This window comes from Denticeps clupeoides, chromosome 19 (assembly GCF_900700375.1).
Source record: "Denticeps clupeoides chromosome 19, fDenClu1.1, whole genome shotgun sequence".
Lineage (NCBI taxonomy): Eukaryota > Metazoa > Chordata > Actinopteri > Clupeiformes > Denticipitidae > Denticeps > Denticeps clupeoides.
Window position 1 is genome coordinate 822,840 of NC_041725.1, and position 132,429 is coordinate 955,268.

A 132,429-nucleotide genomic window follows, 5' to 3' on the forward strand; every position below is an offset into this window, starting at 1 on the left:
GTTTTATCAAAAGATTGTCACTTTTTCAAAGTCAAACGTGTTTTTGCACAAAACAAGCTGAAAACAAATGAGACATGCTGAAATCTTCAACTTTCTGTATTGGAAATGAAGTTTCTAAGTTGTAAGAAAGAAATCGTTGTAAAAAGATTAGAATTCGCTGTCCGGAATCAACTTTTTCATGTTTTGGCCTTACACGTGCTGAAAATCACTTTAAAGCACTCCGTTTAAGGTCAAACATAACAAAGCTAAAAACAAATGAAACTTCGAATTTTCTTTAAGGATACTGCTAGAAATGATGTTCTTAAGTGTTTCACAGTGTTGGACATGCAAAATATTGATGGAAAAGTGTCGTTTTAAGAGAACGTGTGTTTTTCAAGGTCAAACATAGTTTTGCTTAAAAACAGACCGAAAACAAATGAAATTTCAAATTCTTTTTATTTCTCCTTTTAGTTTATGATGTTCTTATGTATTTCAAAGTGTTAGATGTTGAAAATGTTGAAGGGAAAGTGTTTTATCAAAAGATTGTCACTTTTTCAAGGTCAAACGTGTTTTTGCACAAAACAAGCTGAAAACAAGTGAGACATGCTGAAATCTTCAACTTTCTGTATTGGAAATGAAGTTTCTAAGTTGTAAGAAAGGAATCGTTGTAAAAAGATTAGAATTCGCTGTCCGGAATCAACTTTTTCATGTTTTGGCCTTACACGCGCTGAAAATCACTTTAAAGCACTCCGTTCAAGGTCAAACATAATATTACAGAAACAAAGCTAAAAACAAATGAAACTTTCAATTTTCTTTAAGGATACTGCTATAAATGATGTTCTCAAGTGTTTCACAGTGTTGGACATGCAAAATTTTGATGAAAAAGTGTCGTTTCAGAAGAAACTGTGTTTTTCAAGGTCAAACATAGTTTTGCTTAAAACAGTCCGAAAACAAATGAAATTTCAAATTCTTTTTATTTCTTCTTTTAGTTTATGATGTTCTTATGTATTTCAAAGTGTTAGATGTTGAAAATGTTGAAGGAAAAGTGTTTTATCAAAAGATTGTCACTTTTTCAAGGTCAAACGTGTTTTTGCACAAAACAAGCTGAAAACAAGTGAGACATGCTGAAATCTTCAACTTTCTGTATTGGAAATGAAGTTTCTAAGTTGTAAGAAAGGAATCGTTGTAAAAAGATTAGAAATCGCTTTCCGGAATCAACTTTTTCATGTTTTGGCCTTACACGCGCTGAAAATCACTTTAAAGCACTCCGTTCAAGGTCAAAAAAATTTACAGAAACAAAGCTAAAAACAAATGAAACTTTCAATTTTCTTTAAGTATACTGCTATAAATGATGTTCTCAAGTGTTTCACAGTTTTGGACATGCAAAATTTTGATGGAAAAGTGTCGTTTCAGGAGAAAGTGTGTTTTTCAAGGACAAACATAGTTTTGCTTAAAAACAGACCGAAAACAAATGAAATTTAAAGTTCTTTTTATTTCTCCTTTTGGTTTATGATGTTCTTATGTATTTCAAAGTGTTAGATGTTGAAAATGTTGAAGGGAAAGTGTTTTATCAAAAGATTGTCACTTTTTCAAGGTCAAACGTGTTTTTGCACAAAACAAGCTGAAAACAAGTGAGACATGCTGAAATCTTCAACTTTCTGTATTGGAAATGAAGTTTCTAAGTTGTAAGAAAGGAATCATTGAAAAAAGATTAGAATTCGCTGTCCGGAATCAACTTTTTCATGTTTTGGCCTTACACGCGCTGAAAATCACTTTAAAGCACTCCGTTCAAGGTCAAACATAATATTACAGAAACAAAGCTAAAAACAAATGAAACTTTCAATTTTCTTTAAGGATATTGCTAGAAATGATGTTCTTAAGTGTTTCACAGTGTTGGACATGCAAAATTTTGATGGAAAAGTGTCGTTTTAGGAGAAAGTGTGTTTTTCAAGTTCAAACATAGTTTTACAGGAAAAAAGTTGAAAACACGTGAAATGTCAAATTCTCTTTATTTTTCCTGTTAGTTTATGAGGTTCTTATGTATTTCAAAGTGTTAGATGTTTAAATTGTTGATGAGAAAGTGTTTTATCAAAAGAAAGTCACTTTTTCAAAGACAAACATGTTTTTGCACAAAACAAGCTGAAAACACGTGAGACATGCTGATTTCTTCAACTTTCTGTGTTGGAAATGAAGTTTCTATGTTGTAAGAAAGAAAGAAATGTAAAAAGATTAGAGTGTGCTCTCCGGAATCAACTTTTTCATGTTTGGTCCTTACACGCGCAGAGATCACTTTAAAGCACTCCGTTCAAGGTCAAACATAGTTTTCCAGAAGTAAAAAAAAAAAACACATGAAACTTCAAATGTTCTTTAAGGGTACTGTTAGAAATGATGTTCTTAAGTGTTAGAAATGTAAAATTTTGATGGAAAAGTGTAGTTTCAGGAGCAAGTGTGTTTTTCAAGGTCAAACATAGTTTTCCAGAAACATAGCTAAAAACACATGAAAGTTCAAATGTTCTTTAAGGGTACTGTTAGAAATGATGTTCTTAAGTGTTTCACAGTTTTAGACATGTAAAATTTTGATGGAAAAGTGTTTTATCAAAAGAAAGTCACTTTTTCAAGGTCAAACGTGTTTTTGCACAAAACAAGCTGAAAACACATGAGACATGCTGATTTCATCAACTTTCTGTGTTGGAAATGAAGTTTCTATGTTGTAAGAAAGAAAGAGTTGTAAAAAGATTAGAGTGTGCCGTTCGTAATAAACTTTTTCATGTTTGGGCCTTACACTCGCTGAAAATCACTTTAAAGCACTCCATTCAAGGTCAAACATAGTTTTCCAGAAACAAAGCTAAAAACACATGAAACTTCAAATGTTCTTTAAGGGTACTGTTAGAAATGATGTTCTTAAGTGTTTCACAGGGTTAGACATGTAAAGTTTTAATGGAAAAGTGTAGTTTTAGGAGAAAGTGTGTTTTTCAAGGTCAAACATAGTTTTGCAGAAAAAAGCTGAAAACACATGAAATTTCAAATTGTTTTTATTTCTCCTGTTAGTTTATGAGGTTCTTGTGTATTTCAAAGTGTTAGATGTTGAAAATGTCGAAGGGAAAGTGTTTTATCAAAAGATTGTCACTTTTTCAAGGTCAAACGTGTTTTTGCACAAAACAAGCTGAAAACAAGTGAGACATGCTGAAATCTTCATTATTCTGTATTGGAAATGGAGTTTCTAAGTTGTAAGAAAGGAATAGTTGTAAAAAAATTAGAATTTGCTGTCCGGAATCAACTTTTTCATGTTTTGGCCTTAAACGCGCTGAAAATCTCTTTAAAGCACTCCGTTCAAGGTCAAACATAATTTTACAGAAACAACGCTAAAAACAAATGAAACTTCCAATTTTCTTTAAGGATACTGCTAGAAATGATGTCCTCAAGTGTTTCAAAGTGTTGCACATGCAAAATTTTGATGGAAAAGTGTAGTTTTAAGAGAAAGTGTGTTTTTCAAGGTCAAACATAGTTTTACACAAAAAATCCCTAAAACACATGAAATTTCAAATTATATTTATTTCTCCTTTTCGTTTATGATGTTCTTATGTATTTCAAAGTGTTAGATGTTGAAAAGGTTGAAGGGAAAGTGTTTTATCAAAAGATTGTCACTTTTTCAAGGTCAAACATGTTTTTGCACAAAACAAGCTGAAAACAAGTGAGACATGCTGAAATCTTCAACTTTCTGTATTGAAAATGAAGTTTCTAAGTTGTAAGAAAGAAAATGTTGTAAAAAGATTAGAATTCGCTGTCTGGAATCAACTTTTTCATATTTGGGACTTACACGCGCTGACAATCACTTTAAAGCACTCCGTTCAAGGTCAAACATAATTTTACAGAAACAAAGCTAAAAACAAATGAAACTTAAAAATTTCTTTAAGGATACTTCAAGAAATGATGTCCTCAAGTGTTTCAAAGTGTTGCACATGCAAAATTTTGATGGAAAAGTGTAGTTTTAGGAGAAAGTGTGTTTTTCAAGGTCAAACATAGTTTTACACAAAAAAGGCCTAAAACACATGAAATTTCTAATTCAATTCATTTATCCTTTAAGTTTAATATGTTCTTATGTATTTCAAAGTGTTAGATGTTGAAAATGTTGAAGGGAAAGTGTTTTATCAAAAGATTGTCACTTTTTCAAGGTCAAACGTGTTTTTGCACAAAACATGCTGAAAACAAGTGAGACATGCTGAAATCTTCAATTTTCTGTATTGAAAATGAAGTTTCTAAGTTGTAAGAAAGAAAAGGTTGTAAAAAGATTAGAATTCGCTGTCTGGAATCAACTTTTTCATATTTGGGACTTACACGCGCTGAAAATCTCTTTAAAGCATTCCGTTCAAGGTCAAACATAATTTTACAAAAACAAAGCTAAAAACAAATGGAAAAGTGTAGATTCAGGAGAAAGTGTGTTTTTCAAGGTCAAACATAGTTTTACAGGAAAAAAGTTGAAAACATGTGAAATTTCAAATTCTCTTTATTTCTCCTGTTAGTTTATGAGGTTCTTATGTATTTCAAAGTGCTAGATGTTTAAATTGTTGATGAGAAAGTGTTTTATCAAAAGAAAGTCACTTTTTCAAAGACAAACAAGTTTATGCACAAAACAAGCTGAAAACACGTGAGACATGCTGATTTCTTCAACTTTCTGTGTTGGAAATGAAGTTTCTATGTTGTAAGAAAGAAAGAAATGTAAAAAGATTAGAGTGTGCTCTCCGGAATCAACTTTTTCATGTTTGGGCCTTACACGCGCAGAGAATCACTTTAAAGCACTCCGTTCAAGGTCAAACATAGTTTTCCAGAAACAAAGCTAAAAACACATGAAACTTCAAATGTTCTTTAAGGGTACTGTTAGAAATGACGTTCTTTCACAGTGTTAGACATGTAAAATTTTGATGGAAAAGTGTAGTTTCAGGAGAAAGTGTGTTTTTCAAGGTCAAACATAGTTTTACAGAAAAAAAAGCTGAAAACACAGGAAATTTTAAATTTTATGTCTTCATTTCACTTGTTAGTTTATGAGGTTCTTATGTACAGGGAGTGCAGAATTATTAGGCAAGTTGTATTTTTGAGGAATAATTTTATTATTGAACAACAACCATGTTCTCAATGAACCCAGAAAACTCATTAATATCAAAGCTGAATGTTTTTGGAAGTAGTTTTTAGTTTGTTTTTATTTTGAGCTATTTTAGGGGGATATCTGTGTGTGCAGGTGACTATTACTGTGCATAATTATTAGGCAACTTAACAAAAAACTAATTTATGCCCATTTCAATTATTTATTTTTACCAATGAAACCAATATAACATCTCCACATTCACAAATATAAATTTCTGACATTCAAAAACAAAACAAAAACAAATCAGCGACCAATATAGCCACCTTTCTTTGCAAGGACACTCAAAAGCCTGCCATCCATGGATTCTGTCAGTGTTTTAATCTGTTCACCATCAACATTGCGTGCAGCAGCAACCACAGCCTCCCAGACACTGTTCAGAGAGGTGTACTGTTTTCCCTCCTTGTAAATCTCACATTTGATGATGGACCACAGGTTCTCATTGGGGTTCAGATCAGGTGAACAAGGAGGCCATGTCATTAGTTTTTCTTCTTTTATACCCTTTCTTGCCAGTCACGCTGTGGACTACTTGGACGCGTGTGATGGAGCATTGTCCTGCATGAAAATCATGTTTTTTTTGAAGGATGCAGACCACTGCTTGAAGAAGGTGTCTTCCAGAAACTGACAGTAGGACTGGGAGTTGAACTTGACTCCATCCTCAACCCGAAAAGGCCCCACAAGCTCATCTTTGATGATACCAGCCCAAACCAGTACTCCACCTCCATCTTGCTGGCGTCTGAGTCGGACTGGAGCTCTCTGCCCTTTACCAAGCCAGCCACGGGCCCATCCATCTGGCCCATCAAGACTCACTCTCATTTCATCAGTCCATAAAACCTTAGAAAAAAGAAGAAGAACCAAAAGTTCACTCAGGTACTGTGGGGCGAGACCATTTAGAGCTAGGTTAAAAAGAGGATTTTGTAGTCAATCCTAAATTTGATGGGTAACCAGTGCAGTGATTGTAAAACTGGGGTGATGTGGTCAAATTTCCTGGTTCTAGTTAGAACTCTGGCTGCAGCATTCTGTACTAGCTGGAGTTTACTCATGCACCTACTAGAGCATCCAGACAGTAATGCATTGCAGTAATCTAACCTTGATGTAATAAATGCATGGACCAACTTTTCTGCATCATGCATTGAAATGATATTTCTTATTTTCGCAATATTTCTAAGGTGAAAGAATGCTATCCTAGTGACATTATCTACGTGTGAATTGAATGAGAGACCTGCATCAATGATGACACCTAGATCCTTCACTTCAATAGAAAGGCTATCCAGGTTTATTGTGTAGTCAGCCAGCTTATGCCTGGCTGCTTGAGGCCCAAGTACAAGCGCTTCTGTCTTGTCAGGGTTTAACAGGAGAAAGTTGGTGAGCATCCACTGTCTAATGTCCTTCAGAGAATTCTCTATATTGTTCAGCTGCTGCCTCTGATCTGGCATTGCTGACAGATACAGCTGTGTGTCGTCAGCGTAGCAATGAAAGCTAATACCGTGTTTGCGGATGACGTTGCCTGAAGATTTGATCAATACATTCAAGCGACAGCAAACCATGGTAGACAGTTCTCTTAATTGCAATTCGCCAAAAAAAGATAACATCCATCCAGTCGACAGATTTTTCTGCCGCACATCAGGGTTTTTGTTCTTATACATCTCTTTTATCAGGTCATGTCATAAAAACCACGTAGAAGACCCAAAAGACCCAAAAGTGTTGTGTGTGTGTGTGTCCTGTCTCAATAATGTGTTTGATTTTTTCTGCAAAAAAAAGGCTTTCAGCAGCTGCGGTTAGTTACAATGTGTCAGGGGCTTGTAGGGTTAAACGATTTGCGCTCACTCCCAAGATTTGTGTGGAATTCACTCAATTCATATTACATTTCTATAACTTCAGTTTACAAATAAGTGTTCAAAATGTATATGCATAGTGCTTACACTATGTTATGTTATATAATATCTACAAATATCTTATTTATCTGTGCTCCTTCACGCACACAGAGTTAGACCCAGAGTAAAAAATAGTTCAAGTGTTCACACATCGCACATCTGTCATCATAATAAAATTTCCTGGCTGCTGGGGCCTGCTCAGTAAACAGTTCTTACAATTAAACATTGTGCACCCAGCTTGTGATAGTTGGGCATACCAACCCTCCCTATAATTAATTAGGCCTTAGCTGGGACTTGCTAGCCTTATCTCATTTCTTCCCATACTTCCCAAGCTTTGGTTGGCCTTCAACATATAGGGAGTTTGTTGCAGGTGTGCAGGTGTGCATGTGAGTGTATGATCTTATTGAAAGGGCTTATAAAGTTTACACTGAACTCGAGTGGAGGGTCATGCCTGCTGCAAAGGCCCGCAAACATACAATGTGATACAAAATATACCATTGTTACGTCCTTTAGGTCGTAGAATGGCTTGGAGGAGAGTTTTGGAGTTTAGAGTTGGATAAGAGTTGTTGTGTGTTTGTGATTAGTGTGATTAGTTGTGGCTTTGTTGTGTATTTGTTTTGTCTCTCCTTTCATGGTGTGTTGTCCTCCTGTGAATTGTGTAGTTGTAGTATACAGGGAGTGCAGAATTATTAGGCAAATGAGTATTTTGTCCACATCATCCTCTTCATGAATGTTGTCTTACTCCAAACTGTATAGGCTCGAAAGCCTACTACCAATTAAGCATATTAGGTGATGTGCATCTCTGTAATGAGAAGGGGTGTGGTCTAATGACATCAACACCCTATATCAGGTGTGCATAATTATTAGGCAACTTCCTTTACTTTGGCAAAATGGGTCAAAAGAAGCACTTGACAGGCTCAGAAAAGTCAAAAATAGTGAGATATCTTGCAGAGGGATGCAGCACTCTTAAAATTGCTAAGCTTCTGAAGCGTGATCATCGAACAATCAAGCGTTTCATTCAAAATAAAAACAGGGTCGCAAGAAGCGTGCGGAAAAACCAAGGAGCAAAATAACTGCCCATGAACTGAGAAAAGTCAAGCGTGCAGCTGCCAAGATGCCACTTGCCACCAGTTTGGCCATATTTCAGAGCTGCAACATCACTGGAGTGCCCAAAAGCACATGGCCAAGGTAAGAAAGGCTGAAAGACGACCACCACTGAACAAGACACACAAGCTGAAACGTCAAGACTGGGCCAAGAAATATCTCAAGACTGATTTTTCTAAGGTTTTATGCACTGATTAAATGAGAGTGAGTCTTGATGGGCCAGATGGATGGGCCCGTGGCTGGATTGGTAAAGGGCAGAGAGCTCCAGTCCGACTCAGACGCCAGCAAGGTGGAGGTGGAGTACTGGTTTGGGCTGGTATCATCAAAGATGAGCTTGTGGGGCCTTTTTCAAGCTCAACTCCCAGTCCTACTGCCAGTTTCTGGAAGACACCTTCTTCAAGCAGTGGTACAGGAAGAAGTCTGCATCCTTCAAGAAAAACATGATTTTCATGCAGGACAATGCTCCATCACACGCGTCCAAGTACTCCACAGCATGGCTGGCAAGAAAGGGTATAAAAGAAGAAAAACTAATGACATGGCCTCCTTGTTCACCTGATCTGAACCCCATTGAGAACCTGTGGTCCATTATCAAATGTGAGATTTACAAGGACGGAAAACAGTACACCTCTCTGAACAGTGTCTGGGAGGCTGTGGTTGCTGCTGCACGCAATGTTGATGGTGAACAGATCAAAACACTGACAGAATCCATGGATGGCAGGCTTTTGAGTGTCCTTGCAAAGAAAGGTGGCTATATTGGTCGCTGATTTGTTTTTGTTTTGTTTTTGAATGTCAGAAATGTATATTTGTGAATGTGGAGATGTTATATTGGTTTCACTGGTAAAAATAAATAATTGAAATGGGTATATATTTGTTTTTTGTTAGGTTGCCTAATAATTATGCACAGTAATAGTCACCTGCACACACAGATATCCCTCTAAAATAGCTAAAAATAAAAACAAACTAAAAACTACTTCCAAAAACATTCAGCTTTGATATTAATGAGTTTTTTGGGTTCAATGAGAACATGGTTGTTGTTCAATAATAAAATTATTCCTCAAAAATACAACTTGCCTAATAATTCTGCACTCCCTGTATAGCACTTTAGCTTTGGTTGGTTGTTCACTACTCACTGTAAATAAAAGCACAATATTTCACTTGGGCTTGGTATCTGTGTCTTCCCACTGCACACATTCCCCTTGTTTGTTGTTGCGTCTCCTGACCCCTAGACAGGGACGTGACACCATACATCCAACAGGCAGACAATGACCATTACAAGGCAATATGTGCTCCAAAATAAATTTCAGAAAGCAGAACAAAATAGTCAACAAAAACAAAACAGAAAAATTAAACCAATGATAAAACACTCATACCCAAGATACAAAACAATAGACTTAAAAAACTACGGTGGCACTGAAGTGCAAACCACACAAACAAATTGAGAATCACAAAAACAAAAGAAGAATCACAAAAACAAAAGAAGATTCACGAAAACAAAAGAAGAATCACAAAAACAAATTGAGAATCACAAAAACAAATTGAGAATCACAATTACATTAAGAAACCGGAAAGGGTAGGTACCAGTCAGCAACAGGAGACATTGATTGGACGACAGTCTTTCGTCTTTGGAACCGGACGTTCCTCTGCCTGTAACGCATTTCGTTTGACCGGCGGAATGTTTTGTTCAGACTGTGGGAAAAAGTTGGTGGAGGAGTCACCGAACTTTTGCAGCGGCTGTGGCAAAAGGCTTTATGACGCATCTAGCATCAGAGACACTTCACTCCCATCGATTAAGTTAATAAGCATGATAAAAGGTTTGTTTTTATGGTTGTGTTAGCCTAGCATTAGCTGTTTCCAGACCATAGCAGACTAGAGGGCTGTTCCACGAAGCAAACTCGGAAAATCAAGGCTCATTTGAAAATGCACACCGCTGTCAAAATGACTGCTCAAGACCTTTCTAGTAGTGAAGGTTTGGGGGCACAGCAACAGAATCTCCTTGATTCTGAAGGTTTGAATGGATACCTTTTTGTTTATAGTTTTATGAAAGGAGTGTTAAGGAAATACATTTTCTGTAATGTACTACAGTGTTTACTTTCTTCTTTCAGAGAAGGCAACAGCAGTGTGTCTGGAAGATTTGATGATGTTTGCCACATGGCTGACGGCAGTTCCACCGACAGGAATGACACCACCACCATGCATCCAGTTTTTAAGTGATTCGCCTTTTCCAGTTGCAAACACCTGTGCAAATACTCTGCTTCCCATCTGTGACTCATACAGCATCTTTAAGGCCAACATGGACTTTGGAATTCAAAATGCTCCAGGATTTGGATGTTCTTAAATCACCAAGGTCATGTTACATTCACTATATTACCCTGTCAAGTTCAGCTGCCCTTGGCACACTACTTAACACATTCATGTGACAAGCAACTTCCATCTTGTTAAACACTTGTTTTATTCTGAATATTGTGTATGTTGGAAAAGTAACAAATGCTGGACACTATTTATAAATGGTTTTATTAAAGAAAATGTAAAATGTTTCCTTGTGGTTAAATGTTAATATTTAAGTCCATGCCAGGTGCTGTATATTATGAACAATATTATATTCAATTTAGCAAGAGGGAAAGGAACCACTACATACATTAAAAACTGAAGGAAAAACAGAAGGGCTGGAGCACTCCATTGAGTCCAAAGGTTCTATTAGGTGCAAGTGTGTGTCTTCGTCAGAGTAACTCTGACCCTTCTGTTTTTCATTATGGCTGTCCATCAGCTGTAGAGCAACTCGTGAGTGGATGACGTGCGGAGTGCCTTATTACACATTCAAAACTGAAGTTCAGTTAGTTGTTGTCTACAACCCAGCTATGTCCTTCAGGGCCAAATACAGTTCTGTGGCTGATTCCCAGTCTTGTAGCTGCTGCAGTGTGTTTTGTTGTAGAGCCTTTTGTAAATATTCCTCAATGTTTGGATCAACAGCAAATCCACAGTCTCTTGAACCATATCTGCAAAATGAAAATAGAACAGTGAAGGATTTTTTTGCTGACAACATGGAACTATATAAATCAATGCATGAAGTGACAGGTTATAAACTGCTCTATCATACTTATGTGTAAAATTATGAATATATATTAACCAATTTAAGCAATAAGATAACAATTTGCATTTAGTTTAATGCCAAAGCCTAATTCATTTTGTTAAGAACTCAAATACCTGTGAGGCAAGAGATAGAGTTCGTTTGGAATCCCCCCTGGACACGATGCAAGTCTGCTTGGCCGGATCCTGTGTTTGTTCCAGAGGTCTTTGCATTGATCCAGGTCTGTCTGTAGAACCCTGCTGAAGCAGAATCTCAGCAAGCATTGGTGTTCGTGGCTTCCATTGAAGTTTCCAGAGTCTCTTAGGTCTCCAAACAAGTCCATCCAAAACTGAGACCTGGGTATATAATTAGTAATATTGAAGTATCAATTTAGCTTTGTTCTAGGTCATTTTATAGAGTTTGAAAAAAAATATATCCCCTGTTACATTTTGGTCTAATTTAAAACATGCCACAAATGGATGTCAAACAAAGTAATGCATATTAGTTTTCCATAAATATTGTCACGACCCAGCAGTAATGTTATTGTTAAAATGTTGTATTCTTTTCACTCTGCTCTGTGTGTTGGTTGTGAGGAGTGGAGAGAGAGTTTGGTCTGAGTTGCAGCGTGTTTTTGTTTTTTTTTCATTTTGTATTGGCATGGTTAATCTAGGCAGACATGCTCTTTTCGTCACAACAGCTGACAGTGAACATTTTCAGTTCCTGTAATAAAGTGACAGCTCTTAACGTCTATCTCATCCAACTTCTCAACACGTCCAGCAGGACGCTACTATATTCTCTTAAATGCATGTATAAAAACGATCTGATCAGCTTTTACTGTAGCCTACATCTATCAGACACAAATGTACCCACCTTCCTCTTCTGAAATAAGACCACCATGACTCGATGCGCTGATTCCCAGTAGATGATCCGTAACTGTGGCTTGACGATCCAGCATAATAGTCCGTGTGCGTGTGACGGAGCGTACACTGTATTGCTGCCATAGTCCCATTCTCAGTCCCGAGGTCTGTTCATAATCTCATTGGTATCACACCAAGACTATTTACACAAAATATTCTCGAATAGTGAGAGGTACGTTTGGGTCACTGGTAATGTTCATGTTTTGAAAAATGCGCTACAGGCAGAGGAACGTCCGGTTCTAAAGACGAAAGACTGTCGTCCAATCAGTGATGTCTCATGTTGCTGACTGGTACCTACCCTTTCCGGTTTCTTAATGTAATTGTGATTCTTCTTTTGTTTGTGTGATTCTTCTTTTGTTGTTGTGATTCTCAATTTGTTTTTGTGGTTTGCACTTCAGGGCCACCGTAAAAAACAGAGTAAACAGAGTACCACAAGGATGGTGAAAGACAGGTACTGTGTTGATGCAGAAGTTATGTCAGTGCAACTGTAAACTTACCCATATATTTCAATTCTTCAGGGTCATTAAGATTTTACTGCATCTTCTTATTCATTTGAATTTGAAAAATATCTTTACTGAGATCTTTACTTCAAAATATTCTGGGCTCTGTACAGATGCAGCTTCTAGTGCATCTGTAACTCTAATTTTAATGGGATCATTTGGATCCTTAACTCTGATCTAATAAGATTCTTTTCTTTCTTTCTAAGTAGTCACACTAATCGTCTCACTCCTGTATGTCTCCAAACTTACACAATCATACGTCTCTAACTTTTCCACCAAAACTATCCTTTAATATATCCTTCTCCTATAGGAGCATATCCTTCTCCTATAGTGCAACGGGTTGCCTTTGAGTGTCCGGGACTCAGACACAGTGTCAGTGTTTAAATCCAATCTCAAAATCAGTTTTCTCTGGCTTTTTGTTAAAGTCCTAGACACTCATTTCACTTCACTTTGACACAGTGGCAATTATAAATTCCAGTTTATCACAGAGTCTCCCTGTTAGACACAGACACAGACAAAGTTAAATTCACCCTAGTTAGGCTGTCCTAGTTAGGGTACCGGGCCACTGTAGCACCAATATACCACTATAACCACATATTTCAGTATCGGTCGTACAGTGCAACCGTCTGCCGCTGCTTCTGTTTGTTTTCTCCGAGACACAGAATCAGGCGCCCAGACTACTGTCAGACCCCAGTAAAGAGACCAGCAAATAAATCCTGGTTCCTGACAACTGCTAAACGAGGACATAGCTTGAAACGAACCAGAGCGTCACCACAGCCACCACCACCGTTACAACTACAGCTTCAGGGATCTTCAAGTGGATCAGTAGCATCATTATGGACACGTAATCTAGACCATGACACTGGACTACATTCTGGACTTCTCTAACCCTACAACTGTAGGACTTATTATTATATTGTACAAATCATCACCAGCCCTGCACTGACACCATTTGCAGGTTCACTCTACCCTGGAAGGGGGTCCCTCTCTGTATCACTCCTTCCCAAGGTTTCTTCCTTTCTTTTTTTTCTCTCTCCTAGAGTTTTTTTCTGTGGAGATTTTCCTTATGTGCAGAAGGGTCAAGTGTTTGGGGTGTCAACTTTAGGGCCTGTCAAAGCCCATTGAGACATACTGTATGTGATTTTGGGCTATATAAGAAATACATGTTGTTGTTGTTGTTGTTATATAAGAGGGTGCACTTCCATTTACAGCCCTGTAGGCAAGCATCAAGGATTTGAACTCAATGCAAGCAGCTACCGGGAGCCAGTGGATAGAGTTAAGAAGAGGCGTGACATGGGTGTATTTTGGCTGATTGAAGATGAGGCGGGCTGCCACATTTTGGACAATCTGGAGTGGTTTTATGGTGACTGCAGAGGCTCCAGCCAGGAGAGAGTTACAATAGTCAAGTTTAGAGATGACCATTGCCTGGACGAGGAGCTGTGTAGCCTGAAAGAAAAGGCCTATTCTTGCGAGTGAACCTGCAGGATCTGGAGATCGCAGCAACGTGATGGTTCAGACTCAGTTTGTCGTCAATCCAAACGCCAAGGCTTTATGCAGACGACATGGGTGTTGACAGCAGTGAGCCAATTTAAATTGAGAGGTTTTGCTGAGGGGAGTTGTTGCCCAGAAAGATCAGAATCTCAGTTTTGGATTAGTTCAGTTGGAGGTGTCGCTCAGACATCCATGCTGATATGTCCGAGAGACAGGCCGAGATTTTTGTCGCAATAGTGGTATCTTTTGGTGGGAAAGACAAATACAGGGAGTGCAGAATTATTAGGCAAGTTGTATTTTTGAGGAATAATTTTATTATTGAACAACAACCATGTTCTCAATGAACCCAGAAAACTCATTAATATCAAAGCTGAATGTTTTTGGAAGTAGTTTTTAGTTTGTTTTTATTTTTAGCTATTTTAGGGGGATATCTGTGTGTGCAGGTGACTATTACTGTGCATAATTATTAGGCAACTTAACAAAAAACAAATATATACCCATTTCAATTATTTATTTTTACCAGTGAAACCAATATAACATCTCCACATTCACAAATATACATTTCTGACATTCAAAAACAAAACAAAAACAAATCAGCGACCAATATAGCCACCTTTCTTTGCAAGGACACTCAAAAGCCTGCCATCCATGGATTCTGTCAGTGTTTTGATCTGTTCAACATCAACATTGCGTGCAGCAGCAAGCACAGCCTCCCAGACACTGTTCAGAGAGGTGTACTGTTTTCCCTCCTTGTAAATCTCACATTTGATGATGGACCACAGGTTCTCAATGGGGTTCAGATCAGGTGAACAAGGATGCCATGTCATTAGTTTTTCTTCTTTTATACCCTTTCTTGCCAGCCATGCTGTGGAGTACTTGGACGCGTGTGATGGAGCATTGTCCTGCATGAAAATCATGTTTTTCTTGAAGGATGCATACCTCTGCTTGAAGAAGGTGTCTTCCAGAAACTGGCAGTAGGACTGGGAGTTGAGCTTGACTCCATCCTCAACCCGAAAAGGCCCCACAAGCTCATCGTTGATGATACCAGCCCAAACCAGTACTCCACCTCCACCTTGCTGGCGTCTGAGTCGGACTGGAGCTCTCTGCCCTTTACCAATCCAGCCACGGGCCCATCCATCTGGCCCATCAAGACTCACTATCATTTCATCAGTCCATAAAACCTTAGAAAAATCAGTCTTGACGTTTCAGCTTGTGTTCAGCCTTTCTTACCTTAGCCATGTCTCTGAGTATTGCACACGTTGTGCTTTTGGGCACTCCAGTGATGTTGCAGCTCTGAAATATGGCCAAACTGGTGGCAAGTGGCATCTTGGCAGCTGCACGCTTGACTTTTCTCAGTTCATGGGCAGTTATTTTGCTCCTTGGTTTTTCCGCATGCTTCTTGCGACCCTGTTGGCTATTTTGAATGAAACGCTTGATTGTTCGATGATCACGCTTCAGAAGCTTAGCAATTTTAAGAGTGCTGCATCCCTCTGCAAGATATCACACTATTTTTTACTTTTCTGAGCCTGTCAAGTCCTTCTTTTGACCCATTTTGCCAAAGTAAAGGAAGTTGCCTAATAATTATGCACAACTGATATAGGGTGTTGATGTCATTAGACCACACCCCTTCTCATTACAGAGATGCACATCACCTAATATGCTTAATTGGTAGTAGGCTTTCGAGCCTATACAGCTTGGAGTAAGACAACATGCATGAAGAGGATGATGTGGACAAAATACTCATTTGCCTAATAATTCTGCACTCCCTGTAGAGCTGGGTGTCATCAGCGTAAGAGTGATAAGAGAAGCCATGTGATTGGATGATGTGACCAAGTAAGCGAGTATATATTGATGTTTTTCTTGGAGAGAAGTGACTTTTTTTGTGGATTTTTTTGACACCAGGCCATCCTCTGTGCATGCAGTTCCATGCCTGCTTACTGTCAATCCTGATCAAGCTCTGCACTGATGGCACCCCGATCCTGCAGCTGAATCATCTTTAAGGGACAGTCCTGGTGCTTTATGGACTTTCTTGCGCACTCTGAAGCCTTCTTGACATCACTTGAACCTCTCTCCTTGATGTTTTTGATGATCCAATAAATGGTTGATTTAAGTGCAACCTTTGAAGTAGAAATCCTTGCCTGTAAGCCCTTTTTATGCAATGATGACTGCATGTACTTCCTTACAGGAAGAACTCATGAGAACTGATGAGCTCAATGCCTTCTACACCCGTTTCGAGGTTGGCCAGGCAGCAGGTTCTATCTACAGGTTCTTTCTATCTAAGACGGTGATGTCATCAGCAGCAAATGCATCATCAGCATTGCGTAGCACGATGCACAGTGCACTTCTGCACATGATCAAGAGGAAAGCAGAAGGACCAAATTATATTTCCTGATACCTGCTGCACTGACCAGCTATAAGGTGTCATGAACATTGTCTTCAACGTGTCCCTGGCGCAGTCCTTGGCCTCCACATGCCTTAAAGTCCACCATTGTCCCAATACCTAAGAAGAGTAAGCCCTCTACAGTTCACCTATTGTCCCAACAGGTCCACAGAGGACACCATTTCCTGAACTCCACCCTCAGCCACATGGACAAGAAGCAGGAGAACTACGCAATAACTGTTTGTTTACTACGGTTAGCATTTAACAATATAGTTCCCAGAACACTTTTTACTAAGCTGAAAGATTTAGAACTTAACAACCCACAGTGCATGGGCTTTGGACTTCGTCACTGACAGACCACAGGTGGTGAGAGTTGGGGATTGCACTTCTAGCAGCATCACCCTCAATACTGATTTGTACTTAGTCCTTTGCTGTACACCCTTTAAACCCATGACTGTGTGGCCACTCAGTGCTCCAACTCCATTGTAAAGTTTGCTGACAGCATGGTGGAGATGGAGTTAATCTCAAAAAATGAGGAAACATTTTAGTTGGAACAGTAAATGTCAGAATGCTTTTGTGTCTGTGAAAAACCCTTCTTTGCAGTACCCCTGTTCTTGCTGCTCCTGACTTCCAGCACCCTTTCAAACTGGAGGTGGATGCCAGTGCAGTTGGAACAGATTGAAGTGTACGAGCCCCAAGGTACCCCTAAATCCAGCCAGGGGGGGGTCTCCCGCAAATATTTTTTTTTTTGGGGGGGTGCAGTTTAGATTGGGGGCTCCTCCTTAGGGGAGGGTGGGTGTGGAAGTGACGAAGCTGGGTCCTCCGGTAGCCGGCAAGAAGGGCGGGCCAGGTATTGGCCTGGGTCCGCCTCCAAAGGCGGAGCGCCACACAGCACCCTGAGAGGCACGAGGACCCAGCTAGGACAGGCAGGAAGAGGGATGTAGAAGGGGCTAGCCGGATGGTCTGGCGAAGCTTCCACAGTGGCACCAGGAACGTGCGGCGGGAGGGGCAGAATGCACCAGCCTGGGGTGCCGTAAACGGTCGCCGGAGGGTCCGGGACCGCCTCCCTACACGGTGCAGGGAGAGAAGTTGGTTGCACTGCCAGCAGGGATATGCTTCGAGAGGGGCTGCATGTGCCCAGAAGGCACCAGCCAGGGGTGCCGTAAATGGTTGCTGGAGGGTCCGGGACCATCTCCCTGACCGCGGGGCAGGGAACGACGCAAGACACGTCATAGGGGATATGCGGAGACAGGGCCTGAGCATACCCAGAAGGGTCATCCCTAATTTCTGTGTGCGGGTTGGAGGGACCAAGGCCACCATGCGGGACCACGTCACTGTGGAGCCCTGTGGTTGCCGCCGTCTGCCCCACCTCCTCCACTGATGGTACTGCTGGGGCTCTGAGGGTGTAGCTCTTGGAGGGGGGGTCTTTGTCAGGATTGACGGTACCTGGGCAGTTACCTGTGCCGAATCAGGACAGCTGTGGTTCTGCCCATCTGCGGCTCCGACATTTTTGTGAACTTGACCTTCTTTAGTGGACCCTGCAACTGTTTATTTCTTGTGTTTTTATTTCTGGCAATCGCCACATGCCTGCGGGCTAGTTTTTGTTGATCACCTTTATTTCACCTGTTTTCAGCCATCGCACCAGGTTTATTTGTGTTTATTATTAAATCTGATTTGGTCATCCAGTTTCAGGTCAAAACTGTGCATGTACCACCTGACACATCTCAAGTTAAGGCTGTTTCCTGACATCCTAAAGATTTTCTATACTGGCACTTCGGAGGGCATCCTTACATAAAACCTGACTTCGTGGTTTGATAACAGCTGTTTCCAGGATCACAAAGCCTTACAGAGGGTGATCCGTGCAGCATAATGCTGCCATAGGTCACCTCTCGTATCTCTGCAGGACATTTCCAATAAGAGATAGGACCCAGGCCACAAAATTTATTAAAGGTCCCCTATTATGATTTTTTTTGCTTTTATTTAGTAGTCACCTTATACTATATCTGAAGACTCTTTCCGAAATTGAACCATGATGCAGAATTACTGCCACTGTCACGCAATGAGATATCCCCAGGACACGCAGTTTCAATGTTTGTAGCTTTAAATGCATTTCCATTTACCAACCATTCACCAACAACCAGTGGTGGAGGAAGTACTGAAGTAACCTGCAAAATATGTACTCAAGTAAAAGTAGAAGTGCTACATCAACAATCTTACTTAAAAAAAAGTCCTAAGTAATTACTTTTAAATTTACTTTAAAGTATTTTTTAAGTAAAAGTACTCACACAATGGTTTGTCTCAACATCTGGGGTGTGCCATTTTGTAAAAGCATAGTACATATACTGACTTATGCCTGTACTGATGTCATTGCTCGTAATAATTACAAGCAATTATACAGTATTTGTGTATTGGAAAGTTTGGTGTGCTTATTGTGCGTGCACTCTGCAATACTGTGTGTACCTTAGAATTATGTGGATGACAAGTTATCTACTAGGTATTACCCACTAATATACCATTAAGATAAACCAATCAGGACATGATATATCTTTAAATCATTCAACATTTCTGTTCAGAGCAGTAAAAGGGAAACACAACAGTAACCAAACACCAGTGGTAACAAAGTAACCAGCACAATCAAGTATATTATTAGGCCTATTTACTGTGTTTAACTATGTATATAAACCTTATAACTACGAGAGATTGCATTTAAGTGAATACAAAACCAAATTGGAGGGGGTCCTGAAATATGTGAGAAACCCAGGAAATACAGGAGTGTTGGTCTATTGTGATCACATCTCTAGTCAGAGATGACTACTGACTGTGAAACAGGCGGAAAGCCTCACTTCCAGCCAAGCTGGACCAGTGTTGTGCATGAACGCATTCCATGAACGGCGTTCATTGAACGCGTTCCTATTTTTTCGTGAACGCTGAACTGAACGAATCAGTTTACAAATTATGAACGTGAACGTGAGTGACGTTTACTCTGGCGAGACTGAACGCCACTCACGATTTAAAGTTTGCTGGTTACAGGCTAGCATGGCTGGTGCTTAGTTTGTTTACATTTTCACGTACTGAAAAAACGGACTGAAAGAAAAAAAAAAACGAAGGAACGAACGTGAACTAGTTCATTTTTTGAGCTGTGAACTTGGTTCAAATAAAAACAAAAAAAATTAACTATGAACGTGAACTAGTTCTTTTTCATTGTGTACTGGCATAACACTGAGTTGGACATTATGCTAGCAAAGACATTAAGCTATCTTCTCTGAGCTAATAAACCAGTTTTATCCTACCACCGTGTTAAACGCGCTAACGGCATAAATTGTAGAAATGTAGTGGAGTAGAAAGTACAGATAATTGCCGCAAAATGTAGTGGATTAAAATAAAAAGTATGCATTATTTTTTTTACTTAAGTACAGATACGTAAAAATTTACAGTACAAATTAAGTAAAGTACAAATACTGCGTTACATTCCACCACTGCCAACAACGTTTGGCACAAACAGGAAGTTGTGTCTGTGTTTTTGAGCTCGTTTCTACATCTAATCATTGAGCAACTGCAATGCTTCGCATGTTTTCAAGCCATGACAGCTGGTGGAATTCCTTTTTTGTGGGAAATTCTATAGGTGGACAAAGCATGGGAAATGTGAGGAACTTAAAAGAAGATCATCCTTTTACACAACAAACTGTTCACACTTTACTGCATTGTTTTCATATTGTACATATCTGTTTTCAATTTCATTATGGGGCCACCATTACACCATGGAAGGACACCCTGGCCTATTTCCCACCTGCGCTGCCCACAAGTCTTACACATCTCTGGTCTCTGGTTGCCCCTGCCCCAACCACATCGGCCATGGTCCCACCTCTCCCTGGATTTTGTGATTGACCTGCCAACCTCCCAAGGAAAGACCACCGTCTTGGTAATAGAGGACTGGTTCAATAAAGCAGCCTGTTTTATTGATCTCCCAGAACTGCCCACAGGCTCAGAAATTGCTTACCATGTCATTCATCCTCCAGATGATCTGCAATCCAACCGGAGCTCGCAAATCACCTTTTTATGGAACCAGCCTGATGTCCGGATACCACACCAAGTCCAATGGCTAGACAGAGCGAATCAACCAGGAATTGGAAAGATTCCTTAGATGTTTATGCTGAAGTTGGCCCACCACCTGCCAGGGGATGCAGGGGCGTACTGGACCACATTGCACCGGAAGGAAGTGCACAGTACAAAAGGGGAAGAATGAGAACAGGTAGCCACAAACCCAGTTGTTGATACTTTTTTTTATATGTTTTTGTAAGCATTTCCCTGACTGACCAAACCTTAAGTGGACCATCTTCCAAGGCCTTCCAAGCCTGCCAACCACATGTTCTTAGAGACACTAATGCGCCCCACACCCACAAAGGTGATAGCTACAAATGTATTATTTTTTTTTTTGGTCAGCCACAATATGTAATATTTTCATTAACAATGAGCGCTTTAGGTGTGAGAGGTCTAACATTTAACCCTAATCCTATTCTTATGTCGAAGCTCATCTCAAGTGGTGTCCATCAGTCACATGTCAACATGGACAGCTTGGTGTCTGGACAAACCCTGGATACAAGAATACAATCTGAAGTTCTCTTAAGTGTAAGTGCAGCTGTTAATCACCAGCTATTTGCGTATTTATGTACAGGGTGACGTAGTTTCCGAGTGCTGCTGCATTCAGACACGACTCAGATTATACTGGGAATTCGAGACACAGTCTAAAATGCGGCAGCACTCGGGAAGCATTGTCACCCTGCAATATAAAATTGTCTGGTGATGGACAGCTGCACCTGAACTTCAGAGAAATTCAGATAGTGTTCTTGTATCCAGTGTTGTCCAGACACCAGGCTGTCTGTGTTGACCAATGGACATCAATTGGCTTGAGCAAGCGGGGAAACTTTCATTTAAATTCAGCAGAAACACAGTTAATACCACAAGAATGCGTATGCGTGTTACGTCCCTGGTCTAGCAAATGGGACAAGGGAGCAGAAACTCCAAAACCACATGATTGCACTTATGGCTAACCATTTATTACAGAGAAAGATATATAAACAAACAAAAAACACAAAAAGCAGTTCTGGTCAGTTGAGTTATGATTCAAATCTATGTTATATTCTTGTCTTCTGGTCACAATCATTCACTTCAAATCACTTCTTTCTTGCTTCACACCAACACCCTCTCCTCTTGTCCCAAAGCAGACACCATTTTGAGCCCACTGCCCACCAATCATGACAGGAGTCCTGAGGAGGAGTCCAATCATGGGCTGATGGGCTGATGAGGAGCCACCCTGCAACATTATAAAGAGAGAGAGAGAGAAAGAGAAAGAGAGAGGGGCAGACACACAAACAGAACATACACATACTCTGTCACGGGATGTCACACCCCCACCACCAAAAATCCATGTACTATGTTGATTCACCAAAACACCTAGAAGGCCTGTGAAAAGGTGTCATTGTCCATCCCACATTTGTACTTGATTCCTAAGTTGAAGCAGTGTAACACCAAGGACCAGTGCATAATATGCTGATTTGTGTTTCTCATCCTTGAGAAAAACACCAGAGAATTGTGGTCAGTAAAAACTAAAATAGATAGTGCAGTGGACTCAATATATACCTCAAAGTGTTGTAATGTTAAAATCAATGCTAATGCCTCCTTTTTGATGGTGCTATAGTTCACCTGATGTTTCATGAACTTTTTTGAGAAGAAGCAGATGGGATGATCAATTCCATCCACATCTTCTTGTAACAGCACAGCCCCAGTTCCAGTTTGAAAGGGCGCTGGAAGTCAGGGGCAGCAAGAACAGGGGTACTGAAAAGAAGGATTTTTCACAGACACAAACGCATTCTGACATTTACTGTTCCAACTAAAATGTACACTGCCCCACAGCATTTCAGTCAAAGGACACACTACCAAAAAACCCAGTAATATCCAGCCATTCCCAAAAATCAGTGCACTTCCCTTTTAGATGTGGGAACTGGGAAGGCAAGAATGGTCTGAATCTGAATTTCCGGTTTCACCTGGCCTTGACCCACCTCTTTACCCAGGTAAGTCACAGTGGCTTTGCCGAACTCACACTTCGCCAAGTTCTAAGTCAGTGATACATCCTGCAGCCGCTTGAACACAGCAGTCAGAGTGTGGATGTGCTCTGACCAAGTGGACGAAAAGACGATAATGTCATGTAAATAAGCGTCACTGTTTTGAATTCCACATTAGAAGCTGAAAATTTACTGGAGCATTACATAACCCAAAGCATTGCTGTGTATTGCAAGACATTATCCGGTGTGACAAAAGCAGAAACTTCGGCAGCACGGGGAGTCAACCGAACATGCCAGTAACCACAAAGCAAGTCTAATTTACTGACAATCTGAGCCAAACCAAACCTATCAACACAATCTTCCATTCAAGGCAATGGAAATTAATCTGGCCTAGTTACTGCATTTACTTTTCCATAAGCAATGCAGAAACGAAGTGTACCATCAGGTTTAGGTACTAGCAGAGAGGGACCACTCCATGGACTACAGCTTGGCACAGAGAACCCATGCTCCAACAAATAATCTAACTCAGACTGCATTACCGTACGCTTAGTGGGATTTAAATGTGAAAGTGATTAAGTACATAACTCCACATGTGTTCATTCATTGTTTTGATGCCTTCAGTAAGAATCTACCAATGTAATTGGTCATGAAAATAAAGAAAACACATTGAATGGGAAGGTGAGTCCAAACATTTGTACTGTATTTTAAAAGCGATGAGGAAATGATTGCGGAAGAGTGTCTTCTATATTTAAATTGAAGGTCAGTACAAGATTGAGCGTGTGACCACCTTCATGAGTAGGTCCTATTACATTTTGTTTAACTCCAACTGTGTCTACTATAGACAGGAATGCTGTTCTTAGCGAGTCTTCTGATTTATCCCAGTGGATGTTAAAGACAATTAGGGCTTTATCCACATACAACCAGGTTACAAAGTCTGTAAATGCACTGAGGTCCAGGGGGTTTATAAATAATAATCGATGGAATTAACTTATGATTTTTATTTTGCGAGACTACATGGGTTATATTGGTATAGAGAATCTCAAAAGAGTTAAATCCATGTCCGGTTTTATGTGTAATACCGAGGTTATCATCATAAATTACTGCGACGCAACCTCCTCTTCCTGTTAAGTGAGGTTGGTGTATCCAGGAGGGCTAGACTCGTTTAATACTACAAATTTGTTTTGTTTTAACCAAGTTTTGGTAAGGCACAGTACATCAAACCTGTTATCTGTAATAATTTCATTAATAATGAGCGTTTTAGGTATGAGAGACCTTACATTTAATTATCCTATTCTTATATCTAAGGTGCTGCTGGTACGTTTAGTAGGAATGATAGTAACGAGACACTTACCGGCTGAATGGGCTGGTGAGCATCTGGGGCTAGAAATTAGTCTATTAAAAATTCTGACTCCCTAATTAAATATAGGTTTCAGATGTGCTCTTCTAGCTCGGCTCTTTATGGGGGAGCCATAGCTTACGTTTTGTTGAGTTTAGGTTATTCTTATTTCAGAGGTAATTCAGGAAGTCCTTGGAAGTAAAACCAGCTCATGCCAAACACACCAAACCGTACAGCACCGGAAGTGACCTTGTTTGCAGAAAACGGTGGGACCAGTCGACGTCGAAAGCAAGGATTTGCAATGAGGAGGTGACAGGATAGACATGGAAGCCAATTCAAGTTTGAGATGTCTTAATTCCAAGTCTTGTTCTTGACGTTCATGTTCAAACTGGCGTTCGCGATCCCGTGCTTCGGTGATGTTCCAGTTCCTTCTCACACAGCCCAAGAGCTTCTCTGTCAGCCAACAGTTTTGCCGCTTCAAGCTGCATCTGCTTCTCCTGCAGTGACATTTCCTTTAACTGAAGCTCACTACCAATACTCTTGCCGGGACTCTACCAAGCCCTCAGTAGAGTGGACTCCCGTATTTACCACACAGGACCCCCTTTACCACCAACCTGGTTTTTAACTGCTCCTTTATTAACTCTGCTAACAATTTGTAAGAAGGGAACTCAACAAAACCCTCGAAACCTGTAGTCATGGTGACCAGTAATAAGATAAGATAAACCTTTATTAGTCCCACAAGTGGGAAATTGCACATAGTGGGTAATTCTACCCCCACATGCAAAATATAGATTGAAACGCAAAGTGAACTTGCCAAAACAATGAAACCCACTACACAGACCCAATTACAACAGCACACTGGATTGTTTACCAAAGTCAGTTTGCTCCTGTGGGATTCTAGGAACTCCAGCTTTTAACCTACCTAACCAGTCAGCTACCTGAGATCTAGCTAGTCTTCGACACGTACCTTCAAGAAAAAACAATAAACTAACATAACAGCATCTGTTGGAAGGACACACTCAAGGCAGAATCCAGCTGGACAGCTCTACCTAACCAGAGTTTGCAAGAAAACCCACATAAACAGACTCCAACTCCAACTCATCCAGGAGAGAAGAGCCGTCAATGTCCACAACCTATAAGATATCCTACCTACTCAATAGGAAATCCCAGACAAGCCCCCAAATTTTGTTACGCAAATGGGACAAGTGAGCAGAAACTCCATGCAATTGCACTTATGGCTAACTGTTTATTGCAAACAAAGATATATAAACAAACAGTTGAGTTATGATTTAAGTCTATGTGAAAGTGAAAGTGAAATTATTGTCATTGTGATACACAGCACAGCACTCGGTGCACACAACGAAATGTGTTCTCTGCTTTTAACCCATCACCCTGAGTGAGCAGTGGGCAGCCCGGGGAGCAGTGTGTGGGGACGGTGCTTTTGCTCAGTGGCACCTCAGTGGCGCCTTGGCGGATCAGGATTCGATCCGGCAACCTTCTGATTACGGGGGCGGCTTCCTTAACCGCTAGGCCACCACTGCCCCTATGTCATATTCTTGTATTCTGGTCATAATCCTTCACTTCACACCACTTCCTTCTCGCTTCACACCAACACCCTCTCCTCTTGTCCCAAAGCAGATGCCATTTTGAGCCCACTGCCCTATTACAGCCCACCAATCATGGGCTGATGAGGAGCCACCCTGCAACATTACAGAGAGACAGAGAGAGGGGCAGACATGTGGGAGGGTTCTGCAAATAGCTGACAACTATGAGAACTTCCTAGATTTGTTCTTGAAAGCAATGTCTGGGTAATGGACATAGTTTAGATTCCCACCGGGAATTACATTTTAAGCATACAGCAGACTAGTGCATGCAGGACTACAAAGAAATGTGAGAAATAGCATCAGAAAATAATCAGTATTTCACAAACCACATGCTTTCATTAGGAAGTCATTCTTTTTTATATATACTGTGACGAGCCGTTGCCGCAATGTCAGGAAAGGATAAGTCTTGTCCATCATGAAGGTTTCAGCAATTCGCTTTTTATTAAACACAAGCCAGTAGGCGGCACCAACAACCAATACCTATTCATCAGGCTTACTGATAACAGGGAGGCAGTGCTTCTTCTCCTCTGACCCTATACATCTACCCCCCGGTGTGCCGCTTCCCCCCTTGCACCGCTGCATGAAATCCCCAGAACTCACATATCCCAAAACCCAACAGAACACATTTAGACATAACATGGATATCTATTTACAGTATCCGTGCGCGTCTGTCCCGTCGGCACGTATCTCACCTGCAAGGCATGCTGGTCCCCACAATATTTTAACTGCTCAGATGTACTTTTTTTCTATTCTCATTTGCTTAATAGTTGTTTAAAAAGGTTTTAAAAGTTGAGCTATTATATGCTCATTACAGGCAAGCCTGTATATGGTTTATAGCATGTTAATGGATTTAACAGTGTTACCATGTTACAATGTGATCATGTTAATGGATTTAACAACACCTTGCTAATGGAAATTTACCTGTTTTATCACATAATGTATGTGTTTTGGTCTTCAGTTTCATCTAGATTAAGCTTTCTATACATACAGGTCCATGTGTTCACCACTTTCTTAAGTTCTTCCTGCAAATAGAGCAGTACAGTAGACAGAGACTGTAAATATGTGAATTTGTGAATATGTGAAAGTAAGTGCTGCCAAAACTGAGGTTTATTTTGCTGTGCTGGCTTTAGGCATCACTTCGTCTTGCCAATTTGACAAAAGCAAAATAAACAGTTGAGCCCATAGGTGGTGTGGTGTGAAAAAATATTTGCCCCCTTCCTGATATCTTATTCTTTTGCATGTTTGTCACACTTAAATGTTTCTGCTCATCAAAAACTGTTAACTATTAGTCAAAGATAACATAATTGAACACAAAATGCAGTTTTTAAATAAAGGTTTACATTATTGAAAGTGAAAAAGTGATTGCCCCCTTGTGAAAAAATAACTTCACACCTGAGTTCAATTTCTGTAGTCACCCCCAGGCCTGATTGCTGCCACACCTGTTTCAATCAAGAAATCACTTAAATAGGAGCTACCTGACACAGAGAAGTAAACCAAAAGTGCCTCAAAAGCTAGACATCATGCCAAGATCCAAAGAGATTCAGGAGCAAAGGAGAACAAAAGTAATTGAGATCTATCAGTCTTGTAAAGGTTATAAAGCCATTTCTAAAGCTTTGGGACTCCAGCGAACCACAGTGAGAGCCATTATCCTCAAATGGCAAAAACATGGAACAGTGGTGAACCTTCCCAGGAGTGGCCGGCCGACCAAAATTACCCCAAGAGCGCAGAGACAACTCATCCGAGAGGCCACAAAAGACTCCAGGACAACATCTAAAGAACTGCAGGCCTCACTTGCCTCAATTAAGGTCAGTGTTCACGACTCCACCATAAGAAAGAGACTGGGCAAAAATGGCCTGCATGGCAGATTTCCAAGGCGCAAACCACAAAAAAACATCTCAGTGATTGCCAAGACTTTTGGGAAAATACCTTGTGGACCGACGAGACTAAAGTTGATTTTTTTTGGAAGGTGTGTGTCCCGTTATATCTGGCGTAAAAGTAACACAGCATTTCAGAAAAAGAACATCATACCAACAGTAAAATATGGTGGTGGTAGTGTGATGGTCCGAAGTTGTTTTGCTGCTTCAGGACCTGAAAGGCTTGCTGTGATAGATGGAACCCTAAATTCTACTGTCTACCAAAAAATCCTGAAGGAGAATGTCCGTCCATCTGTTCGTCAACTCAAGCTGAAGCAATCTTGGGTGCTGCAGCAGGACAATGACCCAAAACACACCAGCAAATCCACCTCTGAATGGCTGAAGAAAAACCAAATTTTGGAGTGGTCTAGTCAAAGTCCTGACCTGAATCCTAATGAGATGTTGTGGCATGACCTTAAAAAGGCGGTTCATGCTAGAAAACCCTCAAATAAAGCTGAATTACAACAATTCTGCAAAGATGAGTGGGCCAAAATTCCTCCAGAGCTATGTAAAAGACTCGTTGCAAGTTATTGCAAACGCTTGATTGCAGTTATTGCTGCTAAGGGTGGCCCACCCAGTTATTAGGTTCAGGGAGCAATTACTTTTTCACACAGGGCCAAGTAGGTTTGGATTTTTTTTTTCTCCCTTAATAATAAAAACCATCATTTAAAAACTGCATTTTGTGTTATCTTTGACTAATAGTTAAATGTGTTTGATGATCAGAGACATTTTGTGTGACCAACATGCAAAATAATAAGAAATCAGGAAGGGGCAAATAGTTTTTCACACCACTGTATATTGAACAAATTGGAATTCCACCAAAAATTATATACTCATTTTACTGTTTTTAGTTATGGCTGAACCTCTTAGTGGTTTAGAACAGAAAATAAATGTTAAAATAATGTGTGTATTACATGAAAATAAAGTACACAGTCCTGCTATCGCCTTATTGTTCTAAATACATGACATGGCAAGAAACTGTTGAAAAAAAAGAGACCTGCTAGTAATAGCTTGTTATAATGGACAATCAACAAAGGTGTGGGGCTGGTCCACCCAATAAGACTCTCTCAACATGTCTCTCTGTCTCTGCCAGGAGCATCCTGACTCACCAATCTCACACAAAACAGCTACATGGAGGACATAAGTTTGCATTCACATTTGCTAATATGACTGCACAATATGTTATAATGAACCGAAGATTGGTGGTGCACGTTCTGAATCAATGGTTGTCTCGTGCGCCTATAACTCTTTACTACAGTTCAAACTGAAGAGAAAGTAAAGCGTGACAAATTCTGTGACACTTTATACAGTATTCCGTCCTAGCCAATATGCTCATAGCTAATCGATGCCTGTCTGTTTTAGGACTGTTAGGAAGCCTACCAAATGAACACATAACTCTCTCTTTCTTTACCTTCTGCTCTTCCATAACCCAACTGCTTTTCTGGAACCCCTTGAGCTATCAAAAGCTATTTTAAATCTGACATATTGATGTGAACTTCCATCTTCTCCACCTGTGCATTTGAACACTACACCACCTTCTGGATGTCCCTGGTTTACAGGTACCCGTGGTTCTGAGATTAAAGTCACAACTGTGTTTATGTTCACGCTGGAAGAATGGTCACATTTCCCTTTTAAGAATACAGAAATGCACACATGACCCCTCTAATCCGTTGGTGACTTAATCTACTGGTCATTTGTCAGTGGTGGATTTCACGCCTATAAAGGACTGCCCCTTTCTGTGACTGGCGCCGTGACTTCTCCATTCTAAAGACCTCGGAGTCATAGGAGAGGCCGTTAGGGGAGCGGTCTTGTATTTCCGGGTGAAATCTCAGTCGAGGTTTCCCAACACTGGAGGGGAAGGCAGTCGGATAGAGCGGAAACAAGAAAAGAGTGTGCATTACAGCTCTGAAACGGGGAAAAGCAGGAAGCAAGCGAAGTCATCCCATCTGCAAACGGGACCGCTGCCTCTTTCTAGTCGTTCATGTTCTAAACCATCCCCCGGTTGTAATGGATTTACTGGAACTCTAAACAGCTGCAGCGTAAGCAACTTTCTGGACGCTTCCGCATACGACAGGACCGACGTCTGACAGGACCACCGAAAAACGCCTCTACTGAGGTGAGTCTAAAGCTCCCTCCGACGTCACGAGGGTGTGAATCCGTTTACCGGCTCTGTGCACCGACATATAGAGATCCATGGAGAGAGGACCTGACCCTTCAAACAGAGACTGAGACACACACACACACACACACACACACACACACACACACACACACAAACAAGCTCTCGTTACGTGTGTGCGTGTAGGCCAACAGTGCGTGCCTTATTTTCGCTCTTTTCGCGAGGTCTCGGTAAAAAAGTTGAGGATCGCGCCAGCGTCACGCGCTGGCATTTGTGTGAATGAGTAGAAGAAGCGCGTGCGAGCCTGTGGCAAAACAAAACGAAAAATGATTCCGGTTGTTGGCGGGATATCGGACAAATCGGATCTCACCCGAAAACCCAGGTTTATTCCGTAGCAAACGGTGTGAAGCTTTTAGTGTAATAGCAGCCAAGTCTGTTGCTTTCCCCCCTACTTTTTAAACGTCCTATGTGAGTGAATTGGACCATTCTCTCTATGTTGCCTGACTGTGGTCAGCATGCTGTTATCCAGGTGAGAGACTGTGCCTGTATCCAGTTGGTCTCCCTAATTAATACGACATTAAAGGCACATGCATATCACAAAATAACATAAATAAGCTATATATGTCTCTGTATGAGCAAAAGAGACAGACAGAAAGAGTCAAGTATTGGTCAGGGAGGTGATGTCATCAGGCAATGAATAGGGATTTCATCAGACCCTCACACAGCCTAGTAGGAGGGACACAAATACACATATGACACATGATTGAAATAATTGGTCTATTCATGGTTGCATGTTTATTAAGAGAGCATGAATGAGTTACGTACAAACATTTTATTTGTAGACCTGCATAGATGATTATTTTGCAGATTAAGATTCATGCCTTTTCATTAATATAAATGAACACATTACACTCCAAAAACATTTGACATTTGAAATTACAGCTGACACTTGTGAGTGATAGTCTTGTGCAGATCTGATGACTGTTTTGCTGTCTGTTATTTTGCTATCTCAGATACACACACAACATACACACTGAGATTTGTGAAGAACTGTGCTAGTCTTTGCAGGACAAGCCTCAACTTGTGGAAGTATTCCGATAAGAGAGGCAGAGGGATATTTTTGTTAATGTGTTCTGTGACAGACAGCATGTCCGTGTTACCTTTTGATTATTGTTAAATCTGAGCACACAAAATTAAAATAGGCATTACTCAGCTTAGGAGCTGTATGTTTGACAAAACCATGCAGAAGTTCACTTGAAATAAAGCTGTTCTTTGTCCTTCAGCATCTGGTAACTTATTAACCAACAAGAGACCTGTGTGTGAGTTTACAATAATTACATTTATTTGAATAGCTTTATTTTGGATGGAGAGTGTGTTTGTGTGTTTTTATGCAGAGATTATTAGTCTACAAAACTTAATTGTTAAGTCTGTACTTAAAATTTAATCATAGTATGAAGTGTTTTTTTTTATTTTATTGAAATATCATTGGTTCATTGCAGTATATCCTCTTTCTTTCTTTGTGATGTACATGTTAATGTTTGTTAGGCTTGGGAATCACAATATGTTGCTCTGGATATAACAATTTTGCCAGCTGTACTATAACAAATGTGTATGCTATAAAGAATCTTAACTTTTCAATCACTCAATGGCATTGATTCATCAATACTGGATACCAGCATATTGCCAAAAATACATGAATGGGACAATAATAAAATCAGGCACTATTTGAATAGGTGGTGTTACTAATAGTAAAAAATGCCTGAGTAAATGGTTAATATATTTTTCCCCCTGTACATTTTGTACTTTACATTTTGGCCAAAGTAATTGTGATTTTTGTTTTTTGTGAACATTGAGCAACCCTACAGAGAAATAGTTAAGAGGTAATGGACGATGTAGAGTTGTTTAGATTTTTTTTATATACCTAGTTAATAGATTTTGTAATTTTGTAAATTTGTGATTATCAATTATAATGGGTGGTAGTAGCCTAGTGGGTAACACACTCGCCTATGAACCAGACGACCCAGGTTCAAATCCCGCTTACTACCATTGTGTCCCTGAGCAAGACGCTTAACCCTAACTTGCTCCAGGGGGACTGTCCCTGTAACTACTGATTGTAAGTCGCTCTGGATAAGGGCGTCTGATAAATGCTGTAAATGTAAATGTAAATTATTACAATAGCTATTACATTATTACATTTGCCTTTCTTGCATTGTATTATTTGAATAGCAAAAGGCACTTACTAGTAGGGCTACAACTAATGACTCTGCTGTAGTTTTTCTTACCAGAGTTCTCTAGTTCTCTATTCTCTAAAGAGGAAGGTCATAAGATGCTGTTTGAAAATACTAAGTGACTCTGCTGTTTGGATGTGGATGTGGCACACACAAATGATATATGTATTTAATCACGAAAAAAAACAATTCAAATGTAAGTGCAAAAAGAACAAAACAGGTGACTTAAGGTTCATTGAAAGTATACAAAAATAGTATGTTTTGTTTGGAATCCAAGTTCAAAAAGGCTTTTTTTTTTTTTTTTCTTTTTTTAAAAGCCTTACTGAGCTCTTTTTTTTAAATTTTTTTTTTATTCTTATTATTCTTCCTATGAGTTAGGCCAGGTATTTGTAAAAGGATGCACATGCTTATTACTACTACTATAGAAGGAGCAGAAAGCTGTATCAGTTATCACAAATTAACATGAAAGTTTACCACATATTAGGTACTTCCTACAAATTAAAATAATTTTATTGATTTAGTCATTTTAGCTGCACTTTCAATACTGCTTTCCTAAATAATTATTTGCCTTGTACATGTACAATTACAAAGCTGAATCTGATCTAACTATCATTTAACTTTTTTATTCCCCAAACCCATAGATTAGTACTGTGCTGTATAAATGGTATGACCAACGGGAGAGATTTTGATTATACCGGCCTCGAGAAAATTTGTTACATCACCTCCTCGAGAAAAATTAGTTGCATCACTCCTCAAGAAGCCCACTCCTCGAGAAAATTAGTTGCATCACCACACGGATTCACAACAGTGGCCAATCACCATGTGGGTAGCTGTCAAAGCTAGTGACCCGGGAATCGAGGCAAGACCTTTGGGCTTGTCGAGAGTCACGGTCTGACATATTGGATGTGTTGTGCCAACAACAGGGTTGGGAAAACGAACCCAGATTTTTGGGGGGATTTGCACTAAAATGAAGTGCACACAACTGAATTCATATCAGGTTGTCTAGTTTTCACTTTGTGTGGTTTGACATATGGCTTGGCTCAGTGGGATCTACGAGTCATTCGCAATTCCCCCAATTTTTTTATTATTCTAGTCCGAAATACGACATTTTTTGGACTTTGTGGCCAGATGGTTAACAACAACAACATTTATTTCTTATATGGCCCATAATCACATACAGTATGTCTCAATAGGCTTTGACAGGCCCTACAGTTGACACCCCCCACACTTGACCCTTCTGCACACAAGGAAAAACTCCACAGAAAAGAAGAAACCTTGGGAAGGAGTGATACAGAGAGGGACCCCCTTCCAGGGTAGAGTGAGCCTGCAAATGGTGTCAGTGCAGGGCTGGTGATGATTTGTACAATATAATAAGTCCTACAGAAGTCCAGAATGTAGTCCAGTGTCATGGTCTAGATTACGTGTCCATAATGATGCTACTGGTCCACTTGAAGATCCCTGAAGCTGTAGTTGTAACGGTGGTGGTGGCTGTGGTGACCCTCTGGTTCGTTTCATGCTATGTCCTCGTTTAGCAGTTGTTAGGAACCAGGATTTAATTTGCTGGTCTCTTTACTGGGGTCTGCCAGTAGTCTGGGCGCTTGATTCCGTGTCTCGGAGAAAACAAACAGAAGCAGCGGCAGACGGTGGCACTGTACGACCGATACTGAAATGTGTAGTAATAGTAGTATATTGGTGCTACAGTGCCACCGTACAGTACCCTAACTAGGACAGCCTAACTAGGGTGAATTTAACTTTGTATGTGTCTAACAGGGGGACTCTGTGATAAACTGGAATTTATAATTGACACTGTGTCAACGTGAAGTGAAATGAGTGTCTAGGACTTTAACAAAAAGCCAGAGAAAACAGATAGGTTTTGAGATTGGATTTAAACACTGACACACTGTCTGAGTCCCGGACACCAACTGGCCGTTCCACAACTGCGGAGCTCTATAGGAGAAGGATCTGCTCCCAGCTGTGACCTTCTGTACCCTTGGTACCAGTAGTGACCCCGCACCCATTGATCGAAGGGGGCATGGCGGGTCGTAAAGAACTAAAAGTTCACTCAGGTACTGCAGGGCGAGACCATTTAGAGCTTTATAGGTCAAAAGTAGAATTTTGTAGTCAATCCTAAATTTGATGGGTAACCAGTGCAAACGCTGCACTCAGATCAAGCAGGACAAGCAGCGAGATGCGTCCCTGATCAGAGGCCAACAGCAGGTCATTAGCCACTTTAACCAGCGCTGTCTCAGTGCTATGATGAGGTTTAAATCCCGATTGATATACTTCATGGATATTGTTACTGTCTAGGTATGCGCTCATCTGCTGGACTTTTGATTTTTGATATAAACGGAAGGTTTGATATCGGTCTATAATTTGAAAGCTGACTGCGATCAAGATCCGGCTTTTTCATCAGGGGTCTAATGACTGCTACCTTGAACGAACTTGGTACATGGCCGGTGCTAAGGACGAGTTAACAATTTTGATGATATAATATCGGGTGCTATTTGCTTAAGGAACCTTATTGGAATCGGATCCAAAGCGCAAGTACATTGATTTGACGACGAGATTAATTTAATTAATTCATGCTCTTTAATAAGGTTGAAGCGTTCCCTGGTCCCGCTGACATCATAAAATACATAGAACTCTTTCATTTAGGTCAACAGCAATAACAACATGTAAACTATGCTATGAGGTGCCCCTAGGCCATATATCAAGAAAAGCTTGCACATACACTATCTTTCCTCACGCATCTACATACAAACTACATGCATACACCATATATTCCTCATGCATCTACATTTACAGCATTTATCAGACGCCCTTATCCAGAGCGACTTACAATCAACAGTTACAGGGACAGTTCCCCTGGAGCAATTTAGGGTTAAGTGTCTTGCTCAGGGACACAATGGTAGTAAGTGGGATTTGAACCTGAGTCTTCTGGTTAATAGGCGAGTGTGTTACCCACTAGCCTACTACCATCTACATAGTAACTGCGCACACACACCATATATTCCTCACGCATCTACAAACAAACCTCACACATACACCGTTTTACTTTTTTTTTCCCCAAACCCATACCTTTGATGGAGATTAGTACTGTGCTATATAAATTGTATGGCCAACAGGAGATATTTAGATTATACTGGCCAAACGCGGTGGTGGCCTAGAGGTTAAGGAAGCGGCCCTGTGATCTGCCAAGGTTCCACTGAGGTGCCACTGAGCAAAGCACCATCCCCACACACTGCTCCCCAGTGCCCACTGCTCACCAAGGGTGATTGGTTAAAAGCAGAGGACACATTTCGTTATGTGGACTGTGTTCTGTGCTGTGTATCACAATGACAATCACTTCACTTTCACTTTTCATATTCCTCACACATCTATATACAAACCTTGTGCAAAATCAAAGTGAAGTGATTGTCACATGTGATACACAGAAGCACAGCACACGGTGCACACAATGAACATTCAGGCAGAACAGCGACAGTGGATTTTACCATCCTGGAAAAATGGCAGGAAGCACTGAGTCAAGCCATTAATTGAATTAATGGCATAATGAAATAGTCACAGACTACGCTGAAGTCAGCTTCTTATTTGCAGCTCCTTATTAGAATGGTTCGTTCCAGCTTAAATGCCGATCAGCAGGCTGTAGTACCCATATTACCAGGAGTTCAGCGAGTCTTACAGTGAGGAAATTTGTTTTAAATCTGTATGTAGTGATGATCTCTGTGTGCACTCAAAATTTTTAAATATTCTCACTTGTACCTGTCTTGCCCAACACATGTGCTTTGGTTTATGATGAATGACAGTTTTCTTACCAGATGAGAAATTTCTTACTAGGGTTCATAAGCTTTGGGCTGCTGAAAACTTGTTTAGGGTAAAATAGGATGTGTAGAAATAGCATCAAGTGTTACTTGTTAAGATGCCATTCTAATATTAATCAAATATAATTAAATATAATAGCTTGACTCAGTGTTTCCTCCCAGGATGGTAAAATCCGCTGTCGCTGTTCTGTCTGAATGTCCAGATCCGTGGGACCAGCAGGGCAAGCCCGCCAATGGCAATGCTCTCTGCACGGTCCTCATTATAAATATTAGCTTGCACATGCACTATGTATTCCTTACGCATGTACATAGTAACTTTGAACACTCACCATATATTTCTTCATGCATCTAAATACAAACCTTGCACACATTCACAACTTTTTCCTCGAACACATACTACTTCTGTCGCGCAGTCACATAGTTCTTTGTGCACATCACACAGGACATTTTTAAAGAATATATTGTGTATGCTTGAGGTTTATATATAGATGTGTGAGTAAAGGTAGTGTAGAGGAGCTTTTCTTGATCTATGGCCTAGGCAGTGCTTCATACAACGCTCCCTGTTTCATGTTCCATTTTTTCATGGTGTCTGGCTTAACAAGCAACCATACAAACTCATGTTTCCTGCTTCTCAGCTCCAGAGAGTTTCCTGCTTCTTCAGCACGCTTATATAACAGGCCACACCACACTGTGACGTTAAATTGCAAAGGATTTTTCGCACTGCTTGTGTGTGTGTGTGTGTGTGTGTGTGTGTGTGTGTGTGTGTGTGTGTGTATGTATATATATATATATATACACACACACACACACACACACACACATATACACACACGCGCACACACACTTCAGATTTGATCTGGAGAGCCTTAAGACCCAGAAGATTTTTTTGAGATTTCAATGCTGACCCATGGCATTGTGCTGAATTTCGATGATTCGCCATGGAATAGGAAGTCGCTTTTATTTGCACATACAAAATACAATCTGAACCAAACTTCATATGATTGATCAGAGGCAGCGGAAAAAGGAAAATAGCTTAAAACATCCACCGATCTGGACCAAACTTTTGGTGATTTGAGAAGTGTAAAGACTTAGTGCGCAAATTTACTGGAATAACCGCAGAGTCACCTACTGGAAAAATTATCAACTGATTTGCACCAAACTTAATAGAATTGATAACATCATCGTCTTACGCATTTGATGAAAGCGGTGTTCCGCACACGCCTCGAGGAGTGTGGCATGCTTCAGGCCGAGCATCACTGCTTGCAGTTTTAATATGGCATTATATTTTCAACCAATTTGCTCTAAATTATTAGACCACCTTAATTTTTCTTCTTAGACCTTTTCCTTAAATGAACAGTGTAAAACTGTAAAAAGCTAAGGCCCCCGTCCCTGGGGGCAGCACAGTGCGCACAATATTAAAACCCATAAACATGTACCAATTTATACATATCATCTTAATGTGGAGAATCTCAACTAAAGGCACACCAAAATGAAATCTACCTAAACAAATCACAACACCAACACTATGCACACAAACAAACATCACCAAAAAACTGCAGGACCATGTCCAACAGTGAATAAATTAATTGGCAGCCCAATTCACAACCAAAAAACTGCACCTCTACGGGCGGCGAGATAACTGCTTCAGAGAGAGAACTGAATCCGAGAACTGTTTCATATTGAGGGGCTCAATCCCTTTGTTATGTTTGGTTTTACTAATGAATCAAAAGACATCTGCATGTTGGAGAGGAGGAATTAACTGCCCACCCAGCCATTTTTGTTGATGTGTAAATTTAGCCATACATATTACACTGTATATATTGCAGTAAATAATTTGAAATGATGTATTTCAATGTACATTTTTCTAAATTAACTTTAAATAATACAACTGTTTTTGAAAGGGTAACATGTCCATAGCAAAAGCACTACAGCAGGAAGTTGTATAATAATTTTTTCAGATACGTGACCATACGGTAACCATATACTAGAATATTTTACATTTACAACATTTACATTTACATTTACAGCTTATATCTGGGCAATTCTACTTTAAGTGAAATACCAGGTATTTGTATGATGTGAGAGATTATATAACATTTTATTATATAACATTCATCTGATATCAGAAAATATTTATATGAACCTCTCCTTGTTTATATTTTATCATGCAGTCCTTCCAGGATTCCACGATTTTATTTAGTGATTTTTAAAATTATAATGAATTTTTGCAAAGGGTACCAAACAGGCTAGGACCGCCCCTGGTTATTTCCTTGTGTGCTGTCAGTACCCATTTGGTACCACTTGCCCGATCAGTTCCGCACCTGCACGCGTACTTCGAAAGCCACCATGTTACAACCTAAACCGAATACTCACTGTTTGGGTTACTGATCAGGTAAATAGTACAAATTGGACACTGACACACTGACACCAATGGATTACTTTCCAATTGAAGGCTTGTTGTTTTTTATTTTTTGAGTTTGCAGTATTTTTAAGACCTTTAAACTCTAGATTTAATGATATTTTAAGGTCTTATTTTTAATTTTTTTGCAAACTTGAATTTAGGACTTTTGTAGAAACCCTGCCATGTGCTCTGCTACAGCCTAAAACAAATGGTTTGTGGTTTCGTGCTGGTGATTTGACTGTCATTTTTGCGAGGACTGATATCTCTGTGTGAGGCTAGTATAATCAAATTTAGATCACATTTTATATATATATTTTTTTATTGTTCTTTTTTAGTCAATTTATTTTTTTATGTTGTTCTTTTGAATGGGGAACATATATGTGGAATATACATATGATATTTTCAAAACTATCCCAAAACATTGGTTTAGTCCATTTGTGGCGACCATTTGTTCCTTACACATTATCCATTCCATATCAGTATTGTTTTACAGCATGATTTTTTTCTTTTTTTTAAGATCACAATTGTTCCTTTAATTTTTTAAAGCAGTGCGTAAAACTAGTTTTTGAGAATAGGGACAAATACTTTACAATGCATTACAAGTGATATTTATTACAAAGACCTTTGTTGCAGTTCATGACCTGGGAAGCAGTTAGCTGATGAGAAATTTTTAACGATGAGGTTCTATTTATGTGGGTATGCGCATGGCTGTGTTCACGATTTGTTTGGATTTGTAAATATGTCAGACTGACCATTTAATCACACATCTGTCTGATCAGGCTAAAGAAATCTGAATCTAAATATGTAAAAATTTTGGTTAAATTAAAAATTTTGGTTAATAAGCTTACAAAGAATAAATAGTATTGACATTGACTTAAAAATAAAATGGCTAACCTTAACACACTAGCACTAGGGTGCCAATGTGGCTTCTGGCTTGGTTCCTAAATTCATTCCATTGATTATTATTTATAGACCCCCTGGACCTTATTCTGAGTTTCTTAGTGACTTTACAGATTTTGTCTCCAACTTAGTTGTATCTGTGGATAAAGCCCTAATTGTCGGCGACTTTAACATCCACTGTGATAAATTAGAAGACTCACTAAGAACCGCATTCCTGTCCTTATTAGACTCAGTTGGAGTTAACCAACATGTAACAGGACCTACTCACGAAGGTGGTCACACGCTCGATCTTGTGTTGACCTTCGGTTTAAATATAGAAGATATAGTTACTCTTCCGCAATCTGAAATGGTCTCAGATCATTTCCTCATCGCTTTTAAAATATGTCTCAGACACAAAAAACTCAATCCCCCTCGTTATAGAGACAAACGGACAATTACATCAAGTACGGCACAGAGGTTTATTAATACCTTACCAGATTTATCAACGCTGATAAACTCACCGTCAGACCCCGCTGAACTTGACCAAGCGACCAAATGTCTAGAATTAACAGTGCGTAGTACGTTAGATATAGTCGCTCCCCTCAAAAGGAAGATAATAAGAGATAAAAACTTAATTCCTTGGTATAATGATCGCACGCGCTCGCTTAAGAAGACCGCCCGGAAATTAGAACGCAAATGGCGTCAAAGTAAATTAAACATATTCCGAATAGCTTGGAAGGAGAGCCTACTTAACTATAAGAAGGCTCTTAGCGCGGCTCGATCAACATATCTGTCCTCGTTAATAGACAAAAACAAAAATAATCCCGGATTCCTGTTTAAAACTATAGCCAAACTAACCAGGAATAAGACAGAAACGGATGCGACCACTCAATATAATCATAGTAGTGATGATTTTATGAATTTCTTTAATACGAAAATTGTCGCAAATAGAGAGAAGATTAAAAGCACAACAAATAGCTCCGCCGATATTTCCATGGAAAATACTCTTCTAATAGACCACCGATTAGAACGATTTAACCCTATTAAAGAGCATGAATTAATCAAATTAATCTCATCATCAAATCAATGTACTTGCGCTTTGGATCCGATTCCAACAAGGCTCCTTAAGCAAATAGCACCCAATGTTATAAATTCTATCCTCAAAATTGTTAACTCGTCGCTTAGCACCGGCCACGTACCAAGTTCGTTCAAGGTAGCAGTCATTAGACCCCTGATTAAAAAGCCGGATCTTGATCGCAGTCAGCTTTCAAATTATAGACCGATATCCAACCTTCCGTTCATATCAAAAATCTTAGAAAAAGTTGTAGCCCAGCAGCTGAGCACATACCTAGACTGTAACAATATCCACGAAGTATATCAATCAGGATTTAGACCTCATCATAGCACTGAGACAGCGCTGGTTAAAGTGGTTAATGACCTGCTGTTGGCATCTGATCAGGGACGCATCTCGCTGCTTGTCCTGCTTGATCTGAGTGCAGCGTTTGACACTATTGATCACGCTATTCTCCTTAAGGGAACAGCCCTTGAATGGTTCAGATCATATCTGACGAACCGATATCAGTTTGTGGACATCAATGGTGTTTCGTCTTCACACAGTAAAGTAGAGTTTGGTGTTCCACAAGGTTCTGTCCTAGGTCCGTTACTTTTTTCTCTATACATGTTACCTTTAGGCGACGTTATCCGCAAACACGGTATTAGCTTTCATTGCTACGCTGACGACACACAGCTGTATCTGTCAGCAATGCCAGACCAGAGGCAGCAGCTGAACAAAATAGAGAATTGTCTGAAGGACATTAGACAGTGGATGCTCACCAACTTTCTCCTGTTAAACCCTGACAAGACAGAAGCGCTTGTACTCGGGCCTCAAGCAGCCAGGCATAAACTGGCTGACTACACAATAACCCTGGATAGCCTTTCTATCTCAGCGAGTATTGAAGTGAAGGATCTAGGAGTCATCATTGATGCAGGTCTCTCATTCAGTTCGCACGTAGATAATGTCACTAGAATAGCATTCTTTCACCTTAGAAATATTGCGAAAATAAGAAATATAATTTCAATGCATGATGCAGAAAAGTTGGTCCATGCATTTATTACATCAAGGTTAGATTACTGCAATGCATTATTGTCTGGATGCTCTAGTAGGTGCATGAGTAAACTCCAGCTAGTACAGAATGCTGCAGCCAGAGTTCTAACCAGAACCAGGAAATTTGACCACATCACCCCAGTCTTACAATCACTGCACTGGTTACCCATCAAATTTAGGATTGACTACAAAATCCTACTTTTGACCTATAAAGCTCTAAATGGTCTCGCCCCACAGTACCTGAGTGAACTTTTGGTTCCTTACGAACCGCCACGCCCCCTTCGATCAATGGGTGCGGGGTCACTACTAGTACCAAAGGTGCAGAAGGTCACAGCTGGGAGCAGATCCTTCTCCTATAGAGCTCCGCAGTTGTGGAACAGCTTGCCTGTCAGTGTCCGGGATTCAGACACAGTCTCAGTGTTTAAATCCAATCTCAAAACCTATCTGTTTTCTCTGGCTTTTTGCTAAAGTCCTAGACCCTCATTTCACTTGATTTTGACGCAGTGTCAATTATAAAGTCCAGTTTATCACAGAGTCCCCCTGTTAGACACAGACAAAGTTAAATTCACCAGTTAGGCTGTCCTAGTTAGGGTACCGGGCCACTGTAGCACCAATATACCGCTATAACCACATATTTCAGTATCGGTCGTACAGTCCAACCGTCTGCCGCTGCTTCTGTTTGTTTTTCTCCGAGACACAGAATCAAGCACCCAGACTACTGGCAGACCCCAGTGATCAGACCAGCAAATAAATCCTGGTTCCTGACAACTGCTTTACAAGGACAAAACATGAAACAAACCAGAGGATCACCACAGCCACCACAATTACAACTACAGCTCCAGGGATCTTCAAATGGACCAGTAACATCATTACGGACACGTAATCTAGACCATGACACTGAATACATCCTGGACTTCTCCAACCCTACAACCGTAGGACTTATTATTATATCATATCCAACCCTGCACTGACACCGTTTGCAGGCTCACTCTACCCTGGAAGGGGGTCCCTCTCTGTATCACTCCTTCCCAAGGTTTCTTCCTTTCTTTTTTTTTCTCTCTCCTAGATTTTTTTTTGTGTGCAGAAGGGTCAAGTGTGGGGGGGGTCAACTGTAGGGCCTGTCAAAGCCCATTGAGACATACTGTATGTGATTTTGGGCTATATAAGAAATAAATGTTGTTGATGTTGTTGTTGGTTGCTGGTTCAAATCCCGATCTGCCACGGTGCCACTGAGGTGCCACTGAGCAAAGCACCATCCCCACACAATACTCCCTGGGTGCCTGTCATGGCTGCCCACTGCTCACACAGGGTGATGGGTTAAATGCAGAGGACAAATTTCACTGTGTGCACCGTGTGCTGTGCTGCTGTGTATCACAAGTGACAATCACTTCACTTCCATCAAAAAATGAAAAAAATTATCCAGAGCGACTTAGTCAATAGTTACAGGGACAGTCCCCCCTGGAGCAACTTAGGGTTAAGTGTCTTGCTCAGAGACACAATGTAAGCGGGATTTGAACCAGGGTTACCCACTAGGCTACCAAATGTATATAATGTATATTTATGTAAAATTTATTGCAGTTCATTTTTTTTAAAACTCACATTTATATAAATATTTATCTAGAGTGTATATGGGTGCAATGTAACAGAATACATTTAAAAGCAAAACACATACAGAATACAAAATCCAAATATTAGAAATTACAAGGCATTATTTAGAATCAGTCTTAAGAACTTAACACTTATGAACATTTATGAACTTCCTTCAGAAGTCTAATAGTAAGATCAAAATTGTGAAGTGTTTTGATGCTCTTGAAGGTGGGATTTTACTCTAAGGATGCTGGTGCATATTGACTGTTTATTTATAAAAAGTAAAACATTTCTGTGAAGAATTGTTATTTTCTCAATTTCTTTTGATTATTTGTTAATTTTAAAAATCAGCTGTTTTGTGTGCAGTGGTATTTTGCCTGCATCTATTTATTGCAATTTTTTCTCCCAGCCAATTGTTTTGTACAATTTTTGACATTTAGAATGCAATGTGACTCATCTGCATGTCCCCACCAGGAGTGTTTCAGAAGTGGAATGTTTTAATGGCTAGCTGATTCTTTTCCAGGTCATATGTGTAAATTGTTGCTTATTTTTAGTCTAGAGACCAAGGTTTTTACCAAGGTTAAGTTTGCTGTATGACGAAATTGTTATGGCTTTTTATTTATTTGTTTATTTTTAAATATGTACATTTTGAATTAATATTTTAGCAGGATGTAACATACCTGATTGCATATGGAGATATAACTGGATATAAATTTATATTTTTTCAGAGTGGCAGAAGAAAGCTCATGAACATTAAATTGTACCTGGTTGTGCTGTTTGAAGGTCATTGTCTGTCCAAAGGCAACTGGTCATGGACAACAACTTCTGAAGGAACAATGTTCCTGAAGTAGAAACATTAAAATTATATGTAGTGGCAGTGACTAACAACAGTAACTTGAACATGTGATGAGGAAGAAACGCTGATTACTCACTGCTCTAGCAAGCTGTATAATCCATGCACTCAGTCTGAGAGATGTTTTCTTTCCCAGATGTGTTTTACCAGATTATGACTGACATCTAAGCAAGCCTGAGAAAGTGTGACTGGGTGTATGTACATCAGGTGAGTAATCTAATAATTCTGCTTGTACACTAGAAATCTTATGCTAATTATTATGTCAAAGTGATTGTTTTGTCAGCAAGCACAGCACATGGTGCAATCTGTAACCTATCATGAAATGTGCCCAGGGAGCAGTGTGTGGGGAAGTTACCTTATTCAAATGGGCCTCATTTGGCACCTTGATTTGGGATTTGAACCCACAACCTTTCAGAGTCAAATGATTTTCTTGCTAGACCATTGCACCTTAGTTTTGTACCATTGACAGCTATCTAACTGGCACTAGGAGCTGAGGGGTGGTGGTGGGGCTAGTATGGAAAATATTACATAAAACTGAAATTTCCAACTTTATTAATGAAAATAGTTTTTTTTAGGGAGCCAACATGCCTAACTTGACTGATTATTTACCTGTTTCACATTTGCTAAATGCTAGAATAATGTTTCATAATAATTAGCAGCAACTGACTGCATTATGGACCTAATGACAAAAGATGTTAAAGGTTTCTAGGCAATTACAGTTCATGTACAGGCCTCTTAATGAAGTAAAAGTGTAACAAATTAATTGCATAGTTTCCAATGAATTCTTAAGACTAAAGCTTGCTATAATGCAAATAAATCTCATAAACAAGCATTGGAAAGAGACTGGTCCAATTTAGATTGTAGGTCCAAAAATACTTTACTTTATAAAAATATATGGGAGTGTGATTTTAAATATTTTTTTAGTTGCATGTGATTTCTACTCTCGTTGTGCCTCCATTTAAAAATAATGTAAAATCCCATGCAAAAGATAATTTTAATCCCTGTCATAGGCCAAACCCCACACAAGAAGAAAAATGCAGAACAAAATGCAGCTGCATTAATTGTGCAAATATTTATAAACTGTAGCATAATGAAATTAATTAACATATAGTATAAAATATGTTAATAACTTGCATATAGTTTGTAAGTTTTGGAATTGAATCTTTCCAGGGTTGACACTGGATGTTGAATTTTGTAGGTCCATATGGTTTTAAGGCTCTGTGCTCATGCCTCCCACAATGATGGATGTGTTGGATCTATGGGCAGAGTTGGGAGAGGTGGAGCATGTGAGTGTGGACTTCCTCCTTCCCACAGGCTTGTACATCCAGATGGAGGTTCCACGGGAAGCCACGATACAGCATATCAAACAGGTGGGTATATCCACATAAGATCTAATTTTTGTAAAATTAGAAGACCCGCCGACATTTTCTGGTTGACTGTGTGGGAGGTGGGGGCTTGTTCAGGTATGCACAATAGCAGTTTTGCCAGAGCGTTCCATGTGGCCCTGAACATGTGTGCTACCCAAATAATGACTAAAAGTAAGTCTTTGAGAATGGGTTTCTCAAGCCAGGTGGCGCATTAGACCAGGGGCTTATCTTCTGTTTCCAAAATGCATCACAAACTGCTTGAGGAAGCTGTTCTACTATGATAATTGGAGATGAAAATAAATTATGTTCAATAAAATGTACTTGTGTTTACCAACTGTTTATTCAGTTAAATAGCTGCATCCATGTTACCACGTCACGTTTGATGTGGTAATTTCACAGTTTGAAGACTCGTTCTCGCCCCCTACAGTGCAATTCGGCTAGGTATACATCCGCGCTAAAACATCAAGGTGAAAGTCATCATAGTGTAGCGGTTCTTCTGCGTTGTGTAACTTTTTGATTTCGTTTCTTGAACCACAAATGATGAGCTGACACCCAAGAGATTTTCTGTGCAAAGTGTATTCTGTACAAAAAGCAAGGTCGCGTCAGAACATCGCGTCAGAACATTGCGTCACACATCGCGTCTTTCTTTCTAAAAGAACATAAAAAAATATTCACAAAATAACACATGCTAAATATTCCTAATATGTACATAAATTAAAATGAAAGAAATTTTTTTCTGCAGATTAATAATATATAAATTAATTTTGTATTTTAGAAGAGCTTCTGGCCCTCGGAGTATATGCCGAGTACTCTGGCCCTTGGACAAATGTATTTGGTGCAAGACCTTAAATTTGATGAAGTGGCCTTAAAAAAAGGTCCTATAAAGTCTTAAATTTGGCCTAAAACCTGCAGTTACCCTGATCCCAATGAGAAAATGTGAGGTGCACATTTTACCTAATTTTTTCGTTGTTAATGCAGTAGAATGTCAGGCACAGCATTGACTCTGTATTAGTGCTGACTAGTATAGATGATAAACACAGTTTCTTTTTTTTGGCCTGATATATCAGTTATGTGCTGTAATCTGTATGGTTCTCATTTTATGTGCTTTACCTATCTTATTGCAGCTGCTATGGAAGGAGGCTGCAGGATACCCCTTGTTCACATTGCTAGGAGCAATGGAGGGGCACATGTTCGAGTGTGTTAACCAGACAGCTGTGCATGAGGAACTGGAGGATGAGACACGTCGACTATGTGATGTCAGACCCTTCTTACCAGTTCTCCGTGTAGTCACTCGCAGTGGTGGGCACAACGAGCGCCTGCTTGACTCCAAAATTGGAGTACTGATAGGAAAAGGTAATAGTCACTTCCTCTCTCACACATGGACACCAAAATATATAGTACCTGTCCTTAAAAACTTGAAGTGATCCCTTTTAAAAAAAAAAAAAAAAAAAAAAAAAAAATTAAACAATTAAACTGTCAATTAAACTATAGGTTCATTAGGTTCATTAGTCTGTTCTATTAGGAAGAAGAAATGGTTGTGAATCATCTTCAGCTGCTTTGATGCAAATGAAAATGATTTATTGCCCTGGACAGGCAATATCAAGATATCCTGCATTAAGGGAATGTTTTTGGTTGCCATTTGGTTGACATAGGTTTCAGCATCTACAGAAAGTCATTAGTCATTAAAATGCAGCTATGCAAATATGCCAACCAAACCACTAGTTTAATGTAAGTTATTTTTTTAAATATGGGGCAATAGTGTCCTGGTTCAAAGCACATTTACACATTTCTCATATTCATAGACACATGTTCAAATTCCTGGGTATGACATGTTTCAACTCTTGACAATAATCATAATCAGTTAATTGAAAAGGGAAAAATGTCATATCCACAGCCTACTGCAAGCCTCCTCTGCATTTAGTTTCACCACGGATATTTGGACAAGCAGTGTTACCCAGTGTCGCTAATTAGCCTAACTTACCAGTGGATAGACAAGGTCATATTACATGCAAAACAATTCCGTGGCTCGCACAAAAAATATATGCATTATAATGACCATTTATAATTATAAATGGTCATGTATTTATTTAATTACTGGGAAAAGAAGGAACTTTGCTTGAGTGTAATATAGTATAACATTTATTCTTCTTTTCCTCTCTTCCTATTTTTCCTAATGCCCTGATTTGCATTATTACTGCACTATTTCCCAAAGGCAGTGGACAATGGGAGATTTTATTCTCAAGTATTTTTAATAATGTTATTTTAATTTATTAAACATAGATTATGAACTTTGATAAGCTATACTGGTATTGTTTCTAAGCAAGCTAGAGCACATCAACAATTTTTATTTTTTTTTTTCTTCAGTCTGAACTGAAATCTACATTTGACTATAGAGATGACTTTTAACTAGTAGACATTTAATTTAAATTAGTGCCAGAATGCATTGATTTTATTGACATTTCATTGAGTATAATTTTTATGTTCTAAATGTTCTTCTGTAATTAATGACTATGTAAATAGTCATGGCCAAAGAATTTGAGAATGACACAAATACTGGTTTTCACAAAGTTTGCTGCTTCTGTTTTTATTATTGCAATTTGCATATACTCCAGAATGTTATGAAGAGTGATTAGATGAATTGCAAAGTCCCTCTTTGCCTTGAAAATTAACTTAATCCCCCCAAAAAACATTTACACTGCATTTCAGCCCTGCTACAAAAGGACCTGCTGAGATCATTTCAGTGATCCTCTCATGAACACACCGGTAAGAGTGTTGAAAAACACAAGGCTGGAGATCATTCTGTCATGCTGATTGAGTTAGAGTAGCAGACTGGTTTAAAAAAAACAAGAAAAGCATTCATTTCCAACCCTTTATTCAAAAACAGAACCAAAATCTTTAGAAAGTGCACAAACATGTTGCTCCTTGAGCTGTTATAATAATAATAAAATAAAATAGAAATTGACTAACACAAAAAACATACACATGTATGCTTTACATCTGGCAAATATAGATTTTTTTTTTTTTTTTTTTAAATAAAGTGCCACCTGAGCTGCCAGAATGATAAATAATTTATAAAAAAAATAAAGAACAATACAAATCAGAAAATTTAACAGGATTTGTTTGAATGTCAGAACTTGTTCACTAAACAACACTGCAGATGCACACACTCGCACATGCGCACACACACACACACACACACACACACACACACACACACACACACACACACACACACTGCAAAAAATGCTTTTCTAACTGTCCTGATTTCAGTCCAAATCTTAAATCAAGATACATTTACTAGACACATTAAATAGCATAAGAAATGATGTCTTGTTTTCTGATAAAACATATCAAAATTAAGTGATTGTTTAAAACAAGCAAAATTATCTGCCAATGGGGTAAGAAAACTAATCTTAATGAGATATAATCTCAAACAGAAGTTTTAAGCATCACTAAATTTTCCCATGCCATTTTTCTTGTCTAGTAATCTTGAATTAAGATTTTTTTTTAGATATTTGGACTGGAAACGAGACAAATTACTAGGTAAGAAAAGCTTTTTTTTGCAGTGTAGCTATACATGACAACAGATTGAAAAATGAATGGTCCAAAAAAGGCTAGTGAATAAAAACATGCCTTTAGTCTTTTAATGCAAAGTAACTATAGCACCCCTGCTTTACTACTGTTATTAACGAGCTAATGCTAACTTGTCATGCTTGTCAAGCTGGATGACGGGTAAACATTTACATTTACAGCATTTATCAGACGCCCTTATCCAGAGCGACTTACAATCAGTAGTTACAGGGACAGTCCACCTGGAGCAACTTAGGCTTAAGTGTCTTGCTCAGGGACACAATAGGCGAGTCGTCCACGCGGAGACGCAGAGAACAGTCCGAACGCTGTTTCATCCCCCCTCCACACCTGTAGGTGGCGCTGTAAGTCCCCGTCTAGTTCTCTTCCGTGGCGAGTTAAACACCAGCACCAGGGACATTACATTCCTCACTTCAAAACGGAACAAAAGTAGGATTCTGTAGCGACTTACCCTGCTGCTGAACTCCCTTCTTCCTCCTCAAACACTCCAACATGTTTGCGTTTCAGGTGCTGGATCATTGCCGTGGTGCTCCCGTGCCGTGCCATGTCGCTTTTGCATATTTTCGCGCAGATTTCTCTGCCATGTATCTTTCCTCTACCTCCGCTTGTGGTTTTTTTTTTTTTTTTTTTTTTTTTTTTTTTTTGGTCCGCGCTGTCTATGAGGCGCCAAACTCTGCTAGTATCTGTGCGCGAGAGCGACTGAGTGTGTTCACTTTGCTCCGCACTCAAATAAAGTTTTTTTGTTAATAATCAAACGTCACCGCGTCGCGCGACATAACGAATCAATTAGGAAATTCGTTGCCAACTCTTTTAGTTATCGAATTATATTGATTCAATCAATTCGTTGTTGCAGTCTTAGCATAAATAGTCATTTTCTCTAATGAAGCCCCTTTCTGATTGTTTGGGGCATCTGGAAAAATTGTTGTTCGGAGAAGAAAAGGTGAGCGCTTCCATCAGTCCTGTCTCATGCCAACAGAAAAGCATTCTGAGACCATTTGTGTGTGGGGCTGTTCTTCATCCGATGGATTGACCTTACTCACTGTTTTGCCTAAGAACACAGCCATGAATAAAGAATGGTACTAAAACATCCGCCAACAGCAACTTCTCAGCAACAGTTTGGTGAAGTACAATGCCTTTTCCAGCATGATTGAGCATCGTGCCATAAAGCCAAAGTGATAACTAAGTGGCTTGGGGAACACATTGAAATTTTGGGAAACTTCCAGACCTTAATCAAATTGAGAATTTGTGGTAAATCCTCAAGAGGCAGATGGACAAACAAAAACCCACAAATTTTGACTTCAAGCACTGATTATAGTTGACATGAATCAGGATTTGGCCCAGAACTTGATTGACAGCATTCCATGGTGAATTGCAGAGGTCTTGAAAAAGGCCAACTCTGCTAATATTGACTCTTTGCATAAGCTTAATGTAATTTTCAATAGAAATATAGTAACTTTGTGAAAATCAATATTTGTGTCATTCTCAAAACATTTGTTCACGACTAAGTTGAAAATTGTCAACATCTGGCTTTATGGATAAGAATAATTATGTACATTATATTTTTTAGTATGCCTTTGTCTAAAGGCATAGTAATCTTAGTGTATGTAAATGTCTGACTTAGATAAGTAAACAAAAAATCTATTTTTTTGTTATTCTGATATTTAGCACATTGAAAAGCAGATGCACAGGAATGCTGGGGTGGCCTCTACCCCCTCACAGACAAGATCCACCCAGTTGCTTTCCAATTGGGCCATTTGTATTCCTCAGTGCATCCTCCACCAGACAGCACAGCGATGCTTGCAGTTTTCTTTGCAGGATATTTTTTTTGCACGTTTTGAATCTTTTCATTGAATTCTTAATAATTAAAACAGCTTTGGTTCAATTGCCTTTGTTAATTTGATTGAGAGGTTATGGTTTCTGCCACTATTGTTGCTTATTATTATTTTTTTATTATAGAACAATAAAAAGTTGTCTTTTTATGCAGTGTATTTAAACATTTTTATTCCACATTTCACACCATAACATCACTTTATTATGTTGCAATTCTGTGACGATTGATTGACATTAGGGCTTCCTCAAATTCTGTATCTAAACTCATGCTTCTGGTTTCTTTGCTTGTATTGGCTTACAAAAAAAAATGAAAGTGGATTTAAAAATTTATTTCTTCTGTGTTTCTCTGGCTTCAGGTTTGCACGAGCTTGATTCATTACAGGACCAGGAAATAAAGGACTTCCGCACAAAGATGCAGCAAATCAGCAAGGAGAAAATTCAGCGCATACAGGTGATGTCATGGGAGGAGTGGCTTCGTACCCACTTCTCTCCCCAGCTGGAGGTTGGGCAAGTTGATGGAATGATTGAAAAGCTCTGTGAGGATGGGATCAAAGTTACCATGCACTATGACCAGTCACAGGTGCACAGTGAATAATGAATTACTCACATGTAGACACACTTATCCAGGAATTTCTATAGCTGCTAATATATGACACACTGCAACTTTTTTCAGGACACTGTGAGTGTTCGGGTTGATGTGAGCTGCACTGTACGCACTCTGCTAGAGTTGGCTCTCAGGAAGTGGGCCAACACTCATGGCCATAACAACTCTAGTTGCCTGAGTGACTACATCCTTCGGATAAGCAGCAAACTGGAGATCCTGTTTGAAGAACACCCGCTTATTCAATACAAGGTATACATATTTTTGTTCTATGTTAAACAAGCATAGAACATAACAATGAATAATTCATTTCTTAACTTAAGTTACTATGTGTTGGGAATATGTCTAATATTTGTGTGTGTGCAGTACATCCGAGAGTGTTTGCTGGCACAGGAGAGCCCTCACCTAACTGTGATGCACAGCAGTGTGCTTAGGGGAATGTTTGAGAGGGAGCTGGGCTGCATTGCTTCTGTTTGTGGACACAAACAGTCCAATGCCCCCCTCCCACTGCCCCCCAAAAAACGCCCTCCCTCTGTAAGTACCTGTGTTTGTGTGTGAATGTGTGTGTTTATATTGTTATTCATGGTTCATTAGGCATTATAAGGACAGTACTTGGGTTTCTCCCAGTTCTGATGGCAGTGCTGGGCATCTTCCGATTTTGAAGTTTATTAAGATTTTTTAACTTTGCTGATTGTTGTCTCTTATGATCCTCAAGATTAGCTGTTCCTTTGTGTTTTTAAAAAGAGCTTAAATAGCACATCTTGAAACTCCCCAAAAAGATTAAATTTAGACCTTGCTGATACAATACAGTACAATACAGTACAATCATCAATGATTTACTTTACTTTACTTTATTTGGCAGACGCTTTTATCCAAAGCGACTTACAATGGGATTTGATGAAATAAAATACAAATATACAGGGAAAAATATCATAGTCATCATACCACCTGATCTATCAGCAACAAGATGTAGTACAAATGAATATCAGCACGTTCAGGCCCAACTGATGGCTTATGAAAAAGACGTTTATTACAAAGGTTTCACACTAGAAACATCTTATGATTGATAAAACCAGAGAGATTTCTCATACTGAAACATACTGATTCCATTGGTTACGGAAGAATTTCTAAACTATTGAAGGTGTGCACTATTGGGGCCATAATCCAGAAATGGACCATAATATGACCATAAACCACCCATGACCTGGTGCTCCCCACAATATTTCAGACAGAGATGAGACAAAAATCATCAGGAGAGTTGTCCAAAAGCCAAGGAGCACTTGCACACAATTCTTTAAAAGAAAACAGTCAAAGTAATGCACTCAACCGCCATATACTGTATGCATGCTCACCGTGCAAAATTCAAATTATGATGAAAAAGTATGTTGAAACATTTAAAGTTTGTTATTTGGATGCTATAACACACACCACATTTGAATGTCAAAAGGCACTGAATGTCACCCCAAAAACACCATACCAATAAGTTTGGTCATGGTAACATCATGGTGTTGGGCTGTTTTTTTTTTTGTTTGTTTGTTTGTTTGTTTTTTTTAAAGCATACGGCACTGGCATACATCAGATAATTGAAGGAAGGGTGAATGAGAAAAAAAATTTACCAAGTCATTTTTGGTAAAAACCTGCTGCCTGATAGAGATTTCTTCTTTTGGGGAAGGTTTTTTTTTTTGGGAGATGGGGCATCTGCAGTGGATCAGTTTATGAACACACTGAACTGGAAGATGGCGGATACTACCTTTTTTGTTATCCACAGGGTTGTGGTTTTGCTTTGTGCAAATGGAATAGACAGGTGGAACTTATAGGCAATTAGTAAGACAGCCCCAATAATGGAGTGGTTCTGCAGGTGGTTACCACAGACCATTTTTAAGTTCCTATGCTTTCTGGCTGATGTTTTGGTAGCTTTGGAGTGCTTTCACTCGAGTGGTAGTTACAACCCACACAAGTGGCTCAGTTAGTGCAGCTCATCCAGGATACCACATCAATGTGTCTGTCAGGGTATTCCAGAGCATGGAGACGGGAGACAGGCCAGTACATCAGGAGACGTGGAGGAGGCCGTAGGAGGGCAACAACCATGCTACCTGGTTTCCTAATGCAAGACAATGCTAGAGCTCATGTGTCTGGAGTGTGCCAACATTCCTGCAAGACAAAGGCATTGATTCTATGAACTGGCCTGCCCGTTCCCCAGACTTGAATCCAATTCAGGCACATCTGGGACATCATATGTCGTTCCATCCACGTTGCACCACAGTGTCCAGGAGTTGGCATGCGCCACCAGGAGCATGCCCAGGCATTGTAGGGAGGTCATACACGCACGTGGTGGCCACACACACTACTGAGCCTCAATTTGACTTGTTGTAAGGACATTACATCTAAATTGGATCAGATTGTGGTGTGTTTTTCCACTATGATTTTGAGTGTGACTCCAAATCCAGACCCCCATGAGTTGATAAATTTGATTTCCATCAATAATTTTTGTGTGTCTTTGTTGTCAGTAGGGCTGCAACAACGAATCGATTGAATCGATAAAAATCGAGCACTAAAACAGTTGGCAACGAACGACGCGGAGACGTTTGATTATTAAAAAAAAACTTTATTGTAGCGCGGAGCAGAGTGAACACACTCAGATGCTAGCAGAGTTTGGTGCCTCATAGACAGGGTGGAGCAAAAATAAAAAAAAACGAGCGGAGTTAGAGGATACATGGCAGAGGCAGAGAAATCTACGTGAAAATATGCAAAAGCAACATGGCACGGCACGGGAGCACCACGGCAATGATCCTGCACCTGAAACGCAAACATGTTGGAGTGTTTGAGGAGGAAGAAGGGGGCTCAGCAGCAGGGTAAGTTGCTACAGAATCCTACTTTTGTTCCGTTTTGAAGTGAGGAACGTAATGTCCCTGGTGCTGGTGTTTAACTCGCTGCGGAGGAGAACTAGACGGGGACTTACAGCGCCACCTACAGGTGTGGAGGGGGGATGAAACAGCGTTCAGACTGTTCTCCGCGTGGACGACTCGCCCATTGAGTCCCTGAGCAAGACACTTAACCCTAAATTGCTCCAGGGGGACTGTCCCTGTAACTACTGATTGTAAGTCGCTTTGGAAAAGGGCGTTTATGTTTACCCGTCATCCAGCTTGACAGGCATGACAAGTTAGCGTTAGCTCGTTAATAACAGTAGTAAAGCAGGGGTGCTATAGTTATTTTGCATTAAAAGACTAAAGGCATGTTTTTATTCACTAGCCTTTTTTGGACCATTCATTTTTCAATCTGTTGTCATGTATAGCTACACTGCAAAAAAAGCTTTTCTTACCTAGTAATTTTGTGTCATTTCCAGTCCAAATATCTAAAAATCTTAATTCAAGATTACTAGACAAGAAAAATGGCATGAGAAAATTAAGTGATGATTAAAACTTCTGTCTGAGATTATATCTCATTAAGATTAGTTTTCTTACCCAATTGGCAGATAATTTTGCTTGTTTTAAACAATCACTTAATTTTGAGATGTTTTATCAGAAAACAAAGACATCGTTTCTTATGCTATTTCATGTGTCTAGTAAATGTATCTTGATTTAAGATTTTTTAGAGATTTGGACTGAAATCAGGACAAAACTACTAAGTTAGAAAAGCATTTTTTGCAGTGTGTGTGTGTGTGTGTGTGTGTGTGTGCATCTGCGAGTGTGTGCATCTGCAGTGTAGTGTAGAGAACAAGTTCTGACATTCAAACAAATCCTGTTAAATTTTCTGGTTTTGTATTGTTCTTTATTTTTTTTATAAATTATTTATCGTTCTGGCAGCTCAGGTGGCACTTTATTAAAAAAAAAAAAAAAAAAGTCTATATTTGGCAGATGTAAAGCATACATGTGTTAGTCAATTTTTATTTTTTTATTATTATTATAACAGCTCAAGGAGCAACATGTTTGTGCACTTTCTAAAGATTTTGGTTCTGTTTTAGAATAAAGGGTTGGAAATGAATGCTTTTCTTTTTTTTCTTTTTTTTTTATCCGATTCTACGATGAAAAAAAAATATCGATAGATTAATCGATTATTAAAATAATCGTTAGTTGCAGCCCTAGTTGTCAGCTCATTCAACTATGTAAAGAACAAAGTTTTTAATAAGAATATTTCATTTATTCGAATCTAGAATGTCTGTCTTATTTTAGTGTTCTCTTTATGATCAGTGTATATTTATATCTATGATATACACAGTACCGGTCAAAGTTTGGACATGCCTTCGCTATCAAAGTTTTCTTCTTTTATTTTTTACATTGCAAATTAATATTGACTACCTCCATACTTTGAAGGAACACATTTGGAATTATATAAATAAAAAATATGTTTTACAGTTTAAATTCTTAGTAGCCACCTTTTGCTTTAATGACAGTTTTGCACACTCTTGGCATTCTCTTTCAGCTTCATGAGGTATAGTCACCTGAGTTAATTTTGTCTGAGAACATCAGTTGTGTTGTCCAGAGGTAGGATGGTCATTGCACTGTATAGACCTTTGTAACAATCAAACACTATGATGAAACTGGTTCTCATGAGCACCATCACAGGAAATGAAGATCACGAGTTACCTCTGCTACATTCATTGAGTTGTCAGCCTCAGAAATCTCATTTTAGTGAGATTAGAGCCTACATAAAGGCATCACAGAGTTCAAGTAGCAGACATATCTCAACATCTACTGGTCCGAGGAGATTGCTTGAACCAAGCCTTCATGGTCTAATTGCTGCAAAGAAGCCACTTCTGAAGAAGAGACATGAAACACAAGGAATGAATATCAGACCAGCGTCTGACTAGTCCAATTTTGAGATTTTTTGGTTCCACCTGCCCCTGCCCTACGTCTTTGTAAGACGTAGTATGGGGGTGCTTTGCTGGTGAAACTCTTTGCACACTTATGTGCACACTATATATGCCAGCCCATCTGGTTTGCACTGAGTGGGACCATCGTTTGATTTTCCAACAAGTCAATAATCCCAAACATACCACCAGGATATGTAAAGCTATTTGATAAAGCAATTTGCAAAGCTATAAGAAAGGGAGTGATGAAGTGTATGTGAAAGTGAAGTGATTTTCATTGTGAAACACAACACAGCTCATGGTGTACACAATGCGTCCTCTTTTTTTTAACCAATCAGCCTTGGTGAGCAGTGGGCAGCAATGAAAGGCACCAGGGGAACAGTATGTGGGGACGGTGCTTTGCTCAGTGAAACCTCAGTCGCGCCTTGACTGTTCGAGATTCGAGCCAACAACCTTCTGATGACCTAGACTCTACAATCATCTGATTTAAACCCAGTTGAGATGGTTTGGGTTGGAACACAGAGTGAAGGCAAAGCAGCCAACAAGGTGCTCAGCCCCTCTAGGGACTCTTTCAAGACTGTTTCAGGTGACGACCTCATGAGGCTGACTGAGATAATGCAAAGAGTGTGCACAGCTCAGTCTTTGCAACTGCTGTTTCCATTTCAGCAAATGTGAAACAGCAGTGGACCTTTGTGCAAGTGAACCTATTAGAAATTATGTTGATTTGAAGGCTATTAACACCAAATAGGGATTTGATATACAGTGGGTATGGAAAGTATTCAGACCCCCTTAAATTTTTCAGTATTTCTTATATTGCAGCCATTTGCTAAATGTTGTTTTTTTTCCTCATTAATGTGCACACAGCACATTTTTGCAGATTTATTAAAAAAGACATTCTGAAATATTACATGGTCCAAAGTATTCATACTTTGCTTTATACACAGTATACACAGCTTTGCTTTAGTAGAAGCACCCTTTTGATCTAATACAGCAAGAGTCTTTTATGGCAACATGCAACAAATTTTTCACAACTGGATTTGGCGATCCTCTTCCATTTCCTCTTTGCAGATCCTCTCCTGTTCTGGCAGGTTGGATGGTAAAAGTTGGTGGGCAGCCATCTTTAGGTGTCTCCAGAGATGCTCAATTAGGTTTAAGCCATGGCTTTGGCCCAGTCTGAGGTCCTGAGCACTTTGAAGGTTTTCATCCAGGATATCCCTGTACTTGGCTGCATTAATCTTTTCCTTGATTGCAACCAGTTGTTCTGTCCCTGCAAAACACCCCCACAGCATGATTCTGCCCACCACCATGCTTCACTGTTTGTTCTCCACACATACCGCTTAGAACTTTTTGACCTTAAAACTATCTTGGTCTCATCAGATAAGAGAATCTTATCTCTCACAATCTTGGAGTCCTCCATGTGGGCTTTCATGTCTCTTGGACTGAGGAGAGGCTTCCATCGGGCCAGTCTGCCATAAAGCCCCAACTGGTGGAGGGCTGCAGCAATGGTTGACTTTCTCCAACTTTCCATCTCTCGACTGCATCTCTAGAGCTCAGCCACGGTAATCTTTGGGTTCTTCTTTACCTCTCACTAAGGCTCCTTTCCCTCGATTGCGCAGTTTGGCCACACTCCCAGCTGTAGGAAGGGTTCTGGTTGCGCTCCATAATTTAATGTATATGGAGGCCGCTGTGCTCTTTTTTTTTTTTTTTTTTTTGTAACCTTGTACAGATTTGTGCCTTGCCACAATTCTGTCTTTAAGCTCTTCAGGCAGTTCCTTTGACCTCATGATTCTCATTTGCTCTGACATGCAGTGTGAAGTGTAAGGTCTTACTGTATATAGACAGGTGTGTGGCTTTCCTAATCAAGAAATGGACAGCACCTGTGTTAAATATATGAGTATCACAGCAAAGGATCTGAATGTCAGTTTTTTGTTAATAAATCTGCAAAAATGTCAGCAATTCTGTGTCTTTCTGTCAATATGGGGTGCTGTGTGTACATTAATGAGGAATGTACACGTAATGTACACGGAGGGCACAGGTGTTTAAACATAAAACAGATTTATTACAAAATAAAGACAATTAAACACAGATTCAGAAGAGAACATCAGAAAACTTTCACACAGAGTTCAGATTATAGCTATGTGCAGAAAGCAGTCACACCTCTGCTAGACAATGTAGTCAATATAATAATATGACTGTAGAATATGCCCTGATGTGATCACAGACAAGTCATTATATATGAGTGGTGTTACGGGGTATTGGACATGACTATAAAGGGATCTTAGGCAGGAGACCGGTGGTGGTGACTGGGGCAGACAGGCTTAGGGAGTGACTGTAATCAGAGGACAGTTGACTGTGAACAAGGCTGACTGCGTGGCACAATGATATAGATATAGAACAGCTCTTATAAGTTTTTTGTAAAGATACACACCAAGACACATTCACGTCACTTGGCTGCAGACATTATTGAATGGTCAGAATAATTGTGTCTGAGAGTAAGAGTTGAATGTGTATTATTTAGAGGTGGACATAGATTAATTTTCTTAATCTAGATTAATCTCACTGTAATCATGGAATTAATCTAGAGTAGCAAAATTAATCTAGATTAATCTAGATTCTAGATTTATCTATATTAATCTAGGTTAAAATGGCTCATTTGAGAATGTGTTTCTCAAGCCAGGTGGCGCATTAGACCAGGGGCTCATCTCCTGTTTCCAAAATGCATCACAAACTGCTTGAGAAAGCTGTTCTACTATGATAATTGGTGATAAATAAATTATGTTCAATAAGATGTACTTGTGTTTACCAACTGTTTATTCAGTTAAATAGCTGCATCCATGTTACCACGTCACGTTTGATGTGGTAATTTCACAGTTCGAAGACTCGTTCTCGCCCCCTACAGTGCAATTCGGCTAGATATACATCCGCGCTAAAATATCAAGGTGAAAGTCATCATAGTGTAGCGGTTCATCTGCATTGTGTAACTTTTTGATTTCGTTTCTTGAACCACAAATGATGAGCTGACACCCAAGAGATTTTCTGTGCAAAGTGTATTCTGTACAAAAAGCAAGGTCGCGTCAGAACATCGCGTCACACATCGCGTCTTTCTGCACCTCTCTCTACAATATACAGTATTAAAAGTATATAAAAAAATATTCACAAAATAACACACATGCAAAATATTCATAATATGTACATAACTTTTTGCACACAAACCCCACGCACCTCTCACAGCTCACGCTTTGTGTCCAAGAGACCTGGACCGGGTCTCAAAAACAAAATAAAAGTCTTTAGGAAATAAGAAACTAAAAGACACAAGAAAGAAGAAATATACTTAGAAATCTAGTGTAACCATTTAACTCCAGCACAATAGCTTGCGTAGTATAGACCCAGCTCCCAACCCAACTTTTTTAATAGCCCAATAAGAGTCTCACGTTAACGCAGCACGTTAACGCCGATAACGGCCCACCACTAGTATTATTATTATCATTAGTGTTTTGTTGTGTGTGTTTTTGTCCACCATCTCTTCCTTATGCTCCTTGCCCTAAACATGTGCACATGAGTACAATTAAATTAATACTGTATTTTAGTATTATTTGGGTATTAGAAGCTGTGTTGCAGTCTAACTAGCCTTATCAGTCATGAAGTCTATCCTGCCTTGCAGATGGTAGCACTACCCAATGAGGAGTCTAGTCCTCTGTCATAATAATGCCACCTGTAAAAGACAGACAAAGGTGATATAATTAATGACTGACCAATTGTTGCTTTTGTTCTGTATGTAATTTTATTCCAAATGTGGCATAAAAAAGAAACAAATAGTTGGAGTGGCATGTTTAATAGGAGATGAGTCTGTTTATCTTTTACAAATGATGAATGCTTAATGCTTATCTTTATGATGCATGCTTAAACTCTTGTGGTAAAATGTTCTCAAAATAAATTTTCGGTAAATTTTTTATCTGTTGATATTGAAATACTAATGAGTTTCTCCATCCCCCTACTCTGTCTCTCTCTTTCTTCCCAGCAGCAGATGCATACCTGTGTTTGGGATGTTCAGTCACAGTTTAAGATTACTTTGGTTCGAGGCATTAAAGTCAACACAGAGGAAAGTGCTAAGGTTGGTGTTCCACCATCTGCAGTTTCTTTATCTTGTAGCAAGGTCAGCCCTAATAAACATTTAGGATGGACACACATTGAACACATTAAGCATACATTGTTTGTGTTTTCTCCTCATGAGGATGACCTGTGGTCATCTACCCCATCTATTTCTGAATCCAAAAGCTAATTTTTTGTCCTAAAAAAAAAAAACAATCTTTTCCAAATGAACTATTTTGCATTATTATAATGTCTCATGACAGTAAAATGTCATTCCCCTTCAAACTTTCCATGATTTGCATGCCCCCAGGTATATGTCAGAGCAGGTTTATTCCATGGAGCTGAGCTGCTGGGAAAGCCAGCTGTAAGTAGTGACAGCAGTGGACGCTTAGAGCACCTGTGGAACACCACGCTGGAATTTGATGTTGCTGTGAGTGACCTTCCACGAATGTCCCGTCTCTGCTTTGCAATTTATGCTGTCATGGACAAAGTGAAAAAACAGCCAAAGTCTATCAAAACACCCCATAGCAAGTACCAGACCATCCGAAAAGCTGGGAAAGTGGTGAGGATCTCACACACACACATGAAAACACACACAAAATTAATCACAATCATGTTACTGCTGTGTATATCAATTCATTTTGTAACTTGATTCCCTTGCTCCCAGCATTATCCCATTGCCTGGGTGAACACCATGGTGTTTGATTATAAAGGACTGTTGAAGACTGGAGACGTTGTCCTGTACTGCTGGTCTTCCTTCCCAGGTGAGTGAGTGTATACATATTTCTGTGTAATAAATACACTTGTTTATCATGTGAAACTGGTTGCAAAAATTTTGCACACTCAAACACTGGAAAATGTAAGCACAGTCATGGTCAAATGTTTTGAGATTGACACACATACTGGTTTTCACAAAGTTTGCTACTTCTGATTTTTTTTTTTTTTTGGTTGAAGCCCAAAGACATACTGTATGTGATTTTGGGCTATATAAGAAATACATGTTGTTGTTTAATCAGTAGCCTACAACACTACATGAGTAAATTATTATTATTATTTTTTTCCTGGATTTCTCCTTTAGCATCTTTTGAGTAATCCAAAATATTCACTCATAGGAAACTTCAAGTCTTTCCATGGGTGTAGTCCCGTTTTGGTTGTCTCTCGCCATGATCTGTTTGGGGTGTTTTGCATGTGTTTCACTTTCACTTCACTTTGCTATTCTATGTCTTTTATTCTGATGGATTTTTTTGCCATGTTTGGGAAGTCTTGACAATGGATTAACCACAATGTTTCATACCATGGTTAATTGTCAAACTGGTTAATTCCTGTAACCCTGACGGAATTAAGACATGGGGGGGGGGTTTGCCAAGGGAACAGGACAGCTGCACCGAATCAAATGGAGGATGGATAGGACCATGTACCATCAAATCTTGGGTGAGAACCTCCTTCCCTTAGCCAGGGCATATAAAATGGCTCATGGGTGGGTATTCCAGCAGAACAGACTATCAATTCCAAAGCACAAAGTCAAGACAACAAACAATTGGCTCAAGAAGAAGCCTATTGTATTGGAGTGGATGAGTCATTCTTAATACCATAGAAAATCTGTGGAGGTAGAGCAAACATCCTATGTAATTGCCAACAAAGGTTTAAACGAGTATTAAAGAGCACGTGTGTGTGTGTTTTATGTTCGAACCAACTTACCATTGAAATGATAGATGGCTAATTACTTTGTAAGTGGACAGATGCTGATTTATAAAGCAGTCACAAGTTACCAGAACCATTCCAAAGTCTTGGTGCTACAGATGGGGCTTGTCCATGGATTAGGATCTCATATTGAAATCTGTAAGAGACAAGCAGCCAATGCAGTGTCTGCAGATTTGGTGTAAATCTGTTCTATTGTTAGTAGAACTACTAAAGTATTTTGGCTTTCATTAGTAATACTAGACTGTATGTTACTAGTTCACTAGCGGAATGCATATGTCTCATTAGTGAACTAGTAAAACCTTTGTCAGCACTGGCTAAACCCAAACTACTGTAAGTGCAGTTCAGACTTTTGCACTACTATTGCAGCACCCAGCATCACCAGTGAAAACCTTGTTTGAACTAGTTGTACAAAAGTGCCACTAGTTGCTGGAAAAGCCTGACTAGTACAGCAAAATGCCCAACTGTACTATATATAACTATAACTTTCAGACAGTTTGGTCACCTGGATGAATGAGAAAAAAATATTTGCAATAAATGCAATTCCTTGAGTCCATTTAATGTAAATAAGTTTGTAGTGATGTCATATATTATGATATTGTATCATGTTCAGCTTTGTTTTGCGTAGATGTTCATCACCTCTGTTCTCCATGTCTTTGTTGGGTGGCCTTCCCCCAAGCAAGAGGTCTGAAGGTCCAGCCATTTGTTTTAGGATCCTCCGCTGTCTTTTGCCGGCCCCAGATGGGAGACACCAGGAGTGTGACAGGGCAGAAACAATAAACTCTGATTGGTCTGTGGCAACTTCCTGGGAGTCAAATGTATATTTTCTCTTGTGGACTGGGCACTTTCTTTTGTCATGATTCTGTGTTGTGTTATTTCCATTTGCACACTGTGAATCCTAGAAGCTTCACAATCTCAACAACAACATTTATTTCTTATATAGACCATAACTCACATACACTTTCTCAATAGGTAAACTCTCTGTGTACTTGTATATGGTGAGAAGTTCACTTTGAATTTGTTTGAATGTGATTGAATGTGTTTTAATTTGCAGATGAGCTAGAAGAAATGTTGAACCCAATTGGAACAGTGCAAACAAACCCCTATACTGAAAATGCTACAGCTATACACATCACCTTTCCTGAATATTCACAGATTTCAGTGATATTTCCACCATTTGACAAGGTACTGTCATTTTTTTTTTACCTCTATCTGTCCAATTACATGACTAAATTTACATTAAAATAATTGAAAGGTTATCTAACAGCCATCCATAAATATTAAACATATAAATTGTGGAATACGTTTCAATGAAATATTGGCAGTGGTGTGGTGATAATTTTAGTTTGTATTAGTTATATATATGTTTGTACTTAGTTGTACATTAGGTATGTTTGTATTTCTGCTAGATTCTGGAGAAAGCTGCAGAGATGGCCAGAGGAAGCGACTGTCCCCCCATGGTAGTGAGTGTCTGCATCACTCGTACAATAAAGACAGTGTTTATGCCGAACATTTATTTCCGTGATTGTTTGGAATTTAAATCCAGTTGTAATGTGAGTAAGTACTATGTGAAAGCAGAGTATGTTCCAGATGGAGATGTGTTTCTTTTCCTGGGGATAGGGCCGGGGTGGTAAAAAGTTCCACATCGAGCTGAAGGAGATCATGGATCGTGAGCCACTGTCGCAGCTGTGTGAGAATGAGAAGGACCTTATCTGGACGCTACGCTATGACTGCAGAGAAAACTTTCCTCAGTCTCTCCCCAAACTGTTGCTGTCTGTCAAATGGAACAAACATGAGGACATGGCTCAGGTACACACACTTGTGAAAGCAGATTGTTTGTCCAAAAGGGGAGGTTGGCCATAAGATCTTTGATCAGTAAGATATTCAGAGATATGTATTGATAACTCATTCACTCACTTTTTATAACTGCTGCTGGACAGAGTAAAACCTACTGACAATTCAGAGAGTGCATTAACCTAGTGTGCATTCCTTTTGATGATGTGCAGTAAAGTAGCCAACATCGCAATAATACGTCGTGAGCTTTTCCATTACAGTACAGGCCAAATGTTTGGACACACCTTCTGATTCAATGTGATTTCTTTATTTTCATTAAGTACATAACTCCACATTTGTTCATTCATAGTTTTGATGCTTTCAGGGAGAATCTACCATGTAAATGGTCATGATAATAAAGAAAACTTTCATAGACAATGGATCAATACATTTGCGGAAGATTTTGATTTGTATCATGTTTATTATAATGCTGCTGGTCTATTTGAAGATCCCTGAAGCTTTAGCCATTGTGGTGGTTTTGACTGTGGTAACCCTCTGGTAGGTTTCATGCTAAGTCGTCTTGTTAGCAGTTCATTGCTCCATCTGGTGATCTCTTCATTGGACTTTGAAGGTGGTCTGGGCCCTTGATTCAGTACCTCAGAGAGAACAAACAGAAGCAGCAGCAGACAATGGCATTGTATAACTGGTAGAGAAATATGTGGTTATTGTGGTACATTTGTGTAACAGTACCCTAACTAGGACAGCTAACTAAGTTGAATTGAACACTGTCTATGCTTGCCTAGGTGACCGTGTAATAAAGCAGACTTTGTAATAGACACTGTGTATGAAATTTTAACAAAAGGCCAGAGTAAACAGGTGTGTTTTCAGTTTAGATTTAAACAATGAGACTGTGATTGAGTCCCAAACTCTGACCAGCTGTGACTATCTGTACTTTGGGTACCAGTAATAACCCTGCACCCTTTGAATGCAGGGGGCGTGGTGGATAGTAAACGACCACACTCAGGTAATGCAGGGCGAGACCATTAAGCACTCTAGAGGTCAAAAGTAGGATTTTGTAGTCAACCCTAAATATGATTGATATCCGGTGCAGTGATTGTAAGACCGGGGTGATGTGGTTGAATTCTCTGGTCAAACATTTCTAAGTGATTTGATCTTCACTCAGTTAAAAAAAACTGTAATAAAGTAATTTGGCATTGAAAATATATTACACTGTTGAGTCATTTGTTAATGTATAGGCTGCACAAAATCAGCTGCACGTATCTCCTCCTTGTTCTACTGGTATTTGACGGGTGCTTTTTAAAATAGAATACAAAGTGATATTTTGCAGGTCCAAACAAAAAAGGATTATGTTCATTTTAGAGATAGGGTTACAAGGCACAGGTACTCATTTATAATGCAGATGTTCCTCACAAAGATGTGAAAGTGTTTATATCTGAGATGGCATTTCTCTGCTGTAGCTCCAGGCTCTGCTGCAGATATGGCCAACACTGAGCCACAGAGATGCCTTAGAACTACTGGACTTCAATTACCCTGACCAGTATGTCAGGGAGTATGCAGTCAACTGCCTAAGAGACATGAGGTATATACACACACACATATATATATGTACCCTGTCCTGATGATGCACAGTGATGCACACACTTTCTCAGATGAATAAACCCTTCATGCAGTCTATGAGACATGAAATATTGTCACACCCAGGTATTTGCATACACACATACAAACACAGAGACCCTTTTACCAGGCTACATTTCTGTTCTTTTTCCCCAGTGATGAGGAGTTATCTCAGTACTTGCTGCAACTGGTGCAGGTGTTGCGGTATGAGCCATACTATGACTGTGCCCTGAGTCGATTCCTGCTCGAGCGTTCTCAGCTGAATCGGAACATTGGGCATTTCCTCTTCTGGCATCTCCGGTAATAGTGTCTGTGTATGTATGCATGCAAATATGAATTTTGATTATGACTGGGGAAAAAGAAAAGATTTGTGTTTGTGTGTAGGTCAGAGATGCATATGCCTGCTGTTAGTGTCCAATTTGCACTGATCCTGGAAGCCTATTGCAGAAGCAGCATTCCCCACATTGAGGTCCTAAAGAAACAGGTATTTTGTCTATACATCTATACACAAGCAAGAAACCACTTTCTTGAACAATATTTACATAAAAAAGCAGCATCTTAGCATGTCTAAACAGTTTGACTTCTCAAGTTCACCATACTTTTACATGTATTGATCTTTGCTTGGAGGAAAAAAGTGGACACAGGCAGTGCAAGACTAACATTAAACAGAAAGACTAAACTAGTGAAATGAATAGTGCAAAGTAAAATAGTGCAAATACTGCTGTGCAAAATTGAATGGTGCATTAATAGATAATATATTAATAGAATAATATTACTTGGTAATAAACTAAATAAGAGGTAGTAGTGAAGTGATAAAGTGAAGTCATTGTCATAGTGAAACACTGCAGCACTCCACAAGGTATGCACAACGAAATGTGTCCTCTGCTCTTAACCCATCACCCTTAGTAAGCAGTGGGCAGCCATGAGCACTGTGTGGGCATGATGCTCAGCGAAACCTGCAACCTTAACTGCTAGGCCACCACTGCCCTATTTTGTGTGTGTGTGTGTGTGTGTCAGTTCAGAGTGGAAAGTCCCTAATTGCCTGTTTGATTAAACTGTTGCACAGTCTGGTAGTGAGGGCTTGAATGCTTCGGTACCTTTTTTCAGATCGCAAGGAGTGTTAAGAGTGCATGTGAGGGGTGAGGAGAGTATTTTGAATGAGCTTTCGGAGCTTTCTGGATGCAGTGTATGTTGTAAATGTCCTGAAGTTGTCCTGTGCCCTTAGCAGAAAAACACCCCAAAGCAAAATGTTTCCACCTCCATGCTTGACAGTGGGGACGGTGTTTTGGGGGTCATATGCAGCATTTTTCTTCCTCCAAACACGGCGAGTTGAGTTAATGCCAAAATTTTGGTCTCATCTGACTACAGCACCTTCTCCCAGTCACTCTCTGAATCATTCAGGTGTTCATTGGCAAACGTCAGACGGGCCTGCACATGTGCCTACTTGAGCAGGGGGACCTTGCGAGCACTGCAGGATTTTAATCCATTGCGGTGTAATGTGTTTCCACATCTGTCACTGTTAAAATAAACCTACCATTAAAATGATACTGTTCTGAGACTTTTCATTTCTTTGTCATTGGACAAACTTACAAAATCAGTGAGGGGTCAAATAATTATTTCCTCCACTGTATATAGATCTATTACAATGCCCCAGCAATGAGCTGGTGTTGAGATTCAAGGAGAGGTTTTCCTCTAGATGAACACCAAGGAACTATCTATTCAGTAGAGAGTGGGCCCTCCGTTGTCTTCTGAAGTCAATAATAATCTCTTTCGTTTTTATCCACATTCAGAAAAAGACTGTTGACCTTACACCAGTAATCTTTCTTGTTGATGAGACCCACCACGGTTGTCATCTGCAAACTTGATGATGTGGTTGGAGCTGTGCATCACTGCAGAGTCGTGGGTCACCAGGGTGAACAGCATTGGACTGTGCACATAGCCTTGAACAGCTCCAGTGCTCAGTGTGGTATAGATTCTGCTTCTGATCAGAGAGACTGAGGTATCTCAGTCAGGAAGTCCAAGATCCAGTTGCAGAGGGAAATTTGCAGGCCCATCTTCTCGACCAGGTGCTGAGGAATGATGGTGCTGCACTGAAGTCTATGAACACCATTCACACTTGTTATTGTCCATGTGGGTGAGTGTCAGATGCCGGGTGGCTGCGATGGTGTCGTTCGTAGAGTGGTTCGGATGATAGGAGAATTGCAGTGGGCCCAGGGTCTCAGTAAAGTCTCTAGGTTCCCACTGGGTAGTCCGCTGAAGTTTGATGTTGTCCCGTTCATTGTCCAGGGAACAGACATTGGATAGTAGGATGGACTGGAGAGCCAGTCGGCTTAACCTAGCACAGACCGACCGTTTCCCACGCTTCCAGTTTCTCACACATTGCTTGCGTCTGCATTTACCTCATGCACCAGCATCAGGCGACACCAGGGCCTTGGGGGTCTGCTCTCCGCAGCATTCTGAGAGTGTGCAGTTGTTCTTGTAAGTCATCCTGTAGGTCAGCAGTTGGAAGTTGGAAGAGTTTTTTCTATTGTAGTTTTGTCCAATTTCCATGTGTCTTTTCTGGTGCACTGAAAAACAGAAAAGTACAAAAAAGCAATGGTGCTTTTGTGGAACCAGAGAGGCCATTGCAGGCTAGTGTTGTGCCACCATCTTCAGGTAAGCAAAAGTAATGTTTTTTAGCTTGAATAAAATCCCAGGTATATCAGTGTTTCTGAAGTCTTATATAAGGGGGGAGATTATGTCCTACCTAGGTTATGAGAAAAAATGTCTCTTTACTCCTATGATCTTACATCTTCTCCTGCTGAGTTTGACAGTTTATTTGACAAATTGCATATTCCCTCCATTGACCAATCCATAGCTGAGGATTTAGAGAAACCAAATACTATTGCAGAACTTTGTCACTGATGTCTCAACAAAGCGGAAAATGTCCTGGACCTGACTGATTTCCTTGTGAGTTTTACAGAAAGTTCTGGGATAGACCCGCCCCATTGTTACTAGATATGAATAATTAATCTTTTGCCTTCCTCAAACCCTTTCACAAGCCCAATTTACTTGTTTAATGCTAATTGTTAACTGTTATCAAAATTGTTTGCTTTAAGACTAGAATCTACCCTTCTGAGCATCATCTCTGCAGACCAAACAGGATTTTATCTGAACTTGACACTCTTTCTCTAACCTTAGATGTCTGGATTCTGGATTCACAAAGCTCAGGAGGCCCTCAAATCATTAGATGCTGAAAGGGCTTTTGATAGAGTGGAATGGTCCTATCTTTTTCATGCATTAGGGAGGTTTGGTTTTAAAACAAACTTCATTTCATGGATTAGGATACTTTACTCCTCACCGCAAGCCAGCTACAGGCTGGTTCTTAATTGACAACAAAACCAAAATCAAAAGCAGTATGTCTCAATGAACATAACAACCACTACAGATGACACCCTTATACAGTCATCAGCAGACTTCTGATAAAAAAAAAAAAAACCTGATCTTGATCGCTGTCAGCTTTTGAATTATAGACCAATATCCAACCTCCCATTTATTTTGAAAATTTAAGAAAAGGTCGTAGCTTGCGTGATTAATGACCTGCTGTTGGCCTCTGATCAAGGCTGCTTAGTGCAGCATTTGACACAATTGATTACGCTATTCTCCTTGACCGGTGAATAGAGAATGTTGCTGGGATTAAGGAAATAGCCCTCTCATGGTTCAGATCATATTTAACATATTTTGACAGTCGTATTTGACTTATCAGTATCAGTTTGTTGATATAAATCGTGATTCGTCTTCACATAATAAAGTCTGAAGTTCAGAATTCCGCAGACACAGTTCTGACTAGAACTAGAGAATTCAGCCAAATCACCCCGGTCTTACAATCAGTGCACTGGCTACCAATCAAATTTATGATTGACTACAAAATCTCTTAATGGTCTCCTGATGGGTAGTAAAATAACTGAAGGTCACAGCTGGGAACAGTTCCTTCTCTTACAGAGCTCCGCAGTTGTGGAACAGCTTGCCGGCCAGAGTTGACGCTGCTCAAGATCAGTAATGCGGCCTTCAGATCTGGAGACAGAGCTGCCCTCAGGACGGCCAGAGCAAACCTATCTTGTGCCATTTGGAGAGCTAAGATGGATAAATGCACATAAGATCAATGAATATTTCAACAGCACCAGAGACACTCACAGCATGTGGCAGGGCATACAAGCAATTACAAACTACAAGCCCAATCCGACAAAGCGACTTCTTCGCACATTTTGATGCATTACATTTACATTAGTAGGTGGTAGTAGCCTAGTGGGTAAGACACTCGCCTGTGAACCAGAAGACCCGGGTTCAAATCCCACTTACTACAATTGTGTCCCTGAGCAAGACACTTAACCTTAAGTTGCTCCAGGGAGACTGTCCCTGTAAATACTGATTGTAAGTCGCTCTGGATAAGGGCGTCTGATAAATGCTGTAACTGTAAAATGTAAATGTAGATGTGAAAGAAACATATTTCATATACATTTACATTTACGGCATTTCTGCCCTTATCCAGAGCGACTTGCTTAAGTTACCATCGATGAAGAGATCAATTCCAGTTCACTAGGACCCCAACTATGAATACATCTATCTTATTCACTCTGTTGTAGATTCTGTACACAAGTTCAATTTAATTACAATTTAATCTAAATATTCTTTAAAGAGGAAGGTCTTGAGCTGTCGTTTGAAGGTGCTCAGTGACTGAGCTGTTCTGACCTCGAGGGGAAGTTCATTCCACCACCGAGGGGCCAAGACAGAGAAGAGTCTAGATGAATGTTTTCCTTTTACCTTCAGAGATGGAGGGACCAGGCGAGCAGTACCGCAGGCTCGGAGTATACGAGGTGCAGTGCGAGGTGTAATAAGGGCTGTGAGGTAGTATGGTGCTACTCCATGTTTGGCTTTGTAGACCAGCATCAGTATTTTGAACCCGATGCATGCAGCTACTGGGAGCCAGTGGAGGGAGCGTAGCAGAGGGGTGGTGTGTCATTTTGGTTTCATTTTGTCATTTTGTTTCTAAGTTCTTTCTTACAACTTAGAAACTTCATTTCCAATACAGAAAGTTGAAGATTTCAGCATGTCTCACTTGTTTTCAGCTTGTTTTGTGCAAAAACACGTTTGACCTTGAAAAAGTGACAATCTTTTGATAAAACACTTTCCCTTCAACATTTTCAACATCTAACACTTTGAAATACATAAGAACATCCGAAACTAAAAGGAGAAATAAAGAGAATTTGAAATTTCATGTGTTTTAGGCCTTTTTGTGTAAAACTATGTTTGACCTTGAAAAACACACTTTCTCCTAAAACTACACATTTCCATCAAAAATGTGCATGTCCAACACTGTGAAACACTTAAGAACATCATTTCTAGCAGTATCCTTAAAGAAAATTCGAAGTTTCATTTGTTTTTAGCTTTGTTTCTGTAAAATTATGTTTGACCTTGAACGGAGTGCTTTAAAGTGATTTTCAGTGCGTGTAAGGCCAAAACATGAAAAAGTTGATTCCGGACAGCGAATTCTAATCTTTTTACAACGTTTTCTTTCTTACAACTTAGAAACTTCATTTCCAATAGTCGTGCTGCTGCATTTTGGATTAGTTGTAGAGGTTGGATGGTACATAGTGGTAGACCAGCTAGAAGGGAGTTACAGTAGTCCAGTCGTGAGATTACTAAGGACTGAACCAGTAGTTGGGTGGCCTGGGTTGACAGATAAGGGCGGATTCGTCTGATATTGTAGAGAAGGAATCTACATGAGCGGGAAAGATTGCTGATGTGACTTGAGAAGGAAGGTTGTCTATTGTTACGCCAAGGTTGCGGGCTGTTGCAGAAGGAGAGAGCTGCGAGTTGTCTAGGTAAATAGCAAGATCCTGATGTGGTGAAGAATCTGCTGGAATGAATATTAGTTCAGTTTTGGTGGGATTGAGTTGGAGGTGATGGGCTGCCATCCAAGACGAGATGTCGGTTAGACATGCAGAGATGTAGATCAGAGGGCGGAAAGAAGAAGACAAGAGTAGTTGTGTGTTGTCAGCATAGCAGTGGTAGGATAATCCATGTGAGGAAATGACCTCACCAAGTGAGGTCCAATGTGCACAACAAAGAGCAATGAAGGAAAGCAACACCTTCCCTCAATGACCAAGTACTTGCCACAGCTGATGTGAGGACTCTTCTCAGAGTTAACCCCCGCAAGGCTGCAGGACCTGACAACATACCTGACCAGGTGCTCAAAGATTGTGCTGATCAGCTGGCTGGCGTCCTGATGGACATCTTCAACATGTCTCTTCAACATCTTCAGCCAGTCGCTGGTCCCAACATGTTTCAAGACCACCACCATCAGTGACGTGGCAGCGATGTGCCACAATGACCCGTTGCACTCACACCAAGCATCATGAAGTGCTTTGAAAGATTAGTCATGTCACACATCAAGAAGAACCTCCCTGGATCCACTTCAATATGCATACAGTCACAACAGGTCAACTGATGATGCCATATCCTCTGCCCTCCATTCGTGTGTCAGGATGCTATTCATAGACTTCAGCTCTGCATTAAACACAATCGTCCCTCAAAAGCTGGTTGTAAAACTGAGTGGGCTTGGCCTGAACACCACTCTCTGCAACTGGGTCCTGGACTTCCTCACAAACAGGCCAAAGGCAGTTTGGATGGGTGGCCATAATGACCCGTTGCTGTGGCTGTGCACATCATTAGACTCCACAGTGATGCATGCTTAGTCCCCTGCTCTTCACCCTGCTGACTCACGACTGCACAGCCACACACCACCAACCACATCATCAAATTTGCGGATGATACGACTGTGCTGGACCTGATAAGCAGTTATGATGAGTCGACGTACAGAGACGAGGTGGAACAGCTGTCTGCATGATACCACAACAACAATCTGAAAGTAAAGTGATTGTCATTATGAAGTGAAGAGATTGTCACATGTGATACACAGCAGCACAGCACACAGTGCACACAATGAAATGTGTCCTCTGGTTTTAACCCATCACCTTTAGTGAGAAGGGTAGCCATGACTTGAGCCCGGGGAGCAGCGTGTGGGGATGGGGCTTGCTCAGTGGCACCTAAGCTGTACCTTAGCGGATTCAAACCGGCAACCTTCTGAATACGGAACCCTTAACCACTAGGCCACCACTGCCCCAATGAATGTCGATAAGACATTGGAGATCATTGTGGAATCACATACTGCCCACAAGCCCAATCATCATAAATGGTTCAGCGGTGGAGATTGTAAAGTTCCTGGATGTGCACATCACTGAGGAACTTGGGGCAGTGGTGGCCTAGCGGTTGGCCTAGCGGTGGCCTTGGTGGCCTAGCGGTTAAGGAAGCGGCCCGGTAATCAGAAGGTTGCCGGTTCGAATCCCGATCCGCCAAGGTGCCACTGAGGTGCCACTGAGCAAAGCACCGTCCACACACACTGCTCCCCGGGTGCCTGTCATGGCTGCCCACTCAGGGTGATGGGTTAAATGCAGAGGACAAATTTCACTGTGTGCATCGTGTGCTGTGCTGCTGTGTATCACATGTGACAATCACTTCACTTTATAGAACTTACGTGGACAGTCAACACAACTTCATTGATCAAAAAAGCTCAACAGAGACTACATTTCCTGCGGAGGCTAAATATATAGTGAGAATAAAGTTGACTTTGGCTTTGAGTGAAAGCTCCGCCAGCATTCAAAGGTGACCAAAACATCAGTCAGAAAGCATAGGAACTGAGAAGTAGTCTGTGGTCACCACTTGCAGAACCACTTCTTTATTGGAGATGTCTTGATAATTACCTATAATTTTCAACCTTGTGTGTATTCCATTTGCACAACAGCATGTGAAATTTATTGTCAATCAGTGTTGCTTCCTAAGACAGTGTGACAGTCTGCATAAACTCTACATCACCCCTACACAGCTATAGTAATTGTAACTATAATAATACCTCTAACTATATATATTCCAAGATCATTAAGTCCTTTTTAACTGGGGTTTTGGAACAAAAGTCATCCCAGCCTCAAGCTCCAACACAACTGTATCAGAACCACAGAGGTATAATGGACCTTTTATGGCCTAGTGGGTTTAACCCAGTGGGTAAAGAAGCAGACCTGTAATCCGAAGGTTGCTAGTTCAAATCCCAAACAGCCAAGGTGCCACTGAGGTGCCAGAGACTGCTCCCCGGCACCTGCCCACTGCTCACCAAGGTGATTGGTTAAATGCAGAGGACACATTTTGTTGTGTGCACCTGGTTCTGTGCTGCAGTGTATCACAGTGAAAATCAGTTCACATTCATTTTAAAGCATATGCAACTGCAGCTTATCCAAAGAGACTTTAAATATAACGATGCCATCAAGAAGGTAAAACTGCATTCAAAGAAAAGCTTGCTAAATTCAGGTAGTCAGCTGACTTTTTATTCTGACCAACTGAAGCAACCCCAAACAATGTTTTACGCGAGTTACGTGAATAAATTATGGAAATTATGTGTTATGTATCTTTTTTGGGGCAGTGGTGGCCTAGCGGTTAAGGAAGTGGCCCCGTGATCAGAAGGTTGCTGATTCGAATCCCGATCTGTCAAGGTGCTACTGAGGTGCCACTGAGCAAAGCACAGGGTGATGGGTTAAATGCAGAGGACTAATTTCACTGTGTGCACCGTGTGCTGTGCTGCTGTGTATCACATGTGACAATCACTTCACTTTATTATTTTATTTGCTTCCATCTTTTGCCTTACCCTCCCCCACATTCATTTTGAAATAATATTTTATATTAACCAACAAGTAATTAAGTGAATAAATTGTGTATAGGGCAGTGGTAGCCTAGTGGGTAAGGAGCAGACTCATAATTGGAAGGTTGCAGATTTAAATCCTGAATCAAGGTGCCTTGAGTAAGTTATAGTAACAACAACAACATTTATTTCTTATATAGCCCAAAATCACATACAGTATGTCTCAATGGGCTTTGACAGACCCTACAGTTGACACCCCCCACACTTGACCCTTCTGCACACAAGGAAAAACTCCACACAAAAAAAACTCTAGGAGAGAAAAAAAAAAAGAGAGGAAGAAACCTTGGGAAGGAATGATACAGAGAGGGACCCCCTTCCAGAGTAGAGTGAGCCTGCAAATGGTGTCAGTGCAGGGTTGGATATGATATAATGATAAGTCCTATGGTTGTAGGGTTGGAGAAGTCCAGGATGTAGTCAGTGTCATGGTCTAGATTACGTGTCCATAATGATGTTACTGGTCCATTTGAAGATCCCTGAAGCTGTAGTTGTAACGGTGGTGGTGGCTGTGGTGACCCTCTGGTTTGTTTCATGGTATGTCCTTGTAAAGCAGTTGTCAGGAACCAGGATTTATTTGCTGGTCTGATCACTGGGGTCTGCCAGTAGTCTGGGCGCTTGATTCCGTGTCTCGGAGAAAAACAAACAGAAGCAGCGGCAGACGGTTGCACTGTACGACCGATACTGAAATATGTGGTAATAGTGGTATATTGGTGCTACAGTGGCCCGGTACCCTAACTAGGACAGCCTAACTGGTGAATTTAACTTTGTCTGTGTCTAACAGGGGGACTCTGTGATAAACTGGACTTTATAATTGACACTGCGTCAAAATCAAGTGAAATGAGGGTCTAGGACTTTAGCGAAAAGCCAGAGAAAACAGATAGGTTTTGAGATTGGATTTAAACACTGAGACTGTGTCTGAATCCCGGACACTGACAGGCAAGCTGTTCCACAACTGCGGAGCTCTATAGGAGAAGGATCTGCTCCCAGCTGTGACCTTCTGCACCTTTGGTACCAGTAGTGACCCCGCACCCATTGATCGAAGGGGGCGTGGCGGTTCGTAAAGAACCAAAAGTTCACTCAGGTACTGTGGGGCGAGACCATTTAGAGCTTTATAGGTTAAAAGTAGGATTTTGTAGTCAATCCTAAATTTGATGGGTAATCAGTGCAGTGATTGTAAGACTGGGGTGATGTGGTCAAATTTCCTGGTTCTGGTTAGAACTCTGGCTGCAGCATTCTGTACTAGCTGGAGTTTACTCGTGCACCTACTAGAGCATCCAGACAATAATGCATTGCAGTAATCTAACCTTGATATAATAGTACCCACACACTGCTCCCCAGGCGCCTTTCATGGCTGCCCCCTGCTCAGTAAGGTGATGGGTTAAATGCAGAGGACACATTTCATTGTGTGCACCTTGTGCTGTACTGCATTTTTTTACAATGACTATCACTTTACTTTCTCTTTTCTTTTACTATTCATTCTATTTTATGCTAGGCATTTTTAGCTGTCAACTTTTAGCACTTTGTGAGCTGTGACAGATGTCCTTTGGGTGCTTCAATGTAAATTTCGTCTATGTGGTTTGCTTGTGCTTTTTTAGGTGGAGGCTCTGAATAAGCTGAAGGCAGTGAATGCTCTGGTGAAGACTGGTGCAGTGAAGAGTAAAGCACGCACTAAGGATTCTCACCTGAAGGAGGCGATGTTGACATGTCTTAGGCAGAGTGGCTTCACTGAGACCTTATCAGACATTCATTCTCCCCTTAACCCCAGTGTCCTCCTTGCTGAGGTCAAGTGAGTGAGTTTTTGTTGGTGTTGATCAGGAATATTCATGATTTTAAAGCTGACTCTTTCCTGCAACTGAAAACCTGCTAGTATACAGCCATATGAGGTATTATGAGGCACAGATACACTGCTGTATGTGTTTGTATGGAAGATGTTTGTAGGTTATCAAAGGGTTGTAGAGGTGTAGCTCAAAGTTAGGTGAATTTTGCAGATACATTTTTTAAACAGGCTGCCAATGGAATTGTCACTCATGGTGACATTTCCATATTTACTTTTTAAAACAGTTACTCAGTTTGCTGTTTGTTGTTCAATATATTTTTCTATTCATTTAAAATCGGACCACATATTTGCATACCATTGCTGAACAGTGTCTTTGTTGCTCACTTAAATCATACATTCAACCCTTGATTCCCTTATAACAGAATGATGATATTGTGATTCTGGCAGCTTGTAATGCATCAACTACTACTGTCCATAAAGCTTAGGCAATGAGTGATACTTAGGTGTAATGAGTAAAGTGTATCTTCTCTCTAAGTGTTGACAGGTGCAAGTATATGGACTCAAAGATGAAGCCCCTTTGGATTGTTTATAACAACAAGCTGCTCGGAGGAGAAACACTGGGTATCATCTTCAAAAATGGTGATGGTGAGAGGAAGCAGCTCCCAGTCACTCATATTGCACAGCAATAACTGAACATAGCATAATCTATAACTGACCCTACACAGCTATAGTAATTGTAACTAAAATAATACCTCTAACTATAATTTCCAAGATTTTTATTCCCAAACCCCAGTTAAAAAAGTCAAATTCATTTTTATTATTATAAATTTGAGCAGTCGACTCACTTGTGAGATACTGTGTTTTTTTAGATTCACTCCTTATACTTAACAGCCTGATCCTTTTACTCATGGTCTAATGGATGATTACTAATAAAATAAGTATTCAAATATTGTTAAAACTGAAATATTACCAAGGTCCTGCCCTACCCAATCACTGATTGGTTTAGAATTGACATGCACCTAATATGTGTCTGTTGCTCGAACCACATGGAGTGAAATAGTTCCCCCAAACTCCTGTTTGCACAATTGTTTTAGTCACAACTTCATATACAGTATGTCTCAATGGGCTTTGACAGGCTCTACAGTTGACACCCCCCACACTTTCTGCACACAAGGAAAAACTCTAGAAGAGAGGAAAAAGAAAGGAAGAAACCTTGGGAAGGAGTGATACAGAGAGGGACCCCCTTCCAGGGTAGAGTGAGCCTGCAAATGGTGTCAGTGCCGGGTTTGTGATTTATTTGTGCAATAAGAGAAAAAGTCCTACAGTTGTAGAGGTGGAGAAGTGTAGTCTAGTGTCATGGTCTACATTACATGTCCATTATGATGCTACTGGTCCATTAGAAGCTTTAGTTGTTACGGTGGTGGTGGCTGTGGTGATCCTCTGGTTCGTTTCATGCCAAGTCGTTGTTTAGCAGTTGCCAGGAACCAGGATTTATCTGCTTGTCTCTTCACTGGAGTTTGCCGATAGTCTGAGCACTTGATTTCGTGTCTCGAAGAGAACATACAGAAACAGCGGCAGACGGTGGCATTACACGACTTATACTGAAATATGTGTACCCTAACTACGACAGCCTAACTAAGGTAAATTTAACACTGTGCTTAACAGGGTGTGATAAAGTGGACTTAGTAATTGACACTGTGTCTGGGAATTTAACAGAAGGCCAGAGAAAACAGATGCATTTTCAGTTTAGATTTAAACACTGAGACCGTATCTGAGGCCCGAACACTGACCGATTAGACATTGAGAATTAATTCTCCATTGCTATTAGTAGGAGTTCAGATTTACTCTCTAATGAACAAAATGGAAATCAATAGAAATGTTGAAGAATACAGCACACTGCACACACTCAATAAAGACTGAGGCAGGGAGAAATCATTTGGAAAATTAAGGTTATTTCTTATCAGCCAGAATATAAAGTATTTACAGATTTGCATTCAACTGCAGAAACAATTCTAGTCTTTTTACAAATAATAATTAGAAATTAAGTAAAACATGTTAATAGGTATACAATTAATAGACTGTATAAGGGGTAAATGAGTTACGTGATGGGCTTATTCTGTAGTATTTTTGAGCAAGGTTTTTGAGGTTTTTGAGCAAAAGTTCAGTCCACTTCGTTTCAGGAATTCTCCTTGAAGACTCAGAGAATCAAAGGTTGTCAGATTTGCCACTACATAGCCACGTGCTCCTTCTCAACATCTTGGTATTGATTTGTCTCAAATCAAGTCTCAAAATAAATGGCAATCAAAGAAAAAACATTACATTAAAGAAAAAAAAAATATGATCAACCTATATATATCAACCTAAAACCTAATATTCACTCACTGACAAATATATGTTGTTTGAATATATTACAATATTACAATATTTTTAACTATTCTATCAATTTCTCAGACCTGAGACAGGACATGTTAACTCTTCAGATCCTGAAGCTGATGGACCTCCTATGGAAAGAGGCCAACCTGGATCTCAGGTATGCTTGTGTCTGTCTGGTTGATATCTCTTGCTCCATATCATTTGTTTCCTTTCGCGTCTGTGGTTGTCAGTGATTTTGAAACTTAATTTTATGACAGCATAAGTATATGCTCTTAACTCTCATAAACACTGTTGTACCAAGTTTAGTGACCTTTACTTAGTAAAGGATTGATTTAATGAATACATTCATTAGCTTACTGGAGTTCTGATATAGAAAAGGTGAACCAATGTCTCTTTTTGTGACATAAATGTGCTTCTCCTTTAGAATTGTGCCCTATGGCTGCTTGGCAACAGGAGACCACTCTGGGTTGATTGAGGTGGTGTCTTCGGCAGACACAATTGCCAATATCCTGAAGACCAGTAGCAACATGGCTGCCACCGCTGCTTTTAATAAGGATGCGCTCCTCAACTGGCTGAAAGAGAAGAACTCTGGGTGAGGTTTGATCAGTCAGATTCTATCCACAATTCATTGGTTTAACTATTTTACATATACTAGTCATTACCAGACTGTTCAGAAGTGGGCTCAATGCATACACAAAAGCAGTAGTTTATGCCCTCCTATATAAAGTCAGGGAAGAAAAATTTGTATAAAAGATGCCTGTCCTTGTGGACCTACTCAGGGTTAGGGTGAATAATACATTTTATTTATAAAACACTATTCAAACAAATCTCAAAGTCACAAATATATATATCAACAAGGGTAGGACCTTTCAGACCATGTATAAGAGTGTTCAGGAGATCTGGGAAGCAGGTGAGCAAAATGCCTGATCCCCTGTTGTGTGGAGCTTTGTCCATGGGGTTTTGAGGATGTTGATGAAGCAGGAACGAAGGGAGTATTAGCTTTTCTGAGGAGTGAGGATCATTGAGGTATGTGGGGGCAGTTCCATAAACACATATGGTGTTTCATAGACGGTGCAGTAGTATCTTGTGGTTTGATGGTGTGAAAGGCGACAGACAAGTCTAATATGATGATGCATCAGCTGTCATCAACAGGTCGTTTGTCACCCTAACCAGTGCTGTTTCTGTGCTGTGGTCTTGACTGAAATCAGAGTGAATTATTTCATACTATTTAAGTATGAGGTTGTTATGGAGTTGCACAGCTACTACTTTTTCTGGAATTTTGAAAGGATTGATAGGTCTGTAATTTGCAACGTCATATGGATCTAGTGTGGGATTTTTAAAGAGTGGTCTGATAACATTTTAAGTGCAGGTGGAATATAGCCAGATCGAAGGAGGGGAGGGGATCCAGTGCACAGGTGGATTTCATCTTTATGATTATGCTCTTAACCTCCTTCTTTGTGGCAGTGGATAGTAGCTGAGGAGTCTGAAGTGTCCTTGCAGTGAGTCGGTCAAAAAGGGAAAAAAATGAAGAAGAGGTGTTAATCTCAGAGGCAATCAAATGATGACAGTACAGGTAATAAGAAAAAAAGTCCCGACAAGGCCACCGGCCAGTACTGTGTGCCTTCTCAAGATATGACTAGCCAGAGGGGCAAGCTTCATTTAGAGCTGAATAAAGTTCAGGCTCATGCCATTGTCTCCTTGAGGCACAAGAGAGTCAGTCTAGATTCAAAGATATGACCCTGTGTGAAGCATGTTTTATTTGACAAAGACGATGTATTAAAAAGTATTTAAAATTAGTGGAAAAAACATAACATTTCTGAACAGGGCGCAGAACAGTCAAATCCACTCAGCTGAGTGACTCCACTCTAGGTCTTCTATCTAGCCCAGAAAGCAGCTGTCTCATACCTAGGTCGAGTGCATCAGTGCTCTGATGATGTGTGCAGTGAGCACCAGCAGTTGACCAGAGAGCCGGGAATTTTGAAACAGTGTTGCTGGAGTCATGACGATAGATAAACTTCTATGGATCTATGGATGTACAAGGTCTGAGTAGGAGTCAAATTTCCTTGATGGTAGCAGTGAAGGACTGAACCCTGCAGCATGCTAGGTCTCCCTCCTCAAGAAAGCACATCTACAGGATTCCCAATGAACATCTAAATGATTCAGAGGAAGACTAGGTGAAAGTGTTGTGGTGCACAACATCAAAGGGAGGATGGATGGGGCCCATGTAACATCAAATCTTGGGTGATGCCACTCTGCCAGGGCATTGGAAATTGCTTGTGAGTAACATAACATTGCATAACATTGATCGAAAACACTCAGCAAAGGCAACAAAGGATTAGCTCAAGAAGAAGCCTGTTAAGGTCTTGCAGTGGCCTAGTTAGTCTTCAGACCTTAATCTCATTGAAAACTATTGGAAGGAACTGCCAAACATCAGCCACATCAGCCATTTTCAGTTCTCTCAAGTTTACCATTTCGTCTCACCCCAAGAAATGTTTGTTGGGAGCAGTTGGTCTTTTGTCTGATTTAACACTAAATTTATATCATCTTCTGGTTAAAATTGAACTCAATTTCATGTGTTGCCACAGTGATACACTGGAACGTGCCATTGAGGAGTTCACACTTTCGTGTGCTGGATACTGTGTTGCCACATATGTCTTGGGTATTGGAGATCGCCATAGTGACAACATTATGGTTCGTAGCACAGGACAGGTACAAAAACAGACACTTCCACACTGTTTAACACTTATATTGAGTTATTTGTCAACATCAACATTACCTTTTTGTGTTTGTGTGTTGGTGTATGTTCCTCAGCTCTTTCACATTGACTTTGGCCACATCTTGGGCAACTTTAAATCAAAGTTTGGAATTAAGAGAGAGCGGGTGCCTTTCATCCTCACACATGACTTCATCCACGTCATCCAGCAGGGCAAGACCGCCAACACGGAGAAATTTGGCAGGTATGTTTTAGCCTTGTGCATTTTCTCATTCTCTCCTTATTACCCTGTGTGCCTCTGTGTGCTTTGTACCCTGTAGTGCACTTGTGTTAATCAAACCAAACACAGACTCCTGTCAGCATGCAGAGCACAATATTTGTGTTTGTGTTTGTGTGTGTGTGTGTGTGTGTGTGTGTGTGTGTGTGTGTGTGTGTGTGTGTGTGTGTGTGTGTGTGTGTGTGTGTGTGTGTGTGTGTGTGTGTGTGTGTGTAGTTTTAGGCAGTACTGTGAGGAGGCATATCTGGTTCTTAGACGGAATGGGAATCTCATCATTACCCTCTTTGCATTGATGCTCACTGCTGGCCTTCCGGAGCTTACTTCAGTCAAAGACATCCAGTATTTAAAGGTAACAAATACATACATTCTCAATGTTATACGTAGTGGTGACCAAAATAAAAAGAACTCATTTAGGAAAATACATGTTTTTAAACCTATTTATTAAAATAGGATACATAATACATTGCTCAAAAACAAGGAAAGCTGTATCACAGCCCGTCACCAAGTGTTAGGATGTGGGGTATGCACCTTAGCTAGACAGAACACTTGCTAGACAGAGATGGGATGTACCAGAAAGATGTTCATATTAAGTATTTTGTACCATGGACAGACATCTCAGGCAAGCTATGAATATGAGGGTAATGATCCCTGGCTTTGAATTGAAGACAATGGACATTTGGCTTTCAAATGTTCACTGACATTCATAAATACACTTTCTTTTAGCGAATTTGTCAAATTAACATTATTAAGAGAGTGCTGGTTCACTGATTTACAGTTAGTGACTGTGGCAGGATGTCTGGCAGCGGAGTCAAAAGGAGAGGCCCAAAATATATCAAAGTTCTCTTCCTTTATTTTTTTAATTCTATTTGCCTTTTGTTCCCAACAGTGATAGAAAAACGTGCAAAGGTGTAGATAAAAAAAACAACAACAGAAGTGTACTACAAAAATAAATCATACATGACAAGTACAAAAATTAAACACTAATTAGGGCGGGCTAAACCAAATGGTCATGATCCATAAGTATCAAAAGTTTGTCTCTCTCATTTGTTTTTGGATATTCGAATTTAGGACATTTTAAGGATCTGTGGAAACCCTGACATGCACTTCTTTGCAGTTTGTATGGCTCTTTCAGCTGGAGAAATAAAGTATTGTTTGTGTATTTCACTTATGTAAGCTCCTACCCTTTCCCATGGACTATTAAGGAGTGGAATTCTCTCTTCTGCATTGGTCGTGTTTCCTGACAGTGTCTACAGCTCTTGACTAGTTGCTGAATGTCTTTACCTATAGCCAGCCACCATACATTCATTTTTGGCTCTTTCTCTGCATTTTCACAATTCCCTGGTGTCCGCTGTGGATCCTGAAAAGGACGTCAGCATGCATGCTCCATGTAATGATGATTCTCTCCCCATGTTGGAATAAACCTTTGAAAGCTGACCGGTGCAGCCTCACAATGCAATATGGTTTCACAGCATGTGGAATGTCGAATGCGTACCTGGCCCATCCAGTGCTTCATATCCTTGTCCTTCTCTGTCTCTAGGCATGCCTTTCGTAGTTTAGTGGAGTAGACAGGCCAGGTACAGCTGACTTCTTCTTCATATGCCTCCACTCCACAGGGTGTATCTGCTACTATAAGGTTTTAACAAGATACATATACTGCAGTATGGTTGTTGTGTATCATTCGCTTGAGTAATCTTTGACACCGTAACTGCTGGAGTCTGTGCTTACTATAGTGACTTTGGTGACGTCGTAGAACGGTAACACAGGTGCTTTGTCTTACCTGCCTAAGTAGTGGATCAGGCCCACCATTCATCTTAAGACTGGACTGTTTGCTGGTGTCTCTAGCAGTGTAATGACCTCTATCTTGGTTTTATCTGGGCATCAATCATATGTTCCAGATAAACTGACTCTGTTGCAATAGATATTTATCTGTGTTCTGTGTCTATAGTGTGCAGCACATTCTGAAGTCTATTCATGTTGCTCTTGTGTGTTTCCAAAAAGACAGAAACTCCATCTAGATGTTATAAGACTGCTAACATTTCCCTCTGGATTTTCAAGATTTAGCTTGTCACTCAGACAAGCCGTGAAATGGCTGAGCACCTTCACTCTTGACAAGCAATGCTGTGCAGAAACAGACCAAGATAATTATTTTCATTTTTTTAAAACTGGTGATCATTTAAAGCACTGGAAAAAAATTAAGCTGACCACTCGAATGACAAGCGACATCACCTCACCAAGATGCTTGCCACACATCTTAGCACAAAGTGCCTCCTTATGTAGGATGCAGTGAAAACTTGGATGGGTTTCTTCATGTTCACGAAGAATCACCTCAAATCCTCTTTTTGCATGGAGCAACATTAGTACACAATGAAATAAGTTCTTTCTTTAGCAAACTCTGTGAAAAGACTTGCAATCACGCTGAACTGGGATAAATGGCTTATGTCTTGACTAATCCAAAGCCAGTGAAAAGAATGTTGCTGCATTTATGTCCTTTACCTGTATTGCCTCAATTTGATTTGCCATCAGATGGTACAATCGTGAACAGTTGATGTTCAAAGCATGAATGTTTTGGCATACTTGCCATCTGTGAAAGGAATTCAGCTAGCTTTGCTGGTATTTTAGCAATTGTGAGAGCTGGAAAGCCAGTCACCTTGTTGGGTCCAAACAGTCGCTCTTGACATGCTTTCCTTCTTGCTGTATTTTGATGCAAATGTACTTTACTTTTACTTTATTTTGCAGACGCTTTGATCCAAAGCGACTTACAGGAGGAAGACACCAGCAATTCTCGTTCTCGTTCGATTTCTATAGATTTTGAGTTTACAAAAACTAAGAGCCCTGATAAGGCCTAACTTGTCAGCAAAGACCATGCTCGGAGATTAAGTGCTAGACGAAGATAAAATGATTATATATATATATTAGTGGTGGGCCGTTATCAGCGTTAACGTGCTGCGTTAATGTGAGACCCTTATCGGGCGATAAACAAAATATCGCCGTTAATCTATTCACAAAGTTGGGTTGGGAGCTGGGTCTATACTACGCAAGCTATTGTGCCAGAGTTAAATGGTTAACCTAGATTTATAAGTATATTTCTTCTTTCTTGTGTCTTTTATTTTCTTATTTTCTAAAGACTTTTATTTTGTTTACCTGTATTCTGATGTGGGTGAGAAAATTATAATGACCATTCGGGTGTTTGTTTAATTGTAGAATGTGTATGTTAATGTTTCTGGTTATGTCAAATATGTTTCTGTATTTTTGTTTGTTCAATTTATGGTTATTGTAAAAAGTTATGTGGGTTCTAAAACTTTGATCACCCCCCGAAAATTGTTTGGATGCAGCCGAGCCCTTGGGATAGTGGGTTGGAGACCCGGTTTAGTTCTCTTGGACACATGGCGTGAGTTGTGAGAGGTGCGTGGGGTTTGTGTGCAAAAAGTTATTTCTTTCATTTTAATTTATGTACATATTAGGAATATTTTGCATGTGTGTTATTTAGTGATTTTTTTTTTTAATACTGTATATTGTAGAGAGAGGTGCAGAAAGGTGCGATGTGTGATGCGATGTTCTAACGCAACCTTGCTTTTTGTACAGAATACACTTTGTGGTTCAAGAAATGAAATCAAAAAGTTACACAACGCAGAAGAAGAACCGGTACACTATGATGACTTTCACCTTGATATTTTAGCGCGGCTGTATACCTAGCCGAATTGCACTGTAGGGGGCGAGAACGAGTCTTCGAACTGTGAAATTACCACATCAAACGTGACGTGGTAACATGGATGCAGCTATTTAACTGAACAAACAGTTGGTAAACACAAGTACATTTTATTGAACATTATTTATTTTCATCACCAATTATCATAGTAGAACCGCTTTCTCAAGCAGTTTGTGATGCATTTTGGAAACAGGAGATGAGCCCCTGGTCTAATGCGCCACCTGGCTTGAGAAACCCGTTCTCAAAGACTTACTTTTAGTCATTATTGGGTAGCACACACATTCTGAATGCCTTCGTCAGAATCCAAATGAGCCATTTTAATCTAGATTAATTCCAAGATTACAGTGAGATTAATCTAGATTTAAAAAAAAAATCTATGCCCACCTTTTTTTGTGCAGTGTGTACGCATGTGCGTGTGTAAGTGTTAGATTTGTCTGAAATACTTTTTGAATAACAGGGTTTTCAACTGCTTCTTAAAGGTGGTAGTAGTCTCGGCTAGTTGAATGGAGCAGGGCAAGTTGTTCCACCAGCCAGGGACAACAAAGGAGAACAGAGTTGATTGGAATCGGAGACCCTGTGAAGAGGGAATTTTCAGTCTCATTTCATTTGCAGATCTGAGAGAGCATGCAGGAGTGTAGCTAGGTAGTATTGTATTGATATAGGAGGGTGCAGTTCCATTTACAGCCCTGTAGGCGAGCATCAAGTATGTAGTAAGACATGTTGAAGTGCTGCTTTATATTTGAGTGTTTCATCGATGCAATTTTACTATTACATATTAGACGCAGAAAGTTCTCTCTCCACAAAGGTGAATTCCCGTGTCAATTCCTGCTGAAAAGTATGATAATCCTCATCTTTTTTTTTGATCCATCTTCTTTTATTAAAAGGGTTTCTGCAATTAGCTAGCTGCCTATAAAAATTTGGTGTTGTCCTGGAGGACAGCTGTGATTGGCGGAAGCAGAGTTTTTCCGTATTCACATACACGTATGACAAGTGGTAGGAAAGTAATTCATTTTTTAATCTTTTTATTAAGGATTTGTCTGTGAGCCAGATGCAGCCATCAAAAGAGCCACATCTGGCTCACTAGCCACAGGTTCCCGACCCCTGGCCTAGCAGATCAGGAAACACACCTGTAATCATAAGGTTGCCAGCTTGAATCCTGAAGCGCCAAGGTGCCCCTGAGGTGCCACTGAGCAGAGTACCGTCCCTACACAGTGCTCCCTGGGCACCTTTCATGGAAATGACAACATTTCACTGGGTGCTGTGCTGTGGTTTGTCACGAGACAACTAATCACTTTTTCTTCACTTCATTGAGACTGCTATGTCCAAGACCAAATAGTATCGAGACCAAGACTATAGCGAGACCACAAAAAATTGGTCTCGAGACTAAGACCACTTTCGAGAATATTTGTTAATTTCCACACAAAAACTTTCCTAACAAATCGATTCAAGGCCATGTTGCAAAAACGAGTACACCCCAGTTATAGTCTTAGAAAAAAAGACTACAGTTAAGACTACAAATTAACAGGCATTCAACCACAGATGAGTCTAATGATTAATTTAAGAGGTGTCCAGCAGACAGGTGTCTATAAAAGGGCATTACTTAACAAAGAAAAGCCCTTCCCATTTCATGTTGTCACATGGAAGAGAAATGTCACAAAATCTGAGAAAGAAAATGATTTATTTACACAAAAAGGTGAGAGCTACAAGAAGATCAGCAAAGTTTTACATATCAGTCAAAATACTGTAGCAAAAGTGATCCAAAAATTTAAGAAAGATGGAAGTGCAACCATCTTATGTCCAGGCCGTCCATGGAAGTTAGCATCTTGACAGGAGTGTCTTCTGATGAGAAGGGTTGAAGAAAATCATGCAAGTTCACTGCAGTTAGCTAAAGCAGTCGAAAGCCAAACTGGAGTGACCCTTTCCAGTGACACCATACGGTGCACACTGCAAAGGAATGGCATGCATGGGTATCGTCCATGAAGGAAGCCTCTCCTAAAGCCCATGCACAAAAAAGCATGCCTAGGATTTGCTAGGGCCCATGCTGGAAGAGATGAAGACTACTGGAACTCTACAGTCCCTGACAAAAGTATTGTCGCTTGTGTACAAATTGACCTCAAGTGCCGCTGACTGGAGATGTTTTTGAGAAGCCCAAGTCAGGCAGACCCCCAAAACCCAAGGCCAGCCCATTTTCCAGTGCAGCAGAGCTCCACGAGACCTGAACTTCCTGTGTCAACCAGAACAGTTTGTCGGATTCTGTGTCAAAATGGCCTCCACAGTCGAATCAGTGCCAGAAGCCAGCACTAAACAAAAGACAATTGAAAAAACGTGTGGCATTTGCCAAGGCCCACAGCCTACTAAAAGGATGGATGCTGGAAAAGTGGCAGAAGGATTTACAACTTCTATTGAATTACACCACAGTCACCTCAATTTATTACAGGAGACCTACTGGAGCCCACATGGATCCGAGATTTACCCAGAAAACAGTGAAGTTTGGTGGTGGAAAAATCGTAGCTACCTTTTATGTTCCCAAACTTAAGAGGCCAAATTCTGCAGCAGGATGGTGCTCCATCACATACTTCCACCTCCACATCAAAGTTCTTTAAGGCGAAGATGATCAATATGCTCCAGGATTGGCCAGCCCAGTCACCAGACATGACCATCACTGAGCATATGTGGGGTAGGATGAAAGAGGAAGCATGGAAGATGAAACCAAAGAATATTGATGAACTCTGGGTTGCATGCAAGACTGCTTTCTTTGCTATTCCTTACTTAATAAATCAATAAATTCTATGAATCCTTGCCAAACCTCATGGATAGTCCTTCAAGCTCATGGAAGTCATACAAGATATTACAAAATTTGACCTCTCTGTCTTAATTAAATGATAAATCCTTTTTTCAGTGAAACTAATTCATTTCAATGCATTAAACATTTGGTTTTCATATCAGCTATTTCTAACACCAATTGATCAACTAAAAGTCAGGTTAATAGCAGGTGTTTCTACAAAATAGATAAGCAACAAGACTTTGTCAGGGACTGTATACTCTGCAATGATGAGACAAAGATCACTGTTTTTTCTGTTTTCTGAAGAAGAACACAGTGAAAGTGAATGGCCAAGTATTTCTCCTGATCTGAACCCAATCGAACACCTATAGGGAATTTTGAAGTGGCAAGTTGAGCATCACTCTCCATCTAGCATTCAGGCTCTAAAAGAGGTTATTCTTGAAGAACTTTTTCATTCCATGCCTAGCAGACTTGGTGTTGTCCAAGTAATTCATGATTACACTTGCATCCAGGTCATATGACTGTTTCAAGAAATGAAGGGACATAGCCAGCAATTTTGAATGCATTAATCAGATCCGGTATAGTCCTGTATATGATCTCTTTAAATGATTTTGCTGCTATGCTGTCTAGTATGCAAGTAGAAATTTTCAATGTGCTGCAAGTTGCATGTATTTCCATCTGGGATTGGGTGTCTCCAGGCTAAGAAATGGTGCAAGAATAATTTTGTGATCACATTATGGGAATCTATCTTGTATTGTGTTGAAGCTGCTTAATGCTTAAATCTGTCTTGGTGTTCTGTTTTGTCACAACCATAATTTCTGTGCTGTGTTTTATTTTACTTTTGTATTCTACAAATGATATCATGAGATTATGATGGAAATCCTGGATTCATATTTTGTCAGATTGTACAATTCAAAAACTTGATTGAGATCAGATCCTCTACCATGAAATGTAATTTCCAGTCATAAATAGGTCAGTTGGCCACCTGTGTGAGTGAGTTCTATGTGCCCCTGGTGGTGGGTTGGCACCATATGTCGTGTGTGATGTGTATGATATGTGTGCCCACAGGACTCTCTGGCTCTGGGGAAATCTGAAGAGGAGGCCCTGAAACAGTTCCGACAGAAGTTTGATGAGGCGTTGAGAGAAAGCTGGACCACTAAAGTCAACTGGATGGCCCACCACATTGCCCATGCCTCCTAAACAACACAAACATGCACTTAAATGCACATTATATGCACAAAAAACTTAAACCGCCCAGTTCCTGGACTGCAGATGGACACTCTCTTGTGTGAGCCTGACTAACCCTCCCTACTTTGTACAGTATGTGTGAGGTAGATCTTAACAAACCAGGAAACACTGCCTATTCCTTTTGGAGTTTGATGGACAGTCAAGACCTGCCCTCAAAACAAACCAATCAGAGCTTGTGTTTCTAGGGCAATTGCTTCATATGTGTCAAATCCATCAAAGAATGTGTCTGAATGGCGAGAACATTCCTTTTTATATATTTTACACAGTATGTGCCAGAATACTTTATCATGGAAGAGAGTCTGTGGGTTTTAAACACTGTACTTTATGGAGTGGCCCTGCCACCAGTACTGTAATTCCTGTCAGTGTAGGATAGCGCTGAATTTTGCACCAAGTCTATATCACTGATATCATGAAAAACTATGGTACCCTGAATTGCACAAATAAACCACTGCAGAGAGAACTACATGTTTGTAGGAATCCTAAATGGAATTAGTGTGTTGAGGGCAGGGTTGTAAGGTGTCCCTGGCCAAGCCATAGTGTCCTTTCATTTTACAAATTGTGGTGAGTGCGTGAGCATATGAGAAGAGTGAGAGGAACAGAATCTATTTTATGAGATGACTTAATAAATTGACCCTACGGAGAAACTGGCAGCATGTGTTTGCAGCATAGGAAATGAGCCAGTGTTGTATATGTGTGAGGTCATCAGCCCAGCATTGACACTACCCATTTAACATAGCCAGAAACTAGATTTATCAAATTATCAAATTTTGGAAATCATTTTGTGAAAGGCTGCAGAATTTCAAGATTCATTCTATTGTCTCCAGGTCAGTGAGAAATAACTGGACCCAGCATCACCTGTGAATGTAGTAGGGATCCTTTACTCCACTAGCCCAAGTCTCTTACATGGTCAACCCACTGTACAGGTTTATATTGAATTCTATTAAAATTATATTATTAAACTATTTACTAAGCAAGTAGTATTTTGTATTTTAAATATTTTTTTGTTATTTACCATGGAAGAATTCTTTAATTCGTTCACAAACATCAGAGCTCTGAGATCAGATCTCCAAATGATTGTATTGAAACAGAACAAACAATGGGGGGAGTAATCTGCGCATGCACTCAAATGGGGAGGTGCTTGAATAGTTTGTCAAACATGCTGTAGGAATTGATGTAAACATGAATAATTTCTAAGCATGTGAAATGCCATGTGTGGCGTATGAGCGTGTGAACTGGTTAAAATGCTTGTGTCTCATGCTCAATGTGTGACCTGACAGGAAGTAAGAGGGAGGTTTGTGTGATCATTGTTCATGTACAAATGGTTGTGATGGAGGTGTGGCTTGTATTTATGATGGAAAAAATCAACATTATGCATAAAGGAGAATACTCAAGGAAACCTACATCCTTTGAAGTCTTGGTAATGAAATGATCTCCTGTTATTTAAACAGGAAAGCAGCATATTTCTCCTATTACTTTGGCCAACATCTCCAGACCACCTGGACCATACACACAGTGGCTGGCAGTGGCAGTGGCTGGCCTAGCGGGTAAGAAAACAGACCCATAATCGAATCTCAAGCCACCAAGGTGGCAGCAAAGTACCGTCTCTATACACTGCTTCCCGGGCGCCTTTCATGGCTGCCCACTGCTCACCAAGGGTGATGGGTTAAAAGCAGAGGACCCATTTTGTTGAATTACACATTACACGGATTCTATCCTCACTGCATTGGCTACCGGTAACATTTTACATGGACTATAAAATTCTTTTATTAACATACAAAGGTCAGCATAGACTGGTCCCTGATTAACTGAGTGATTTGTTAACAGAGTACTACCCTACACGAGAATAATGTTCACAAGACTCCGAGCTCTTACTGTTAACAAGAATTAACAAATTATCAGCAGGGTGACGAGCCTTCTGCTACAGAACTCCCCTGCTTTGGAACAGCTTTCCCGACTAATGTTTGGTTCTCAGATTCAGTGTCATTTAAGTCCAGGATAAAGAGACATCTATCGCATGGGTTCCTCTTAAGTCCCTTCTTTCTCAAGTTTCTCAACCCTAAATGAGGGACAATTTCTTGCAGGTGCTCATGCAGAGGACAAACTTTATCTTTAGATTTTTCAGAAACATTTCTTTTTTGTATGAGTTATCAGGAAATCAGTGTTATAGCACATCCCTAGTGGAAACTGCTCATTTAGAGCATTTATCAGATGCCCTTATCCAGAGCGACTTATAATCAGCAGCTACTCAGGGTTAAGTGTCTTGCTGAGGGACACAATGGTAGTAAGTGGGATTTGATCCTGTGTCTTCTGGTTCATAGGCAAGTGTTTTACCCACTAGGCTACTACCACTCACTGCTCCAGATCGCGTTCGTGCAATGGCACTGAAGCACTGCATATGGGACCTGTAGTTTTTGTATTATCAGTGCTTTATATCACCGGGCCATAGTAATGGATTTCTATAAAGTGATCTAGCAGGATGTGGCCTGCGACAGTCTATAACTCATAGCAAAATTTTGCCAGGCTTACAGTAGTCTGTTATTGGCCGTAACTGGAGGGGTGTGGGGGTGTCTACTGTAGGACCTGTCAAAGTCCATAGAGATATGTGAATTTGGGCTATATAAGAAATAAATCTTGTTTGCAGTAAAACTCTCTCAACCCATAAGAAAAGAATTATGACCAAAAAAAGTGGTACAATGATAACATTCAAATGTTTTAGAAGAATCAAAACATATCTGGTGCAGCAATTGTTTCACTAAACTGTGTTTCAGGGGAATGGAACAAGTAATGTACAGCAATTGACCAGACAGTAATCCCACCTCAGCAGAATTTGGAACGCTGCAGAAAGACTGGTCAGTAGTTGGAACATTGGAACAGAGAAAAATGAGATTCAGGAGGCACAAAGGAGCCACTGAGCAAAGCATCCTCCCAACACACCTTTCATGGATACCCACTGCTCACTAAGAATGATGGGTTAAATGCAGGGGACACATTTCGTTGTGTGAAGAGTGTGCTGTGCTTCACATTGACAAATCACTTTCAAAACCGTAATTCCCAAAGTGCAGCCACATTTTTTATCAGCATCTTGTGCCATGGTCTGGACAATCAGTTATCAAATCGGATTCTAAAGATTTTTTTACTGACATGGTCACACAAAAGATGTGACAAGCCTTCTAATCATCCTAAAGGCTGCAGGTTGCTTCACCCTGCGATCCCAGCAAGTCCCAGCTCCTCATTGGCCACCATATCCAGATTCCAGACCCAATGTCTTGCTCTCCGGTCCAGTTGGCTTGATTAACATACACTACAGGGCAGATGGTTGCCATGGATTTGGACTTAGACGTCCTGCCCTGTAGTGTATGCCATTGAGTCATTCACCTAATGGCAAATTTATAGAACACAACATATTCCCCCCTTACTTAAGAATTAGATTCGCACAAAGCAAGCGTCAAATCAAAAGTGCTCTTAAAAAAACGGTATAAGTGTTGTCACATCCCCGTCTAGGCCCAAAAATATAGTGCTTTTATTTACATTGAGTGGTGAACAAACCAAACCTCAAGTGCCATTTTATAACAACTACACAACAATCCACAGGAGGACAACACCTCCTGTGGATTAGGGGGGTGGTAGCCTAGTGGGTGACACGCTCGCCTATGAACCAGAAGACCCAGGTTCAAATCCCACTTACTACCACTGTGTCCCTGAGCAAGACACTTAACCCTAAGTTGCTCCAAGGGGACTGTCCCTGTAACTACTGATTGTAAGTCGCTCTGGATAAGGGCGTCTGATAAATGCTGTAAATGGACAACACACCATGAAAGGAGAGACTGTACAGTTACACAACAAAGCCACAACTAACCACACTAATCACGAACACACATACATACAAAAAAAAAAAAAGCCTTATCTCCAACTGTACAACACTCCAAAACTCTCCTCTCACCTCCTTCTCCTCTGGCTCCACAACAAGGAGCCTCGACTGGTAGTTGGAATGGTCCTTTACTGCTCCCTGGGCCTGTGCATTGATTGGCTGGCAGTTGACGAGGGAATCAGTGGGCGGAACCATAATCCCAATCTCCGCCCAGGAAACACACACAAACACAGAGCATTGGAAACCATTCTATGGCCCAAAGAACAGAATACCCCCCCCGCAAAAAAAAAAAATAGTATTTTTTTTTTTCCCCATAAACAAAATTACAGGGACAGTAGAGGACCCGATGTAAACCTCAAAATATTGACGTGCCATTAACACACACAAAAAAGTCTTATCTCCAACTCTACAACACTCCAACATATCCAACTGAAACACAGCACATGGTGCACACAATAAAATATGTCCTCTGTTTTTAACCCATCACCCTTAGTGAGCAGTGGGCAGCCATGAGCTTTGCTCAGTGGCACCTTGGCGGTTCAGGGCCACCAAGATCATCTGATTATGGGTCTGTTTCCTTACACTCTAAGCCACAACTGCCATTGCCCCCTTTTAATAAGAACAGCAAAAACCTAAAAGCTAATAGTACTAAAAGAAAGTAATAGATTATCAACAATGAACGTCTGTACAAACTACTTCAGATGTGTGTAATCACAACCTTAAGTCACATAATCTAACCAACAAGGAGGTTGTCTGACATGAGCAGGGGTTGTGTGAGTGTCCTCAATTTCCAAACGATTAGAAACGGGAACTCTCACACGTACGCCCATCATGTTGCAAGCTGGTGGACTTCTCAGATGCAGAAGGAACTTGGAATTTGGTTAAATGTGATGTATGCCATTTCTTGCTATTAGCCAATAGATATGTACTCAGGCAAATAGCAGGGATACGGTTTTGGAACATGAGGAGGCCTTAAGATGCGCACCCTGTCTACTTTTTCAAAAGGTGGAAGACTGGCGCCATGGCTGGGTTCGTGTAGGTCTTCATTTTGGACTGTCTCAGGAATACATGCTGATGAAGCACAGTGTGTTTTCAGGTGCTGGAGGTGGTGAAATGACATGCAGACGTATGTGCATTTTTCTACCAAGAAACAACTCAAAAAGAGTCAAATCTATTGTGGCATGTGGAGTGGCACGGAACACAATTCTGTAACAGTAGCTTTCCATGGTACGCAATGTCAATTTTCATCCCCACAAGTAGGAGTAGTCTTCCATTTCTCTATAGCCCAGACACATCTAAGAGCTTCCTTTTCAACTGCTGAGTAGCAGCAATGCAAGGCAGATGGAGCAGAAGCAAGACCCTATAAAACACAGCATAGCCTGAACAGTCCATTGTGGGTGATTGTCAAGTCACAGCCTTCTTCATGGAGTGGCATCTGGATGTTAGCACTTTCCAAGTCTATAGCAGAGAAAACAGTAGATCCATGAAGCAGGCTTCAAAGTGTGGAAGAGGAAATGAGTCAACTACTACAGCCTTGTTGGGCTCACATCCACAAACATGCAGATTTTACTGGATTTCTTCTGAACAACCGCTATTGGAGAAACCCATGATGAAGCATCTTCTCTCAATCACACCTGTGTCAAGCAAAACTGTATTTCTGCACTCACAGCATTTCTGACAGAGAAGGGTAAACAGCATTTCTGGTGTACAGGAGTCACATTATGGCTTTAAGCATAAACCTTGATGTGCAGCGGAGCAGTAGTCATCACCTAAAATGAGGTCATGGTAGAGGGCTGCACAGTTGTGCCCTTGAAGCACAGGCCGAGGCCATTGATCAAATCCATGCCCAACAGAGCGATACCAGATTCCACAATGAACAAACATGTCTGACATTCATTCCAGGACACAGTAACAGATAATTCGCCAAGAACTGCAATAGGCACATGAGTATCTTTACTTCAGGCTTTTCAATTTCACCTACAGAGTTAGTTGAAGCTAATTGACACAGGTATGATTGAGAGAATAAATGCTTTACCATGGGTTTCTCCAATAGTGTCCAGTTTAGTTACAGGTTTTACATTTCACTTAAGCAGCAGGATACTACTGAGCGTGTGCAATGTGCCTGTCTGATCCACAGCAATAGCAAGTTCAGCTACATGCAGGACGAGCAAGAGCAGGGGAAACAACAGAAGAATGAGAGAGCGGCACAGACAGTGTTTTATAAGATTGCAGCGGCATTTAATGTTGGCAGCGCAATGCAGCTACAGAACCTTGGGCAAAGTGTCCTTGATGGAGATATGTGAGGTGTATCACAATGACAAAAAACAATCACTGTCACTGCTGAACTATGGGCTTAGAACAATTGAAAAAGGTGTCCTGGACTGATTAATAACATTTTGCATTGTGTGGATGGCTGGGTCCAATTGTGCAACCTACATGGCCACGGCCATGGCATGCGCTATGGGGACACAACACAGGCATTGTTATTCTGAGCGTAATCTGCTCCTAGGAAATCCTGGGTTTGGCCATTTTTGAGGATGTTACTTTGTCATGTACCACCTACCTAAACTTTGTTGCTTACCTAGCAATCCACACCATTAAACTATCTGAATTTCAACACTGATTGATACACATCACATCCAACTGTGTTCTGGGTGTTAAAGTTCATTACTGCTCACTGTTCAGTGACTGATATCTCATGCTATCTGTATATTCTGCTGATAACATTCTCTGTGCGTGGACATCTCTTGCTTCAAACCCCACCCCCAATGAACTGTCGATTGGTTGGTAAATTGTCAGGAGAATTCTGTACTTTAGAACCCACACACACACACACACACACACAATGGGTATAAATGGTAGGAACACATTCTGTTGCTCTCTGACCACTCTGTTGCTCTCAAGCCTGCACTTTCTCTGAAAGCAAATATGCCTGCAGACTACAATGGCCGCTGGGAGATGGTGAAGAATGAGAACTTTGAAGACGTGATGAAAGCATTGGGTATGTTTTTTTTGTTGTTGTTTGTTTTTTTGGGGAAATGCAAGATGTCTTTACTTTCTGACAATGTTGGAATAGTACATATCCTCAAAACAGGAAAAAAAAAGAGTAACTTTTCAGAATAGAAATGTATTTTGAGGCTGTTGGTCCTTTGAGTGCAAGTGTAGCCTTTTCTATTTTCATTTCAAATGTATAAATGTAGACATCTATTTAAAAACCAGGTTCTGACTACTTCAATCAAATGTGAATCATGCTGAGCTGGTGCACTAGTACTTAACAGCATGGCTTAATGATTAATTCATCAAAGGCTGAATAGTGGGAGTGGCCTGCTTTGAGTTGTGTGTGTGTGTGTGTGTTTCAAATATACATCAGTTATGAAACAGGGTCCAGATGAACATGTGTGGGTTATTTTGACATTAACTGTTTCTTTCTTTGCTGCAGATATTGACTTTGCCACACGGAAGATTGCAGTTCACTTGACACAGACAAAAGTCATTATTCAGAATGGGAATAAGTTTGAAACCAAGACCCTTAGCACCTTCCGAAATTATGAGGTAAACTTCACTGTAGGGGAGGAGTTTGAGGAGAACACTAAAGGCCTGGATAACAGGGTGGTCAAGGTGGGTGGATTAATACACATTCAACAGTATTCCACCAGCAATATTTCTTTTAATTGTTTTGCTCATTTTGTCTTCCATGTCTCCTACAGACACTGGTAACATGGGATGGAGATAAACTTGTTTGTGTGCAAAAAGGTGAAAAAGCCAACCGTGGCTGGAAGCACTGGATTGAGGGAGACCTGCTGCATCAAGTGAGAAAATTATTATTATTATTATTATTATTATTATTCTGTTCAGTCAGTAAGGCATCAAATATTCTTGTGTTTGCTCATTTCTGCTCTAAACACAACCACCCTAACTTCTCACACATGTTCTATGTATGTACACATTTAAACTCTGTCCACAAATTACATTCCTGACATGTCAACAGATTCATTTGCATTTATCACATATTTCAAATTTAAGGAATTTGTTCAAATGCTTGTGAAGACTGCAATGAAAATATTATTGAAATCTAAAAATGTTACAGCTGGATTCTGCCAATTCATTGGATGTGGAAATGCTTTGTCCCGAAAATGAATTGGTATTAACAGTCCATATTTATATTGCAGGAGATCACTTGTGAAGACAAAGTGTGTCACCAGGTGTTCAAGAAGAAAGAGTGATCTGTCAATGTATACATGAGCATATATGTTGATATCATATTTAATACAATAAAAATCAGTCCTTTGGCATTCTGGTATATGTGTTTGTCAATATCTATACTTATCACAACTTAACACAGGCTGAGGCTGAGGAGTACAAATAGGCCTGTAATTCATCAAAGGAGCAAATTAACCAATGGTCAGTACCAAGTTGCTGCATTTCTCTTTGCTGTATTTCTCAAACAATACAATACAATTTACAGACATTACATTACACTACATACACTGTAACAAATTTCTGTAGTTTTCACAGCATTATTACTGTATAATGAACAAATCCTTACTGTAGAACCTGCAAAGCATCATGGTTAAAATTCCTAGGCGGCTGTTGTTTTACAGTAAAACCATATTGCTGTATATCATAATACAATTTTGAGCGGGAATTTTCATATTTCTCATCTTTGAGTTATTCGGAACACAGAAATCATATTTCTAGGATATATTTCATGAAGCCAGAGGACGACCTAGCGTTTTTAATTTTACATCCTCAATATTAAGAAATGAAGTACTGATGGCCAGCTTCGCATTATTTTCATGAAAGAAGATTCAACACTTTCCTCGTCCTTTGACTTCAGAAAGGTAAATCAACTCATTATTTTTTGCAACAGTACGTGTATTAGCTTAACCTAGCACTAATTTAGCTTAATGTAAATTTTTTCAAGTATTGCTTTTCGGTCTGTTAGCTACAGCTAATTAGCTTGACATTCGTCTTCTCCTTTGCTAGCGACCGTTGGTATTGTCAAGGGTAACCGACCTAGGCGACACAGGACACTGCAACAGGTAAGACGCCGCATATCTTCTGAGCTCCTAAATAATTATACATTATTATGTGCTATCTGGTCTCGTAAGTCTGGTTCAGGGGAAGCATCACATGATAGATGTTTATTTGCAATTGTGTGCGCTTATGCTTGTAGTGTTGCTTCTTGGTCTGTTAGCTAGCTACAGCTAATTAGCTTTACAATTGTTTTCTTCTTCGCTAGCGACCGTTGGTATGGTCAACGGTAACCGACTTAGGCGACACAGGACACTGCAACAGGTAAGACACTGCATTTTTGGACTTTGATCATATAACCTGAGGACACAGGAGTGTCATTTCCAACTAGTGAATACATTTTGACACATTATTGATTTTGGCTTACATGTTTAAGTCTGTCACATACTTTTTTTTCAGGATATGAATCTGTAGCAAACACCAGCCAAACAGTCAGTTCAACTACTGTAATCAGTATGTCTTTCAAATGCAAAGAATGTTATTTCTTTGCAGGGACAATCCTCAGTTATATTAAGCATGTTAAAGTGCACAGAAACCGCACAAACTTTAGGTTTCAATGTGGGATCTCCAAATGTCCTTGTAATTTCAAGACAGCATGTGCGGTACAGACACACATGTACTCAACACTCTGGTGGAACAATTTTCTGCTTTAGCAATGCCAATATATTTCCCCTATATGTTGAATATGGGTCTGCTGCTGAGTAGTGAAACAAAGTAGAAAATAGTTCTGCATTCTATGGTATATTAGAGAATTGGAAGTAGCACAGAAAATTACAAGTGTGAGAGGTTAATGTACCAAACTTCAATAATTTATTACCCTCACATGGATCAGCAAATATCACTATATTGGACCAAATCTTTGTAAGTTTTTTCTCCTGGGGTAATATATGGCATCTTATGAATTTACAGATTTATTGTCAGGATAAATCCTGAGCAAAGCAAGTGTTCTTCCAAGGTCCAGCTGAGCAGAAGGACTGGCAGGATGGTGCAACGAAAAAATTAATCCCTCAATCCACACGTGGCATCGTTTATCAGAGGTTTTATCGAGTATGACTGGCAGAACAACTGATATCAGGTTAGACTGTTAATTTATATTTATTTAAACTTTGCAGAAATAAAATACTCTACAGCAGGGATAGCCAACCTTGATCCTCCAGGGCCACTATCCTGCTAGTTTTACAACTATTCTACCCACTGATTGACTGAACACACCTGATCCAGGCATTCAGAAGCTGTAAGTGCAGTGATGGTTGGAAAATGAGCAGGAGGACAGTGGCCCTCAAGGATCAGGGTTGGCTACACTTATTCACTGTACAGGGCAGTGTCTTACAGATGCCCTCTTGTTTGTGTTTCTATATGTAAAACTGTGCATGTGTGTGTAGTGTATTTTACTAGGCTACTGCACCTTCATGTAGTAATAGAAACATTTCCAAACGTTTCCAATGGGAAGTAGGGAGTCTCAAAAAATTGTCATAGAGCCAATAGTGTGGATTAATGCTGCCTTTACATTTCTACTCTACATTAGTAACTAATGCCTCTTTGTCCTTCCACTTCAGGGAAGAAGATTCCAGCCCTAGAAGACATATTCAGTATAGGAAGAAACGGCGCAGGAACCATATATGTCATTGGGACCAGTAAAGTCAGTCTTGAACAGTTTATTGGTTGAATATTGAAATGTTTTCGTACAAATGCATTTTTCTACAATTCTTCTTTTAACTGAACATTTTACTTACTTGGAATTTTTAAAAAACAAACAAACAAAAAAACAAAACCTGAAATATGTGATAGTTGTCTATATGGTGATGCTTTTGTGTGTTTTATTGTAAATTTTATTATATTATCAAAATTAACTTTACAGGATACAGTGACTGCACATACAAACCAATGTCTGAAAAGGGAAATGTAAACAGTACAAAACAGTATTTTTTTAAATTATGTTACAAAATAATTCTAGGCCTTGGTGTTTAAATTGGTTTACTTGAAGAGAAAGGGTTGTTTGGGAAAATAGTGGTTTTTTTTTACAAAGTAAAACGTTTTGTAAACTGCTTTAAAAAAATAAATGAAATGTTTTGCGACAAAAAACGCATCTTCATTGTATTGTATGCTATAATTTTTATTTTATAACAAATTATAAATGACTTATTATAACAAATAATGCAGTCATGCATATTGCAGTAGCCTAATATGTGCTGTAATGAAATTTACAGCACTTTATTACTGTGATTGCAAATACAGTCTGTGCTTACTACTGTAACAATGATTACAGTATTCAGATTATTGCTGTAATAACAATTACAGTATTTTGTAGGTACTGTGATTACATTTACAGTAAGCATACTGTAGAATGTTCTACAGCAACTTACTTGCTAAAAGCTGCCAGCTAGTTACTGTAGATTTCACATTATCCTTGTTACAGTGTACATGAAACAATAATGTGCATTGTTTACAGGAATAGTATTGATGACCGCTGTGTAAACTGGATTAGTGGCTGCTGTGGCACACCACCATCTTGGAGGAGTCATGAACATTCTCTGAGCATTCTCTGCAAATTCTAAAAGCTGGTAAAATTTGAAGAGATTCCTGGTGGAGTGACAGAGTTGAACAACAAAGCTGAAGTCCTGACTGAACTATCATCTGGTTTCAAAGGTCTTATGAATAAGCTGTTACCCTAGTGTACCCAGAAGTGTTCGTCTTCGTCTTTGTCTTCCTCTGCTTATCCGGGTCACAGGGGCAGCATCCCAAGTAGGAATCCCAGACCTCTCCCCAGCCACGTCCACCAGCTTGTTCGGCAGGACCCTAAGATTGACCCAGGGGCCTCCTGCCAGCAGGACATGCCCGAAACACCTCCCCAGGAAGGCGTCCAGGAGGAATCCTGACCAGATGCCTGAACCACCTCAACTGGCTCCTTTTGATGTGGAGGAGCAGAGTTCTACTCTGAGTCCCTCCCGAATGTCCGAGCTCCTCACCCTATCTCTAAGGCTGTGCACGGCCACCCTACGGAGGAAACTCATTTCGGCTGCATGTTATCCGTGATCCCGTTCTTTCGGTTATTACCCAAAGCTCATGACCATAGGTGAGGATTGGGATGTAGATTGACTGGTAAATCGAGAGCCCTGCTTTCTGGCTCAGCTCCTTCTTCATCATAACAAATCAGTTCAGCGTCTTCACTTCGGACACTGCCCCAATCTGCCTGTCGATCTCCTGCTCCCTTCATCCCTCACTCGTGAATAAGACTTAAACTCCTCCACTTGAGAGAGGACCTCTCTCCCAACCCGGGCAAGCCACCCTTTTCTGATCAAGAACCATGGTCTCAGATTTGGAGGTGATCCTCATTCTAGCTGCTTAACACTCAGCTGTGAACCTTCCCAGCAAGAGCAGAAGGTTGAGGACCAGAGTAGCCTGATGAAGCTAGGAGGACCACGTCATCCGCAAAAAGCAGAAACGAGAACTCTACACCCTCCATACCATGGCTGCGCCTAGAAATTATAGGTTATGAACAGAACTGGTAACAAAGGGCAGTCCTGGCCGAGTTCAACCCTCAATGTGAACCGGTTCGACTCACGCTCCTCTGGTACAGGGACTGAATGTCCCTTAACAAAAGCCCATCCACCCCATACTCCTGGAGTGCCCCCCATAGGGTGCCCCTGGAGACACGGTCATAAGCCTTCTCCAAATCCACAAAACACATGTGGATTGGTTGGGCAAACTCCCATGCCCCCTCCATCACCCTAGCAAGGGTAAAGAGCTGGTCCACAGTTCCACGGCCAGGACGAAAACCACATTGCTCCTCCTCAATCCGAGACTCAACTATCGACTGGACCCTCCTCTCCAGAACCTTGGAGTAGACCTTTCCAGGGAGGCTGAGGAGTGTGATCCCCTACAGTTGGAACAGGGACCACCACACCAGTCTGCCACACCACCGGAACTGCCCCCAATGTCCACACAATGTTGCAGAGGTGTGTCAACCATGACAACATCCAAAGCCATGAGATACCCAGGACAGATCTCATCTACCCCTGGGGCCCTCCTGCTGTGTAGCTGTTTGACTACCTCAGCAACTTCTGCCCCTGAGATTGGACAGTTCATACCCAGGCAACCCAGCTCTGGTTCCTAAATCAGAATTCATGTCAGTGGGTATTCCACGGCATAAGGCCTCCGGGTCAACCCAGGACACGCTGGAGAAATTATATCTTCAGTCTGGTTTGGGAACGCCTTGGGGCCTTGCCGGAGGAGCTGGTGGAGGTGGCTGGGAAGAGGGCTGTCTGGGATTCCTTACTTTGAATGCTGCCCCCACTACACGGACCCAGAAAAGCAGAGGAAGACGAGGATGACCTTCTGATTACGGGGCCACTTCCTAAACCGCTAGGTCACCACTGCCCCAGGTGTCGAGTGATGGGGGAGGTCTTAGAGATAATGCTCAGTTAGATTTGGGGAAGGGGACAGGGACTGCAGCCCCACCTCCACATAATGGTTCTTCACAACCCTCACCTTATTCGGAGGCTAACAAATGTTTGACTGCTTTGAAAACTTGGATTTGGACTCCGCTCCTCCTCCTCGCCTTCCAACAGACTCCGCTCCTCCTCCTCCTTGCTTTACAAACCTACTCCACTCCCCCTCCTCCTCGCCCGCAGCTATAGAAGCCTCTCTTCCTGGGTTCCCGAATACATCATCGACCACGGGAATGCTCTCTGCAACCTCAGAGGATGGAGGTGATGTTTCCCGACCACTCACACCTCACCCTTTCTCCTCCAGTCCCAACCAATCCAGCCCTGCCAGCGAGCAGTTCAACCAGATGGTGCAGGGACTCACCAAGACGGTGGAAGAGTTATTTCACCAAGCAAAAAAAAGGTTTAACAAACACTCAGGATGCGGTGTCCAGAAGATCTGATACAGGAATGTGGCTCTTGGGAAAGACTGCTCCGTTCCATCAGCAATGATATAAGCCATGCTAACCTTGCTGTCAGAGGCAGTAGCTCAACAGCCACAGGACCTAGGCCAAATCTGGATAAGAGGCAAAAATGAAGGCCGCGGACATGGGCGTTGTGGAGGTTGCCGTGGCCAAGGAAATCGTCAGTGGAGCCAAAACCAACTGTATGACCCAGAAGTGTGTTTCAAGTGTGGACAACATGGACACTGGCAACAGGACTGCCCGCAGTGGCAGCAAGAACATCAACAACCACAGACCCAAGCAGATTGAGAGAGGGAGGGGGAGAGGACACCAGCAGCAGATAGTCCAAACAAGTAAAGGTGGTAGTAGCCTAGTGGGTAACACACTCGCCTATGAACCAGAAGACCCAGGTTCAAATCCCACTTACTACCATTGTGTCCCTGAGCAAGACCCTAACCCTAAGTTGCTCCAGGGGGGACTGTCCCTGTAACTACTGATTGTAAGTCGCTCTGGACAAGGGTGTCTGATAAATGCCATAAATGTAAATGTAAAGAGGGTAGTGAGGTTCCATCATGTACGTGTGACACATCATTGCGCACGATCCAACAGAACATTGACACACAACATGTCACAACACCCCTGACAGCAGGGTCCACTCATGTTCCAACTGTGGGCCCTTGCAACTTGCTCCGTAGCACAAACCCACCTTAACATAACGCACCACACACTGATGTACAAGGTGCTGCATACATGCACACATATGCACACCTCACCCACCCAGCTTACAAAGCCTCCCAACCTACATGTTTACACTCTCTTATCTCACCTCTATAACCCCCTGTACCACATACACAATTACATAGGCACTCTTCAGAATCTACACTGCACAGACACACACAGCCTCCAAACATAATACTCAACCCAGAGTTCCAACATGATGCACAGCTGCGGCACATGCCTCTGAAACACTTTAAACACATATACATATGCTCACCTCTCTCAATGCCTTCAAAGCATTCCCCACATTTGAACTGATGATACAGTCCAATTTAGTCTACTTTATGGTATATTTGGGGGCCACATACTCTGTGTTAAAACACACTGCCTTGTCCCCACCTCCAGTGTTGGGGTGTTGTCCTATTACATCCTTGTCAGCATCAGGTCATCATCAGCAGGAGCATTTCACTGTGCCTCTGGTGTGAAAAGCTGAGAGCACCACCCCTTTTCAGACATTGTTTTCTGTTGTCTCAACTGTGCCCTAAAAAAATTCTGGGCCAAGACCTAATGTGCAGATTAGGCTTGACTATCACATCAAAGTCTGCTGGGTTGATTGTCACAAAGCCCCCGACAATGAGCAAGGTGAGCCAACCTCCATATTCCTATGCTGAAGTTCCTTCTTGGTGTCTTATGCTTACCAGTGGAAGATTGCCAACAACCCTACCCCTGCGTGGTGTCTGTCTCTAACCAAAGCCCACACTGCACCGGGAATGTCCATCATGTCATCTGACTCCACCATTGCACTTACTTCTTCTGCCATTGGGGAACTGATGCTGACTATGAAAAATACATTTTCAGGTCACCTAACGATAAGTTAACCATAAGCCACATGTTCTGGAATGACTGCTCTGTCTGTGTGTTTGACTCCCCCACAGCTCAAGGTTTTCAGGTATTCATCTGCCCTGTATGTCTCCCTGTCAAAACCTCCTGGATGGGGATAGGCCTCTGTAAATAATTCCATAACTGCGGCCCTCCGGGAGGACAACTGGCAGGAGACCCAGGAAACTGGTGTTGTTTTCTTCCCCGGAACCAAGACAGACAAAGTGTAACCTGTGTGATTCACTGCCAGAAAACAGTTGGTAACTGATGAGTATACACTGACTAGTATGTATCAAACCCCCTCTCCCCAGGTTGCCAATCCTCAGCAGTCCAATATACCACTATAACCACATTTATACAATGCCACTGTCTGACGCTGCTTCTGTTTGTTGTTACCAAATCAAGTGCACAGACTACTGGCAGTGAAGAGACAAGCAGATAAATCGTGGTTTCTGGCAACTTCTAAATGAGGACTTAGCATGAAACGAAGCAGAGGCAATGCCACCACCACTGTAACAACTAACGCTTTCAGGGATATTCAAATGGACACGTAATGTAGACCATGACACACTCTGGACTTCTCCACCTCTACAACTGTATGACTTTTTCTACAATTGGACAAACCATCACAAACCATGCACTGACACCACTTGCAGGCTTACTCTATCCTGGAAGGGGGTCCCTCTATTTATCACTCCTTCCCAAGGTTTCTTAATTTCTTTTTTCTCTCTCCTAGAGTTTTTTTGTGTGGAGTTTTTCCTTGTTTGCAGAAGGGTCAAGTGTGAAAAAGCACATTGAGACATACTGCATGTGATTTTTGGCTTTATATGAAATAAATGTTGTTGTTAATGCTGTTCAATCCCTGTACTTTTTGCAGAATATCAGTCTGTCATTGGTGTTTTGAGAGAAGTGGCTTCTTTGCTGCCCTTCTTGACACCAGGCCATTCTCCAAAAGTCTTCGCCTCACTGTGCTTGCAGATGCACTCACACCTGCTGCAGCCATTACTGAGCAAACTCTGGTGGCACCTCAATGCTGCAGCTTAATCCTCTTTAGGAGGCTGTCCTGGCACATACTGGACATATTTGGGCACCTTGAAGACTTCTTCACAACACTTGAACCTCTCTCCTCAATGTTTTTGATGATCTGATAAATGGTTGATGTATAAATGTCATGAAGAGTATACAGTGGGTTGCAAAAGTATTTTTTAGGGTCATTGTCCGGCTGGAAGGTGAACCTCCGCCCCAGTCTCAAGTCTTTTGCAAACTCCAAGACGTTTTCTTCCAAGATTGCCCTGTATTTGGCTCCATCCATCTTCCCATGAAAGTGAAGTGATTGTCACACGTGATACACAGCAGCACAGCACACAAGTGCACACAGTGAAATTTGTCCTCTGCATTTAACCCATCACCCTGAGTGAGCAGTGGGCAGCCATGACAGGCACCCGGGGAGCAGTGTGTGGGGACGGTGCTTTGCTCAGTGGCACCTCAGTGGTACCTTGGCAGATCGGGATTCGAACCAGCAACCTTCTGATTACAGGGCCGCTTCCTTAACCACTAGGCCACCACTGCCCCATCAACTCTGACCAGCTTCCCTGTCCCTGCTAAAGATAAGCACCCACAGAGCATGATGCTGCCACCACCATATTTGACAGTGGGGATGGTGTGTTCAGAGTGATGTGCGGTGTTAGTTTTCCACCACACAACTTCTTCCACATGTTTGCTGTGTCCCCCACATGGCTTGTGGCACACTGAAAATGGGACTTCTTATGGTTTTCTTTTAACAACGGCTTTCTTCTTACCACTCTTCCATAAAGGCCAACTTTGTGCAGTGCACGACTAATAGTTGTCCTATGGACAGATTCCCCCACCTGCAGCTCTTTTAGAGTCAACATGTGCCTCTTGGCTGCATTTCTGATCAGTGCTGTCCTTGTTCGGCCTGTGAGCTTAGGTGGACGGCCTTGTCTTGGTAGGTTTACAGTTGTGTCATACTCCTTCCATTTCTGAATGATCGCTTGAACAGTGCTCCGTGGGATGTTCAAGGCTTGGGAAATCTTTTAAAGCCTGCTTTAAATTTCTCAATAACTTTATCCCTGACCTGTCTGGTGTTTTCTTTTGACTTCATGGTGTTGTTGCTCCCAATATTCTCTTAAACAACCTCTGAGACGGTCACAGAGCAGCTGTATTTGTACTGACATTAGATTACACACAGTTGCACTCGATTTAGTCATTAGCACTCATTAGCACTGATAGCACACAAGCATACAGTAAATGTAGTGTTACACCTGCTCATCCTCTCCACCTGACTGTTAGCCTGTGAGTGAGGCAAATGGTGACACCCAGTCGCTAAAAAAAAAGCCCTCCACACCCTTGAGGTGAATTGAGGACCACGGTCGCAGAGGATGTCACAGAACCTGACAAAGTTTTGGAATGGATTCTCAGCAACCCAGAGGGCACTTGGGGGCAGCTCTCGTAGGCTTTTTGTGGTGGTACAGACAGTACAGGATGAAAAGCTGGCCTTTATATCCTTCTGTACAGAGGGCTACCAGTACCTCCTGGCCACCACTTAACCTGTCCTGCGAATTCATCATTAGCTAATGTGGCCCATGTCGCCCCATTCTACCACCCTTTCCCAAAAGCATTCTGGCACGTATGTTCGACCAGAAGGGCAACCCGGAAGAACCAGCTGATTCTGGCTGGTCTGAGATCCCATGTGACAGGAGTGACTGAGTGGGGCAGAAATACAAAACGGACAAGCATGTGCTGGGTCCATACAGTGGGTCATAAAAGAATTCAGACCCCCTTTGTCACTCTTTGTTGTGTAGGTTCTTTTTTTTTCTCATTAATGTACACACAGCACCCCATATTGACAAATTTTCCGGATACTTTCTGTACCCACTGTATATCAAATCATGCCTTATCATGCGCACCATGCCCCTGAATTGCCCAGATGAGTTGTTTGTTATTTGTTTAAACAGGTAGAAATGGAAGAAGAATTTCCACCATTCCTATGGAGGAAGAGGGCTGCACAGGAGCCATACTGAGAACTTCTCAAGGAGGGATCTGTGGTGGAAGCAACACGTTTCTATGCATGCTTACTTATTATTTTATTTAGTAACATACCTCTGACAGATGTGGCTCTGGCACAGGTACTTGCAACATCCCGAACTTCCAAAGCTCGCGTCCAATTTGTAAGATGTACCCTACACAGAATAAGTGAACAGCACTTTCATGAAAGGTCAATAAAACCCTCTGCCTCTAAGGTGTGAACACAATGGACATGAGACCATTTATGATCAATATGAAGTATTTTACATATACATGTTTGTCAGAACAATAGGTTCTGCATATACTGATATGTGGAAAAAAAAGAAATGTGGGGCAGAGAAAAGAATGAAAAACAGCACAATACTTAAATGACTTGCTTAAATAAACAAATACAATAACCTGCACAAATTTGACATTATACAGATTCATTGTATGCAGGCCTGTCTGCCTGGAAATTTCACTCAGCACTGAGGGTCGCTTCATAACCTGACACTGTCCCTGTCTCTCTCCCTAAAATTCAACAGGTATAGCCTTTAAAATCAGGGAGAGTAGATGTCTTGCATTATGCTGTAAAGTTATTTGAATCGTATGGACATGGTCAGTCCCTGACTGAGACACTTAACCATAAGTTGCTCCAGGGGGGACTGTCCCTGTAACTACTGATTGTAAGTCACTCTGGATAAGGGTGTCTGATAAATGCTGTAAATGAAATGTAAATGTATTCTCTCATCCTCCTCCACAGATCCCGCACATTAAGTCAAAGTAAAACTTTTGTAATTAAAACTTTTGGTGACACAAATCTGATTCAAACGCTATCTATTCCACTATCTTGTTTAGGTTTACCCAACAGGATGGGTTAGATGCTACCATACATTTTATGTAACTTAATAGTTCAATAAAAATGAATTATTAACTAATTTTATGCATCCAGTTGCACAAAAATGACCTTTTCATGTTATTTGATGATATAAAATTATGTGGACTGTGGGAAACAATCTAGCCTTTTCTGAAATGTCTCATGTCTACTGGATGCACTCCAAGAATTTAAAGTCTCCATGGACATCAAGGTTGAATTCTGTGATGTCCATGGTGTTGGATCTTTGATTCCATGCTGATCCTCAAGTCCCCATCGAGTTTGCTGGTCCCTGATTGTGGATGATGACCTTCTAGCTGCATCACCCACTGTTTCACTTTGTGTGTTGCTCGCTATTTAACTTGCTATATCACTCACTGTCGCACTCAGAGTTCTGAGTAAGATAAACAAAGATCATGCATTTTAAGACATGGGTCTTTCCCAAGTCAGGCTTTCATGTGAATCATCTTTACATGATGATTGGCTGCAAGTATTTAATTAAATTTCAGTTTGTGTTGCAATTCATGATGAACTAGTAGCTCTTTAAGAATTATTTGGGGTTCTACCCCCTAACTTGTTTCTAAAATACAAAGCATTTATTACATTAATAGCTAGACAACTAATTTTGTTGAGGTGGAAGTCTTCGGATCTCATTTCTCATAGATTAAGGAGACATTTACTTAAGTTGAAAAGATAATGTGTACTCTAAATGCTTTACTCCATACTACATATGGAGTTCTTTTTTTCTATTGTGTATTTTGTTGTCATTTTTGCATATGACAATTACAAGCTGGTTGCATTTAACTTTAGGTGCCTATTGCTGTACAAATTTTTTGGTAGGTATCCTTGATGTAGTATATTTATACATTACCTGACTAATTATTATTATTACTACTTTATTTCTCTCATGGGGGGGCTTCCCCCCTCTTAAATGTTTCATTAATGTTGAAAATGTTTACCTGCAAATTTCCTATATAATTTAATATTCATTTAAAACTAGCACATTAAATATCAGTGAGTGCTAAAATACAAAATGCCTATTATCAGGCCCCAATAATAGGTAGAAAATAGAATACAATGAGTATGAGAGCAATACTGTTTTTAGAAAATACTCTTTATTTACATCAATATACCCCAGTTTAAACCTTAGTGGAGTTAAATACAGTCATCATCTGATCATTTCTTTGTGTGTGTTCAGGCACAACTGACTGTAGAGGTCTGTTGATATTTTTGAAAAGCCAAATCGATGAATCCTGCTCTCTGGGACTCCAACCTAGCATACAACTGAGAAAGAGAAACAGATTGTTACATTGTTACAGGTGTAACATTTTGCATCATGTACAGTATATGTGACATCTGCGGCTGTATGCATTTACCTGGAGAAGTTGTATTCCTCTTGCATGTATGTGTTTACACTGCAGAGCTGACTCAGATTGTGGATGCACCAAGTGGAACAGACATACCAAATGCACAGCATCCTGCACACTATAAAACACACCAAACACAAAACAGCCTTCAAACAACACACATATGGTGAAAACATCACACGAACACAGAATTGCTTACATCAAAACCAACAGTTGGGCTATGATCATTACAATTGACTGCAATGCAAATAACTGTGATTAAAGACCTGATTGTGTAGTATATCGTACACACCTTCCATATGTGTTTTTGTTTACAGTGATGTTCGGTACTCAGCTATGTCCTCTTATGTGTGTGTGTGATATATATATATATATTTTTTTTTTTAAACCAGTGTAAAACATTATCTAGAATGAGCAAAAGGACAAACTGCACATGTTCTGTACCTAAAACTTGACAATAATGCAGTCTGTTGGAGGGAGGGACTAATGACCCTTTGCTAAGCTCCCTGAAACAGTGTGGGAAGCCTGTCAAACTTTCAGACATGCAGCTTTAAGGCCAAAGACAAAATATCACAAAAGATGAAACACCTTGTACCTTGCATCTGTTACAATAAATATAATGGGTGGCTTATTTAAAATAATGTGGCCAAAATAGTGGGGAATACCAGGATGGACTTAAATATTTTCTGCTGGATCCACATCCTTGTGCTGGAGCACTCTCAGCAGACTTGGCAGCCGTGTGCCTAGATCTGTTCATGCAAAAGAAGAGTCTCTAAAACTCCTTTACTATCATCTCCATTGTGTAGAAATGTAAGGTATGTCTCTGTCTAGGATGAATTTAGCATCTTTGTAATAATTTAAACCCCACACATCAAATATTTTAACTTAACTGTTAATTGTTTCTTCTTTTAAATATTAAATATTCATGAATAAATTGCGGTGATTAACATTCACCAGGGAGGTCAGATGCAGCTGTTGGCTATTCACTGGTGGCCACTGTGTGCATGTGTTTTACCTTCTTTTTCTGCAGATAGGGTGAACAGCAGATTTTTATTTATTCATGTATTAATAAATAACCAGCAGGACTCAGATGCTGCGAAGCACAATGCAAAGGTGCGGGATTAAAGAAAACACAAACATGCTGGTGGTAACCTCACCACCACCACTACATTGTGTTTAACTGTGGGGTGGGTGAATGCCATGGAGGCAGTAATGGCCTAGCGGGTAAGGAAGTGGATTTGTAAACGATGGGTAACAGGTTCAAATCCTAACCACCAAGGTGCTACTGAGGTCCCCTTAACCAAGGAAACTTCCCCACACACTGCTCCCCTGGGGCCTTTTATGGTTGCCCACGGCTCACTTAGGGTGACGGGACACATTTCGTAGTGTGCAAAGTGTAGTGTGCACAATGAGTTTACTTCCTGTTCATTGGGATAAGCCCACATGTATTGTGTTGGTCACATGCTGCTTTGGTCATGCAGTCACATGACCATTAAAAAGACAAAATTGTAATTATACACCCTTCTGATTAAGGGTCCATTTCATTACCTGCTAGGCCACCACTGGCAATAATACATGTTATGTATTAGTGTACTATTGACACTGGAGCCCTATTCTTTAACTACATATAGCTGTTCTGTTCTTTGTTTAAATATAAGACACTCACAGATCTCTCTGCATCATGTCTACAAGCAGTCCTTCAACTCGCCGTTTCTTCAGAAAGTACCAGCATAGGCCTCCAAAGAAACGTGTTGATCGCAAGAGATTGTACTTCCCCTGTCCGTCCACATCCTCATATGTCAACTCAGTCACCTGGAAAGGAACATAATTAATATTATACCCACGCCACATTTTTTTTGACTGCCAACAAGGGATTGCCAAATGGACACAAATCCTGCATGTTTTTGGGTTTACCCTAATTTAACAAACCTGATTCAACCTCTCTTCTGGTTACCACCCCACCCACACAGCTCACCTTTTTATACAATGCAGAGTCAGGCTCAAACTGTACCAAGCAAAGCCTCAGGATATCCTCATGTCGGTCTTCCTTAAATAACAACTGAGAATAGTATGTAGAGAGGTTACAGTAAGTAAGAATGCAGTAAGTAAGAGAGAGAGAGACACATACATACAGAACACACCTTTAGATTCTCCTCTTCAAAGATAGGTGAAGCCTTGACCTTGCGGCCAGGTTTGGGAAAGTAAATCTGCAGAATCCGGTCCCTCTCCTCCCAAGATGCCTTCCTCAACTGACCTGATTGTTCACGAACAACCATAAATCGCTCCTGGGGAAGAACAGTGAGGCAAAAAACAAATAAGGACAACTTATTTGCATATTACACAGAACTGCAGAGGTACACACAGAGAGAGAGACCTACCCTGAGTGGGACATTAAGTGTGATGTCGGTGAAAACATATTTGGAAGAATTAATGCCTTCCAGGATAGGGTCCTCGGACAGGATGTCATTTATGGGCATACGCTCAGGCAAAACTGGTGGCATCTGTAACAACTTCTGAGCCTGCAGTTGAGCCAGTTCTACAGCCTAAACACACACACTTAATATGAAGTCTTAATAGTAGAAGTAATATCTTTACATTTCTTTAACACAGAAAGACTATTCCAATGCTAATTTATAATGAACTGCAAATATAGGCATGAAATGTTGAAAAATATAAAATCTAATATAATAATATAAAGAATAACACAAACATACAGTAGAGAACAATAGTGAACAGTGCAAGCATTTCTGTCCTTAAAATCTTTCATCACAGGCTACTAAAATTATAATGAGAAAGAGTTATTTACTCTTTTGTTTGACCAATATCAAAACACTGAATTACAAAATTTCAAATATACAAAATTTGAAAAACAAATCCACTGGTAGAGACGTGCTGAGTGACCATTTTCTGTAACTTTACAGAAAGTTCTTTAAATGTGTGCACTACACAAAGGAAGGAGAGCGAGCCCTGCAAAATTCACAGACAGAGTTCCTGTGATCAATTCAACAACTAAAAGGACCCTTTTGTCCCCAGTGGTCAGATTAAACACAATTTCATTTTGTGCACCATGTGCCGTGCATCACAATGGCAATTACTTCACTTTCACAACTTGTGATTGGGAACTGCCATTTGCAGAAAACTCCCAAGTCTGGCTGTCCGGATTTATGCCTGTAATATTGTGATAAGCACAGTGAGCATCATGAGGGATAATGGACAGATTCATTATCTGTGGCATTTCCCCCTCACTTTCAATATTACTTGGTGTGCTACTGGTAATTTGGTTTCTTCTGGCCTACACTAGCAGTAATTTTCTTTTAGCATACATTAAGTTCATGCATTCACATTTACGTCATTTATCAGACACCCTTATCCAGTGCAACTTATAAATCAGCAGTTATGGGAACAGTTGCCCTCTGGGTTCATCTTCTGGTGCATAGGCAAGTGTTACCTACTGGGCTGCTGCTAATAACATCCATTAAAAATGCACAAATGGGTCTTCAAGTCTCTGTTTATACATTTTTGATCTGTGTGTCTTTAGCTTGCGGAATACAGACGAGAACCAACACTGAAGCATCAGACTAACCTGAGACGTAAACACATGACTGAATGTGAGAGGACATAATGGCAGTTTTAAATAATAAGAGAGAAATACATGACAGATATGATATGAGGGCACCTTTTCTAGTTGTCCATCAGTCATCAACTTGTAATTGGGCGGTGTCAGCTCCTGTGGAACTGGATGGAACACTTTCTGCAGGTTCAGACCTGATATGCGAGTCAAGAGATCCTGCACCTCTGCATCCGCAAACTCGACGTTCCGAACCTTCTTTTCACCTGAGGAGCACAAATCACAAAGAGGGACAGTAACTTAAGCTTGTATTCGCCTGCGTATCACTAAACAGTACGCAACAAATTATGAGATAGTACAGGGAGACTGGCAGAACTTGTAAAACATATCTGCGTTTCACGTAGGCTCTCGGGAAATCCTGCTGCCAGGAATTCAGCGGTCACCGACTGCAAGGTCAGCGAAAGGTCAGGATGCTGTTTAAGCAGAAATAATTACAACTCACCGCTGTCCAGTGCCCCGGTACATAACGCTCTTTCACCTCCAGCAATAAACAATCCTAAACCACGAATTCTCTTGACAGGCGAGTAGCTCCTTAAAACGCACCGCCACCAGCAGATTGCCGCCATGTTCCCAGTAACGTTAACTGCGTCAGCGTTCACGCTTCTTCGTTCTTCTTTCTTTTAAACACGCAGTCTACAGCCTTACTGGCGTTTGCTGCCACCTCCTGGGCTCATGGGTCTCCAGTAGTGCAGCAACTTCTGGGGGTCACCAGATCATAGTGAAATATGTAAATTTAATAAAATAACAATTTTGTATTGAGGAAATAGATTTTAAGTTGCGAATGCACGTGTTTTTCTGCTGAAAGCAACAGCACCTGATTCTCAAATTCATAAATCGACTCCCAAGTCGATTCAAATAAAACGGAAATAATAGTTTGTGTCTGTTGTTTTCTAGACCATGACACTTAATACATCCTGGACTTCTCCAACCCTACAACCGTAGGACTTATTATTATATCATATCCAACCCTGCACTGACACCGTTTGCAGGCTCACTCTACCCTGGAAGGGGGTCCCTCTCTGTATCACTCCTTCCCAAGGTTTCTTCCTTTCTTTTTTTCTCTCTCCTAGAGTTTTTTTTGTGTGGAGTTTTTCCTTGTGTGCAGAAGGGTCAAGTGTGGGGGGTGTCAACTGTAGGGCCTGTCAAAGCCCATTGAGACATACTGTATGTGATTTTGGGCTATATAAGAAATAAATGTTGTTGTTGTTGTTGTTTTTTGACGCTATTTGAATTGGTTTCTGATGGGGCTAAATATGTGCGGAATTTTTTTGAATGTCATAATACACAAGATGTTTGCCAATGAAACTCTCAATTAGTGAGCTGCTCCAGCCAACCGCCTGACCTGAATTCTATAGGAAATCCATAGAAAGAACTGAGTTTATAGAAGGGTGCTGAAGACTGATTGTGTGGAAGAATGGGCCAAAAGGCATCAATAATATTTTCCTGTCATTCCATTTTATTACACAGCTTGGTTTAGAAATATATTCAATCAAAAAAATTGGTTACTTATTTTACATGCTGTACATTTATAAATAAATCAATTTATTTATAATAAAATAAATCAATGGCACATAATATTCCTTTAAAATTCCTTTTGCCATCAGAAATTACCCAAATTACAGCCCTTTTTGTACTGTAGAACATGCAGGGTCCAGCATATGTCAAGAGAAAGAGAACATATTTCTTGAGGAAGGGGAACCTTCTCTGAACAGGAAACAAGCTGCAGTACCAGGCAGCACAAATAAAAAATAAAACCAGACATAGACAGTAAAACAAGACACCAGGGGTATTTCAGAAAGCAGGGTTGATAAATTGTGGGTTTAAACACAATAGATGCCGTTTCTGCCATCTACTGCCAAAAATTATATAAAAAAAATTAACAGAGCACTTTCCTGTATAGAAATGACATGTTGTGACAATGGTATATATGGTACATACTCTACATCAGATTTCTTTACACTAATCAGAGCTTTTTTACACGAATGGTAAGAATTCATATTCATTACAGGATTCACTACCTTGTCAGCTGCCACTGTGAGGGAAGATGTAGAGCAGCTTGCTCAGAATTTCTAAAAGACTTACTGAAAATCTAGAAAAAAATAATTGTTTCTGAATATAAATAGAAACATCTATTTCTGAATTGAAAATTACAGAGGCACAGTTTCATTGGTATTCTGACTGTTAATGCAATGAAAGTAAGTGCACTACCTACCTGCTCCCTGTGAAGCAGCTCTGCAATATCTAACTGGAGCCAGAAATATTGGAACATCAGTTAAAGGTGGGCAGCTACAAGAAATAAAGATTTCATGAAATTATATTGATTTTTCCTTTTTTGACACTGGTTGCTCAAATAGAAATTACCACAACATATTGTGTTGGTCTTTTGGTCACATTTTGTTATGTTACAGCCTTATTCCAAGTAGAATTAATTTTTTAACTCTACACACGACACCCTATAATGACTAAATGAAATTAGTGTGCTTGAAACAAAACTAAAAATTATTAAAAATGTATTCACAGCCTCAGCTAAATAATGTTTGAAGCACCTTCAGTACCAATTACAGCCTCAACTCTTTTTGAGTGTTCAAAAACATGACACAAATTTTTTTCAGAGCTTAAGTTTTATCACGTTGGATGGGAGTGGTGCACATCCATTTTTAGACCTTTCCAGAGATGTTCTTTTATACCGTTGGTAGATGAACCTTCACACTACTTCCTGGTCTAGAGCACTGTGGAGCAGGTGAGACTGTCAAAGTCAATTGAGACATACTGTATATGACTTTGGGCTAAATAAAAAAAAAAAAAAAAATGTTGTCATTATCATCAAGGATATTTCTCTATATTGTTGCATTTATGTTTTAAAAACTCTGACTAGTCTCATATTTCCAGAAAAAAAGGGATTACTTTTGACTGATGCTTTAAAGTATCATGGCATCTTTCACTTTGTAATTATGGGATATTGCGTATAGACTTTTGAGTGGAAAAAATGGAAACAAGGATGTAACATCACAAACTGTGGGGGGTGGGGGAGTCACAGTGAATACTGTTCAGATTTAACTGAACTGAATGGGTACTCACCATCAATGGATTTTCCTTTAAAGGCATATTTAAAGAAGACAATGTCAAGTATCATTCCTGGCATTCTGAAAACATGTCTCATGCTAGCTGAACTATCTTTTTACTCATGGATTGTCCACCATAACCCCAAGCTTATCCACACATATACTTCAGAAAATGAGAAGCACTATAAAAGAAATTTTAATGATTCATGCCATTATTAAAATGTCAGACAACAGCACAGATTGAGTCCTGGAGTCAGGCAGTGAAACAGAGTACAGATCACACTTTTAAACCTGTTTGACCCCTTCATAATAACAATATAACAACTGAATATATACAATATAACAAAATGAATGCATGTTTTATGTATGGTGAAACATTCAATTTCCTGAGATTGAGCAATTAAAACCATTCCACGAAATTACTTATTACAAATTTCAGCCTTGACATTTTTTTTTTTTTTTTAAAGACTGATTTTTTAAATGCTTCCCTTTATGTCTTATAGCTCATCAGTGGCACAACGTTTAAAAAAAAAAAAAAAAAAAAAAAGCAGACATGCCCACCCTCACAATTTGGGGATGGGTTTTGCTGCTACGGCAATGCTCTCGATAGAGCACTCATCGGACCCACGCTGAATGCGGAAGTAGCCATCCTCCCCCCAGCCCGTTCCCCAGCTGTTCTTCACAATCCAATACTTCTGCCCAGTCATATGACAATGGCCATAACCCACCAACAGCACTGCATGGTTAGTCAGCTCAAAGGGGTTGAAATCACTTGTCAGGCCAGTGTGCTGATAAATTCCTCCCTTGTAGTGCATGAAGTCTGGATATACCTGGAAGAGGAATTGGAACAGTGTTAATCCTGTTTTCTGGATTTTCTTCATTATTATGGTCTGATTTAGGGCTGCAACAACGAATCGATTGAATCGATAAAAAAAATCGATTACTAAAAGAGTTGGCAACGAATTTCCTAATCGATTCGTTATGTCGCGCGACGCGGAGACGTTTGATTATTAAAAAAAAAAAATTATTTGAGTGCGGAGTGAACACTTTCGGTCTCTCTCACGCACAGATGCTAGCAGAGTTTGGCGCCTCATAGACAGTGCGGAACAAAAAAAAAAAACAAAACAAAAAAAAAACAAGCGGAGGTAGTGGACAGATACATGGCGGAGGTAGAGAAATCTGCGCGAAAATATGCAAAAGCGACATGGCACGGCACGGGAGCACCACGGCAATGGTCCAGAACCTGAAACGCAAACATGTTGGAGTGTTTGAGGAGGAAGAAGGGAGTTCAGCAGCAGGGTAAGTCGCTACAGAATCCTACTTTTGTTCCGTTTTGAAGTGAGGAACGTAATGTCCCTGGTGCTGGTGTTTAACTCGCCGCAGAGGAGAACTAGATGGGGACTTACAGCGCCACCTACAGGTGTGGAGGGGGGATGAAACAGCATTCGGACTCTGCGTCTCCGCGTGGACGACTCGCCTATTGTGTCCCTGAGCAAGACACTTAACCCTAAGTTGCTCCAGGGGGACTGTCCCTGTACCTACTGATTGTAAGTCGCTCTGGATAAGGGCGTCTGATAAATGCTGTAAATGTAAATGTTTACCCGTCATCCAGCATGACAAGTTAGCGTTAGCTCGTTAATAACAGTAGTAAAGCAGGGCTGCTATAGTTACTTTGCATTAAAAGACTAAAGGCATGTTTTTATTCACTAGCCTTTTTTTGGACCCTTCATTTTTCCATCTGTTATGTATAGCTACACTGCAAAAAAAGCTTTTCTTACCTAGTAATTTTGTCTCGTTTCCAGTCCAAATATCTAAAAAATCTTAAATCAAGATTACTAGACAAGAAAAAATGGTATGAGAAAATTAAGTGATGCTTAAAACTTCTGTTTGAGATTATATCTCATTAAGATTAGTTTTCTTACCCCATTGGCAGATAATTTAGCTTGTTTTAAACAATCACTTAATTCTGAGATGTTTTATCAGAAAACAAGACATCATTTCTTATGCTATTTCATGTGTCTAGTAAATGTATCTTGATTTAAGATTTTTTAGAGATTTGGACTGAAATCAGGACAAAAAGCATTTTGTTGCAGTGTGTGTGTGTGTGTCAGTGTGAGAGTTTGTGAGTGTGTGCATCTGCGAGTGTGTGCATCTGCAGTGTAGTGTGGAGAACAAGTTATGACATTCAAACAAATCCTGTTAAATTTTCTGATTTGTATTGTTCTTTATTTTTTTTTTTATAAATTATCGTTCTGGCAGCTCAGGTGGCACTATTTTTTTTTTTTTTTTTTAAAGTCTATATTTGGCAGATGTAAAGCATACATGTGTATGTTTTTGTGTTAGTCCATTTTTATTATAACAGCTCAAGGAGCAACATGTTTGTGCACTTTCTAAAGATTTTTGTTCTGTTTTTGAATAAAGGGTTGGAAATGAATGCTTTTCTTGTTTTTTTTAAAAATACGATTCTATGATTAATAAAAAAAAAAAAAAATCGACAGATTAATCGATTATTAAAATAATCGTTAGTTGCAGCCCTAGTCTGATTTAAAATCTGATCTTTCTTACCTCAAAGGCCACAGCCATGGGGCCATCCTTCACAAGCTCCAGCATCATTACTGCCTCATTGCAATTACCATAGAAACCACCAACATAATGGTAGTCAGAGGTGAAGTGTCGCATGCATTTATCAGGGATGTTGCATGGAGAGTCAGTGCCAGTATAGGGAAAACACTCTTCCTCCACAACACCATAATCCTGGACATATTTCCCAATGAGGTATGGAAAACCTCCATCACAGCCTGAATAGAGTTAAAAAAAGATAGAGAAAGAAACTTTAAGTGCCATGAAAATGTTATAAGTAGCTTATATTTACTTACAAAAGCCTGTTCTGGGCTCTGTGTTTGTGTATGTTTTTACCTTGTGAGTACTGTGAGCAGGACACCACCTGCTGCATACTAAAGATGGGCTGTTCTGTGTTGTTTGTCATGATCCTGATGCGAGCTTCCAGCATCCCCATAGAGGCAAAGGTGTAACAGCTGCCACAGGAGCCTAACATGCAAACATGGGCACATAAACACACATTTAAACACATTAGTTATGAAAATGTTCTGATGTAGTAGAGTCATATTTATGTAATGTAATGTTTCTTTCTTGCTTCTACATTGGGAACTTACATAAACATCCCCTCTAGCATCAGGTAAGACACTTATAAACATGACAACCAATTACTCAATCATGTACCAGAGTAAGACTAATAATGCAGAGTTGATCCAGGGTCACCTGTAACAAAGTCACTCAAAATTTTTATTTAATAACTGCTATTTATGGGGGACAAGTAGAAAAATCTTGGAGCTGCATTCTGGATCAGCTGAAGAGGTTGTATAGTCTTCAGCGGAAACCCAGTCAATGGACCGCTGCAGTAGTTGAGTTTAGACTCCCACCACACACCTTTCCACTGTGGGGGATGGTAGAATTAGCCAGATAAAGTAAAAAGGTGTTGACTGTTGAATTTTACCTTGGTTGCGAACAGGGCTCACATAGTTGATTCCTCCCACATTTCTCCAGTCCCAATTTTCAGGAAGGCCCGCTGCCAATTTTTCCAGTTCCTCACTTATAGCGGCAGGGTATACATGTCTGCATGGGTTCACAGAGACAGTACACAGAATGTTTACACAGCCTCACAGAGCACATGCATGTGAGCAGCACCATTCTTTTGTGAACAATGGACCAGTGGTGTATAAGGAAAAGCTTAACTTTCTGGATACAAGTCAACTTCCTTAGCTGCTGAACTGAACTGTATGGTACGAGTAGTATATCTGATGTCATCCCTGCTGCTCTCAATAGGAGCTGGTGCACACACAGAGTATACAGTAGAATTTGTTTAAGAACCATTTTTGAGAGAGAATACCTTGGAATAGTTGATCTAGTCCCTCCTGTTCTTTGCAGTAGTTGGTGGAATGTGTAGAGTTGGTGCTCACTGTAGGTGGAAGCCTTCCAATAGTTCTGTGCTGCATTGATGGCATTCACAAAATCCTCGCTGGGCTTATACACCTGCTGCAAAAACCTAGATGCAGACAAAGAAATGTTATTTGCTTTCCTTAAAATGACTTTTACACACACACACACAAACACCAAACTCACAGTGCGTCCTTTAGACTGTCCGAGTGACTGAAATGTTTGCGTGGAGAAACAGGATTCAGCTTCTTCCCAATGAAACAAGCCCAGTTGTTGCCCAAGACATCATGTACCCAGCCAGGCAATGTCTGGTCACAGTAACTGGTCACTTCAGGGCCATTTTGGGTGTACTGCAGCATAGCAGGTAGACAGAGAGACAAATACAACTTAAATTTCTATGTATTGACCATTACAGAATTTAGCAGACATCATTTAGCATTTATCCACAGCAACAATCAGTAGTTAGAGATACAGTCCCCCTGGATGGTAGTAAGTGGAATTTAAACCTGTGACTGTCTGGTTCATATGGGGTGTGTACACTTTCCACTAGGCTATCATCACCCCTGCTCTCAAAAATCATGCCAAAGCTTATGAACACCAATTATCTTACCTGAAAATGTCCATATTCAACCTCATTTACTACACGTCCTTTTAACATAAACATTTGTGGTGTTATTCATAGTGTGTTACCCATTGGGCTTCTACCAGCCCCACTCTCAAAAATCATGAGATGCATGATTTCAGTGGGCCAGAGCTTTGAAACCCTGGTTTTCCTGCCAAGAATTAACTAGATTATAAACTAATGTGCATATGAATAAAAAGGGCTGGGCCAGAATATAAAACAATGTATACTATATAAAATAATTAAATGTTGAGTGGACACAGAGATCACGTTCATATTCAGATTTAAGACGTTCTTTATTTCTTATGATGTTCATTTCAGATTTCATGACTAAGCATCCCCCTACAGGCCAAATATGGATATTGCAGCCTGCTGAGCAGCCTTTAAGGCGAAACGGGTAATTTGAAAAATCGTCGCCTCCTAATGACTCTGTGATCACCATGATTGTTTCAATTAAAATCATATTCGTGTTTCAGGAGAAGTTACATCAAGGGTTGCAATGCATTACAAAAAAAGAAAAAGAGAAACTAATTGAGGAAATGATTAACAGTCACTCCGCATGTTGATCACAAAGCAGCTGATCATAAGACATCGTAAATCGAAAGTAAAGGGCCGAGTATGGCAACTCGCCTTGAAAAAGCCAAACCATTTGTAACCGGACAGAACTACTTCGAAACCCTGGTTGTAGATCAGTGTGAAGAATCCGGAGTTCCCAATGTCATCCGCGGCGAGCGACAGTTTCTCCAGGGTTACAGTCACGGTTTTCACTGTAGGGCCTATTAAAAATAATAGTAAACAAACGATTATAATCGCTGTGACGCGTGACATCCAATGTTGCATGAATTTAAAAGCTTATCATGCAACATGCAACGGTTACGTTCTGAGTGACTCCAGCAACTGCTGCGGTGCCCTGGACACTCACCCATGAAAGAACAGTTGATACTGCGGTCCTTTCCCCCTTCAGATACCTGAAAGAGCCAGGTTCCCACCAGCTCCTCGTAAGAACAATTCGCTGGAGTGTCGCATTTTGCGTCCTGTGCCAGCAGCACTAACAAGCACAGGAGGAACCGCACCATCCCGTTCTTACTGTTCCTTAACACCGACTATGGCACTGGGGAATACACAGTGCAGCGGAATAAGCGCAAGGTCGAAACTGAACTATCCCTCTGATCACGTGATTTTATAAATCCACGTGATGTCACAGCACTTTGCGGAAGTCAAATCAGAGGTACTGAGCGTTTTAAAGTGATCACACACTCGATCTTCTGCACACTCGTCCTTATAAAACATAGATAATAGCAGTGCTTTTATGTAATTTATGTAATTATGTAAAATGTAATTTTTAATAAACGATATAGAGCTTATGGAACACGTTGACCAAATGAGCACTCCCTTAAGACTCCCTTAACCCATTTTAAAATAAGATATTTGGAGATTAAGCACCCCATTGTCTTAAATAAATAAAAACGCAATATAATGCAATACAGTAATACAAAAATGAAGCTGAAAAACTCTGTTGGTATATGTTGGAATATATTCTGTTGGTTTGTATGTTTGTTTAAAAATTATGACCAGGAGCGTTTAAATGTGACAATTTGATTTCAGGCGATTTTTTTTAGCAATATACAATTCCAAAGGTTGGTTTTAAGAAACTATTTAATCATTTTTTTCTGAAAAGCATTCAAAAGGTATAACAGCCTCTACGTTCTTTTTGGTTTATTTTGTAATAATGCCTCAAGGTGACACCACATCTTTTTAAAGTTCCTTTTTTCCCTTTGAGGGAAAGATGCTGAAGGATGCTGTAACAAGCTGGTCAGTGTTTAAGGGAAATAAATCAACAGCTAGAAATCCTAAATTTTGTATACTGACCAACCATCACCCGCAGTAGTTACAAAGGATGAAAAACCATTGCGGGTTTTGCCAATATAATAAGTATTTAATTTAAGGTTAGCAAGACTCTGAGGGATTCATTCACAGGAATGAGATAAAGTAGGGTGATAAATTCACATAGACATAGCCCACACATTACACTTTGCCCAGAGCAATTGGAAAAGATCTTAATTGTATCAGAGGTGATCGATGAAGCTTTCTGTAAGAGTAACCTCATCAGCACTAATGATCTCATTTACTTCTGATGTGATCCTTCTCAGATAGTCATTGTCAGGTCATTTATCTAGAAAAGGTGCCTAGATTGTTTTAACTACATTAGCCCATAATCACATACAGTATGTCTCAATGGGCTTTGGCAGGCCCTACAGTTGAAACCCCCCACACGTGAACCATCTGTACACAAGATAAAAATCCACTAAAATTCTAGGAGAGAGAAGAAACCTTTGGAAGGAGTGATAAAGAGAGGGACCCGCTTCCAGGGTAGAGTAAGCCTGCAATTGGTGTCAGTGCAGGGTTGGTGATGATTCGTCCAAGAAAAAGAAAAAAGGCCAACAGGTGTAATCATGGAAATGTCTAAAGTGTAGTATACAGTATCTGTCCATGTTAGGAGCTACTGGACAGTGCAGAGTAGTTGTTTAGTCGAGTGTCATGGTGTAAATTGCATGTCCATTATAATGCTACTGGTCTATTTGAAGATCCCTAAGGCTTTAGCTGTTACGTTGTTGGTGGCTGTGGTGACCTGCTGGTACATTTGATTCTAAGTCATCTTGTCAGCAGTTCATTGCCAGGGACCAGGATCCCTCTGGTGTTCTCTTTATTGGACTCTGGAGGTTGTCTGGGCAATTGATTCAGTGCCTTGGAAAAAACTAACAGAAGCAGTGGTAATACAGGCTCGGTACCCTAACTAGGACAGCTTACCTGAGGTGAACTGAAAACTGTCTATGCTTGACTAGGTGACTGTGTAATTAAGTGGACTTAATAATTGACACTGTGTCTGGGATTTTAACAGAAGGCCAAAGTGAACAGATGTGTTTTCAGTTTAGATTCACTGTCTGAATCCCGAACACTGTCCGGCAAGCCATTTCACAACTGTGGAGCTCCATAAGAGAAAGATCTGCTCCCAGCTGTGACCTTCTGTACTTTGGATTCTAATAGTGACCCCGCACCCTTTGAATGCCGGGGGCATGGTGGATCGTAAATAACTTAAAGTTCACTCAGATATTGTGGGGCGAGACCATTAAAAGCTTTATAGGTATTTTGTTGGAGTCAGTGCAGTGAGATTGCAAGAACTGGATGATGTAGTGATTTTTTGGTTTTAGTTAGAACTCTGGCTGCAGCATTCTGAACTAGCGGGAGTTTGCTCATGTAACTACTAGAACATACAGACAGTAACGATCTAATCTTGATGTTATAAAGGTGTGGAACACCTTTTCTGAATTGTGCATTAAGATCATATTTCTTATCTTTGCAATATTTCTAAGGTGAAAGAAAGATAGCAGTGTCAATGAGAACTGTCTGATCCTTTACTTCTGTACTTGGTGAGATAGAAAGGCTATCCAGAGTTATGATGTAGTCAGACAGCTTATGTCTGGCTGCATGAGGCCCAAGTACAAGAGCGTCTGTCTTATCAGGGTTTAACAGAAGAAAGTTTGTGAGCATCCACTGTCTAATGTTCTTCAGAGAATTCTCTATTCTGTTTGGCTATTCCCTTTAACCCAACAACATTCTCTACCCTGTTGAGGAGAATAGCATGATCAATATTGATAATAATGCTGCACTAAGGTCAAGCAGGACAAGCAACGAGATGCAGCCCTGATCACAGGCCAACAGCAGATCATTAACCACTTTAACCAGCACTGTCTCAGTACTATGATTAGGTCTAAATCTAAGATTTATAACATTGTCTGCTACTTGTTTAAGGAAACTTGAAGGTAGCGAATCTAAAATACAAGTATATTGATTTGATGATGAGATTAGTTATTAATTCAGGCACTTTAAGGAGGCTAAAGCATTCTAATTGGTGGTCTGCTATTGGAAGATTATTTTCCATAGTAATATTAAGCTGTTTGTTATGTTTCAAATTTTATCTCAATTCAAAACAATTTTAGCATGAAAGAGTTTCATAAAATCCTCACTACTTAGATATATTGGGTAATAGTATGTGTCTGTCTTATTCATGGTTAGTTTGGGATTATTTTTATTTTTCTTCATGTTAGGATGAGTGATACACATCATGGCAAAGTTTCTTCTCCTTTCAATGAGCACAGTGGCCCCAATGAGCACAGTGGCCTCCATCATCCTCCATCATTTGACTGACATACTCTTCTAATGTAAGTTATGACTCCCTCACTTATCCCCTGTGCAGTTTGTGAAGTGTACAATTTACCTGTACAGTCTAGAGGATTAACTGAAATGATAGCCAAGCTAGAGGAACACATCCGAAACTTACATCAGGGACTCAGAAGTTTTCTTAGATTCATTTCTGGCCCCGGGTGTGCAACAGTCTAGCCAGCTAGTAACTGCCTCTACCCCAGCGCCGGTAGGCAGTAGCGCCCTCTGAACATCAGCAGGGCAGTTGGGTGATGGCTTGGCTTAAACTACACAAGCAAGCTACCGGCACAACACATCAAGCTCCCCCACCTCCTGGGCACCAACAACAACAACATTTATTTCATATATAGCCCATAATCACATACAGTTGACACCCTCCACACTTGACCCTTCTGCACACAAGGAACAACTCCACACACAAAAAAACTATAGGAGAGAGAAAAAAAAGAAAGGAAGAAACAGAGTAGAGTGACCCTGCAAGTGGTGTCAGTGCACCACTCACCAGTTCGCTTTAAGAACCTCTCTCCCCCCACAGCGAAGGATACTGTGAGCACTACAAACCACCAGCTCAAGTCATTGGTGACTCAAAAGTTAGGAACGTGAGGATAGTGGCACCAGTAAATAAAATTCTGTGTTTCCCTGGAGTCAGAGCGCCCAACATCCATGCAAATTTAAAAGCTTTGGCAAAAAAAAATTAGCTATTCTAGCATAGCAATTCACATTGGCGTTAACAATGTCCGGCTATGCCAGTCAGAAATAACTAAAGACAGTTTTATAGAGATGCTTTAATTGGCTAAAACGATGTTGGATAAAGTAATCTGCTCTGGCCAATACTACATTTCGGGCGAAGCCTGGTTCTTTTGGGTGATATGACATCCACCTCAACTTTGAGGGCGCCCATCTGGCTCAAAATCTTAGAATCAAAAAAGAAATCTGACTCGCCAGAGCGGAGACCAGGTGGCAGTCAGACTGCTTAAACTGAGTGTCTTCCATTTGCATAGAGCCACCATTTGGGGCAGTGGTGGCCTAGCGGTTAAGGAAGCGGCCCCGTAATCAGGAGGTTGCTGGTTCGAATCCCGATCTACCAAGGTGCCACTGAGGTTGCTACTGAGCAAAGCACCGTCCCCACACACTGCTCCCCTGTAATGCTGCCCACTGCTCACTCAGGTTGTTGGGATAAATGCACAGGACAAATTTCACTGTGTGCACCGTGTGCTGTGCTGCTGTGTATCACATGTGACAATCACTTTCACCCACCTTGTTCACTATTGACACTGTGTCTTTACTTCACTCTTATAAAACAAAAGCTCCTAATTAATAATAAAACACATAAATATGCTGACGATGTGTCTGTTCCCCGGGCTAAGTGGGGTGTCTGTTTCAGCAACTTATTACTTGTTACTATCATTCCTACTGAATGTACCAGCACCTCAGATATAAGAATAAAATGATTAAAACCTAAATGTTCATTGCTCTCACACCTAAAATGTTCATTGTTTTTTTTTTTTAGATCAATTATGACAGATCAGTGGTTTCACGTACTGTGCTGACCGAAACTTTGTTAAAACAAAATGAATTTGTAGCATTATTTATAGCAGTAATTTATAATAACCTCAGTATTCCACCAATCCTGGACAGAGATTTAATTCTTTTTTAGATTCTCTATACAAACTTAACCTATGTAGTCCCACAAAATAAAAAAACATAAGTTTATTCAGTTAATTATTATTTATAGACCCCCTGGACCTTACCCTGACTTTCTTAGTGAATTTACAGACTTTGTTTTCGTTACGGTTTGTATTTAATGTTACTTGTAAGCACCATGGGTCTGAGAGTAACGCAATTTAAATTCTCTGTATGTCCTGAATTGACAATAAAGCTGACTTTGACTTTCTTATGTTTATCCATGGACTGACCATCCAGTTTTATAGCACTTCTGATGATTGACTTATTCACTCCAATTTTCCTGTTTACTACAGGATCTGAATGCTGCAATCTGGATCCTTTATTAGCTCGGTTGTCCTTGATGTCAGCAAACACAGGGTGTTTTTCAGTTTTTGCTTGTTTATTTACAAACTCTACCAAATCTTGTTGCTCTTCACACACCGCTTGCCACTGCTCTCCATCTTTCTCTTAGCTTGTAAGGAAGCTTTGCTGCATCATCTTGTAGTCATTTCCGAAATGCAGCAGATGTTTGGCTCTTGGGTAGCACACATCTTGATTCATAAACAAGCAGCTCTTTACCAGGCTCACCACTGAAAACAGGGATGTCCAATGGAATGTCCAACATTCTCTGTTGCTTAATCAATAATTCAGTGATGTTATTCTGAGCTTTCACAACACTGCAAAGTGTTTTCACTTCCTTATCTTAAGTGACAAAGTCATTAAACAATTGCACACCACGTGATTGTGTATTAAGTGGGACATACCTTTTATCTCCATCTCAACGTGTTTACTGGGCATGGAGCTTGTTCGGTGCATATTGTCAAATTTCAAAGTTTCGTTCTTCTCACCTAGATCTTTGGCAGCCTTTTCGGTTTATGTTACTTTCCTTTTTGTACCTATTAATTATTTGGTTATTTCCTCCTTTTTTGCGCGTTTATAGCATTACACAAAAGCCGCATAATAATCAGCCTAATAATGGCGCTAGCCTGCAGAACGTCATTCTTTTCATATCGTTATTAAGCATTATCGCTATTAAGCAAAAGACAAACTGATTATAATACAATAACGAAGGTTGGAGATGGGAAGGTAAGATAGGTGGACCTTTTCAGGCAACAGCCCAATAACTTGGCCAACACTCACCCTAATGGTGAGTAGAACCTCGCCTCGCTACCCCCAGAGGCAGCCATATGTTAATAAGCCCAGCCCTAAGGGCTACAAATGCTACAATACATTACTTGGTAGGCCTGTTTTTTATAAAAATAGGAAGACAGACTTAGTGAGAAAATCCAATTGATCAATCTCAGGTCTTTTGCAGGCTTTCACCAAGGCATCCTGGTTGAACAGACACGTGGTTGGAGTTATGGAACCACTTAAACATTCACAAAATCCCTTGATGTAGGGCTATGGGGGTTGGGGGTTGTTCTACACCAAATACACCCCCATACATGCCATTACAGTGTGTAGTTGTGATGCCCAAGGACCATGGGGCTGTCACAGCAGGTGCCCATGCACCCGATTATGGAGTCTTGATCCATTCCAGCTGGCACCAATTGGGCTTAATGAATCCGGACTACATAAAACTGAAATGCAGCATGCAGACAGGGCTGCTGCATTAATGTGTAAACATTACCTGTGTGTGTTTATGTTCCTGGCCTTATGCCACATGCCTGTGGGCTTGTTTTTGTTGGTTTCCTTTGTTTTGGACATTTTCTTTTGTTTGTATTAATAAATTGCTTTGTTCCGCATGTCCTGTCTCTGCGCGTCCTTCCCCCATCTGCCCGTGGTCATGACAGTGGTGATATTTTAACTTACTTTTTTTTCTGAAAAGATTATTGAAAGGTTTGTTCATAAATTATATTGAAATTCTATTTGTCTGTCTGCTGTTAGGCAAGGCTTATTTGGAAAAATTATTACTCTGTTACATTCAGTCGGAATCTGGTTAGCATGTGTGATTGTAATATTTTGTATTTTAAAATAAACTGAAAAGGTTGTTTATAACCCCTGAATTGCCATACGCAATGTATTTAAAACAGAGACTGCAGGATGGAAAACCACACACAGAGGTGTGAAGGTAAAACATTTCACACAAATAATGTGTGTATCTCTGTGTCATGATTGAGGGCTGACAGGGGAAGTAAGTGCAGAGACGAGACATCATGGCAAAAGAGATTAGGATACAAACATCTACATAAAAATCCCTGGAAGTTAACACTCTGGTCCTCAGCACACTTCTTTAAAGTAAAACTGGCACAATTAGGTGATGAGGTTGCTCCGAATAAATAGATAGACCTTTATTAGTCCCACAAGTGGGAAATTGCAAGTGGGAATAGATGTAGGAATAGATGCACCCAGAGACGTGAGGCACAAGGCCAGGAACATAAACTAACATACAGGTAAGGCAATGTCCACATTCACGCATCATCGCCTGTCTGCTGTCAAACTGTTCCTTTTAACAGGGCCCTAACCATGGATGCCTAATCAGCAGAACTTGTCCATGATTATAGCCCTGTTGTAACACAAACCCAGCTGCAGAGGGGATGGGTGGGGTGAGGGTGAGCGGTGCTGTGGGATGGGGTAGATATAATCCTTCAAAACTTTTTTTCACATTGGCAGGTCAGTCATCAATCATTTTTTACATAAAGTGTATGATAGATACTACTCCCATTAATTCAGTTCTGGAGGATAAGGGGATGCTTTATATTTATCTGTTAGTGGATTGTTATTTGAGGAGTTTTAAGTCTGTTTCTGACTGTTTCTTTAGTGACTTGCTACTTGTTCTCTCACAGCGAAATAAATAAATTACGTAATTATGTAGGACAATGTGTGTCAGGATTGACTGCAGCTGGGCTCATCACCAGTTGCCAATCCTGACGGTGCATAAAAGCCGAATATTTCTGCCCCTTCGGAAGGGACGACATTTTCGTGAACTTGGTGCACGAACTTGAATTTCGGTTCTATGTTTTGAGTTCTGGCAATCGCCACGAGCCTGCGGGCAAGTTTATGTTCTCTCCTTTGTTTAAACTGTTTTCGGCCACCGAGCCACGTTTATGTTTATTTATTGTTTATTAATAAAAACCCCGTTCCCTGCTTCTGCGCTTCCCTCCCCCGTCAGCACGCAGTCGTGACAATGTGTAAAAATAATTGTGGAGTAATGAGAAATAGAATACACTCAATTAGCTTTCTATAGTTATGAACACCACAATGATTTACTGAACAAACAAATATTCATTAGCTTAATGAAGAACTGTAAGTAATGATAATTAACTAAGGATTTGTTTAGGAGAAACAGTGTTATCATAGTTGTGTGCATCATAATGCTAATTGCTGACAAGATTCAAATTTTTTATGCATAATGTTGCGTTGAATTTTTAAGTATTCTCAGCTGGATTTTTGTGTCAATAATCTTTGCAGGGTCACACAGTGGCATGTCAGTTAGAGTCTGAATCTCATCTTGGACCTTGTGTGTGGGAGTGGGTGGAACTCTTCCTGTGTGGGATTCCTCCAGGTTCTCTGGTTTCCTCTCACCAACCAAAGGCAAGTACACTAGGTGTATTGTTGACTCTAAATTGACCTGTGTGAGTGTGAGTGTGTAAGTGAATTTATCCTCACATGGCTCTGGTACCTGTGACCCTAAGCAACAGGACTAAGTGGTTAAGGATACTGAGTTAAAATAATTCTAGCAAATTTAATTATTTCACTCAGTAACTATTTTATATTCCTGATCTGGGTCACTTAAATAAATAAATGCTTTTCAGATATTCATTCATACATACTCACTATACCCTTGTAAAATGACTCATTTATTTGAATATTCCATCTCAGCCCTGTTCCGGTTCTTAGAATGAACTTGGCCACACTGCCAAATGTCAGTTTAACATTTTAATCATGTTTCAGAAAGTCTTTAGCAGTACAACACAATAGTTTTTTGATGGTAAAAGATAAAAAAAAACCAAAAAACAAAAGTAGGGATTTCTACATAGCTATTAGCATTTTCTTCATAAACAACTCATTACATTGTAAAAGTTCTGCGCACACAAGGCCAGATGTAACAAATTTTAAAACAAATCATACTTTACAATAATCATACATAAGCACAAAATAACACTTTAGATCAGTCAATTTAATCCTGGCTTGATTAGCACAGAACATCCTTGTCACCCATAAACAACAAATATGTTTTGCTCTCAAATATGTCCAGCACTCTAGTACAGTTCAGTAAAATCTGTGGGAATAATCATAGTTTCAGGAATGTAATAACTTACATAGAACAAAAATAAGGACTGAAAGTAAAAGATATACTCAAATATGTCAAGTAGTAAATATGTAAACATAGATTTAGTAGGCAACATTCAACTTTACCCAATTGTGACCCAATTAGGTCAGATGCTTCATATCAATACCTATGTCTGGCACTGTCAACTCTTTAATGAACACATATTTCCAACCACACTGTGAACTTTACAAAGCCCTGGCTTTTTAGAAAACTACAGAACGTACTGCACTATATGTACATCACACCAATATACTGAATACTAGCTGGGCAAGGACTCATTATTCACGTCAGAATTTTATAAAAAATTATATGCCACAGACTGACTAAGATATGTGGTCCTAGAGAGCAGGGAACCAAAATTCACTGCTACTGAGCTACTGCACTATCCAGCACCAAAAGACCACAGATGTTTTTGCTTTCTGACTAGCATCTGCTTAACACAGTATAGCAGGATCACAGGGAAAATGGTCAAAGTATCTGACCAGTGTGTTTTGAATAGATATTTATATATTTAAATGAGGAGATTGAATCTCACAACAAATTTTGACAGCATGCTCTGTACAATATGTCCTCACTGCTTCAGAAAAACTGCTTCTTTCAAATAAACCAAACACAAAATATACAACTGTGCTTTCTGGTTAGAAAAAAAAATAGACATAACAAAATTAAGGTAATTCAAAATCAGGGCCGGTTGTAGCATTTTATGAGGGTGCAGACAGAAATGTGAAGAAGGCATACGGAGGCAATAGAGGTGGGAAATATGTGAGGTGGGTGTTCTGGATACAACTAAAATCATAACATTTACCTTAAGTCAATAACAATTCTTACTATTGCTAATATTAACAAAAATTTAAAAGGGTTGGCATAGTTGAAAAAGGGTGTACCTCACAGCATTAACTTTCCCTTTGTGAGCTGCTGAGTTTGAAAGTGAATATCCTTTACTTTGTGTCTGGGTTATATGAAACAGACAGGCTGACAGTGGTGCTTGTAGCATCGAGAAATAAACATTTGTCTATAACTGCTAGAAGAACAAGAAGTCCCCCATTTACTGTATAAATATAGAAATAATAGTTAATTATCTCACTATTAAGATTTTGAAGACAGATATTTGCTGCTTCCTTTAAGCCTCCTGCTCATTTTGATCTTCCCTGCTTAAGTTGGGCATACACTGGTAATTTCCTATTGTGTAACATTTGTAACATTATTATTATCCTATTGTGTAACAAATGTAACATGTAACATTTACATTTACAGCATTTATCAGACGCCCTTATCCAGAGTGACTTACAATCAGTAGTTACAGGGACAGTCTCCCTGGAGCAACTTAAGGTTAAGTGTCTTGCTCAAGGACACAATGGTAGTAAGTGGGATTTGAACCCGGGTCTTCTGGTTCACAGGCGAGCCACTAGGCTACTACCATGAAAACTGACTGCTCACACTATACACCAGAAGCAGAGAAAGAAGAAGAACCCACATCAGTAGTGAGGCTGCTTTGGCCATTTGGTGCACAGTAAAAAATTAAAAAAGAGGTGGTGGTGCATATGGATATACTATAGAAGGGTAGCAAAAATTCATTTGATTTACTAATATAAATAACAGTCGTGATAGGTAGGTGAGACCACGTTAAAAAGGTTTGCTTGTGTCTGTCGCAGCTGAATGAATTGAGATTTCGTGTGTTGCTACTTGAACTTTAGTACAGTTTGCACACACGCAGTGAAGACAAACCTCAAGACAGGCGACAAAGCTTTGATACTCTTACAACCAGCAGAATGTGACCTGTTCAGGAGGGGTGAATTGGTGATCATATATCATGTACACTATAATATGTACGACCAAGCTGCGATTCAGTCGAACTCCAGGAATCACAGCACACGTGCAAAATCGGCTCTACAATCGCACAGTGTATGCCCAGCTGAGAAACTTGACACTGTATCATTTGCATACTAACAGCGATTGG

At 40.3% G+C, this 132,429-nt stretch overlaps 4 protein-coding genes across 7 annotated transcripts; 2 read left to right on the forward strand and 2 right to left on the reverse strand.

The window, feature by feature from the left end:
* Positions 1 to 29,141: 29,141 nt before the first annotated feature.
* Positions 29,142 to 89,358, forward strand: pik3cb (phosphatidylinositol-4,5-bisphosphate 3-kinase, catalytic subunit beta). Of its 3 annotated transcripts, none has more exons than XM_028961896.1 (24): positions 29,142 to 29,474; positions 43,487 to 43,557; positions 44,549 to 44,720; positions 45,842 to 46,070; positions 50,492 to 50,715; positions 50,809 to 50,988; positions 51,103 to 51,270; positions 59,562 to 59,654; positions 59,943 to 60,194; positions 60,300 to 60,396; positions 62,385 to 62,515; positions 62,740 to 62,793; positions 62,951 to 63,139; positions 64,582 to 64,703; positions 64,895 to 65,038; positions 65,123 to 65,222; positions 75,116 to 75,306; positions 75,833 to 75,942; positions 77,749 to 77,827; positions 78,095 to 78,262; positions 80,256 to 80,379; positions 80,482 to 80,627; positions 80,877 to 81,009; positions 88,217 to 89,358. In XM_028961896.1, the coding sequence occupies exons 3-24, from the start codon at positions 44,577 to 44,579 to the stop codon at positions 88,346 to 88,348; spliced, it is 3,210 nt and encodes a 1,069-aa protein (XP_028817729.1). In that variant the 5' UTR covers positions 29,142 to 29,474; positions 43,487 to 43,557; positions 44,549 to 44,576; the 3' UTR covers positions 88,349 to 89,358. The 3 variants fall into 3 exon arrangements, with proteins under 3 accessions (XP_028817729.1, XP_028817730.1, XP_028817731.1); XM_028961897.1 differs by having other exon boundaries at positions 29,143 to 29,474; positions 59,565 to 59,654; XM_028961898.1 differs by having other exon boundaries at positions 29,143 to 29,474; positions 50,492 to 50,586.
* A 2,923-nt stretch (positions 89,359 to 92,281) lies between these two features.
* LOC114769570 (retinol-binding protein 2-like) lies at positions 92,282 to 99,065 on the forward strand. Of its 2 annotated transcripts, XM_028962715.1 has the most exons (7): positions 92,282 to 95,265; positions 95,704 to 95,882; positions 95,972 to 96,073; positions 96,434 to 97,306; positions 97,507 to 97,562; positions 98,208 to 98,373; positions 98,855 to 99,065. In XM_028962715.1, the coding sequence occupies exons 1-4, from the start codon at positions 95,193 to 95,195 to the stop codon at positions 96,485 to 96,487; spliced, it is 408 nt and encodes a 135-aa protein (XP_028818548.1). In that variant the 5' UTR covers positions 92,282 to 95,192; the 3' UTR covers positions 96,488 to 97,306; positions 97,507 to 97,562; positions 98,208 to 98,373; positions 98,855 to 99,065. The 2 variants fall into 2 exon arrangements, with proteins under 2 accessions (XP_028818548.1, XP_028818549.1); XM_028962716.1 differs by lacking the exon at positions 97,507 to 97,562.
* A 9,708-nt stretch (positions 99,066 to 108,773) lies between these two features.
* Positions 108,774 to 113,305, reverse strand: mrps22 (mitochondrial ribosomal protein S22). The gene is made up of 8 exons (XM_028962045.1): positions 113,118 to 113,305; positions 112,724 to 112,881; positions 111,426 to 111,590; positions 111,189 to 111,332; positions 111,023 to 111,106; positions 110,714 to 110,859; positions 109,057 to 109,165; positions 108,774 to 108,964 (listed from the first exon to the last, which is right to left on the reverse strand). Exons 1-8 carry the CDS (start codon positions 113,239 to 113,241, stop codon positions 108,875 to 108,877), a joined length of 1,020 nt encoding a protein of 339 aa, XP_028817878.1. The 5' UTR covers positions 113,242 to 113,305; the 3' UTR covers positions 108,774 to 108,874.
* Positions 113,306 to 116,271: 2,966 nt separating this feature from the next.
* Positions 116,272 to 121,480, reverse strand: ctsc (cathepsin C). The gene is made up of 8 exons (XM_028962361.1): positions 121,236 to 121,480; positions 120,944 to 121,089; positions 119,878 to 120,041; positions 119,645 to 119,800; positions 119,252 to 119,370; positions 118,654 to 118,785; positions 118,303 to 118,535; positions 116,272 to 116,567 (listed from the first exon to the last, which is right to left on the reverse strand). The coding sequence occupies exons 1-8, from the start codon at positions 121,387 to 121,389 to the stop codon at positions 116,301 to 116,303; spliced, it is 1,371 nt and encodes a 456-aa protein (XP_028818194.1). The 5' UTR covers positions 121,390 to 121,480; the 3' UTR covers positions 116,272 to 116,300.
* Between the last annotated feature and the right edge of the window lie 10,949 nt (positions 121,481 to 132,429).

What these genes read in the sequence shown, in the direction of transcription:
- pik3cb (XM_028961896.1), top strand. Translation starts at nt 44,577, where the DNA reads ATGCCTCCCACAATGATGGATGTGTTGGATCTATGGGCAGAGTTGGGA. An exon ending in CGATACAGCATATCAAACAG is followed by an intron (nt 44,721 to 45,841) that starts GTGGGTATATCC and finishes ATCTTATTGCAG; the next exon opens with CTGCTATGGAAGGAGGCTGC. An exon ending in CCAAAAAACGCCCTCCCTCT is followed by an intron (nt 51,271 to 59,561) that starts GTAAGTACCTGT and finishes CTTTCTTCCCAG; the next exon opens with CAGCAGATGCATACCTGTGT.
- LOC114769570 (XM_028962715.1), top strand. Translation starts at nt 95,193, where the DNA reads ATGCCTGCAGACTACAATGGCCGCTGGGAGATGGTGAAGAATGAGAAC. An exon ending in AGACGTGATGAAAGCATTGG is followed by an intron (nt 95,266 to 95,703) that starts GTATGTTTTTTT and finishes TCTTTGCTGCAG; the next exon opens with ATATTGACTTTGCCACACGG. An exon ending in AGGGAGACCTGCTGCATCAA is followed by an intron (nt 96,074 to 96,433) that starts GTGAGAAAATTA and finishes TTTATATTGCAG; the next exon opens with GAGATCACTTGTGAAGACAA.
- mrps22 (XM_028962045.1), bottom strand. Translation starts at nt 113,241, where the DNA reads ATGGCGGCAATCTGCTGGTGGCGGTGCGTTTTAAGGAGCTACTCGCCT. An exon ending in TACCGGGGCACTGGACAGCG is followed by an intron (nt 112,882 to 113,117) that starts GTGAGTTGTAAT and finishes TGTGCTCCTCAG; the next exon opens with GTGAAAAGAAGGTTCGGAAC. An exon ending in GAGGAATACAACTTCTCCAG is followed by an intron (nt 108,965 to 109,056) that starts GTAAATGCATAC and finishes TCTCTTTCTCAG; the next exon opens with TTGTATGCTAGGTTGGAGTC.
- ctsc (XM_028962361.1), bottom strand. Translation starts at nt 121,389, where the DNA reads ATGGTGCGGTTCCTCCTGTGCTTGTTAGTGCTGCTGGCACAGGACGCA. An exon ending in TATCAACTGTTCTTTCATGG is followed by an intron (nt 121,090 to 121,235) that starts GTGAGTGTCCAG and finishes TATTTTTAATAG; the next exon opens with GCCCTACAGTGAAAACCGTG. An exon ending in GACAGTCTAAAGGACGCACT is followed by an intron (nt 119,801 to 119,877) that starts GTGAGTTTGGTG and finishes GTCTGCATCTAG; the next exon opens with GTTTTTGCAGCAGGTGTATA.